The sequence below is a fragment of the Phaethon aethereus genome (assembly GCF_964289735.1).
Source record: "Phaethon aethereus genome assembly, chromosome: 3".
NCBI classification, from domain to species: domain Eukaryota; kingdom Metazoa; phylum Chordata; class Aves; order Phaethontiformes; family Phaethontidae; genus Phaethon; species Phaethon aethereus.
Window position 1 is genome coordinate 82714059 of NC_138576.1, and position 129532 is coordinate 82843590.

The window sequence follows — 129532 nt, forward strand, 5'->3', positions numbered from 1 at the left end:
GTATTCAGTGTTTCTCGGGTATGTTGCATGCTCCTGAGTGTGTACATATGTTCTAATAAGCTGATGTTCCTGAGAAGTGTAGAATTTACGGGAACATATGCTGAACCATCCATATGTTCATGTGTTGGTCCTGCAGGTCAAGCACTGTACAGCTGATCTATTGATGCTCTGAGGAAATATCCGAGTTTTCCAAACAAACAATAGCTTGGTTGGAGCTTGTGAGAAATGATGCCAGCTGCCCAGAAGTCATAGACGAACGTGAAAGAACCTCTCATTCTGCCCAGGCAGAATTTTTAAATGGAAAGAGACCGTATCTGAGACATATGGTAACCCGAACTACACACAAGATGCAGGCTGTGAGTCACTGTCGTTGCCTAATGCTGTACAGTTAGAGCTAGGAAAAAAACAAGGCTATGATTTGCAATCCTCATTCTGTCCTCAGGCCAGCTTTGTCAGATTCTCACATAGGCTACCAGTTAATTTACACATGGCAATAAATGATCAGACATGAGCTCATATTTTCTGTTAATTCCACCATTTTCTGCTTGTCCTCTGCTGTATAAGCTTAATGAATGGTTCTTGTCAGGACACTTGTGCACCCAAGTGCCTTTGTTAAAAAAAGTTCCCCCTGACCTCAGTATAGAAAGATATTGTAATTGCAGATGAATTTTTCAATGAACTAGTTTTATGGTGCTTTTGGTTTAGATAGTTTATAACACTTCAGAAGGACCACATACTCAAAAGCCATGCTTGAGGCTTCTTACGAATCAGATCCCTACAAGATGGATCACATTCAGCATCTGAAAAGCAAGGCAGGCAAAATCATGAGTAATTTGTAAAAAAAGTAGAACATATCTGTGCTTTACCAGTGGTGTAATTATATGCACTAGGTTAAGAAAGCTCTTTTTATTAAAAAGAATTTTTAGCATGCACCCTCCTGAGATATAAGCAAAGAAATTAGCAATAGAAATTACCTGTTTGGTCATTAAGTCCATCCCTTCACAGCAGGATAATTGCTGTGCAATAAAGAACACAAAGAGCTCAAATAAGCTTAAATTTCTTATGGAGAAGACTGAAGGCAAAATATGAATTCTTTATACAGATTAAAAGGACTTGCTTTTGTTATAAAAACAAAAAAAGAATCGTTGTTTCAAGAAGAAAATGCCCAGCCTGACCCAGTTTCTGAAAAGCAAAAAATGTAGCTTCATCTTTTCTGCTGTCTTTGAGTATACGGTTCCCGTGAGATAGCAGAAAGATGTGCTATGGAGACTGGTGAGAAACAGGAGTGCTAAATATCATTTGCTGTGAAGAACTTCTCCCATTCTTCCCCTACTGGTCAGTTATTGGCCATTCCCTGCTTTCTGAGTGTGTGTTGTCCTATTCTCGAAGTCTTGCATGACTGGCACTGGATACACAATGTCCTCTGCTGGGGTTCCCCACACCCACGTTCAATGTAAAGGTGGAGGGCAGGGTGCCGGGGTGCACACACATCACTTGTGTCCCTATCTGCTAAACTAACAGAGCTGGCTACCCCTGAGTCACCCCACTGTGGGGCAACTGCCGGTGTGAGGGAGGCATTTATGTCAGCTGCTCACAGTGCTTCCAGACATGCTGCTTGCTGGTAATTTTTATTATAAGTCTCACACTACATCATTTGTTTCCCTCAGTTCCTATTTCACTTTTCTTCACCATGGCAGAATGGACAACAGCTGTTTTTCAGTAGTTGGGTGAATCCTTGGGGGCATGTATAGGGGACCAGGTATTTGATGGACAATTAGAGAAGTTAGGAGCACTTCTCAGCCTGAGATCAGAGCTTCACACCTTGCATATATGGGGCATAGCCCAGAGCTGAGCTGATAGGTGTTTTTGAGAGTGCTCTCTGGGTTGCTGTCTTTAAAAGGTTGTGGTGCTGAGGAAGCCTTTGAGCATACTGAGCAAAAATTTGCATCTTAGCATATTTGTATCTCAGCGAAGGAGAGCAAGAGAGCAAAAACAGAGGAAGGAAGATAATGAAAGAGCCAGAGTGGTCTGAACTTACGCAGTAAACCTATATACAGGTGTTGCTAAGATGCCCAAGAGTGCTGTGTAAAGCATTTGAAGTAAAGGAACCACAGGATATGAACATGGAAGAGTTACAGGACATCTGGGGATGCTGAAGAAAGTGAATTAAACTCAAGGGAAGGGATAGCTCCTGTCTGAATCATGGGAGAGGCTTGCAGGGCAGACAATGAGGCTGTAATACTCTTAAGACTTTCTGAAGCCCACCTCTAAGTTGTTGCCTTTGAAATTCTTGGCAGTGCTGAGTCATCTGGATCTCTGTGATGACTATTTCCCTTGCTGTTCACAGCTTGATTCCACTTGACCAGGTACCTCTAGATCAACCTCCATTGCCTGGTTGGTTTTGTATCCATCTGAAGTTTCACGAGCTGTATTTCACATGGCTAAAGTAAGTGATTCCCAACTGGGTATGTTGCTGTCCACAACAAAAACATTGTTTGAAAAAGAGAGAAAGGAGCCTGGGAGAGTTTTCAAGTTTGAGGTACATTTCAAGTAGATATAAATAGACTAAAGCTATCATCACACCCACTTCTCTTCTCTAACAGTCCTGCAGATCACAGGTTCTAAGTGTCACACTTGTCAAGGACAGGAGAATACAGAAGAAAGAAAGGAGTACTGCTGGCAGTGTAAAAAATACAAGGTTTAAATTTATTTCTGGCTCACAGGCCCTAAACTATGACTATTTTGTGCGAGTTGTGAGCTTAACCATGAAAGGACTTTGGGTCACCTTCCTACCAATATAACTCACTGCTATTTTCTCTCATTGTCTCATAAAGTATGGCAGGTAAGGTTTCAGTTCTGCTTTACTGTTTCAGCTCTCTCCCATTCTGCAAGTGTTTTCTCTAGTCCCCTTTGTAAATTAAAATGTTTCCAATTCAGCTTTTGCATTCTTTTTTTTTAAGGTTATAGCAGTTGCTGCAGAAAGTCTGATTGACAGCTCAGCTGGCCCCACATTCTGTCTTTGATGGAGTCTAAAAACAACAAGGATATTTACTGAAACCCTGAAAGATACTCTACTGAAATCTCTCCCTAGCTAATACTCAAAAGGACTCAGATGCCTCAAAGCAAATTAACAACCTGAGATGTCAAAAAAAATCTGCTCTTATCCCAAACAGTGACTGCAATGTCCCCATTAATGAAACAAAAGACCAAGACTTAAGCTTACAGTTAGATCCAGCTTCAGGCATAAATACTCCAATGACTGCCATAACCATGTGCTTATAAGGACCTTGTCGTGTGCCACCCTGCCCTGTCCTGCATCCTATCAAGCCACCCCTCTGCAGCAGCTGCTCATGTTGGGGCTTTAATTCAGGATAATTGAAGATCTCTTTCCCTTTGAAAGAAAGACAGCTTCATGTGCACTGTGGCACAAGATAGCAGTGATGCTGGAGCAACAGAGGTGTTCTTATGGGAGGCGGTGGGTTTGCCACTCGCAGAACTCTTCTACAGAACCCTGAGCAAAGACTGAGCCAGTGTTAGGACCAGCACTCCCCTTTAAAAGCACTGGTGAGGCTTGGGAAGCAGGGTACAGTATGGGGTGAAGCACTGGAGGTGGGCAGAGAGAACATGGGAGAGGTGGAAAGGATGAAGACAGCCATGGAATGGCCTCTCACCACGTGGGGGAAAGTACATGTGCTTATTTTAGAACAACTTAGAGCCCTGAATCCAAGTTTGGCGGGTGGCCCAGTTTTATTTCAAGCCAGTCTTTACAGCACACATTCACTCCTCACCAGAGAAGGAGGAGAATTTTCTTCACAACATCTGAGCTGATAGGACCAACTGGAAGCAGATAGAGTGGAAAAGGGAAGGGGGACTTTGAACTGGTCTTCAACTGGCCTGGTTGATGGCAATAATTTCATTTGTTCCTTCAGCTCAGAGGCTCTGCAGAGAGCAGTGCATCATCAGCATACCAATTTGTCTTTATGACCCTAGGGCAGAAATCTGTGCTTGTATTTTTTGCATTGACCTCACAGATTTTTTTTATTTTTTTTTAAGAGTGGCACAGGGAATTCCACATGCTCTAAAACAACGTTTTCTGTTTGTTATCCTCCATCTCTTTCAGATTATGGCTTGCAGCTTATGCACACTGGGGAAGTCTGCATAATAGTTTCAGCTCACTCGTTAACAGTAATTATTTTTTCCAGCCTCTCTTTTGATGTAAGCTAAATAGCTTGGCCTCTAAGAGGTGTAATTAGTGATTCCTGCAGTTTGCTGTGGAATGGGGCAATTGGATCATTAAATTCAAGATAAGTCTTAACTTGGTGTTTCAGGCACTCACATAATGTGTTATGCAACAAGGGAATAAAAGCGACGTGATCCCACCCCTAAGAACTTTGCCCCAGTTATTTCTGCCTCTCCACAGCTTTAATGCAAAGAGAGAAAACACAGATTTATCATTGCAGATGAAGGGATATCAGCTGCCCGGGTAGCATCAGCTGGCATGTCCTTGGCTTGTGTGATGTGGGATGAAGCAGTGCAGCTCCCCCCACTCCCCTCATCATTTCGGCCGTGCAGCTAACAGAGTCTGGATATAACATGTGCAGCAGCAAAGATGAGAAGCGATACCAACTCAAGAGAAACAAAAAAAAAACCCCAGTCCCAACTTATTTGGAAGGAATTGTATCTGGGTAAGTCAGGTCAATCATTCAAGAGTGTCATCATTTACTGCTTTCTCTCAGCTTGTTTATTGTCTTCTGTGGAAACCTAATTACTGTAATAACACTTGAATTTTTTTTAGCATTTCCTACCAGTGGATCTGAAAACTCCTAATGTTATTTAAGCCTCATCTCATTTAAGCCTCATCTCACTCCTCTAATCATGATGTTATTAATAGGAATACCTATTCCTTACCTCATAGGGAAACCAAGGCACAGAAATGATAATATTATCTGTGGCTGTGCATAGAATAAGTGATAGAGTGAAAAGCTTATCCCTAGTATCATGCAGCTTTACCAGTTCCCTACCTTCCTATTTTATCCCAGTAACAAAATAATTCAGAAAAAATCCAATCACAGAGAAAAAACCAGAATTTTATTTAGTAATATAGAAATCTACTGTTTAAAATATTATTTATTATTTTCATTTTATTCAGCTCCCTTCTTTACAGATAACTAGGGTTGATTTTAAGGTAACGATTCCTGAAGTTTACAGATAAACTTCTTAAAAACATCCCCGCTTTGGAACTGTCCTTTCCTCAAAGTCATATGACAACCCTGTGACAAGGCAGTGTTGTACCTGCACGCAGAAATCCTAACACTGCTGCAATGATTGATAGGACACTGCCACATAGGAGACAGGAGCACATTTTTGACAAATTGCAGTCCTGTCTTAGGATCAGAACTGTATGACACTCAAAAGAAGTGGCAAGTACACCGAAATCCATTACTTTTATTTCTGTCTTCCCTGCCCTGAAAGCTAATACAATAGCTGGATGGGTATCTCCAATATTTCTTATCAAACCATCAGTTGTTCAAACCACGCAAAACACATGTAGTCATTCTGTGACTATTCTCTGAAGTGCACCAACACACTTCCATTCTGTAACCATAAGATAGTTTTACTAGGGCTAATGCCTTGTCCCTCTGACATTAGCAGAAAGCAGAGAGAGAGGTGAATAGAAATGTTCTCTTTTGTTGTTATGTTGCCTTTTCCCACTTATTTTTGTGTAGTGTATCTCTTGCCTACATATATATTCTGAGATTTCCCAATTGTATTTTTCCCCCTGCTCTTATCTGTTTTCCAAGTTTTTGCTCCCTTTTCTCTCCACTTTTCCATTCCAATTCTTCACTTTAACATTCCTAGAAGAATATCCCGGATATCCCAATGGGTCCTGTGAATACTGGGACAGATTTAAAATCCATTTTAATCAAGGGAAATCTCTGCATTTCAGCAATAGACAAAAATAGCATTACAAGTGCTAGAGTTCGGAATATCTGGTGTCTTCTTCCAAAGCACAGATCACACATTGGAATTTGGCAGCTCTGTCTCATATGTTGTTTTTTAATGTTGTAGAGATACAGTCCATTAGTAGGCCTTGTGCATGTTTCCCCATTTCTGAATTAGCCAGAGCTCTTTGAATTTTAACACCCAGACTCTTTGTAAACATGTCTTAGTACGGCAGTATCAGTATTTCCTTGAAGATAATACCCATTGCATTTTTGGCTTTCTTGGACAAACTATGTCTTTCCTAAAACCTGGAATCAATTTTTGAAGATGTCCGGTTACACTCAATTAATTTGTCTATTGTAACTCATTGTCAAGGCATTTAATTCCTCGTTCTTGCTGTGGCCAATAGACAAGGGAAACATATTCCTCTAAATCTTGCTACCACAGAGATCAAGCACAACTTCTTATGATGATTTATGGGATACGCATGGCTGTACTTAGGTGGCTGATCCTCTGTTTCTCTTCCCCACCACTGCCTGTCCCATTGATGAATGCATATTCTTGGGATCTGTGATGTGAGAAGAACTGTGCAGTATATCTCTTCCCAACTTTGGTTCACATGATTCTTCTATTCCATCAAGGTTTGACAAAGACAAAAAAAAAAAACCCCAAAAACAGGTGGAAATATCTGATTAAGCTGGGAGCAGAGGCTGTCATAGTGACATTATATGAAGCGCAGCTCCCCTTGCATTCCCAGGAAGCTCAGCTACCAATAAATGTTAATTAGCTCATTAGCATCCCCATTAGTGTCTGACAGCATGCGATTAAACTGCATAGAGCACAATGGGGAAGCCAGTCAACGAGGTAGGAGGGACTCAAGTCACTGAAGAATTCTGCCAGCAACAGAGCATTGGAGGATATCGCTTCTACAGTGTCAACACAAGTCATGATGACTTCTGCAGGAGTGAAAGGGAATGGAGGTCCCACCATATGTGAGGGAACATGAGGCAAGCATTGCTTGCTTTGGAAAGGCTGATTGGGTTGCTCTCTTCTTTCTCAATCTCTTCTTTCACCACATCCCTCAAAAACACAGACCTCTCATTGATTCCCAACATGAGGCAGTTCCATGGAAAGCACTATCCATCTGTGGATGATAAAGGCCATTGCCCACCTCTGACCTTTCCCTCTCTCCTCTCCTTAAACAAAAGCTTAAGGACTTGCAGCTCTGAGCAGAGTAGCGAGGCCTGAATGCAGATAGATGTCCAGCAGAGCTGTCCCACAGCAGGGTTGGCACAAGAAGAGTATCGCAGACAATGGAAGTGTGACTGCCCTACTTTGGTGGTTTTGGTCCTGTGGCTGTTATAAGCTGTCATACTAGCCTAGTAGTATCACCCAACACAGGTTTCCATCTTCTTATAAAGGCTTCTGTAAAGTAACTGGATAAGGAGTTTCTAGAAAGCACAGCTGTGGGGATTATTAATCCATTCATTGCTAACGCAGCACTTCCTTAACACCTGTATCTTTTATAGCATTAGCATCATTTTGTTACTACATGAAGTCACTTCCCAGTAATATGTCTTCTATTTTTTGTTCTCTTCTATGTGCTGAGCTGTGTTGCTGATGGAAAAAACATGCCTCCTTATCTATGATACAGATTCTGTGCATTAGCTATCAGTCCTTACGGGCGATATCCTTGACCACCAGACTAGAAAGTAGTCTGGACTTCTTTCATTTTCACAGAGAGGGAAAGGTGTATGATTGTTTGCCTTATAGCTCCTCTGTTTCCTAGTACCTGCAAGGCTACCCTCGTTGCATGGGAGGTAGGCGGGAGCATCACTTTTACGTGTGGAGGTGGTTCTGCCTTGAACAGATGCTCCATACCCAGGACTCGGCAGTGAAGGTGAGCAGAGGTTGCAGATGACACCGACAACTGGCTGGACAGAGCCTGCTTGCACAGGCACTTACACCAGCCAAGCTCTGCCCTACCTAGTTGATTAATCCCTCACAAAGCCACTAGGAAAAAGAGCTTAAGAAATACCTGAACCCCCATTCTGGTTGTCACCATTTCCCACTCCTTCTGAAAGCCAGAGGGCATCACCTTCCAGGTCAATGTACATGTAGGCCCAAGGGTGGCATGCCAAAATCCACAGCTGCAGCTCCTTGGTGTCCCTTTAGGACAATACAGCTGCTAAAAACACCTCCTCCACAATACGTACAGATTTTTTCGTGTAAGTTATTTTACAGTCACCTAGGGAAATAACTTCTCTATTCATTGACTATTGCAGTAGCTTTGCAGTTTGTGAGAAGCCTGGGCTTTACTAATTTGAATGATTCATTACAGTATCCCCACCTCTTAATTTTTAATAAAGTGGCCTAAGAAAGTTCTAGTAGCTATGTTATAGATGTTTTTTTCCCAGTGTGGCTTAGGCACTATTTTTCCTGCATTTTCCCTACTGTGATGAGGAGCATAAATCATCAGTTATATAGTACTGTACTAGGGATACATCCTTCAGAAATGTGAGAAAGAAGCCAATTACTGTAGAAATTATTTTGGATAGCCAAAGAAAGCTGCCTTCACATACCAAGCTTAGCTTTCTTGACAAGTCACTAGTATTATGTTGTCAAAACCATTCTTTTTAATCTATATTTTTTATATCAGCATCCTCATTGATTTTACAGAAGACTAATACCAGACTAATAGAACCAGTGTAAAATCAGGGCACAAAGTTACACAGAGGAAACAATAAAAAGGAGAAGAAATATGAAAGAGCATATTGTGGCAGGGACTGAGTTTCTATCGCTGCCTGTAAGTAAGGCTGCCTGACACTTCCCAGATAAGACTGCTTTCTGTTGGCTGTAATTACATAACTCTTTAGCTGTTTAGGGTGAAACTTGCCTTGCTGGGTGTCTGCCGCAGATAGATTTCTTTTTTTTTCTTTTTTTTTCTTTTTTTCCTTTTTTTTTCTTTTTTTTCTTTTTTTTTTTTTTTTTAATGCCAACTAAATACTCAGTGACAGAAGAGAAACCCTGGGGAAGCTTTCCCTGATATTCACCATCTGGAACAGTAAATTCCAGAATGGCATCCTATGAATGAGGACAGTCTAGAAAAGCCTCCTTAACGGATTATGATATATGTGGCTATTGGCATAAGCAAATAGAAAAGCTGCCTGCTGCTTTAACCTAAGTAGCCATGCCCTGGCCTTAGAAACCTCAGCCTCATTCAGTGGCCTAACCATTTTAAGAGACCACTGTTTCTGTGATGGGTTGTGACAACTTCTGAGTTTCACAAGGCAGTGCAGTACATAAGATCTATTTTTCTGAAACTGAGAAAAGAAAATGCGAGCAGCTTTGCCACTAGTGAAGAGGAGAGGCCATACCTCTATATGTATTTTCACCCTTGCAAGAGACAGCTGTAGTCAATGTTGGGAGCTGCTCGTGCAGTAGTATATCTTCAGCTGAGGAGGCAGCCAGTCTTTGCATGTTAGCTTTACAAGGTGACTGTTCCTTTGTGCTTCAAGACCAGTGCTCCAAAAGTGGTTTCTGACTTCACCTATGAATGGCTTAGATCCCATTTCTCCTAGGTAGAAGGGTGAATTATGTAAAGACTGTCACTCTGTCCTGAGCCTCCTCATCCCTTTCCTCAGCTGTCACCTCCACGTATACTCACATTCATTAAGGTTCATGTTAATCCTTCGGTTCACCCATATCCACTCTTGGTTCATTGTGAAGGACGAATCCTTCCTTTTGCTGTAAATGCTGCCCACACCCCTTAGCTTCGGCTCCCTCTGCATAAAGCAAACAACAAATATACTTGGCCCAGGGTTCTGTGATCAGTGACCTGCCTTGGCAGGGTAACTTCAGCTCTGCAACATATGACAGACCTGGACCTCATTTCCAGTGAATGGAGAGTGCCCGATGGACCAGTCTGAGGCAGACAATACAGAGATAAGCCACAGTGGCCTTAGGGACTGGTCCTCACTTCTCTGAAGCATTTCTGGGTTATATAAGTGTATAAAGGACACACGGCCTTTGGAAGAGATGCTCACATCTCAATTTTATTAAAAACTGAGGAAATTGGTCATGACACAAATGAACTCACTAAAGCACTACTTTTTCTAAGCATGAAATCTGAAGCTAAAGATATGCTGATCTTTCTTTTTGTAGTCTCAAGGAATTCTTCTGCAACAACTGGAAGGCAAAAATATCAGGTTTGTTCTTGTATGATGTAAAAAACATTTCCTTTTTGAGGTCTGATATCCTGGTCAAAGTCATATTTTTAATATGACCTACAGTGGTGAAACTTTGCTTGTATGCATACTATTGCCAGTTTTACCAAATCAGCTAGGTAAAGCTGAAAAATCAGTTAGTCATAGCTGGATTCAGAATGCTGAGATGAAATTTCTGTTACTGATACGAGTGGTAAGAGTTGCCAGATTTTTAATAACTTTGTAGCTTTTGCCTTCGAATCTTGATTTGATACTGAACTTTGGGACATAAAACCTTTGAAATAGATGGCTTAAAAACATTAATCTGTTACTTTGATTATCTGGATTTACAAGTCACCTACTTTTGCATTTTCTTAGAATTCTCTTATTATTGGGTGCTTAGAAACCTCATCAATTTCCAAGCTTCTGGTAGCATTCCTTCCAGAAAAAGTTGTGGCTTCTTAACTCTTTGGGTGAATGGAAGTGAACTGAATGTTCTTTTCCTAAGAGAGTAGTTGGTGAAATGTCCAGACTTTGCAGTACTTTAGGACAAGTTGCTCATCATGATTCAGTAGCAACAGGGAAGATTAACTTTTCCATCTGACATGACATGCCCCATCATTCAAAGTCTCATTTCATGATCTTTCACTGCACCCTTTCAAAACACACTGTACCAGATAGCTTTGGAAAGTAGAGCCAACGCCTTCACACAGACAGTTCCTCTTGTTGGATGAAAGACATGCGTGCCTGATGCTGTGAGTAACACTTCACACCTTAAGTCCTGAAGTGCAGCATCCTGTTTGCATCATTTCTTGCTTCCTTTTTCTTTCCCCCATAGTTATGTAAACAGCTTTTGACCTGTCTTTTACGGTGGTTTTGGCTTGTTGCGTGCAGAGCATTTCCATGGCAATAAATACATGTAGCTCCTTCTGTTGCTGTCTGCTTTCTACACTTGACACAAAGCCTGGCCTATTAGCCAAATCATCATTGTGTGTGCTCTAGTTTTTCTCCATGAGAAGTTGTTATTGTTCCTCATAATAGCTAATCTCAATCAGTTCCATCATTTATTTAATGTCCTTCAGCATATTTGTAGCTCATTTGAAATCATCATTAGCTCCTCCCTTATGCAGCAGAATATTTGATTGTGGAAGCTGGTTCACAAAATTGCCCTGAGCAGGATGGCTTGCGCAGACGCTTATGTTAACCCTGTATCCAAATATCTGGGCAATGCAAGATCTGAACAAGACTTTTCCATGGCTATAATTTTCCTTGCATGGTTCTGCACTGGGAATGCACTTTTTACACTTCCAAATACCATTGCTGTCTGCATAATCTCTTTGGAGGCTGTATTGATTGCATATTGGAAGTACCTGAGCTAGACATTGTGTTTACTTCTCTTCATTCAATGTATAACAGGTGCTTTTGGTCAACAGTATAGCCTTTTCTCCTTAATTGCAGGAGGGTGCCCTGCAAGATGCCTTAAGAAGAACAGAGTCCTCTAACTCGGCGTCATGTCTCTGATACTGGCCAATAGCAGATACTTAGAAAAACAAAGTAAGAAAAAGGGCAAATATCAAATAATCTTTCTTCTATTTCTCAATGCCTCAGCTGTTGATGCATCAACAGCGGGAGGTTTTTGGACCAGGAGTTTTTCTTCACCTCAAAGACTTTACTGGAGCCTATGTTAAATAACCCTTGGTCAACTTCTGCATTAATGAATATGTCTAGCAGTTTTTTTACCCCATTCATGCTTTAGTCTCCTCAGCACCTGTGGCAAAGAGTTCCACGGCTTAACTACCTGCTGTGCAAAAAAGCATTTCTTTTTATTTGATTTATATATGCTGCCAGCTATTTTGCTTTGGTGCTCTTTCATTCTTTCATTATGAGAAACAGTGAAGACCTGTTGTCCTTTTCCAAACCATTATAATTTCATCAACCTTAATCATATTTTCCCTTAGTCAGTCATGTCTTTTCCAAGTTAACAGGCTCTAAGCTGTTTCCATAGATCTGAACAGACTTACTTCCTTTGTCCATATATTTCCTGAAAAAAATTAAACATTTTTGCTCTGAAAAAATGTGGGCACACAGTGTATTTATCTAATTAATGATGTTTCTATCTGTGAATCCCATTCTTTTTTTTCCCAATGCCAATAGCTAAATTAGAGCCCATTCACTTTTATGTATACTTGAAGTGGATTTCCTGTATTTGATACAATGATCTTAACCTTATGTTTCATCTGCCATTTTATCTTGCAGCTATTCAGCATTGTGAAATCCCTCTGCCACTTTTTGCAGTCAGCTTTAGAACTGATTTTACTAAATAATTTTTTATCATCACAAAAAGTTTGTCACCTATGCATGCACCTCCTTTTCCTTTCATCTGTAACTGTTTCACAAGTCCCAGCACATAACCTTTGGGATTCTTGGTGGTAATTTCCCTTCATTATAAAAAGTGACCATTTGTTCCTACCCTCTTTCCCCAATGTCATAAGCCGATTTTAATGACAAGAGCTCCTTCTTTTCCATGTCATGATAACTACATTCCTTTAAGAGCTTTCTGTGAGAGCTTACTGAAAGCTTAGGAAGGAGCCATGGAGCAGGGATGACCTCTGAGAGCTGGGGGTTCAGATTACAGCAGCAAAGCATCTGGGTCAGCTGGAGGGAGCCAGAGCTGCTGAAGGTCATGACAAAACAGCTGGAGAAAATATTAAGGAGGCCTAAAATTAGGTCTGGCTGAGAGAAAACACATGGGAGAGGCTAAATGATAGGCCCATATCAGGTCTTGCTCAGAAAGCTAATTCAGATTAAGCCATGCTATGTGAATGCAAAGAATTATATCAAAGTCATGTCACAGAAAAAGGATTAGATGATTTGAGGGTGAGGCTGTATGTCTCATTCCTATTTGACTGTCAGTTTAAATCCAGATCAGAGCTGAGTTGTTCCAGACTTATTAGAACCTTGTGGCCCATCCGAGTACAGTGTGAATCTCTATTTGCAAGTGCTAGTCATTCAAATGGGGACAACACAGACCTTCCTCTGGATGTCTGCTCCAAGCCTGGGCCAGTTCTCATGAAGAAGCCTGTTAGTGTGTACAGATGGCACTTTGTCCTAAAATGTCACATTAGAAACTGTTCCTCTTTGGGTGAAAATTAATTCAGAGGGGGAACAGCTCTTCAGAGAGATAGTGGAGGTGGGTATCTTACTTTGTCCTGCAATAAATATTGAGGAGTCAGAGCCCAAAGCTGATTTTCTCATCAGTCTGCTAGTGATGAGGGGTGCCAGCAGAGAAGCCAAAGACTGACTGGGTAGGAGGAAAAACCTCATTCCCAGCCCACCAGCAAATCCATTTCCGATGGGCTTGCACCGGTGACTGAAGACACACAATTTTTGGATGGTGAGACCTTTCACTCAGCCTACTCCGTTTTTTCTTTATGCCACTGCTTACCTCTGATCCAGCTGATTTATACATGTTATGTCTTTTTGAGAAAGAGGTTAAAAATTGGTTTTGGAAAATATTTGGAGTTGCCTCTTCATTCACCAGCCTTGGCTTTTTGGATGTGCTGCATGCCCAATCCGTCTTTGCAAGGGTACATGGAGCCTGCTACCACCAAATTTTCCTTCTCAGTAATAAAATGGTGGTATTTGATCAAATGTATTGTTATTCCCCAGACTTCCATTCACTCAAACTGCTCCTTCTGCAGTGTTAATATGTATATTAAAAAGGCAAAGAAACAAAAATACCACATGATCTACTTGAAGCAAAGTAATGGCTGACAGGGAATTTGAGTTTATAAAAAAGGTATATGCTTAACTGAGACAGGGCTTTAACCGCGTATCAGAAAATTCCTTCTATGTGAGTTGTTGTGTGACCAACAGAATTACAGGGAAAAGAGCTAACTTTTTTTTGTAGATTCTTCTCATGTTTCATCAAAGAAATGCACCGGTTCATCACTGAAGGAATATTTTTGCTGCACAAAAAGACAGAGTTCATTATGATATGTTGCTGTGCTGTGCTAGTGGTGACTTTTGTTATGCCATGCACACAGCCAAAAACTCTTTCAGTTTGGATGACTTTAATTTAAATTTCAGATAACAAAGAGAAAAGAAAATTTCCAGGTCAGAGAGACTACAGTGCGTGTGTATGTCTCTTCTCAGACTATTGTTAACTCCCAGAGTGTCGTTAGCTTGAAAAGTTAGACACATAGAGCCATGAATCTCAGCAGTTGTCTTCACCACCTGTGTCTGAATTAACAAGCAGTGAGTTTTTTAAGAGAATTCTGTGATTGTCTCTGCTTATCAGCTGTTGGTTTGGTTCACCAAGTGGCATCTGTGCACAGGAACTGGATTTGCTTCACAGAAAACTATACAGGAAGCTGTGCTCCAACCGTGCACCAAATGGCCTCCCATCCTTAATGGGAAACAGTAAGGTCTGGATATTGGTCCATATTGGTCCTTGGGACAGCTTTGAACCACAGACACTATAGGACCATTGAGTCCAAGAGTCCATTGAGTAAAGGTAGCTCAAAGTAAACCCTCTGACTCAGGTGTAGTGTAGACAGAGGAGCCTCACCTGATCTGTTCCAATCACCCCAAATTAGTTGCTCATGCAGACAGCTGCTGGGTTCCCCAGTCCACAGTCAGCAGGACTGCAGAATGGGCAAAACCAGACATTCTCCAAAGATAAATTACCTCAGTCTAACTAAAACTTAGTTTCTTCTAATTCGTTCCTTCTATTCGTTTTGATCCAATTTTGGGGTGTGTATGGTAAACATGCCTCTTAGTTTAGCCATTGTTTTGACTCCAGCTGCTAATATAGAATGCATTCTGCTTGTCAATAATGAAGTGCTTTCCCTTGCGTTAGTGGGAACTGCCATGTAGTATCAGATTTGCATAGTATAATCTTGAGTCTATATATTCCCTCTGACTTTGAGCCCCTCAGAGTTCCCTTAATGACTCAAATGTTCAATATGTCTTATAGATTCTGTGTTCCTTCATTTAAATTTAAAACTTAGTGTCATGGACAGGAGGAGGAGCCCATGGATGCCTTACTGTGTGGCCTTGCTTACTGATGAGATCAAATAGACCATCCGCGAAGTTCAGGGAACAAGTTGTCCTCTGGTCCAATATACCTGCTTCCCATGTGGAGTCAGGTTGGTTGAAAACTGAGTTTCCAGTGAATAAATATTTTCAGTAATAAGACATACTTTCATCTGAAGGTGCTGTGTTTCCGAGCAAAACTTTTGTCTAGAACATCTTTGTCCCCAACTTTCCAGTCTAGTAAAAAGACCTTCAAAAAGGCCATCTTCTCTGCTTTTATCCCAACACATTTGCTGATCAGTTTTCATTGGGAACTTGATGGCTGAAGTTGAAGACACCCATTCTGAGAATACTTTCACTCCCAGCCATTGCACATTCACTCCCACTTTCCAGGCAAGAAAGAAAAAGATAGTAGCTTTGTGTTTGGGTGGGTGTGGGTGGGTCTGAGTTAGTGGAGTAGGTGGAAGGTGAGAGAGACAAACTGACGGGGGGGGGGGGGGGGGGGGGAGATGTTTGAAACAACGGGTAACCAAGGGACTATTTCAAGGGAAAAAATAAACATAAGTTTACGTGTTTGAAGAAAAGGGCAGAGAAAAGCAAAAATACTAGAACTAGGAGAGAAAAAGGGGAAAGGAAAATCAATGTTCAGACAGAAGGAAAGAATAGAACTGTAGGGGAAAAATAATAAAAAGGATGAAAGCCTAGAAGAACAACATTAAAAAAACCTTCAGTATTTTCATGATGAGAAAGCAATTTGGTTTTATGCCCATGCGTTAGTGAATGAAGTTGGCTGTGGTGCCGGTTAGTTTCTGAGGGCTTACAACTTGTCCTCATTTTTCACTGCACTTTTCTTCTCGTCTCAGCTGCACTTTCATTTCATGAGCACAGCTGTCTCTTTTCGCTTACTGGAGTTCTGGGAACCATGACCTGCCATGCCACCGGCATCTCACTGGACATGCATGGAAAGCCACAGGGGCCGTCAAAAGCAGGACAGACAGCGGCTGTCTTTAGACAGAGCTTCTTCAGCAGCCGCGCACGTTCCTCAGAGTAAAACCAAACTGGTCAGTTTGGTCAGCTTCATCTTTGCAACTGCTGACAGGTTCTCAGATGGCATTACTGCAATCCAGGGCTTCAGAAATTATTCATTTGGGGGATTGTTTGTTCTTGCTGTCTAGCCCATTAAGGTGGAAATGTACTGTTTTTCAGAGGAGTTGATGTGCTTTCTGTATCATTTTAAAATTCTGGGGAAGGCATCATTTTTCACTGGAAGTTATGGGCATTTTAAGATGAAATTCAATGAACTCTGTTTAGACACTTGGGTACGCTGTTGTACCTAGACGTCACTCAGAGGAGAGGTCTTCCTACAGCCACAGGATATTGTGCAGAAGGACAACAGGAGCAGCAGTTCTGAAATAATTTTTTGGCATAAGGAATAAAAATAAAGTTTTAACCAAAGAAAGGAAAACCTCTCACATTTCCAGCTGCACAGAGCATGACAGCCCATTTCCAGAGCTCCCTGAAATAAGTGGTGAGCTTTATTTTTACTCTGCATGTGCCACAGTGCTGTCTCTCAGCCCTGCTTTTGATCTGAAAGCGAGGTACCCTATGACTAATTTGTTTAGCATCAAAAAACTCCTTAATTCCTCATACACTGTAAAACATAAAAATTTGTGGAGGGACAACAGTGCAAAAAGTTTAATTTAAAAAATTAATAATTGGATACGGGTGTAGTAGTTTCCTTGTGCATGAATACTCCAGCAAGAATCTTTCTGGAGAGCATTTTCACTAACAACAACAACAATAAGAGTAATAGTAATAATAATGATGGCAAAAATGAAGAAATACATTTTGCATTTATACAAAGAAATAATTTCTCTAGAAATTTGCTTCCAAAAGTGATAATCTTCCAGTCCAGGGACATGCACTTCCCATATTACATATACATCTAATTAAATCTAGGCAACAATGCTCCAATTTCAGATGTATTATGTTTTTAATAAACTGTACAAGAATAAAATCCATCTGACAATAGCATGAAGACCTTTCAGGGGCAGGCCTGATTAATTTTTGTTCCTGCTGATGAACACTTAGTGACATGAAGAATCCTACTTAAATGAATGAGAGAATAGTGTGGAACTTCTGCACCTCCGTAGATGATTTTGCGTAACTTTGGGAAGAAATCTTACCAATGCTGTCTTTGTCCCTTCTCTAACTGAAGGGGACGGCTGACCAAGACATTTATAAATCACATATCCAGATCTGTAAACAATATCTGAAACAAAGATTTTAAAGTCACCTTCTATTCGTTTTGATCCAATTTTGGGGTGTGTATGGTAAACATGCCACTTAGTTTAGCCATTGTTTTGACTCCAGCTGCTAATATAGGATGCATTCTGCTTGTCAATAATGAAGTGCTTTCCCTTGCGTTAGTGGGAACTGCCATGTAGTATCAGATTTGCATAGTATAATCTTGAGTCTATATCTTCCCCCTGACTTTGAGCCCCTCAGAGTTCCCTTAATGACTCAAATGTTCAATATGTCTTATAGATTCCATGTTCCTTCATTTAAATTTAAAAAATTATTTACATACTGTGCTTCCTTCTTCAATGTGTTCCTCCATTGGCAAGAAGAATGGATGTGGCAGGTTTAATAGAAAATTTCTAAAGTCCACGCTTATACAATTATTTACATCTCTGTTCCCTACTACCGTTGGGTTTATTGGATTCAGGGAAGGTAAATGATTAATCATTACACTGATTGCTAGAAACAACAATAACATCAAAATCATTTGATTATTTTCAGCATGTAGTAAAATCTTATATTTTTATAGTTTTTCAGTGTAAGTCAAATTCTTCTTAAAATTAACTGCCAATTTTTTTTTTAGATTGTAACCGTGCAGGTATTACACTGGTTTTTTTCTTGATTTTGGAGAAGTTTAGTTACCTATCTTTTCCTTCACTGATTTGCCTCTGGCATTTGAGGTACTTAGCAGAATTATTGACTTAAGCTAAGTCAACCACAACAAACATTCACAAAGCTACACACCCACACAGCAATTTCTGCCTGGCATCATACACAAATGACAAATGCTCCTTTGTCTCTTTATGCCAATCACCTAAATTCTTCTCACCAATTTGAAGGCTGTCATCATTTTTCCTTTCATCGGGTAACTCTAACCACCTCTCCATTGCTGCAACAACAATTCAAACAAGCATGCTCGCCCACCAGTGCTCAGACTCACTTTGAGTGGGCGCTTGTGCTCAGGTGGAGGTGTGAGTGGGTATAAGTCTCAAAGAGGATTTTTCTGGTAGCAGTTCTCCTATGTGAATCAGATTCTATGTGGGCCTTGAGAACATAGATTTAAAGCCCTTTCTCTAACTTGATTCTGTACATTTGCTCTACTTTTCCAGCCTACGGTTGTAGGCAAGCATCAGTAGTGTCTGCAGAGTATGTCATGACTCCAAATGATGCAAAAGAAAGTAGTTAGGAAGGATGTTCGAAAGTCAGTAAACTGTCTCTAAAGAGAGGATTCAAATTTTGTGGCATCCACTCATCAGCACCTACAAAGGACCTGCAAATGAATATTAGATACTCATTTTAAAAACTAGCTCAAAATTTGCTCCAAATATCTGTTCCTTAACCATGCTTGCATGCTTTCTTTTGAAACATCCCTGGTGAGCAAAGGGAAATCTGATGAAAACAATGATTTTGCCTTCTCCTTTGACCAGCCCATTACCTGTGTTCAAGCCTGGGGACTGTTCACCATCTGAATTTTGTTGCTTGAAACCATCTTGACTTTGCCTTTGAAAAACGTTTGCAGGTGGATTGAAGAAGTGCTTTTCCTGCAGTGAACACTATTCTCTCTGTGCTACTTTCTTGTTTTCTTCACAGTTTTTTTTTCCTTTTTTCAGGGACAAACAGCATTTAGTGCTGAGCATTACCATAATGTTTTCTAAAAGCACTTTCTGTGATTGAAGAGACTGCTGCTGGATTCTTCACAGGCCCACTTGGTAGCCTTGCAACAAGCTAAAAAAAAAAAAAAAAAAAAAAGTAGGCTAACGAAAGAAATCTGCAAACTGACATAATTCCCCGTGATAATAAATATTTCAAGTCATCCCACTAATGCTGCGATTTTCTAAAAATACCCAAAACCTTTCATTAATGACCTCTGCTGATGCCTCTTCCTGGCTAGAGTCGTTCCTCTCAGTCACACTAATGGCAACATGACAGACAGGCCAGTAATGGCGTCTTGGGGGCTGCAGCCACCGCAGCCGTGCCGTTCCCCTCGTGATGGCCGGGGGTTGCCGTCAGCCGGGGATGCCTCTGCCGGGGTCGGCTGGCGACGAAGTGGTACCCATGGGAGAACCGGGATTTTCCAAAGAAGGGGAAGGGTAGGGCAGCCCATGAACTGCTCTGAATTACATGGGGAACTGAGTTCACCCACAGTCACTTCAGCAACAGGGGAAGAGTGGAATAAGGTTGTAAAAGCCACTTTGTCCCCATCTTAGTTGCTGCACTCAGGAATATCATCCAACATTTTACCACAGTATTTACCTTTGATATTAATAGTTCTGCAGCAACATCTCCTAAGAGTGCTAGAGGAACTAGAAGCAAATGTTATCTGCGTAAGAAAGGTAAAAAAGCAACTGGATTTTTGTAATTATCACTCATTCATAATTTCAGTCTCTATATACAAATAAGTGAATTCTGAACTCTTCTCATGGAACATTTCTCACGCATTTTTCTGGTATCTGTTGAAAATGTAGATATGCTCCTACCCCCGTGGAGGCCACTGTGGGGTGGAAACTGTCATCATCTGCTCTGGGGAGGAAAATGCTGTTGCTCTGTCAGACGCTCTGGGACACGTTCATGTGGAGCGGAGGGGGAGGAAAAGGCTGACAGCTATGACTGCACCCTGAACAGGTCCATGGCTGTCACCGAGGCTGACAGAGAGCCTTTTGGGAGGGCCTTTTATTCTTTAGGTGCTCACTCTGCCACCACTGGCACAGAACACGCTGCCAGACCCAGCCTTCTCTGTGCACCCGGGAACGCAACCCACCAATGTTTCTTTCAGAAGTAATGCAATACGACAGATGCTTTTGACAGAGACGTCAGGTATGCCTAACATCAAACCGAGGTGAAACAACTTGCCTGTTGCAACTTGCCTCTGTGTTACACCTTGAAGGGAGGAAGAAATTTCTAATCTTAAACTGACTGAAGGATACATTTTTTTGCTTACTCTCTACTGAATGACTTTGGTGCTTTAACGTGTGTTTTGGGTACAGACAGGACAGCGGCCAACTACAGCAAACAATAAGGAACATTAAGCGTGAGCAGTCAGAAATGCAGAGCTCGCTCTTGCACATTAGCACATTATCACGCTATCACAGGCTACATCTGCAGCTGATAAAATTAATTTCATTGTAACACAAGGACAACACTGGTCCATTTGCCTACAGGGTATGGCCAACACTTTTCCCACACATTCTTGAGCAATGGTCTAGAAAGTATCACAGACTACCACTTCCAGTGCGGCTTTGACTTAACACTGTATAGTATGCAACATGCGTACCTCTCAGGGAGATCAACAAAAAAGTTCTGGTTAGTGAGTTTCAAATGTTCCACTTTCAGATATATAATCTGACAAAAATGGTACCTGTAAAACTCACCAAAGTCCTAAATGAAAATAATTTTCGTATTGATTTTGAGATGAAAAAAATTAATGAAGTGTTTCTTTTTAAATACCAACCTTGATGAAGATTGTGTTACCTTGCAGCAGCCTTAATCTGGAGTTTTTATAAAACGTTGAGCTATAGCAGTCCCTCCGCTGGGTGAACTCTAAATGTTTAATAAAAGTTCATAAACTAACCTCAGCACTTACCCAAGAAACATAAAAATTATGCTGCTTTTCCGGTTTTACAAACAAGGATGGGATCCTGGATGTGCCAGAGTCAGTGGAAGGACCAGCTCCGGTTGTGATTCCTGACTGCCTCCCTCCCCTCCAGAGGACGGATTCCTTACCATTCATCTTCCTTCATGCTGCTGTGAACTCAGGGGCTTTCTGCATCAAAAGAGGGAATCCCCTTCATGTCTAGCATTTCACAGAGCAGTGTGCATGACCAGTCCAAATTTGGATCAGCCTAAAACCATAAACAAACAGCTCTCCACGAGTAGGAACGTTTCCACTGAAAACTACTGGTATTTTCAAAAAGCTGATCTAATTTCCCTCCAAGTAGATTTAGTGCTTTAGCTCTTAAAAGAGATATTTGGACACAACCAGGTACAAAAAAGCAAGTTCTTTTCTATCCACTGCTGAGTAATTCATGCATCTAATTTCCGAATTGATTTCTCTTAAATTACATATAGCTGAAGAGCTCAGATGGCCAAAGAAATCCTGTTTAAGCTTAAAAAAAAAAAGTCAAATTGGGCTGAGACTGTGAAATCAGATTTCACCCCACCCCCCCCAAAATTCGTTGACCAAAATTTTGCTTGCTTGAATTAAATAAGAAAAGTATTTCTCTAACATATAACAGAGTTCCTTAGAGTGTTTTTTATCAGTCAAAATGTATGCATTTAGGAAAGGGACTATGTGGAAGTAAACTCTCCTAAAGAGCTCTCAGGCCAAATTTACTCTTGGTCAGAGATGATACAACTCTTTTGCATCAAAGAGTTATACTGGATGACACCTGTGATGCATGTGGCCCTTTGAATGAAGCTTTGGACCGTCAAGGTAATTTTCAGCAAGCTATTTTCCTATGGAATAATGCTGATTCATTCAAGCTAAAACCATTTGCAGGAAAATGTCAGTTCTGGCAACTTTTTTACCATGAAAAATTTTCAAAAGTGAATAAAGAAGTTTCAACATAACTAATTTTCTCATTTCAGCATATTCCTGTTGTGTTTACAGTGTTTCCCTATGTTGAAACACAGTCCATGGTTTGAGAAAGGTAACTGTGAAAATTGGGTGGAAATATTTCAAAGTTTTTGAAACAAAAAAATTGACACAAATTAATTTTCTTTCTTAATTTACTCCAAAAAATCACCCCGCCCCCCCAATCCCAGGATTTCACCTCTTGGTCTTTAGAGAAATTAAACTTTTTATTTGCTTTGTTTTTCCTAAGAAAAGTGTGGGTGAACATATCTACATCTAGTACATAAGATAGCCAGAAACAACAGTTTCAAAACACTGACTAATATATTTGTTTGCACCTTTTTTTTTTTTCAAAAGAGCCTGATTAAGTTGTGAAAGAAACCATTGTCTTAAAGTTCAGCACCATAAGGAAATTACAGATGGTGAATCAAGCCCGAGAGAGACTCTCTAGCAGAAGGGAATGAGCCTGGAGCTTATAAAAACACAGTAAAAGGTCTAAAAATTCCAGTGTGAATTCTACAGGCTGTTCTCAACCCTCCAGCAAAAATTAGCACCATGGAAGTTTCTGCAGTTGAAAACTTCAAGACCGGTCTCAAGTTCTACTATTAAATAGTAGCATCTGTGGTTATACTGTATAGCAGCTCCAAAAGACCTCTCACTGACTAAACATGACCCATTAATAACAAGTTATTTTTTATGTTGACATGCATCCTCATCTTGGCAATCAGAAGATCAGTTTGTGTCATTCAGCCAACTTCTGTTCCAAGGTAGCATCAGATCACTTCCATCCCCTCCCACACATTGGCACATCAGGCCCTCCAAGAGCTAGTTATCATAGTCTGCATCTGTCTTCTAGAAGCAAAAGGTGGCCTGGAGTGTGTTCTTCCATCATTGTTTATCAGTTTAGCATCTCTTGGTCTTGAGAACACTAGTTTTAAGAGTCACATATATGTTCCTGCTGTGGCCCACAAGGCAGTATTCATTTATCTTGGCTTAAAAACTAATTTCCTTCACAGCTGAGCAACTCCACTAGCATCGCAGGGCTAGGAAAGGCATAACCAAGACTGAATTCATCTCCATTTGTAATTGCCCTTCTCACCATGACACCTTAATGCTACAGTATTTTGTGTTAGGAGTATCACAGAATCACAGAATCACAGAATCACTAGGTTGGAAAGGACCTTTAAGATCATCAAGTCCAACCATTAATCCAGAACCACCATGTCCCCTAAACCATGTCCTGAAGCGCCACATCCACACGTTTTTTGAACACTTCCAGGGATGGCGACTCCACCACCTCCCTGGGCAGCCTGTTCCAATGCCTGACCACCCTCTCAGTGAAGAAATTTTTCCTAATATCCAATCTAAACCTCCCCTGGCGCAACTTGAGGCCATTTCCTCTTGTCCTATCACTAGTTACTTGGGAGAAGAGACCAACACCCTCATCGCCACAACCCCCTTTCAGGTAGTTGTAGAGAGCGATAAGGTCTCCCCGAGTATATCTGTATATTTGTATTCTCTGCATCTTTAACAAACAATGCCTGCATTCAACTGCTTGCTTGGTTACAAATAGCAAGATGGCAAACACACAACATGAGACCATCCCTGCAGGTGAAAAGGACCTGCCTCTTCCTGAAGGACCTTGATCCAGCCCCAGTATCCTCTTGAACGTATTGATCAGTGAGCTGCTACCTGGGTTTCGATACGATCAGATGTGGGTCACATCTTGTGTGACCTTGTGCCAAGGCTTGATTTGGTTTCCTGAGAGTACAGTATTTCCTCACCTCCCCGGACGGTCCTCAGCAAGATGGACGATCGATGCTTGCGCACTGACAACGCAGTGACAAAATGGCCTCTCGACTCCCTTACTTTCCTTTCTATAATTTGTTACTGTCCTTGTCTGTTTAGCAATGCATTTTGTAATGGAAGCTGATTCATTTGAACTTAATAACGTAGCCAAGCTGCTTTCTGGCATTATTGCAGCATAATCACTATAAATCCTTCTGTTTCCAATATAGGTCACGTTATGCCTGATTCAATAAAATATCATTTTTAAGTAAGCATCATTCATCTTGGGGTGCATTAGTCTCTTTCATTTGGGTAATTGGTCTCTATCATTTTTGTTTGCTTTTTCAGATTTTCCTTGCTCTTTAATTCTGTAATCACACGACAGATTATTAAAAAGCTGGATCCCTGTTAGATAAGGCGACCGTATACAGAAATTTCTTCACAGTTGAATTTCCATTCTTTCAGGCTTCAGCATTCATTCTGTCTTGCAGTTGAGCAAAGAAGTGAGGAGTTCTGATTTTCAATTATAGGCATAGAAAAGAAGAGGGGATAAAAGGTCTAGTTGTAGTCAAATCTGAAACTGAATAGAAGTCATTTTAAAAATCACTGGACTAACTGAGAAGGTTTAGGGGGTCCAGGGACTGGAAATTTTCTATTTTCTTGTGTGTCGTATGATAACTCTTTGAATGTGGAAAACATCACTGATGTTGAAGAGGGAGAGAGACAGCTGTAGGTGTATGGGATTATACTTCTCTTTATTATTAGATGTGTCTGAGCCCAGACTCCAAAATGACAGGCAGGCAAGTCAAAGTTATCAGTAATCAACAAATTAAAAAGAAATACAAACAGCTTTTGTTATTATAAATGGCTTCAGCCTAAAAGGGGCTTCTCTGCCACAGGCAGAGGCTCCTCAGCAGATGAGGCTCCTAAATATAAAGACTTACATTCAGAGGAAGCAGTTTTTCAGAAAGTTCCAAACATCCATGGGAAGGGTACATGATAGAAGTTGGCCAGAACTTAAATCTCTTTTGACAGGTAGTACAAAGTTGCAAAAAGAGGTTGTATTTTGTATCAAAATGAAATTTAATTAAAATAATAAAAACTTTAAAAAAAACCCCAAGAAAGCAAACACGCTCCTCACGCAGCTCCTGCCTGCCTGCTTTGCTAAGGAGGGAGGGTGTGGGATGGCAATGAGGGGGAAAAGATGGAGTGGGGACAGGGCAAAGAAGTCATGGAAAGAAATGGGGATGGATATTTCTGAGCATTAGTGATCTGACCCAGCTCCTGCAGGAGTCTCCTCATGGTATTCTTTCCTTATTTATGGGTATTTCTGATAGTTAGGAAAGGAAGCAAAGGGTAGATGGTGATATAAGACAAGTGTAGGGCTTTAAACTCTTACAATTCTTCACAAAAAGCAAGGAGAATATGCTTTTTCCTTAGGATGGGATGTGCAAAATCTCTGGGAGCAGTTCTGTTTTGGACTGAAGACAGTGCAGTAAATGCAGGCTGTCTCAGCTCAGCCGCCTGTTTGAGTCTCTCCTACTCCAAGACAGTTCTTGCCATTTTTCAGGTAAGACTTAGCAGGTTAAGAAGGGGCTGTCTGTTTCTAGAATGGGTTGCCTCTTCCTTTTTAGGTAGGACAAGGAGACTCAGGTAGGACAAGTCCCACATTATGCGGCTATCTCTGTGCTTGATCCTGTCCCTCTGAGCATATGCACACTTGGACAGAGAGTCTGTAGCTTTTCCTTTGAGTTGCAAACCTTGCCCTTTTGGTTTTGCTGTTGGGCAGCAGGCTGCCAGCATCAGTGGGCTGGTGCAGATTATGGAGGCTGCCTGGGAACCTTCAGCATCCGTTCTGCAGGACTCATGCCAGATGAGAGACCTTAGGTAGCATTTGTCATCCCAGGGACCTATCAGTTAGCAATTATAATCCCAGGGCAAACTGATTCTCTAACTGTGCCCTTCATTGCCCAGGTTATAATTCTCACCATGCTTTGATGCTCCTTTGATCCTTTTGTTCAGCCAAATAAGCCTGATAAGATTCTGGGTTCAGAGGCCAGAAATGTTTGTGTTCATTTCCAGACCATGACCTGGAATATTTCTAGACCATCACCTGGAATCATTGCTCAAAGTTTCTCCAAACTTCATCCCATCTCCTAAAAAAGGCTGTCCACAGTATATTAATCATTGCAACAAAATGGATGAGAAAACCATTTTAAATTAATGAATCGTTAGACTATCACAGATGATGCACCCTGATTTAAATTATCTGTGGTTCCTACAAAGAGAACCTTGTGGTTGGTTTCTACTACAGGCTGCCCGATCAAGGGAAGCATATTGACAAAGCCTTCTCACTCCAGCTACGAGACGCATCACGCTCACAGGCTCTTGTCCTACTGTGGGATTTCAACCACCCCGTCATCTGCTGGAAAAGTAGCACGGCAAGCTATAGGCAATCCAGGGAACTCCTGGAATGCATTGAGAATAATTTCTTAAGCCAGGTAATAGACAGCCCTACCAGAGGGGGTGCCATAATGACCCTGTTGGTCACCAACGCAAGTGAGCTAATTGGTGACATCAAGACTGGAGACAACCTTGGCTGCAGTGATCATGCACTGGTGGAGCTTGCAGTCCTGAGGGATAGAAGGCAAGCAAAGAGTAAAGTCAGAACCCTGAGTTTTAGGAAAGCAAAATTCCAGCTCCTCAGGGAGTTAGTCAATAGGACACCCTGGGAAACTGCCCTCAGGGACAAGGGAGCAAAACAGAGCTGGCAGATCTTTAAGGATGCCTTCCATAGGGCACAAGAACTCTTGATACCCCAGTGTAAGAAATAAGGAAAGGAAGGCAAGAGGCCAGCATGGCTGAGTTGAGACCTGCTGGTCAAACTAAAGGGCAAGAAGGAAATGCACAGGTAGTGGAAGCAGGGACAGGTACCCTGGGAAGAGTACAGGGACACTGTCTGGTAAGGTTGGGGTTAGGAAAGCCAAGGCACAGCTGGAGCTGAACTTGGCAAGGGATGCAAAGAATAAGAAGAAGAGCTTCTACAGGTATGTCAGCCAGAAAAGGAAGGTCAAAGAAAGCGTAACCCCTCAATGAGCAAGACTGGCAAACTGGTAACAACAGATGAGAAGGCTGAGGCACTCAGCAACTTCTTTGCTCAGTCTTCACTGGCAGTCTCTCTTGCCACACCTCTCAAGTGGATGGACTGCAAGATGGGGACTGGAGGAGTAAAGTCCCTCCCACTGTAAGAGATCAGATTCATGACCACCTGAAAAACCTGAACATACATAAGTCTATGGGACCTGATGAGGTGCATCCCCAAGTCCTGAGGGAGTTGGCTGAGGTAGTTGCCAAGCCACTCACCATGATATTTGGAAAGTCCTCGCAGTCAAGTGAAGTCCCTGGAGACTGGAAAGAGGGAAACATTGCACCTATTTTTTAAAAGGGTAGAAAGGAGGACCCTGGGAACTACCAACCTGTCAGCCTCACCTCTGTACCTAGGAAGGTCATAGAACAGATCTTCCTAGAAGCTCTGCTAAGGCACATGGAGGACAGGGAGGTGATTAGAGACAGCCAGCATGGCTTCATCAAGGGCAAGTCCTGCCTGACCAACCTAGTGGCCTTCTATGATGGAGTGACTACATCAGCGAACAAGGGAAGAGCCACAGATGTCATCTATCTGGACTTCTGCAAGGCCTTTGGCACGGTCCCTCACAACATCTTTGTCTCTTAATTGGAGAGATACGGGTTTGATGAGTGGACTGTTTGGTGGATGAGGAATTGGTTGGATGGTCGCATCCAGAGGGTAGTGGTCAACAGCTCAATGTCCAGATGGAAATCAGTGATGAGTGGTATCCCTCAGGGGTCCATACTGGGACCAGTACTGTTTAGTATCTTCATCAATGATGTAGGCAGTGGGATCAAGTGCACCCTCAGCAAGTTTGCAGATGACACCCAGCTGAGTGGTGCAGTTGACAAGCCTGAGGGATGGGATGCCATCCAGAGGGACCTGGACAAGCTCGAGAAGTGGGCCCAAGTGAATCTCATGAAGTTCAACAAGGCCAAGTGCAGGGTCCTGCACCTGGGTAAGGGCAACCCCCGGTATCAATACAGGCTGGGCGATGAAAGGATTGAGAGCAGCCCTGCCCAGAAGGACTTGGGGGTACTGGTGGACAAAAAGCTGGACATGAGCTGGCAATGTGCAGTTGCAGCCCAGAAGACCAACTGTATCCTCGGCTGCATCAAAAGCAGCGTGGCCAGCAGGTTGAGAGAGGTGATTCTGCCCCTCTACTCTGCTCTGCTGAGACCCCACCTGGAGTCCTGCGTCCAGCTCTGAAGCCCTCAGCACAGGAAAGACATGGACCTGTTGGAGTGGGTCCAGAGGAGGGCCACAAAAATGATCAGAGGGATGGAACACCTCTCCTATGAGGACAGGCTGAGAGAGTTGGGGTTGTTCAGCCTGGAGAAGAGAAGGCTCTGGGGAGACCTTATTACAGCCTCTCAGTACTTAAAGGGGGCTTATAAGAAAAATGGGCACAAACTTTTTAGCAGGGCCTGTTGCGATAGGACAAGGGGATGAGAGGAGATGGTGTCAAGTTGCGCCAGGAGAGGTTTAGACTAGATATTAGGAAAAATTTCTTTACTGAGAGAGTGGTCAAGCATTGGAACAGGCTGCTTAGGGAGGTGGTGGAGTCACCATCACTGGAAATGTTCAAAAAACTTGTGGACGTGGCACTTTGGGACATGGTTTAGTGGGCATGGTGGTGTTGGGTTGATAGTTGGACTTGATGATCTTAAAGGTCTTTTGCAACCTTAATGATTCTGTGAGTCTGTGATTCTGTAAAAGAGGGTAGATTTTGAGTAGATACAGGGAAGAAATTTTTCACAATGCAGGTGGTGAAACCATGGCACAGGTTGCCCAGAGAGGTGGTAGATGCCCCATCCCTGGAAATAGGTTAGACGGGGCTCTGAGCAACATGGTCTAGTTGAAGCTGTCCCTGCTCATTGCAGGGGGGTTGGACTAGATGACCTTTAAAGGTTCCAACCCAAACTGTTCTATGATTCTATGATTCTATGATTCTATGATTCTATGATTCTATGATTCTATGATTCTATGATTCTATGATTCTATGATTCTATGATTCTATGATTCTAATTCCATTTACTTCAGTGGACTAACATCAGTGATCATTTGGCCCATACCTTTTGGATCTCTGAAGTAAACAGCTATTAAATTCCATACATGAAGTCAGAGCTGTCAGTGTGACAAATAAAATCAATAGAACTCTTGCCTGATTTGACATTTTTTCCTGGGTTGGTCTAGAAGAGACTTTTGCCACGCTGAAGAGCAATTCAAGATGATGTGATTTCTTACACTGATTAAGTCTTTGACATGACTTCTTGAGAGATCTACTCTTTTGGAGATAATAACTCTTTTATGTAAGTGTTCTGTGATTTCCAAGTGCATCCCTGTGGAAAAAACCCACAAATTCCTCTCTGTCAGGGACAGCAGTTAGGGTTACGAGTTCCTGAACCAGCAGCTACTAGCTTTTAGTTACCTAAAGGATTACAGAAATCAGAATATGAGAGGAGTTTGCTGTGCAAGAGATGATTTTAAAAGTAGTCAAGGCATGATTCAAGTAACAAGCGAAGTGGAAGCAGAGTCATCTGAAGGAAAAGAAAGCCTTGGACTTCAGATTTCCCCTAGCATTTTATTTTATGGACTCCCATTCATGGAGGCCCAAGAGACTTAATTTCTCCAGGGTCTCTGCTCATGTAGTGCCGCTTCAGTAAGTGGTAACAGCTTCTTGTTCTGGACAAAGACAGAGTCTGACCCCAGGCATTGGAGGAGATGGACACAGATTTTCTCTGCTGTTTCACTGCCATTCATAATAGTGTGCATGTGACTGGTGCTCCAAGTTATCAAAAAGTTTGTCTACGACATCAGTTAAACATGGAGGCTAGCCTGGTTTCCAGACCAGACTCATCCAGCATAGACATATATATGTTGGCCTGAAGATGCCCCCCTCTGGCAAGGTGACAGGGCATTCCGAACGGGAAGCAGAAATAGCCAGGCTTGCTGGATGCTTTATCCTGTACCCATCATCTCTTTTAGGTGGGCTGGGTGGCCTCAGCACTGTCAGAGCTGAGCATATACCAGCCCAGCCCACCCATCCTGAGTGGAGCTCTGCTGAAGCCTGAGGAGAAGCTCCCAGCCATGGCCAGCCACAGCCAGCCACGGCCAGCCATGTGGACTGCTACACTGCTGCTGCTGTGTTTCTCAGGGCTTAGGGACAAGAAGACCCACTGAGCTGTCTTTGGTGTTCTCACTGGAGGGAAAGAGGGAAAATTGCCAGCAAGGCACAATAGGTTTTCCTCTTCCAAGATTTTCTGTCTCTGGCGCCCCGGCGACACCACCAGAGGACCATAAGGGCCATTCATTATCCCTGTGCGAGACGCTACTGCAGTAATGGGACAAGTCAGATACTCTCCAAAGCCTGGGAAAACCTGCTGTAAGTCTGCATCATTTCTGGATAACAGCATGGTGTTTGCTTTTGTTCGGAACAAGCTGCCTCTTTCCACTCTGATCTATTTATATAAAGGGACAGAATAAACCAGCTTCCAAAGATGCTATAACTACCTGGATTTCTTCAGTGCTGGCCTCTTTCTCCCATTTAAGTCTGCTTTTAATATGCTTTTTAAGTCTGATAATGAGTACATTCATAACAATTCCCAAATTTTTTTTTGTAATTCACTGACTTGACCATTCTGGAAATCGCCATGTTATGCTAAACAATTCTTTTAAAGCAAAGATAGCTGGGAAAAAGACATTTACTTCCATAAAACTGTCCATTTTTCTTCAGGCTTTCCAGGTATTTTTTTTTCCCTTAGAATTCAAAGTAACCAAGAGTAACTAACTGAAGACAAATTAACTGGTCATTTAAAAATAAATAAAAATCAGATTTATATCAGATTCTTTTCAGGGAGAAACTATCCGGTCTCCATCCTGATCCTAGTCTAATAATATTTTTTACTAGAGTAATCAGGAGAAAAACAGGTTCATTTAGCCATTTAGACATTAATGGGGTCAACAGAGAAGTATAAAAATCACTTCAACTGATGGTCATCTCCTTGCAAGGGACTTCAAACGATTAAACCATTCAGATAGTATAAAGCCAACATATGTGCACCATAATCCCCTAGGTGCAATAAAGAGTAATAGTGCTTGGGGCACATGAATTTTCACATGAAATATTCTAAGACAGAACTGCTAGAAACCTCTTAACACAATAATGGCTGTAAATTCATATGTAATTCATTAACAGAGCCAATATATTACATGTAAAGAACCTTGCTGTCACTAAACATGCGGAAAATTTTAATAAAAATAATTCTTTTCATTCAATCGTTTCATCTTTTCACAATTTACAAAATAACAGAAAAGGAACTTGGGACTAGTCTTCTAGTTTTGCATTTATTGTTAGTGGTACTGGGCGCTTAGTAGAGGCAGCAGTGCAATAATCGAGGCTGTTTCTCCTACCAGCTCCTGACATTCGCCCCTTGCTTCCCCCATCTTCCTAGACTGCACCAGGGCCCCTCTAACAAGTGGTCCCTGGTGCAGTTGTGTGCTGAATAGCTACATCATTTCTTCCCTCATCGTTCCAGCTCCTCCTGTCTCCACTGAAATGCCATAATTTTCACAGTTGTGGCAGGTTTGATTATTTACATTAAATGCTGTTATTCCTCACTGATAATGTCGACTTCATCGAAATGTGAAAAGAGAGGTTGTATGGTCCACATCTTGGTCATCTCTTACCTCTTACTCTGCAACTTGCTTCTCTGTAGCTTCCTCTCATCCAGCTACCTGTTCTTTCTGAAGATGGGCTGAGGAAAAAAAAGTCTGTATCATTTATCTTCATATGAATTTATGCATCCTTCTTTCCTTTTCTACACTTTTGTCTCTATTTTTACATTAGATTAAAGCCCCTCAGTTCTGCAGTTCTACATCTCATTATGTTCTAATCAGCAACTATTATTCATGAAAGAGAAACTGGATTTTTTCTGGATAATTCCTGGAATTATCTGGAATTCTGGAATATTCAGCATCCATGCAAAAGGAAAATAGAAGTAGTAGAAAATAGAAACTATTAAGAAAGAGTAGAAAATAGAATAGAAAACATCAATAAGCCATTGCCAAAGTCTGCAATGCGCTCACACCTTGAAAACTTCATGCAGTTTTGATTAATGAATCTTTAAAAGGACATGGTAAAACTAGAAAGGGTACAAAAGAATATAAAATCATATAAAAATAAAATACAAATTACATATATATATATATAAAATCGTGAACACCACAGAGAAAATGAATGAGGAATAATTATTGACTGCTTCTCACAATGCAAGAACTGAGGGACATCAAATTAAATAATCAGGTAACAGGTTAAAAACAAAAGAAATACTTCACAAGCTGTTCTTAGATTGTGGAATTCATTGCCACAGCATGCTGCAAAGGGTGTTGAGAAAGCTGAAAGTACAAGTCTGCTCAAAAAGCAGTTAGAAAATTGATTGAAAATGAAGCCTACCAAGGCCGTTAGACAGTGAGACGTAGTGACATCCATCTCTGAATGTTCCTAAGCAGATGAGAGCTCAAGGCTGGAGGTTAACCATGGCAGCATGACAGCACTGTCCCATTAAGTTTTGCCTCTAAGCTTCTGCTACTAGCCCTTGACAGAGAGAGTATGTAGGCAAAAGAAATTATCATTCTTATTTTCTTTCCTTCCTTCCTTCTCGCTGGGACGCTTGTCTTTTGGTCTTCCCCTCCAGCAGGTCACCTTTCCTACTGTAAACCTCCCATATCTTCCACCTCTTTCACAGGAATTCCTGGGTATTGAGTCACCCTGAAAACACATCATTATTAGCCTTATACCTTTAATGCATCTGTCATAACCTGAACTGAAACATCACCTGGTTTTGGAAGCTGTCATCCCTTTTTAACATTTGCAGATTGCTGAGAATGCCCTTAGGAATGAAGAAATGTCACTGTATCTTCCAGCTTCATAATATCATGCCCACATCTCACAGATGTTCTTGTGGTAGCAGAGATCAATAGGAAAATAGAAATAGGAGAAAGAAAGAAGAGATTGCATTTCTCTGCATTTCTCTGTTGCTCCCCATGCCGTGCACAAGGCAGAGGAGGGGAAAAACTGCAAACACAAACACTGACAAATAGGAGCTTCCCCATCATGATCAGCATACATCTTATGGCCAGATAAGGCTGATAGGGCCGGATATTATTGAATCAGACAGTTACAGCCCCAGATTATCTGGCCTAACCTATTGATTGATCTCACTTAGTACCTGCTACAAATACATATCTTCGTGAACAAGCAACCGTTCATTGACACGGCAAATGATAAATACAGGACGTCTACGTGTTATGAAGGAGTAGACAAACTTTCCTTAAAACATGAGTACATTTTCCACAATTATATAAATTCAGGTATATGCCCTTATTCCTGAATTCGTGCAGATATACCGTCAGCTATTTTGTCAGTAGCCTTTACTAGTGGAATCAATGCCTCTTTACTTAAACCACCAGACAAAAGGTGCTCACTACTGAACAGATTTGTTTAACAAGCTTAGCAAGATAAATCTTGCAGAATATATATTTGGAAATGCATTTCCAAGGCAGCTAAATGCTCAGATTTTACTTTTAGCTTTCAGTGTGCTTTTGTGTGTTTCAAGATAAAAGAGATTTATGGGATTTGAGCTCACTGAACTAGGAGAAAGGGGACAGTGTTACAGCCAACAGCTGATGATTTGACCTCTGCTCATCTTTGTAGAGTCTTTGCTTGGAAAAAGGAGTTGAAATTAAACAAAGCCAACTTAAAAGTATAAATCGAGCTACATTCGTCATACAGTACATTTAAGGATGTGAAATAACTGAACATTCAAAAATAACCCTAATAAGAGTCCTTGGAAAATGATTGTATCAAATTATTAATCTACACCAAATAAATTGGTTTGACTTGTACTGCAGCTGCCTGCAGCAAATGTCTATTTTACTAAGAAGTTCAAGACTCCAGAGAAATGTAATTTACATACCAATTTTTAAGTACTGCTAAAACTAATTGTCTTTGGGAGGGGTGTATAATTCTGGCAGTGTGTTCCTGAGGTACCACCTTGCTAGTAGGTGTTGAAGCTGTTGAAGATGTCCAGGATGCAAAAGTGGTTGAGAAGTTTTCCTGGAGAAGATGAGGGTCAGAGAAGAAGAAACTGAGGAATGGGAAGAAATCATGATGAGATGGGTGGGCCAAATGAGATCAGGGAGATGGATTCAGAGCTGTGGGTAAGGGAAATGCAGGGAACCAGTGTGTCCTCAGCCTACGGACTGTGAAGGAGGCTCTCATCTGTGGCGGCAGGCTTCCCTGAGGAACAGGCAACAGTTGTATGAAGTGGGGAAAATGAAAAAAGATGCAGATGTTGTGTAAATCGGGGGAGTATCGCCATATTTCCGTATGCTATTTGTGTAATCTCCTCTAGGGACTAATCTAACACATAAAGAGCTTTGAAAAGGCAGGTGATCCAAGTGAGAAAAAGTAAGTGGGCACTGCAGTGAACAAATGAATGGTTTGACAGCAAACAGCTAGAATATTTTGCATAATATCTATTTTAAGCTTCAGCAACTAAACTGGCATTCAGAAAGGTTTCTTTCTTTCTTTTTTACTAGATGCTCTGTGTTACAGAACAACTTTGAAGGGCTAATAGTTAAGTATCTCACAAATATAAATGTCACTCCAGAATTTCGTAAAGACACAATGCCTTTACCCACTGTGGTTTCTCACTTCATGAAATTAAGGAGACTAGGACATGACACATGAAGTACTGTCAGATTTACAGTGGTAGCTGAATTTCCATGAACATTCTGCTGCTTTCAGCATACATAGCATTGCCAAAAAAAAAAAAAAATCTCAGCAAAGCAATGATCACCTAGCAGGAATTAAAAAAAAAAACAAACAAACTTGAAAAAAGATGTGTTTTCTTTGTCCCTTTTTTGGGAAAGCAGACAACAGAGAAGGCTGATACCCTGATGTCAGAGTAGGTGACTGTTCAAATCATCCAGGCCAATGCGCCTGTGCCTGATCTTTGTAGAGTTCCAGTAGCAGGTTCGATGCTCTGCCTGAAACACAGTGGTGATACTGCGGACAAACTACAACTCGAGTGTCTGACCAGTGACAGAATGATTACAAAGACTGAAGTGATCCCTACAAAGCCAAATTAAGAAGACAATTAAGAAATCCCCAAGCAAAGCCACTAGGAAATGTTCCAAGGTCTGAGAACCACACTACTCTGCCATGAAATTCCCAGTGAGCAGCAAGTAGCTCCATACCATGGGACAACGTGCTGCAATAAACTGAGGTACCACAAGAAACGGTGTCTTTATAAGTCATATGTTGGATTTAATCTGTAGGTTGGTTCTGTCAGGAAGAAGACAATGCAATAGCTGGGGCGTTGCTGGCAGCTCTCCACAACGGTGATTCGTTCAGTGATCCACTGTGTAGCAGTGGTACGGCATACATGGAAGAGCGATGTTCTGGATTGTGAGTTAGTTGCAGCTGGTCACCAGCATTGCTTTAATGCCTCTCAGACCACATCATCTTCCTGCAAAAAAGGATCGTAGTAGGATTCCATCACATAAGAATGTTTTCATGTGTTTTCTTAAAATAGTGGGAACAGACTTTTTAAAGAAATTCTAAGCTTCCCTTGAAATGTAATCAACCCAACACATAACAAGGTCACCAAAGTGTGAAAAAACAAGGGAGTTTGTTAGGGCATGCCCATCTGAATGAAAGTAACAGGCATTAACCAAATTATCTAAGCTACACAAAGGAAAAAAACAGACAGACCATAACTCTGACATAAAAGCTGGTTTGTATTGTTTTTTCATTTTTGTAAAATTATTTCCAGCATCACATAAGCAGAACTTCTTTCAGTTTTCTCCATCTCACAGTACCAAGAAGTCTGATCATTATCCTGACAACGCTCTTTGGAAATGTTCTTCTTTCAAATCCTGACCGCCTATTTGGAGAAAAACTGGCACATAAACAAACCATTTCTGACAGAGGATCCAAACATTTTTCCAGATGTCTTTTAAATATCCTATTTCTAACAACATTACAAGCTATTTAGAGACTACAGCTTCTGGAATTGGTAGCTTCCAGTGGTACATCTCAGAATAGAAATTCAGAGTGTTCTGAGCCAGCAGTCATTGACGTGCCCTGAAAGGACCATTTGATGGGACAAATCCTGAGAGCTGGGAAGTGTTTGTACATTTCACTCACTGCTGCAGATGTTCAATTACCCTCAAGAGCAAAGCCCACTTATTTTGTGATGGTTGAACTTTCAGCCTTAGCTTGGAAAAAGAAATTATCTCCTATGGGGTAACAGATGTCAAACAGAAGGTATTTTTGAGATCAGCCATTATTTTTGTTAATGAAAATAGTCTCTCTCTCTTTCTTCTTCCCTGTTCCCTCACACATTTTCAATATTGCTTCCTTTTATGATCAGGTTTTGACTTCTAAAAGACTTCTGCGGGAGCTAATTGGGAACTGGTCTCTCTTGTGGCTGTATTGCTTGAACACAGTGCGTAAACTCTCTGAATTTAATGGTGACTAACAGCCATCTGCCATAATCTATGACTAACAGGATTCCATTTTTGTGGGAAGATGTGATTCCATTTCAGATCCTTAAGCAATTCAAATCACCCTATAGAGAAGATATTTTGCTTTTTCAGCCTCTTTTTTTTAATCTGGAGAGAAGTTGAATGCTCTAAAAAACACGATCAAGGGGGCTGCTTTTGACCAAAACATGAATTAATGTTTGGTGTCCCATGAAATGCAACAGCGTGTCAGTCTAAATTTACTTTGTTAACCTGTACTGCTTTGCAAGGACTACCCATTTCAATAGGATTATAAATGTCCAGTAAGTTACTAGCACAAAAAAGAGGTAATGTCTTATGAGTAGATTTAGCATAGGTTGTTGACAGATTGAAGCCTGTGTAGATAACACTAATCAATGCATCCTGGCAACTATCAGATGGGATGATGTATTTCCTGGTGGCTTCAAAGGGCATTTTAGAAAAAGATGCTCAAAAACCAGAAAGCAGTTCAGCAGAGAAAAGGAAAGTGGTGGTAGATGGCAAGGAAAAACAGCTTGAGGAATTGGTCTTGGGCACTGTGGCTCCTCTACCCACTTATGGGCTATGTATTCTGCCTGCAAGAAGAGGTATTAATAATGTTAGTGTATCTTTGGGAATGCTTTTCAATAGCATCTTATAATTTTATGTTATTATTATTTGAAAGTTTAGTGGTTTATTAATAATATGGATAAGGTAATTATTAACTAATCATTAATTATAAAATATTTATCAATGCTTAATGTTTGCAAAATTTAATTATATTATCACTCTGCTTCTGTGTTGGAAAGGTAAATTTACAAGCTGATAGACAAAAAGAATGAGCAAATTCTGCCAGGCAGGCAGGCACCTGACTTGGCAGCTGAAGCATCCTTCTAGGAAGTTCTCAAGAAAGCGAACTTGTAAATCTGCAGACCAGTGATGATAAAGTGAGGATGGCCATGGCAAAGCAAATGCTATGCAAGATGGTAAACTAGGAGACAACCTGGATGGGATCTTGTTCTCTAGTCACCTCCTTCATGTGTTGCCACAGGATGGCTTTCTCTGAAAAAGATTTTATGCTTTTGCTGGTTAATAAACAAATAGGGTAAGACCTGAAATTATCATTTGCGACAAACAGGGTTGCAGATGGTAGAAATACAGATATGTTTGAACGTGGTATTTGCATAGTAAGGAGTCAACATGTTATCACAGACCTGCCTGTGAGTTGTAGGTCCCGAGGAGCAAAGTTCCTATCAATAGCTTTGGGCATCATGCCCTGCAATCTTAAAACTACTCCCAATCCCAGGGACTTTCTAGGTTCCACTGCCATGTTGATGCAAAGCTGGACATGATTTACACTGTGGGGGACACAGGCTGTTGTAGAGCATTGGTTTAATGACTGCAGCCTTTTACAGCGCTCCCATGAGGCTTTGCCTTACTGGGTCAGGTCTTACTGTGAAGTATGTGCACGGGGTCAGCCCTTCAAAAAGTGCATTTCAATGGAAAAATGAGTGCAGCATTAGAGCGCTCCGCTCTGATTTTTAAGAGACAGCACACTTCTGTGCTTCTGGCCTGCTGGATACAGCTTCTGCTCCATGCACACACCAGAGAGCACGACAAGGCTTTTGCAGACCATTGCAGGATACTCCATAAATTGTTGATGAAATAGCTAATCTTCCATGCATGCATGAGCAACACACCTTATCTTTCCCTTTGGAGCTTAGGTGAGAGTTGTTCATAATACAGCTTTTGCTAAAAATGTACTGTGCAAAACATGGTTTTCAAAGGCTCTTAAGCCAAACAAATAAAAGTGTTCATCAATAAAACACTCAAATTTCTCTGCTAAATTTTAAATTTCAGCCTGCCCCTGTTTCAGTGCTACAAATGTCAAAAATCACATCCCCCTTTTATATTATGAGAAAAATGTATTTGTTCCCGTTCTCACACTTGAAAACAGCAACTTGCTTTTTTCCTTGAGCTTTGAGTTAACATCATATTTGGGCCATGGAAAATATCAATCTGAGAAACAGAGGTTTCAAACACTACTAAGGAGTTGAAAGCCAGAAAGCGAAAAGGAAATACCTAGACAAGCGTTGTTATTGTTGTTAACATCCCATATGTTGTAAATACCTGATGAGTTTAAAAGAAAAAAACCCCACCTACTATCAATGTTACTTCCAAGAATAGAATTGTAGGGAGGAGGAGAAAGAGCTTTACAACTCCCTACGTGGAGTCAGTATATTACACAGGGCACTGCAGAGGCAAATCACGCCCTGCAGAGCTGCTTTTCCCCGCGCTATGTGGAGAGACACGTAACAGAAGCCTTTATTGCAGAGTGTGGAGAGCCATGTAACGTGACTGGTTGTGGTTGTATAGGTTTCTTCCTTGCAAAGTAAGGACATCACTTGGTGATGTGCTGAGAAACAGCCTGATCTGCAACCTCTCCCAGGGATGGGACAGCTCCTCCTTTACCGCTTCTCAGGGGCTTGGGAGGAAACCACTGCCTCCAAGTCATTGCTGTTGTCAGTCTGGATGAAGCCTTTTTCCCAGGTTCTCCCGTTCAACTAAGGCAGTGCAATAACAGAAGAGGGAACTGGAGCCTATTGTCCTCACACTGGATGAACAAATTGATTGTGACTCTACAGACTCCTTTTAAGAGGGCATTGAGATGGAAGACAGTTTGAAATTCAGATTCTGGGCTGCACTCGCATAACAGGTGATTAGAAAAGGATAATCTTGTAACTTGATTAAATATTATTCCATCTTGATGTATTTGTGCTGTGAAAGGACCAGGCACACACCAGGGCTTAGGTGTACAAACTATGTGAAATCAATAGGAAGTGGTGAAACTTAGATAGGAGGTAGAAATGTCAATATTCTGTTGGATCTGGACCAAAGTTTGACAGTGTAAAGTATTGTGCAAAGACAGCACATAACCATTCCTCAAAGAGCTTCGTGTCTAAATATGAAGAGTAAGTTACTGAGAAATGAGAAATTCGGGGCTTCACACTACAGGCACAAGGCCTCACCTTTCTTATCCTATTAAGTTTTAAACCCCACCATATTACATGTAGGTTTAATGGACCTGCTCAAACTAGGTCACAATTCTTTTCTTGTAACATGAGTGTCTTCAGCGAGAGATTACCACCTCTTGAAACACAGGGGAGAGCAGTACAAGAAAACCCCCGATATATTTCTAATTATCTTTAAACACTATAAAAGGGAGTGGTTAGAGGAGAAGAGTTATAAACCTATGATTTTCCACCTTTCAGTGGTTCAGTTTCTCAGCCAGAGCCCTTCAGACAGCCCACAGTCAATTTATGGGAGCTACAGAACCACCAAAGCAGCCAAACGTGAAACTGAAGTGGTGTCCCTCAGCAACCCAACTGAGAAACTAAGTAAGGGCCCAGTCTCACTCCCAGCAGAGACCACACCAATCAAGGCAGTGGGATTATGGTACCTTTGGCTGCAGTGGAAGCAGGATGAGGTTTGAAACTGTGCAAAGTGAATACAAAGGACCATCTGTCCACTAGTGCTGACACTGCTCAGTGGGCTCTATTATGCATGATGTGATCCACCATACGTCTTCCTCAAAATATTTAATCACTTGGTTGAAAGATAATTTAAAGAATCAGTCATTGACAGTTGGCTACTGGGGCTGCAAGGGAAGTGTTAAAGACTTCAGTGACCTCTTGCACAAGATGAGAGCCTCAGGCCTATCATAGTCTTAACCTTGAAGGTTGGCAGGGTCAGAAGGAGTGTACAGAAGGCACCATTGCTACTGCAATAAAACCAGAAAACTTCAAGGGAAAAAACCCCCAAACATTTTCTCTGTAGGCAAATTAAAAGTGGATCCACAGGTTGCCATGGATACAAAAGTCCATTTACTCCAGTAGTGTTTTCTAGCAGCTAAACGCAAGTATGAGTGATTAAGGAGAAAACCCAGCTATGTTTCTAATGTTCCATTAGGTTTATATAATGACTTCTTTGAGCTGCAAACCACCATCAGTGACCTTTTTCTTAACTGTTCCTAAAAACCCAGTGGGCTGATGAGACCATTTTTAGAACCATCTGTCCTATCTCTGCCTCTCCACAATCACTTGGGATCAAATGACTACTAGCATGTCACACATGGCAATTTTCACAATCCAGAACCCTCATTTCAGGTTACGGTAATCCGATTAGCAGTTTGTATGGCTGGTCTGAGAGGAACACATGCACAGCTATGTCTTAGACCATAAGGCAAGCCAAAACCCTAGGCACACAGCCCTGTGTGGGAGTCTCTATAGTCCTGTCTCAGAAAAGTGACCTTATTCTCCCATGCATGCAAGCAGTCTCTCTGTGGGACAGGCAGAAGAGCTATTTGTCTTTGTTACAGACTAGGCTGAAAGAGGGGAAAAGTACCACCAACAAAAGGCTCATGTGCATGGCAGGAGACTCCATCTTTAAAACGTGGTGTTGGATTGGTAACTGCAAGGGTCAGTCCTGCCTCTCTCCATTGATATTGTAGAGGTCTCCTCCCAGAGCTCTTCTGTCCAGCATTCCTTTGAAAAAAAGGAAAGTTGAAGTGCTGACATGCCATTAGGTAGGAAGGTCTTGGCAGTGTGCCTCAGCCAGCTGTGATGGGAGCCAGCTTTTGGAGTGAAGTGTTCAAGAGCTGGGAGAAATTATCTTTGCTGTAACCAGCAGCTAGAGAAGCTTGGGTGGGTTTCTTCAGTCTCTGGACTTTTTTCATTAGTATTTTTGCTGGGACTTTATTCTGATAAACCTTCTTTTTCTGTCCCAGACTTCAGAGCAGTCCTTCCCACTGTTGTATTTTACTGAAAAATTGCAAGTTTAAAGACATCTCAGTGTCCATGGACACTCTCATAGAACCTGGATGCTGAGCTGAATTCTACATCATCTGGATGGAGAGATCCATCCACAAATCAAAAGTTTATTTCAAGGGCTCTAATACAAAGAAGCTGTCAAGATCTTTAAAGGATTTTTTTCAGTCTTATGTGAGAAGGTCGACACAAGGCACCAGCATTTTTTGTTTCATGGAGACTGCATATAAAACAGACAACATTTGTGAAAAGTAATCTGTGGTTTTCTATATGCCTGCCTAGCAAACTGGATTCATGAGGTTCAAGCTGGTTGCTCAGCATTATCAGTGAGAAAAATCCTGCAAGTCCAGTTATGCCTTCCCATCAGGGTATTCTGAAGACACATAGTGGCATGGATGTGATTAAAAGGATAGTTTGGCCTACAGAGCTATGATTTCTGGTGAGCAGGGAGACAAAATGAACCCAGTGTGATGCCCAAGTTAGAGGCTAATTTGGCAGAGCTTGCAGCAAAAAAAAATTTAAAATCCATTTGTATATAAGCTTAGTAATTTTTTAAATATAATTAGTAAGACACTTATGAGATTTTTCAAAGTAAAATTTGGCTTAAATCTCACCCCTCAAATTACATTGGGCTTTTCGGTTTGCTTAAGGATGCACAGGAGATGGATTTTTCTCTAGATTTGGCTGTATGCACTACATAGAACTTTAAGGTTTAAATGAAGTCACTGCAATTTAAAAATATCTAAATAGAACATAAGATTGTTCTTTTAAATACCTGGTCTTTTAAGTCCAGCTGTTATCATATTCCGGGTTGTGCTAGAGTCCTTGAGAATCATCAGAAGGACATTGATCTTCATTTTTTTAAAGACAGAAACATCCAGTGTTATAAAATTTGTAAAATCTGTAGCACTAACAGATCTTCAGATCAACCTACACTGAAAGTTTGCACCAAAAAATGCAAATAATATGCCCCACCCAGTTGCATACAATCAATCCACAGAATCCAATTACTGTTTATTTTGAAAGCAGTGCTGTGAAAGGCTCCATAGCTGCTATCGCTGTCGGCGAGAAGGGAGGCAGGGACTGTCCTCTTAATGAGTGTTTATACAGTAACCAGCACAGTGGGATGCCAATAGTAATAATAATAAACCTTGATCAGAGTTTTCAAACATTCCTGTAACATCAGACAGACCCTTCTGGCTGCGGCACAACCAGGGGCTTCAGCTGCTGTATGAAATCCTTATTCTCCAGGGATACTTCTGAATCGTGTTTAACTAACCCAGTCAGGGCATGGGTATTTTCACTTCTACCGTTTTCTTTGTGCCACCATACTGCTTTGAAATCAGTGGCAATTTTGGAAGAATGGACACTTCACACTGTACTTGCCCAAGAAACCAAACCATACACTGCAGGCGCTGAGCCCCACAACAACCTGCAGCGTGCTCAGTGCTGGCTCCAGCAAAGGGCAGGAGCACACATGTCACCCTGGGCCCATCCAAAGCCTCCCTGGAGTCCAAGCCGGACAACAGGCTTGGCAGCTGGTGAGCACCTGTCTGGCGGTGCCCAGGTGCCAGGTGCCTCGCAGTCCTGTGCTCCAGCACCTCCCCGCTTTGCTTCAAGGTCCGCCCCGGCGCTGGAGCTCTGTGCTCTATTTTGGGGCAGCGACAACAGGGCCCCTACTGCCATGTCCCTGCTGACGCGCCCCCACCTGCTGCGAAGCCACGACGAGCTGGTCACACCATCGAGGCCCCGACCCACCCAGACCCTACCTCAGCGCCTTCCTCCTCCCTGGGGGGGCCTCGGCTGCGGGGGGGGGGGTGGAAGGGGAGGCCACAAGCCGGCCCCGCCGGCGGCCCCTTGCCCGCGGGAGCCCTCCACCCCCCTCTCCGCCCACCGGGCGCTACTGACGGGCGTGCAGGCAGCGAGGCCCGCGCTCCTGCCCCTACCCTACCCGGCTCCAGGACCGCGGGCGGGCGGACAGCTCCGGCCGGGGCCGGGGCCGGGGCCCAGGCGCAGAGACCCCCCTTCCGGCGGCGGGGCGCAGCGGCGGTCCCGCGGTCGCCGGCGCTGTGGTTTTAAATGGGCGGAGCGGCGGCGGGCGGTGGGGCGGGCGGTGGGCGGCCCGCGCTGGCCGGCGGCTCCCATATAACCCCACCTCCCGGGCGCGGACTGCCGCGATAATTGGCTGGATGTGGTACTTGGAGATGTTGAGCTGGCTCCTTCCCCCCATGTCCCTGCACACACACAGGGGCGGGTGGTGCGGGCGGGAGCGGGAGGCAGGGCTCAGTCCCGGCGGCGGTGGCGGGGCTCCCCCCACTCCCTGTCTACCCGCCGCCGTGCCCGAGCCGCTCCTGCTGCTGGGCTGCTGCCTGCGGCCGCAGGACCCGTCCGAGCCGGGCCGAGGGGAGCGCGGGCGGCTGCTGGCGGCGGCCGAGATGATGGCGGAGGGCGGCGGCGGGCCGGCGCGGAGGAAGGCGTTGTCGCTGCTGGAGGCGGCCCGCAGCCGCTACGAGAGCCTGCAGATCTCGGACGACGTCTTCGGGGAGTCGGGCCAGGACAGCAGCGGGAACCCTTTCTACAGCACCTCGGCCGACTCCCGTTCTGCCGCCTCTTCCCAGGACGAGGAGGACGACGAGGAGGACGAGGGGCGCCCGGAGGGGCCGGGGCCGTGGGGCAGGGCCGCTCGGCGCCGCGTCCCCAGGGCGGCAGCCACCCCAGCGGAGCGGCGGCGGCAGCGGCAGGTCGGCGGCGGCAGCGGCGTCCCGGGCGGCCCCGGCCCTATGGAGGAGGAGGAGGAGGAGGAAGCGGAGAAGGGGGGCTGGACCCGCTCGCTGCGAGACGTCCCACCCCCTCACTTCAAGGATGGCAGCGGTACGGCGGAGGGCGGGCTGCCGGGGCTGGGGACGGTGGAGCCGGGGGGTGCCAGCGGGCGGCACCGGGGAAGCGAAGCCCCTGTGGGCCCGGCTGTCGGCCTGGTTTAGTGCCCGGCCCCTGGCCTCGGCGGGGACGGCAGGTGCCTCCTGCCCGCTGACCTCCCGGGAACGGCCCTGCTGCCGGGCCGCTGGTGCCCGGGGCCGGTCACGCCGGTGCGGGGAGACCCTGGCCCAGGCAGCGAGCAGGAGGGCGAGGGAGGGCCGGTGTGCTTAGTCACAGGCGTCCCCTCCCCGGCGCTGTAGCGGTGCTCCGAGCGCCAGCAGCTCCCGGGGTCCCCGCGGGAAGCGGGCAGGCTCCCCCCGAGCAGGGTGTGCTGCGGCAGGCCCCGTGTCTGGCTGTGCTCTGGGGCGGCCGGTGCCTCCTCGTCCCTGCAGGTGGGGAAAGCCTCAGACCTGGGCTGCGTGCGGCGAGGAAGGGCTCTGAGAACGGGATTCCCTCTGATTGCAAGGCTTTCTGTGCAGCCATCCCTAACCTTAACCCTTCCTGCACGGCTTTTGGCCAGAGTGAATACCAAGAGAGTGGTGAACTGACATGACGTGACCTACAGCAGCAGTGCACAGCATGGAGATCTCAGTGGACTGGGTTGTGCAGCAAGTTGCACCATTGGTTTTCCTATGGAGCCATTATAACGTATCTGTCTGCAGGCCCCAGCAACCAAGTTGACTGTGTAGGCAAGGCTTTGCTCAAAAACATTAATGGTTACAAAGAGCTGTGATGTGAAATAAAACGCTTGCATCTCAGAATGGGATGTGATGATTGCTGTCATCTCCAACTGAGCTGATGGCTTGCCCAGCTTAAGGTTTCTTGTCTTCACTGTTGGTTTTTTGGTGTAGTGTTTAATTCCTTCATTTTGCTATGAAAAGGTACATGCAGAAGAGTGCTGCTAGACTTGGTGTAGTGTGCTGAAATTTGTGCAGTGGGACAGGTAGAAACCGATCTGAGGAAGCAGCTTGGGGTGGGGGAGTAAGGTGGAGCTAGCACTGGAGCCCAGAGAAAGTTCTGTCATGCTTCTTGACAGATGTGCAAATAGAAGTTGTGTCTACCTCTGCAAATAGCTAGACACTGTAAAATATTTAAGTATCAAGCTTACGTGCCTCTTTAAAGAACTCTGATGATTCTTATTCATAAGTGTATCTAAGATCAGGTTCTGGACTATAGGCTTTATGGTGTGATGCTCTTTCAGCATCAGTTATCACTTAATTTCTCTGCCTTTGCTAGCTTATTTCTGCATTACTTTATAGTAATATCCATTTTAACATAGATGGAACTGGGATTAGTGTTTTAATGCTGGTTTGGAAAATAATTAAGTTGATGACCTATTAATTTAGGAATTCATATTTCCTTTGAAATAAAGGAGTCTGATCTATGATTGTCAGAAATAGATGTAGATGTCTGGGGAAGGTGTATGGGTATTGCTGTGAGTATTTCCTCCTAGTAATAGATGGAGAAGATCTCTGTCATGTAGATTTTTTTTTGACTATTCAAATTCCAGGCATTGTATATACCTAAGCTCCTATAATTCTAGTTTGTAGATTGACAGGTTTTAGGCCATGCATATATCATAATTGGAGTCACACCAGGCATACTCATATTTGCACTGTTGTCACTTCATTGGACACTGTTCTGACCCAAGAGTTTGAATTCATACCTGCTGAGGAAAAGGTCTCCACTGGGGTGAAGACAGCAGTCCTTTGCAGTGACAATACATCTTTCAGTCGCTAATGGAATACAAGCAAGAAATGCAGGGTCAGACAGAGAGCACTAGCAGAACTGTGTTCTCAGTTCAGATGCGTTGGATGTAAGAATGCTTTCTTTCTTAGGTTCTGAGCTTCAAAGGAAGAGGTTTTCACGAGTGAGATAAAATGTATCCTTGGTCAGCACCAAAACTTCTGAGTGTGGCCTTTTGGTCAAAATCTCAACAGAAGAATCCTAGTGGCAAGTACTTGACATCATCTCAGCCAGAAGATGAATGTCCCTGTGGACTAAAGTCTCATGTGACTTCAGCTACATCAGTGCTGCAAATAAATCCTTGAATCAGACTATGATCAAAGCTAGTGTCACGCTGTTTGGTTTGGGAGACTGTCCCTTCATGAAAGGGAAGGTGAGGAGGAGAAAAAGGTTTAAATTAATGAGAATGAGCTAAAGCTCCCAAGAACAAAAATGAAGAGCCACTTATAAAACTCTAGTGGTCTTTTTAACTAGAAGTAGAAAATACTATCACTTCCTTTTTTTTTTTTTTTTAAATTACTTAATACTGCCTTTCCCTCCCCATCCTCAATATTAAACTGATGTCTTAAAAAAGTATTGTATCCATCCCTAGAACTAGTCCTGAGCACAGACAGGTTAACTGATACTTCATCTCAAAAATATACCAGAGGCCCAGATGTGCTGGGGGCTGCTGGCAGTTTGATGGTTCAGTATGTCCTCATCTGCAGTCAGTCACTGCTTGTGTTTGTGGTGATGCCTGCTTTTGCCATGTGGCAGGTTCTGACAAACTGGGAAAGGTCTGAATTGACTTCTGTGTGAGGAGAGAAGTGACTGGACAGCATCGCTATGCAATGCTGTGCTGCTTGTGTCCCTGACTTTTGTTTTCTGTCCCTTTTTCAGGGATCTCCAGTTACTGTTGTGTCTGTTCCAACCATATTGTAATGCCCTGATTTTTAAACTGTTAACTAGTGGCACTGTAGGGTTCTCATTAAAATAAGTTGAGGAAACAAGGGAGCTTGAGTGCCTATCACAAATGTCAAAGCAGTAATAAGAGTTCTGAGGTACTGGGATATGAGTAGTGGATAGGTGGTATCCTATTGGAGGCAGTAGCTGAAGAGCCTTCCCTTCACAAAGAGTGCCTGGCTACAGCAGGTCCATGGGTAGGTCAACATGTGTGTTTAAAAGGATGACGATCAAACCTTGGATCCAGGCATGTTTTAGCATCTCCCTTCTCATTCTCTCCAAACCTCTCTGTGAAGGGGAAGCAGAATTGATTTGCTGGGAAGTGAACCTACAAATAGATATGCTTCTAGGAAAGGAGGTCAGACCTCTGCCCAAATAGTACTTTAGTTCTGAAAGGAGGGATAGTTGGGGCTCTTCTGGCTTCTTTTACTCTGAGGGCAGGACAGCTAGTTGTGGAAGTGCAGAAAGAGTAAAAGAACAAATTCCTGCTAGGACAGGGAAAGCATAACTGAAATGGAGAGGGCGAGCAACTATTATTACTTTAGTGACAAGCTAGTAAGTACTAGTAACTCAATGCAAACCCTTCATTTCTGGTCACTCCTGCCTCAGACTTAATTGGTGTGGTCTTCCTTCCTTCAAGAGCAGTGTGGTTCTGGGTGGTACCTTTCCTTGTTAGCTCAGAAATCTGGCCAGGAAATGTTCCGTAATAGATAAAGGCAGTATTAGTTCTGGTCTGTCTTCGTGGAAGGTCTTAGAAGGGGCAAATATCCTGGTATTGCTGCAGCTTGATGTTCCTGAATTGGGGTAGCTGGCATTCTCTTCCTAGGGTCCAGTGCTTCCTATATCTATATAGTTTAGTGACCAGAAAATTTGACCTCAGGTGAAAAAGCAGTTCCTATAGTTAGGGACAATGTTTTAGGGGGGCAGCAATAGCAGGGAAAGTTAATGCTGAAGTCCTCAAAGTTACAGCCAATGGGTGCTACTGTTTTCTTCATTTTATGTACCCCCCCAAACCCTGTTCTTAAGCCTAGACCCGAGGACAAAATCTTAAGAATGTTCCTTGCTGAAAGAGCACAGTAGCTCCTCTTCAAGTTGCATTTAGAGAGTGTAACTAGTGCTTTATGGATTTCCAGAATATTTCTCTGAAAGTCTAAACGTGTTGTAAGTTGCCATCTTTGAAGAGCACACTCCAGTAGAACAGTATGCGCTCAGGGAGACGTTGCATAGACCATGTCTAGCAATCAGGCTCTCTTTGTCACCTTGAAGAGGTTAAAATGAATATTTAAAGTAGTTTTCAATATTTATTTATTTTTAAACAAGAATGTTCTTTTCTAGAAAGACCAGGTTATGGGAAACGGTCATTTATTCCATCACAGCTGCCACATGAGAGATGACCTTTTCCACAAAGGGAGAGAGTGTTATCTGAGAGATGAAATGAGCCTTCATGTTCCAGCTAAAGTCAAGGAAGCAAGACACAGCTTTAAATTCCAGGTTGTGACCACCCTCACATATAAAAAAAGTTTTTCTTTTGTTTAATCACAAGCGTCTGGTTGCACATCAGCTGATGAGACTTCACTCTTGATTGTATTTTTTTCAGTAGTGTTGTTATTTTATGAATGTTAAATAAGGAAAACGAATTTAGTTCTTTCATGTTAGTCTCTAGTGAATCGTACAATACAATATATATTGATATAGCATGGAGTTCATTTGACCTGTGTTCTAAATAGTTTAGCAGAGCTAAACAATTCAGTTGAAGTTAAATAATCAAAGGAGAAGAAAGTGATACAGGTAAGGCTTTTAGCTGTTATTTGAATGGCTATAATCGTAACTGGGCAGAGAGCTGTGGAAAGTCGTTGCAGGATGTAGGGGAAGATCCAACGCGCATACTCTTCCCAAGCATGTGGAAAGGCAGATGGGAAGGCAGCGTTCCAGCAGCAGGGAGCCTGGAGGAAGAGCTCTTGGGTCAGGCTGGGCCATGAAAGAGGGTCCACATACATGCCACCATCTAACAGTGGTGGTGATCTTGGTTCAAGTCCTGAAAAGAATCTGAAGGCTTTAGTCTTATTAGATTGAGGTCAACACTTAAAGATTCCAGAGGTGGAAGAAAAGCTATGAAAGCTACTTAGTCGCTTATGGCAGATTCTGCTTCAGAAATATCTGGGCCAAATTCTCTGACTGTAAGTGAATAAAGTGCCACTGATGTGACTTGTTCTTGCTTATTTATGTCATCAGAGAATTTAGATGCTTTTGACTTGCATAACCATGCAAAATACAGAGGAAGAAATGCGTTTCTGTAATCTGTTCTTGCATTCTAAGTAGAAATTACTTATAATGACAGCATCACAACACTTCTAAGAAGATAAGATAAATACATCATAAAGATGTATACTGCTACTTTGCAGAGCCTTTATAGGATGACTTAAAGGTTCTTAATTTTGCTAAATAAGTGAATTATGCAAAGGCTTAATATCTCGTATATCTTATAAAATCTAAATGTGCTTTTCAGGTGGTTTTACTGGATTTAGAGCACATTTTCCTGCTTCCATCATCACTGAAGTGAATCAAGTGCATGACATGACAACCTTACTGATTCTAAAATTTAGTGCAACTTAGCTGTCTGTGTTCCCTTTCTTCTTTTGCCTATACCTCTGCTATTAAACATGCATTTGGGGAATAACCTAGTGTTCATAAACTTCAGAGAAAAAACAGCTTCTCTGCTTTTATATGAAGAACTGGTTTTCTTTGGTACTTGAGACATCAAAGTCTATAAGCACTGCAGATCAAGGTCTTCTCTGCAGACACCGTCTAGCCTTTTACAGAGAAAAAGCATATTTACTCCTAGATCTGTTACTGCACGAAATGAGTCTTTTCCCCTTGCAGCTATTGATGGGGTCATTTAAAAGAAGCAGATTGGTTCCTACAGCTGCTCATGTCCTTTAGTCAACATCACAGAAACAGTACAGCAAACAATTTCCTTGTCTGCATACCTTTAAGTCAACCTGGAGAGGAAATTAGCCTCTCTGCTGAGTCTAATGAGGACACTAATAGTGGAGCTGACTTGCTAATTCTGTATAGACTGCTAGGTCACAGGAAGCTGTCCTGGATGCCATAGACTTAAAAGAAGCTGGAAATTTCTCTTAGGTGTGCTTGTTCATGTAGGTGTTTTGTTTCCCTCCCATGCTCAAGCTTCTGGAGTAGATAGATTTAGCAGTTTGGAAATACAAGGTACTTCCCAAAGGGAAAGTAATTATGGATACAGCTACACATCTTATCTAGAGGTCAGTGGAATATAATCCCTAAAATACTTCATCCTTCAGAATACTGACAAAAATTGGGCATGTTGTTAGAAAACAGAGCAGATGGACTCAAAAGGAATGCATGAGAATACTAGCATTTGACATCTCACTTTCTTGTGGCAAGGCCTTTCTAGGAGCTTATCCAAGCTCCTACTTCATATTCCTTAAAGAACAGGATGTTAATCAGTCACTAGCTCTGTCTGAAAAAGAATGCACACGTAACCAAGTGGGCCTTTTAAAAACGAAGCCAGAGCTCCTTGATTGAGAGACTGCAGGGAAATCGTAGAATAGTTGGTGTTGGAAGGGACCTTCCAACCTTCCTTGGTCATCTAGTCCAACCCCCCTGCAATGAGCAGGGACATCTTTAACTAGATCAGGTTGCTCAAAGCCCCATCCAACCTGACCTTGAATGTTTCCAGGGATGATGATAATAAGCTTAGAAATAAGCTTAAAAGGCTCCTTAGCTTATTTTGGCTCTGTATGAATTACTCCTGGATTATCTCCTGATTTTCTGTGAAGACAACTGGTATTAATGGCACATGATAGAAAACATGCCTTCGATTCTGCTTTCTTGGACAGCGTGAGGGATTCACATGACTTGTACTGACCAACTACATTTGCTGTTGAGAAGGACAAAGAAAAAAACCAAGCAACTTCTATTCACCAAGCCATACAAAGCTGTAGCTGTGCAGTTGAAAACTGGGCAAACTGAAGTGTAGTCATTGAGGCACACTGTAAGGATGCAAAAATCACGTCAGAGAGGGATATACTGGAGACACAGAAGCAAAGAATATTGTGTATGTCTGAATGGATGGGATGAACTAGCTGTGTGTTGGACCGGAAGATTACTGGACTGAGATAAGATAGAGCAAGCCCATCTGTGGGCACAAATGGAAGTGTTATTTCTAGTGAAGAAAAAACAGAAAAAAGGCTTAAAGCAGCTGCTGTTATAACTGTGATTCATTTCTGATAAAATATGGCAGAGAGGTGGGTGTGTCTGAAAGATTAAATTGGAGCAACAAATGAGAACATCTTTCTTTTATAAAGTTACTTATGAAATTCACTGTTGTGGAAAGTCTGACTATCCAGTGCGTATAGTAATCTCTGCTTTTTTTGAAAGGCAAATGCTGACTAACTTCCCAGTGGGTAGCACTTGTAGGTGTGCAGTCTGGGGTCAGTGTGTAGCTGTAGGCTTGTGGTTAGTCCCATTGATGTCACGGTGCTGCTGGATGGACCCTGCTGATACAGGGCTTGGGCAACAGTAATCATGTCAGGTCATGCCTAGAAAAACTACTTTGAAGAGGGTATGTGTATTGAAACTCATACATGTATGCACTTATGCATAGGGCTTATGGCATTTGGGATGGGGATCTAATATTACTTACTCTGCCCCAGTACAGGGGAAACAGTTCAACTGGACTGCAAGGCAAGAGGTGGCCAGCCTTCCCCAGAGGGCAGGGTGGTGGTTCATAAACCTTCACTTGCTGCAGCAGCCTCGTGAAAACGAACCACCTTTGGTTTGGGGCGAGGGATTCCCAAGATGATCTTGAAAAATGTAAGACACTCTTACATCTATCATGCTGGATATGTCGCATTATGGTTTATAAATATGTATGTGGTCATAAATTCTTATGTAGCCTTTCAAAAGGCTTCTAGCTTGTTGGACTGCATTCCTGAATGGGATCACTAAATGAGAAGACCTCCTTAAACTGAAGACTTCATTTCTAGCCATCATAGTTATTCCTTACTTACAAACTTGTCCTGTTACATAGTTATTGGTTGGTTTGAGGTGAAGTAAAATACAATGTCTGAAGGTTTATGCTTGTGAGATCTGCATTAATTCCCTTTTGTCATTGGCTTTGAGATTAAAAGAAATGAAGCACTAAGGCTTGGAGTGCCTTTGAGTGATCTGTAGCTACTTTCATGGTGTTAACATTGCTGCAAGTAGTCTCAGTCCTTTCATTTAAGGGTCAGAAAAGGAGGAGGCTTTAAGCGTATCACGAATCTCCCCCATTGGGAAAAGAGTGATGGGTTTTGGAGTAAACAACATCCTGCTCTTTCCACTTGAGGGGGTTGTACTTGATAAATAAGGAATGACCCTCTGAAAAAAGGCCTTTCTTCATCTGCTTCTGTTCTACTGGGTAATGACTCACACTTAAACTGACATCAGAGATAGTCTCAAACAGCTTGTCAGACCCCTCCAGCAGCCCTCTGTCATTGTGGCCCATGGGGCCTGGAGGCTCCCTGGTGGCTGGATGCTATGGGGCTCTGTCAGGGCAGGGCCTTGTCAGCCCTGTCAGGGTCTGTCCCACTGCCCCAGCCATGAGCAGGGCAGCCGAGGGCACTGGGGCAGCTCCAGGCCTGGGGACTGGGCACCTCCCGGGGGACAGGCCAAGGCCAGACTGGGATGTGGGCCCATGGGTGGGCCTGTCTTGGCAGAGCCTGTGGCTGGGCAGGGCTGTGGGGAGCTGGAGACCAGTGCTGCTGGGGCATATCTGGGGCAGGGACTGATGGCCCCAGGGGCTGCAATGGGCCGGGGGGCTGGGCAGGTGGTCCCCCTGGGGCACTGACAACAGCTCCTTGAAACAAACTCTTTGGCAAAAGCCATGACTTTCTGTAATGACTTTTCCACAAAAGAGGTGTTGAGAAGGAATTTGGCACTGCTCGTTTGGGCTGCTCTTCCAGACCACTTCATGCCTGCTCTGGGCTCTCCTTTCCGTGTCCCTACAGCTGGGGCTGCTGGTAGCCAGCCCTCCCTTCAGCCATGGAGAGCCTGGCTGCTGCCATAGATAGGCCTTTCTATTTCATAGGTACCCTGCAACTGGACCCTTGTGGTCCAGATTACTTTTGTTTATTTCTTGTGTACGAAACAAGGTAACAGCTTGTGGTTTTGCTGCCTGGAGTGGTTGTGTGTAGTTAGGAGCTACCTGAGCATTGTGGAGGCCCACCACCGTCACTGCGCTCGCCATTAGACTTATCTCCTCATTTTCTATAATGAATCAGAGGCAACTTCTTGAGGCAGGAGCCATCTCTGCATTATTAGCTCCGAGTTTTGCACTCTGCTTTGCCTTATGCTATATCTATTGCAACAAACATTTTCTTGCAGAGATTAAAATATGTAAGGGAGAGAAGCAGGCAAGATATGGAAATATCTGACCAAATAAATAGAATCTAGTCGCTACCAGGTATTCTCACTGAAATTGTCATTACTGCAAATGTCTGTTTCTGTCTCCATTTGAATTCTGTAAGGTCTGGCCTAGTATCTCAAAAAATGTGTTGCATAAAGATCTGGCAAAAGCTTAAATGTTCTGATGGAAGAATTTTAAATTTTTTTAATGAGAATTTGAAATTGCCTTCTTGAATGGAGGTGGACTTACTGAATTTGTTTATTAAACTTTTAGATACCATGAAGTTGGGAGGGATTTTATGTGCACTGGAGGACAGGCTGAGAATTTGCAAGGCTTTTGACAACCTGAAATAGCCCAGGGGGGAAAAAAGGGCACAGTGCAAGAGGAATGCTTAGTGTGAAGGCAGCAGTGACTAACAGCACAAGTGGAAAATGGAGGGGAAGGGGAAGAACTGTTTAGGTGGAAAAGGAATTGGATGTTGAAGCTGAACACCAGACAAATGTGACTCAGTGTCATGTTGTTGTGAAAAGGCAAATATCCTCCCCAGATCTTTAAATGGAAGAGTGTATGAGACTTGCAACGAGACTGGCTTGCCATTTAGGAGAGGTAGTCTGGGTCACCAACCCAGGTGAGGAACAAATAGTCGAATGTGAAGAGAAAGGACTGAGAAGCAGAAAATGTACTGACTTTCAGCATTCTGTTTTCAAGCTAAGTGACCGTATGGATAAGTAAAGGCTACTGTAGGAAAGGTAATTATCTGCCTTCTTGCTCTGGAAACAGAATATAAGAAATAACAGGTATAAATTGAATTGATTGAGAATTAAATCAGACATGATAGAAACTCTCAGACAGTGCAGTGCTGCAGAAGTCATGAAGTGCATCACTGGAAACCTAAGAAGTGTCACTAACCTGTTGTAATAGACTGACACCCAGCATGTGTGTGCGGAATGGGGATAGAGGCCTGGACTAAAGGACTTCTTGAGGTTCCCTCCAGCACTCTTTTTGTTTGTTTTAGATTGGTTAAGATAAATGCAAACACTAGGGAAGATGTTTTGTGGCAAGCTGTATGTTGGAGTGCTATGCAGAAGACTTGCCACTTGCATCTCCTGCCTCAGCTTTGGGAGGAGGGAGAAAGCTTGTGGGAAGGAGCTGTATGCTCACAGAAGGCCTCCTGATCCTTTAAGGTGGAACTACTTCCCTTCACCCCAGGAGAGTGGCCCAGGCACACTTGACTCTTACTAAAAGTATTGTTCTCACCCTCACTTCTATGGTAATGAGTTGTGTGTCCATGAATCTTGTATCCCTAAACAAGTGACTCATTGTGAACTTCCTTCTGTGCGTTAAACACTAATTTTGTTACGCCAGGGATGCCTGATAAAACACTACCCAAATACTTGTGAGCTTAGCAATATTGCAATTTGGAGGCATTTAGTTGCTGTGTCATCCAATGGTGCTTAGGTTTGTACTTGCCTTCATCTATGACTCTTGTGAGGTATGAAGAGCCTCTTTGCAACTGAATGCCAGCACAAACTGCTGTACACCATGAGGATGGATATGTGGAGGAAGACAGGCACAGGTCTGGAGTAAGCCTAGCTAAGATATAGTCCAGACGTCTGCAATAACTGATGACTATGTAACAGATGTCGTGGAAAGAAAGGACAACTGAATGTCTACTCCATGTTTGTCCAGTTCATGGGCTGGGTATCAGAAGGTTGTTTCTTCACTACTTTGTGAACATTGCAAAATTGTTTCATTTTGCAAAGAGCACTATTAGCACTTAGGTCTTCTCTTTTCCCAATATTTGTCTCAAGTATATTGAGGAGATTTGCTTCTTTCTTTTTTTTTTTTCCCTAGGCTAAAAATGAGAAAGTAACTGGTTTCTTCACAATCTTCCCTTGAAAGAATACACCCCTACTTCTTCTAGTAGTAGTTCTCTATCTTTCCCATCTTAGGATCAACTTTTTGGTGGCAAATTGCACAGAGTTCTGAGTAAGGTCTTACAATTCTTGTTCAAAGGTACTAATACGTCACTATCTCCACTAAAGATACCTAAAAACCTACCTAATGCTACCTAGAAAGCCACTGTTTTAGAAGTCAGTTGTGCGTCACTTTTCTGCAATACAAGAGATTTGTCTCTGATTTGAGCAGATAATTAGAGAAAAAAACGCTCATTATTGGTCGGTAAGTGCATGACTTTGCCCTTTTTTCTATATATACTCCTCTTTCTGTGTATACTCCTCTTCAGATCTATTCTGGCCAACAAATCCTATCTAGTACGCTCATCAGCCCAGCATTGCCTGTTAGTGTCTTGATCATACATTCTGTTCTAGTTCAATGTTCTAGTAGTAAATGAGACAATCTCTTTCCAGAAGTCACCTATCTTCATCCAGACAAGTCGTCTGTCAGTCAAGGATCTGGGTAAAGAAGGACATTAACGCTCTTACTCATCCCTGTTGCTGCTGATTAACAAGTTCCTAGCTAGAAACAGAGCAGATAAATTCAACTATCCTGTAAGTAATATCTTAGAAGCTCACCCACTAAAAACAGTTCTAAGGTGACCTGTCAGGGATACAAATGCTCTGCATTTGTCTTGATGTCCTTGATTAGTCTTTCCTCCAAAATCTATTCATTCTTTAAGGAGTACTGAGATTACAGTAACAAGTTTAAAGTCACAAAGTCTATTATTTCTATTTGAAAGTCTTTTTTTTCCTGAGTTTAATGTGTTACCTTGAGCTTAGATTCACTTAGGTCCTTGTTATGGGGTTCCTAGTATTTCAGGATTAGAAACAAAAATATGTACTAAACAGTAAGATTTCAATTTTTTATGTCTTTTTCTCTGCCGTGGGTATTGCAGCTTTTGGTGTCCTGTCCTCAAATTCATGAAACTTATTCTCATTAGCTGCCTTGAAAATAAAGCCAAATGCTTGCCTTGACAGCAGAATCACACCTAGGTTGTCATGAATCTGTGTGTCCTGAAAATTGCACTGGCCTCACTTCCTTCTTCCCTTTTGTCCTCATTCTATTTCATTAAAGAGCCTTGTGGCTCTCTCTGTTACAAGGCACAGCTATTTCTGGTTAAGAGAGGAGGGAGTATAGCCAGAAGTACCTAATCCTACAATCTCACTAGGCTGGGGTAAACACAAACCATGTTGAGCTCTGTAAGTGCAAATGACAGTGCAAGCACCTACTTTCTCTCTGGGACAGATGGTGTAAAATATTCAGCTATGGTTATTTTTTAATTGGTATTGTTGAAGTGGGTACTGAATATGAAATTGTTCTAGGAATATGAAATGGACTTGACACTGTTAATGCTGTTGTTGAGATTCTACCAGTTTTTAACTCTTCTGTTCTTTTTGGCTGTTGGCTAAACTCCCTGAAGCAATGAAAAGAAACTAAGTGGGCATTAGTTTCTTTCTAAAAGCAGCCATTTGCATTGTATGCTGAAGCAGAAACATTTGATAGCATTTTACTGGCAGATACTGCAGTTGAGTGAGTGAAATGTTAAAATACAAACCATGCCTTTTCTTCAGGTCTTTTGCTGAACAGTTGACTCAAAAGGGGTTTGAGTATTGACCTGGAGCGGCTTGACATTGAGTAGTGAGCTACCAATTGTTCTAATGTCAGCTTTCTTCCTAAGATAAAACGGAGACGGGATTCTTTCTTTTTAAGCTGAAATGGGCAGCTAAAGGGAGAATGCTTCAGCACAATACTTTAATCAGAAAAGGAGCAAGAAACAAGTATAACGAAAGCTGTTCAAAACTTTACTTTGAAGATTTCTGTTTCTACTGAATCCTTTTAATCTGTGCTATAACCTTTTCCTAACCTGCTCTTCTCTGCTGCAGCATTTAGTTTCTCTAATTGTATTTCGCTTCCTAGAATCCTTTGCTGTCATAAAAACGAACGTTTCTCTTACATCTTAATATAGATCCTACCGATACTTCACATTTTAACATCATGTTCTTAGTCATTATGAAACTTCCTTTTTTTTATTCTTCTGGGCTCTGCTGGACACTGTCTCCACTGTTCCTGTTAAAATTGCAGGTAGTCTCGGGCAGGGGTTCATTGTTCAAATTTTGCTGCATAGCAAGCCAGGCTTCTTGCAGTTTTGCTCTGCCCCATGTACCCAGGTCCATTCCTTTGGAAGGAGAAGGTAAAGGTCTTCCAGGTGTTGAGTTCTCACCTACCTTATGCAAAAATAGGTGATGGAGGTGACAGCTTTTTGAATTACGCTTGCTGAAAGATGGCTTGCTTGAGTTCAGTCCTTATTAGACAGCATATTTGTAGTGAGAAGAGCCTGCAGGCTCTAACAGTATCTCCTGTGATGAAGAAGCTGGTTGATGTTGAGAGACAAGGCCGTGTGAAACCAGACTGAGCCTGTTCTTGCATTCATAGCGTCACATAAAGATGACAGCTGGTACTTCTAACATACCAAAGTGATGGCCAGATGCCCCTGACCACGCTGCTCACCCACACCTGCTACAGCTGATGTTCCAGATCTGCATGCGTAGGAGATGCAATATGTGAACAACTGTCACACCCACCACAACATCAAACTTAGCATTAAAAAGCTGGAAGAAATGCACTGTGCAGCTCAAAAGAATTTGAGTTTCAGATCTAATAGGAGTGGTGCTTATATATGAGTTTAGTTATCCTATGATTAATCAACCTTCTGCTTGGATGAAGGTTGCACTTTGGGGCTATCAGCTGCCCCTACATATTGTTTTGAGTGAGCATTTTATTGGGACTGAGATGTGAATGCAACCTGTGCTCCTGCTGCCTAGCAGAAGAGACTAGTGGAAGTTTAGAGGCTAATGCACTGATTAATGGGCCCAATTCTTCATGTCAAGCATTTAAGGAATATTCTCGCTTCTCCTCCCTCACCTCTATTGGTGGGAGTGGGGACAGGGTCTCCTGTATCTGGTTCTTCCCTCATTTGCACAGTGTACCCTGGGAGACCCTTATCCCCGAGACATTGGTTCTAGGGGCAGGATCATGTGGCCAAAACCAAGTGATAATTTCTATAATGAAAACAAAATGTTATGTTTGTTTAAGCAGTTTTGGTGTGGCTATTGCTTTTCTTTTTGTCTTTGAGACTAGCTAAATTCACTGTTCTGCATACTGGTGGAGCTTGCATGCTTCCTAAAGAAAGGAGACACACAGATAAATTTTACGTTTTGCTTTCTGTGACTGCTGGTGTATGCAGCCATTGTAAGTTGCCTTGCCTGTAATTTAGAAGGGGGAGGAGAAAGTAAGCAAGCTTTTAAACGCAAGTAAAAAAGTTAGGTCTTCTAACCAGAGTCTTTAAGTGCCTCTTTTGTTGTGTCTTTAAGGACTCTGTACTATACTTGTCACTACTCATTCTTTTATAGTTATTCCTGGTTTTGTACAGAGTGCATCACTTGACGCTATAGTACTTCTACCACTAACTCGTTTGGAGCAACCCTGGGCTATAAGAAACATGCATTATCTCACTTCAAAAACGGGCACTTCAGTGTAGTGTTGCAGTGGTGCCTAAGAATAATTTGATCACTGCAACTTAAGGTTGAGTATGCACCTCGAATGCTCTCTGCTGGACTGGAGCCTAAGAGACCCTAAAAGAGATTAGGGTTGGCAGTTAACTCCCAAACTGTAGCCTCGAAAATTTCTTAAGAGATCCATTTTGATGTTTGTTGAAAAGTACAGCCTGTTTGCTTTGACTATACAAGGAGCTAAAGTGCCTGACATTCTTACATGCCTAAAACTCAATGGCAAGTTGTGCAACTGGATTGCTCCCTAAACATAGCGTTTAATTAGCTTTTAACAAACATTTTATATGCTTACAACAGTAATAAGTTTGGTATCGAATCTGAATATAAGTGGTAGAAACTAACATTATGACCCATGATCAAAAGGAAAAAGCCATGTTCCCTGAAGAACACATCAGTTGCAATTTGCTTGCTGAGGTTTGAGAAGACCCACCAGAATCTGTTGAGTGATAGTTGTAAGGCCTTGAAGGGAGGACAACAGGGCTGGAGGAGAGACTATAGAGGATTTTTATGATAAAAAAAAAATATTCCCTCCTTTCCTACCACTGCGCGTATTACAGCCCCAGTCTTGCTTACAGGATTAATGATTTGCATGGCTGACTGCGCAATGAGTGTGTGCTCTGAAAACTTATTTCCACTGCAGAAAAACACAAGACTATTAAACATCCTTTTGATTTGTGAGTGACACAAATTAAAAAACTCGAAGGTGAGCATCAAGGAATGTTAATATAGTACATTAACCTTTGAATCCAGAGAAGCATATAAGCACATGCTTAAATAAATCCATATGTGGTACTACTTTACTGATGTAGTACAGTAATGTGCTAAAAGCAGAGTGACATGAAAACAGTTATAACAACGTAGAAGTACCTCTGACTGATACCACCACTCCCCTATTCTTACAAGAAGAACAGTTTTCTAGGGGGGCAAAGGGAAATGACTCCTTTTCAAAGCAAACTGATTATACTGGTATAAAACCTACAGGTAGATCAGCTGAAGCTTATAGGATACGAGCATGCACTCAGCTCTGTGCTGAAGTGAGGGTCAACTGTGTCTGCTAGGCTGCTTTAGTCCTGAGTGCTGTTACTGAAGAACTCCAGGGCAGTGTTCTCCAAACATTTCTCATCGTGCAGCCTTACTGGTAGAAGTTTTTTTGAGCAGGTACCCCCAATCTATGTATATTTTCTTATTTATAAATTATATACATGCACTACTGTACTAGTATACTACATATAACATACAGAAAAATAGAAATTAAAAAGGATGAGATAAAGATGAAATAAACACTTTAATAATTTTATTTTATTAACAGAACAAAAAAATACTTTCTTCCAGCACCCCAACAGATTGTCTTATGCACTCTCTGGGGTGGGCGCACCCCACATTGGAGACCACTGTACTAGGGGCTATGAAAAGATCTTGATATGAAGCTCATATGTGGTCAAGCAGACAGTGCTTGGCAAGCAGGACTGTGGTCATTTGTGTCCAGCTCTGTCAGACTGCTTCAGTTCAGGCCCAGAGAGAGAATTTCTGTAAAGTGGCTTGCCTCTCTCTGCCAGGTGTACTACCAGATCTAGTATTTAGCTGTGATGAAAAGCAGTATGTCCACCTTCTTCCTCTGTCTTCTCTCTCCCTTCTTCCTCTTCCCCAAATAAATAACATTCTAGCTTGCCTAGTGGGATTGAGGTTTTGATGACACTAGGTTATAAAAACTCCAGGCCCAGCCTTACTAATAATCTGAAGGCTTTTTTTTCCCCCACTAAAACATTGATGGGGGTTATGACACTTAGGACCTAGCTGAATCTGGCCCTAAGGGAGGAATGTAATCAGTTCTTGATGTGGAAGTGAAAATGCTACCTATTCACGGCCATTCAAAGTTAGTGAGGAGGAAAGGAGCCACATCAGAGAGATGATGTAAGAAGCTGATGGGGTTGAATGAGATGCAGCAGGTCTCCTACTTTTCTTAATTTTAATTTGAGGTGGTCAACATAAATAAAGAATGGAGAGAAATGTTTCTTAAATGAGACCTTTCTGAATGTAGCAAAAAGCAGCTGAGGAAGTGGAAGGGCAATGCAAAGGAGCAAATATGCCTATAATACAAAACCAGCTTTAGCAGTTAAGTCTGGAAGGCTTAGGAAGCAGGAGACTCCCTATGGATATACATATTCTTCTTCTGTATTTGCCGTGCTATTCCTGCACACAGAGCCAAGAGAGTGGGGAGAGACTTAGCAATCAAAACTTGACGTTCTTCGATACCCCTTTTCCTGGGGGATTCCATATTCAAAGAGCACTTAAAAACAAAATCAGGAAATGAAAGAAGGTTTAGAAACAGATGAACGTTCTTGACGCCAGAGCTGCAGTGCTGTTACCCTGGCTGGAGCAGCAGCATAGTCTGATCTGTCCCGGAGAGCAAGTTGACACTGGGGTTTTTGATAAATGAATACTGACTGAGGCAGTGTCTCGGTGAGGGCATGAAGGGGGAGGTCTCAGCTTTCTAGAAAACACAACGCCAAAGAGGTAGAGATGCTTGGATGTCAGTAGGAATGAAGGGAAGAAGAGTTTTTCCAGGTGAGAGCAGTGACTTCCTTAAATAACCCTCAATTGTTTGTTATTTTAGAGGAGGCTGTGAGGCATCTGGAAGACTGAGTTTTCCTTGTAGAAAGTGTTGTGGTGCTAGATAAACACTGATGAGCTCCACACAGATGTCAGGCACTTCCTTTGCCAGCAGGGACTGGCCAAGGCAAGAAAGGGTCTTGCAACAGCAGCTCTATGTGAGTGGTTTCAGATCTGCTATGAAATCAAATTGATTTTGGTGGGCTGGCTGGTTGGGCTATACAGAAAAGTACGTTTCTGCCTTTGCTCACTTGCAGAAACATGTACATCATCTTTTTGGTGTTTTGTTTTTAAGCCCACAATTTGAATCCACGCTTCAAGATTTTTGAATGCTTCTTCCATTATGTTGAGAATGATTGAAGAGGGTATGGGTATGGCATGCTCATACCTGTGGAGTGTAGGAAAAGAGACAGGGAATGCAACTTTCACCACTTTCATGTAACATTACACTGTCTTAAAAATGAAAGAGAAAAGTCTCCAGCAGCTGACCTCCTTCACCGGTAGTTATGGCATTTGATCTGTGCTTACCTGCTAATGAGGTATTCCTTGCCCAAAATGATGTATGAAAAGTATGACTGTAGACGTCAGTACTGTGTTAATTCACATGGGCCAGGAGTTGGGAGCAAGGGAGAGAAGTGAAACAGAAACCAGAGGGGGTTGGGATGTCTAATTTTTCTTGCTGAGCAGCCACAGGCGGTCCAGGCATAGGTGTAGATCTTTATTCTGTGACTTAAAAATAACATACATTTGGACACACACTTAACCAACGCTGACCCGTCTGATAGATAATCCTTGTCTCAAAACATGTATCCTTAGAAACAGCAGTCGTAGACTTGAAGAATTCATACCAACATAAGCCTCATCTCATCACTTAAGTGAAACGCCAAGAAATGGGAAGCTTTGAGGTATGGCAGTGTCCCAAAAATGCAGGCGGAAGGGTGGGGAAAGCAGCAGAGAAGCAGAGCCTGGGGAAGGTCAGAGTCAGGTTACAGCAAGCAGCCAGGGAAGGCTACGAATGTGCAGAATGGAACAAAGGAAAACAGGTCCCAGTGCCAGCCTGAGATGTGGATAAGCCAGAAGCACAGATGGTATATTAGCCTAAGATAGCAGAGTGTATCAGTGACAGAGTAAAATGTTCAGGGAGGGTGACTCCCAGTTCCTGAACTAAGGAGATACTTGCTCTGGCTTGGAGGGCAGGCAGTTTGGAAGGGAAGCACCACTTTTGTCTTTGAGCAGCAGTCAAAATTCACAGCCCTTATTTAAATGAGAACTTTTCCAGTTACTTGTCACCGAGTAAATACACTTCTTCACCATATTATGAAATCATAATCCAGCCTGATATGAAAACAGCAGCTTACATCTTCCCCTTTAAGAAAATCAATCTACAAGTAAATAACAGCATGCAGGACAGGACATGGGGCCAGGGTTTACCGGGGAAAAAACATACTCACAAACTTCCTTATTACTACGTTAGTAAAACATGACCTTAAGCATACCACTGACACTGCCTATGGCCTCTGATCAGTCACAGGCTTTTGTTCCAGACGGATTTTTCCAAATCATGGAGGGTTTATCTCTGGTACAGTAATCCAAAGATCTGTTCTGAACCCTAGTGCGAAGACTGCATGCTTCTTCTAGAAGAGGAAGAATACAGCTAGGAGACGTAAAGCCTCAGTCACCGAAGTCTCGAGCTATAAATGTCCTAATCTGTGGTTACAGAATGGGAAGCTATTATTTCTGTTGCGATAATGCCCAGAAGCCTCTGCAAGAATCCTTAGTGTGAAGTGCTTGGCACTTTGCAAACAGAAGGACATGCATTGCAGTGGTTGTTCCCATGTTCCTAATTTAGATTTATCTTGCAGGTGCATATATAGGTGTATAATTATACCTGTAGATTCAAGGAACTGATGTTTGGGACTGTTTTTTTATATAGCAGAAAGATTTATTGGATTTGTCTTCCACTATACTACTTAATATGACCCAGATTTCATTACCAACAACCGTTGTTTTTTTAATATGTGAGCATACTGTGAAATTCTTTGAAAACCTCTGCTGTATGAAATCTATTGCTGCTAGGTGCAAAATGAGAAATACAAGCTACTTCCTCCTTTGATAAGCTGAGGTATGTTCTTACAGTGATTAAATCCTATGGGGTCTTTCAGCTTTTATTGGTTCATATGATGGCAGCCCCCAAAGAAGAGTGGAGAAGATGATCTCCAAGTGTACCTGTGATCTGGTCTGATGGATGGCTACCAGTAAGCAGTGCCTGTCTGGTGACCTCAAATCTTTTCCCTGCCTGATCTCAGAGTAGAGCATACTAAGACTGTGTTTGCGGAGATGGACTTTGGCTCCAAAGTAACAAAGCATCTCTCCTGAAAGGTTGTGGAGAAAGACATGTGATGCTCTTCTTTGCAAACCTAGTTCCATGGCCGAGTTGCTGCCTGCTTGTGCCCTGGCAGCTGTATGGCACGCTGCGGGCCATGGGGGGAGCTGGCTGCCGGGTGCTGAGCAGTTAACGCTGGCTGCAGGCAGTAGCTGGGCAGAGGTTGCAGGAGCGGTGCTGTGTTGCTGAGGGACTGCTATTTCTAGATCCCCCTCTGACTTCACTGTTTAGCTGCAAGTAGTGCTTCTGGTGCTCTCTCTGGAGATACAGCTCGCTGAAAGCCTTCCCCAGGGCTACAGTGGTTTGTAAACACGCCTGCATCACCCTAGAGTTAACACAGGCAATACAAGTAGTAAATCCACCTTTTTGCACAGATAATTGCCTTTTTTTTTTTTTTTTGACAGTTCGTGGTTGAAGAAATGCTCTGGTTTCTTAAAAACGAAGGAGTTGTGGGTTTTTAAGAGTTATTAGGAAGTCTAAGCAGTTGGAGTGCTGTGGAGTGTGTCATGTACCCTACATATGGTAAGAGGATTAGGGATGTTGATGTGCGTGGTATATAGAAGTCATTTATTGAACTTTCCATCCGCTTGGCTATTTTGAGTTCAGATGTTCAGGCAGCCTATGTCAGTGGTCACTTCTAAGGGCAGCCAGAACAAGGATGGAAAAAGGCAGTCTAACAAGAGGGGCAGGAGTGAAAGAGCAAAAAGAAAAAAGAAAGTGCACAAAGTGGTACTGTGCATGTGTAAAGGAGCCCTGGCCCTAGCAAGGATTGCAAATACATGACCTCCACTTGCATCTTCTTAGCTGTCCGAAGAAAATTAAATATTTACACTATCTTCTGCCTTTATGCCTAATGCACCAGAGAGGAATGTGGTTTCTAACTGCTTGTCCCAAGGTTTTTGAGGGTGTAGAGGAGGAATATGGAGAATATAAAGTGGGATAATTACACGTTTAAAGCAGCTGTGTAAATGCAGGTGCATTATTATCTTCTCTGATAGAGATAGTACAGCCTTCCAATAAGGGTGTCTGTGACAGAAGTGTTGATTTATTTCATTATAATGTTCTTTAAAGTGACGAGAGTTCCTTGTTTCCCAGTCTGGGGTGAGCACAGCAGAGAACTTTGTCTTACTGTGCAGTTTGTGAAGCTCACCTAGAAATGCATGTGCGCACTTCCCTACAGAGAGCAGTAAAATCCAAGGGAGGCTGGCACAGCCCAAAGGAAGCAGGTTGAGAAAAATAGCCTGAATATCATTCCCAAAGAGCTCCTGGCACCAACCTCCATGGGCAGATTCAGGGTTTTGAGCTCTTCTAGCTGGGCTGCAGCAGGAGTGCCTCACTCATCACCGTGTCCCAAGTGGGTGCAGCAGTAGGTGCTTAGTTCTGTGCACGGAAAGTAGCATCGAACACTTTGGGGATGATGTGCTTACCCTAACAACTATTTTCTGTCTTCTCCAGGAAGAGCCTGTAGCTGCCAGGAGGCAATCGCAGACACCGGTAGTGTAGCTACCTTAGTTCATGTGGGATGGAGATGAATCATTAGGAGGTTCCGTATTGAAATGAATGTTCTTGCATGAAAACATCTCTAATGCTTTACTGAACTGTCTGGATTTCCAGTTGATAAATTCTTTCTTTTTTTTTTTTTTAAATAATCGATTTTTGAACAAAGCAGAAAACCATTTCCTCATGAGACTTGCTCAAAAACAAGAGGTTAATTTTTCAGTGGCATGTGTGTGTTTTGCATGTGAGTATGGGAGTTGGCGTGAAGCCTTTCAGCATCTCATTCATTGGGTCACTTGCTTATTGACTTTTATTTACAAAAGGTAAATTAAATGTCCTGATGATTTGCCTGGAAAACATACTGGGCTATTTTCCCTTCTTCAGACACAAAGTCCATCCCTTTGGAGGCAGGGGCCTGACATCAAGTACTGCTTATACAGGTGGATTTTTATTTTACATTGCTAGAAAGGATCAAGTTGCATCCAGGTAATGGTGTTTGTGAACAGTGTGCATTAGAGCAGACCAGGAGCCCAGGAGAGAAAGCTGTGAAGGTGGATTGCATCTCTAAGAGTTGCTGGTGCAGGGGGGCTCCCTCCTTGGGACCATCCCACAGCAGCCTTCTGGGATTTAGTTACGAGGGTCACCCTGCTGGTAATGGAAGTTGTGCTGACATAAAATTATCCATGCTGCTTTGCAGAATTATTTCATAAATGTGCACAGCTGTGCCTACAGACAGATGTGTAACTGCTCTGAGATCTACCAAAAGCTGTATTACAGATGATGTATGAAGTCAGCATGTTGATGGTTGTTTCTAACCTGCTAGATATGCTCAGTGTCAGGACTGTCACGAACAGCCAATCTGCTCTGATGGTTGAGTGCAGTAAAATGTTAATAGAAAAGTGCAATGGCAAAAGAAAATGCAGTGGACTATTGCCATGGAAGCTGCTGCAGCAGGAATTCCCCTGATGAGGGACAAACGTGTTCTGTCCCACAGCCAAATGAATAATATCCAAAGGATTATGTAAGCTGACAGTATGTGGTTCTGTTTCAGCATTGACTCTACTGCTTTAAGGTGTTTGGCTTTTTAAAATTATTTTAGCCATAAGACCTTGTACCAGTGTTTGAGAGGTTCTGTTGAATGTTAATAATGGTGATTGGTAGGTTGTAAGATCTTACCACAAAACGAAGTATATAATTAAAAGTGTCAACATTGACTGTGGTGAGCTTTTTATTCTTTCAACTTCATTTGTCGCAGCTTGAAGGCTTTGTAGCTTTAAAACTTGATGGTAAACACAAAGAAATACTCTTAATTAAATGTTTTTTGACTGTGGCTTAAATCTGCAACAAGCTGCACATCCGTGTAAGACTGCCACAACATCTCTTATAGTCTCATTCTCAGACCAGTGCTGTTGATGGCACAGCATACATTTGGTCAATGGGAAGGGTGTTAAGACCTGCCTGCTTAGTCCTCTGAAGATGCCCAGAAATTTAGCTATTTTCATACGGTGTCTTACCACGCGTGGTTACCTGTTGAGTGACAGCCCAAATCCTTTACCCTTGGCATCCCAGTCTTGTCCTTGGTGCCTCACTGAAGTTCTTCACCTTTTCCAGGCTGAACTGCCAGCTAGCACGCAGCAGCATGGGGCAGGGGGAAAGGGCAGGGCGCCTTGGTTATCACCCGGGGCCTTGGGAGGCCACTGTCACATTGAGTGGGAAGGCCGTCTTGTATTGGGTGGGAACCAATATATAACTTGTCCCTGATCTATGTTAAGTTGACATGCTAGACTTGACTCTCAAGGGTTTTGCTATAACGCTGAAGAAAGTGAGATGAGAATGCAGATCCAGTACATAGCAGGGAAACAAGATAAATTGCAGGAAGTTCCTTAGTTTACTAAATACTTCGCTACATTTTAGTTTAATTTATTTTAAATTTTACTGTTTGGTTTATTAAATAAATACTTTATTTAACTTGTCATAACTCAGTGCTGTCTGGTGTGGAGGCCAAGGGACTCTTTCAGCCAGTCAATACAGAGAGGCTGTGCACTGGTTTTCAGTTCTTTTTAGTTTGTCCTTGGACCATTTTTAGACCCAGCTCTTAATTCTCTCTATGGACAGAAGTCACAGTGCGATGTGTGGATTGCTTTGTTACTGTTGCTGTGAGGAAAACAATCCGTTTTAATGCTGGGGAGGGAAGAGAAAGTGCCTTTTCACGGAACCTGTTTGTAACAATTTTTGTGACTAACAGTTATCATGTGCAGGCGTGGAGGCATTGTCAAACACTTACTTACAGAGCTTGGAAAAGTCAAATCACACTTTGCTAGATAGCTTGGAATAAACTTAACTGAAAACAAATGTAGAGCATAAATGTATGCTACTGAGTGCCCAGGCAAGGGTGCAAAGTAAGTTTCTGGGGGAAGGTGACCTAGTAAAACCTCACCTAGAAGCATGGGCTGCTGAGAGAGCCCTTATGGTCTAAGACAAGAAGCATCTTTGGAAGGACTATGTGCAGTTTCTTCTTTCTCATCTAAGAAAGCTAAATATAGTGCCTTTTTGAGGGTTGGTGTTGTTTTTATTTTATTGCATCCTTGCAGGTTGGCTTTGAGCTCCAAGCGACTCCACAGTATGAATGATGTTTTGATCATTTATATAGAATTCTTGTGCTAGGCAGTCCTAAAGGAAAGGAAGATTCATCTACCAAAATAACAAATGCATACATCTACTTGCCCTAAAATATTGGTCAGAACCACAGCTGATATAAATTAGGATGACTCCTCTGACTTGACAAAGTAGACATGTCACTGAAGCTTTCGTTGTTTTCTTTTAATGAAGATGAACAAAATACATGCAGCATAATATCCTACATTAAAGACCTGGATACTTGCTTCCCAGTTTGTACAGGAGAACAGTATCTGAAATAAACCGGAATAAAACACAGAAGAGAATTGTTACATGCACTTAGTTCAAGCTGTCTTGGCAGGCTTGTCATAAGGCTGTCAAACAGACTTATGGTTTGAGGTACATTTCTTCCAGACCATTAAGAATAGAGCTGATATGAAAACTGATTTTCTGGCAAGACAAATAAGGTCCAGTGCTTCCAAAGCTTGCATGAGGGGAAATTAGTGTGAAACAGAAATTCTGAAAAGTCTCACTTCAGAAATATTAAAACATTGGTTTTGTTCCTATTTTTTGGGGGCTTTTTGTATTGGTCTCTACTGATTGAGAAGGATGAAAAATTGTTCAAGCTGTCTGTCATATTTCATCAATTGACACTTTCAATGAAAACATAATGATTTTTTTTTTTACGAATGTGTATTCTCTGACAGAAATCTTTCATCAGCATTTTTTTATATTCTCTAAATAAGACCCAAAAATCATGTTGTGTACTTTCGGAAAGGTAACTTCTCAGGAATATAAAACGGTCTCTAATTGCTTGGACTTAAGAAGAAGAAGAAATTAATTGGCTTTTCAAACCCTGGTCATTGAAAGCTGTGCCATATGTCAGAGGAGAAAATACTTACCAATTCCCAGAAAATCACAGGTTCTGGATAGATTTTTCTTTGGTATGTATCTGTATATAATATACCTAAATGTGCTTTCCTCACGTGTGACTATAAATTGTTAGATTTTTGCTCAAAGAGGACAGTAAAATGACTTCTAAATTCCTGTGTCTGATTGAGGAGTATTGAAGTCTGCCCAGGTGCTAATGAAGTTAAAATTAATTTCAAAGTCAACCCTGGATTAGCTCTGTGCAAGGTTTGTTTCCAAACCGTGCAATTTGGCTTGGCATACATATGTTAATACCTAGGCCTATGAAGATAATGGGATATTTTATCATTAACTTCAGTTATGCCTTGAATGGGAGCACTAAGTGTTTTGTACAGCAGACCAAAAGGAGAATTTTCTTCCACCTCCTTTTCTTCTTACACATCTGATTTATCCTGCCCAAAATGACAATGCTTTTGACCTCCTTAAGATTTATATGTTATGTTGTAAGTACTGATAGATTACAGAAGGTTTCAAAACTTTCCATCTTATTATTCTGAGTCTGTGAACTCTGAGCTACTAAATAACAGATTGGTAATCAGAACAGGAAAAATGTAAAAGGGTAAAATAACCTATTAACAATGTGCGCTCAAATTAGTCCTGCAAACCAGTTAACTAAAGAAAATGCAGGTAATTCACCTGGAGTTCTTATTTTTCTTGAAGTCCTGCTCAGTAAGGAAGGCTAGAAACACTGGTGGGATTGGAGCAGGGAGAAGAATGTGACTGGTGGGGACCCATCCAAGAGAGAAGACAAGAGATTGTAGGAGGATGCGCAGGGGCTGCCTGAAGGATGGTCACACAGAAGTTTCACATAAATCTTTCTGTTTTTTCTGCAATGTGTATGTTTGCTGAGAAGTTGAGCATGCAGCCTGCTCTCTTGCTAAACATTGGACCCAGTGAGGCTGCTCAGTTTGCCCTGAGCTGAGTTGAGCCAAAATGGGCTCTGCAACATGTGCAGTCTGAGGGCGAGGTGCCAGCCTCTGCTCCACAATCTTATTTCCACTGCACAAACACAAATGACTTTCCCTGCTTAGCTTCTTCATTTATTGAGTCTATTCTTATGATATAAATAGCTATGGCTCGGGGGGCAGGGGCATTGTTCTTGAGCACAGAACAGAAAATGGGACCAACCTGGTCAAAATAGGATGTAGTAACAGTAATGACTTGCATGTGCACTCAGCAGCAATCAACTTGCAAGTTTTTGCTGGTAGACAGGGTGAGAAGGAAGGAGGAGAGTCTGTTGTATCATAACAGAGGGGGTTTATGTTCTTTTCCATATTCTGCAAAGTCACTTAAAGCAAGCCCAAAGTGCTAGTGTTGGGGTGTGTGCTGCCCAGCCGGAGGTTACTCAGTATCTGTCCCCACTCCGGGTGTGCACAGACCACTGGGTCTAGCTGGACATTTGGAAACTCCAAGAGTGCTTTTGTGCTCTGACTCTGTAAGTTATATTGGAAATCCTGATTGGTTTTTAAAGCAAAAAGCCCTCCATAAATAAATATATTCTCCATGCACAATACTTTAGGGCAGAGGAGAGAGAAAAATTTGAATTTTACATACAGTCATATATTGACTCTGAGGATGGAAGACTAGGCAAAGCCACTATTTTATTTGACTGAGTAAAGCTTTGAAAGGTAAACGGCGCATGTATGGAACACTGAACTCTTTTCATACCAGTGTTTTCTGGGTAAGTGCCATTTAAGTTAATGTAAAAATCCTTTAAAAGTGCAAATTCACTATTCTGTTTTCTTACACAGTTAGCTCTATATATGAGGTGTATTTGTGTACTTAGATAGAAAGTCATATTTAAATAATTTATTTTAGACTAGTCATTAACTATGCAAAACCCAATTCATGTTAAAAATTCAGCTCTCTTCCTACAGACATTCAATGTCACTCTTGTTTTACTGCATATCAGTAAATTATGAATCAATTGTACTCACTTTGCCAATAAAGGCTGTTTTTTAAGACAATGAGATTATACAAGGGCTTTCAGAATTATATTTAGTCAACAATTAGGTTGATGTTTGAGTCAGAAAGTGATTCAGCTCACTTTTTTAGATCTGTGTGGGTTCTGCATGGCCAATGGGATACAAATCTTGCATATTTATTTCAAGAAGGAAAGCGGATAGGAGATTCTGTGCAGCTGGAGCAGGACTGCTGGGTAGGAAAGGATTGTCCTTGTCCAGTATACCTGGCAGTTTTCCATAATTACTTTTCAAGGTAAACTCTGCAGGTACTGAAAATTTAATTACATCAAAAGTACCTTTTTGTGCTTCTGACTGCTCTTGACTTCCTAAAGCTGGAGTCCAGCACATACGTATTGTCCATATCCACCTGTCTGAAGACCAACGTATTTCACTTCTTAAGACTTAACGCTTTATGAATGCATCTTGTTTGCTGTAGGCAAGATTTAAAATATTACCCCCCCACGCCCAGCTTCTGCTTCTCAAGGCAAGAATTTAAAAAAATTACCTCTGTGCCCTACCTGGAAGGTTGCCTTGGTGCTGGAGTTCAATTCAGTAGCTACTCATGACTTCATGTATAACTAGGAATACACTCTGTGCAGTGTGTTGATATCAGAAAGCCATATGTACTGTAGAATGTCAAAACTTTATTAAGTTGTGGGGAAGAAAGAAGTGATGTACTATAAGTCATTCATACAGAATCATTTGTAGAGCATTTTATGTCAGCTATAGCAATCTAGCGGGTACTAGCGGAATATACATCTCCTGATCAAAAGAAGAGAGCTCTTTGTTAAGAGGCTTTATTATTGCAATAGCAGTTAAGGTTAAGTAAGTATACCTATTCTAGCACCATATTTTTCACTTGGTAACAAAAACCTTTTATCATTTAAGCTGAAATTTTCTGCTCTGTCCTTACCAGAACATGCTTTGTGTGGGGTTCTTTACTCTGATCTTGCTATACAGAGGAATGTACTTTCAACTGAACTGTTTCACTTCCAGTTTCTGAGTCTCACAAATTAAAATTGGAAAGTCATTTTTAAATATCTTTCTTTCCCCACTGTGCTTGGAGGAAAAAAAAAAATCCACTTTTATTTGCTTTTTTGGCCACCTTTGCAATTTGAGGGTTCACTGTTTCAATGTCTTGGTGCTATTTTTGCTGTCCTCCTAATAGCTTGAGTTGACCAGAGTGCACCAAACATTAAGGCTTAAGAGCAAGTCCAACCGCAGTATTTGTGTAGTTCCTCAGAGTACTGTTTCATGCAAAATTTCTGCAAGCTATAGTTGTTGCTGTAACTAAGGGTGTGAGCTGAGATACAGGGGTACCGGAGTGTGTAACCTGACCAACGTGGTAGCGGGTCTTTGCAGAGCCAGATGGTAGAATTGCAAATCTCGTGCTCTGATTCAGCTGGGAGAGCTGATGCTGAGATCCAAGCAGACATGTAGTGCAAGACTCGCTCTTGTTAGGCAGAACTTCAAATGAGAACCTGTGTGCCTCCTGCTTTTGATCAGGAAGAGTGTTTTTCAGGCAGTCCCAAGGCTGAAGGCTGTTAAACTGAGGTGCAGTATTTATTGGATCCAACTCTTAGTTTGGGGTTACAATCATGACACTATCTTTTACACAGGGCTGTCGAACTGCTCTTAAGCACTGCCCTGTCCATTGGGTTTGTCCATGCTGCCTCTTTCAGGTGCATTTCTTTTCACTGCTTCTATAGGAGAATAGAGAATGTCCCTGTCTCCATAGCCCTTTCCTGGTGACTAAAGCACTGCCACGGGGTGGGAGCATGAAAAACACTACTTTTAAAATGAAGCTTAATTAGCTTATGGAAGGGATTAGAGAGAGAGGGCTGTAAGGACTGGTGTCTGTGTCCCTGGTATTGCAGGCTCGATGTTCCTAATTCGGTTTAATGTAATCTGGTGTCTGAGTGGATAACCTTGTTACACTGATACAGTGCTGCCAACCCTTAGAGCCGCCCTTCGCCCCCCAGACCTCTTCTTACGGAATAGTTAAAACTGGCAGAGAAGGTGCAAGGTCAGTGAAAAGCTAGAGTAATGACAGCATGGGACTGCAAGGTTTATTACATTATGGGAGGAAGAGGACCAGCATACGCATTGTAATGCTAAAAATACTCCCTGTGGTGTCGGGCAGCGATGCTAGCCACGTGGTGTCTTTGACTTGTTCTGGTAACGTGCTCTCTTGGGGCTGTCAGAGTGCAGGATACGGCTCCAGTGGGGTGGCAGAGACACAGAACTCAAAGCGCATAGAGGTGATCTGCATGGCCCTGTGTATGGAGCAGTAGCAGAGTTGAAAGTCACAGGATTAATGACAATGAACCGGCCAGGAATTGGAGGTGCAAAAGGAAAGTTGGGATCAGGTTCTAGTGCCCATGAATCATGTCAGCTGGGACGGGGCAGCGCTCTTTCTCCAGAGGGCTTGGTCACCTTCCTTCTGGGCTGTTTTGAGGAAGGCACTGCTTTGACATGCATATGGACAAATAAAAGACTACCCAGAAAAAGGCCAAAACAGCTGCTGAGGGTAAAAGGTACAGATAGTGTAGAAGTGGAAAAATTAAATGCATGCTGCCTTGCAGACCTGCATGCTACAAACTAATGAGTGTGCAGAGCAGAGGAAGAAACTATTCAGAGTGTGTTGTACTTGTATCATATAAGAGGAAGACAGAGAATATAGGGAGGAAGTTTCCTGACAAGATCTGTCAGACAGTGGGTACAGTTTCAAAGGAATTAGCTGACATGCCATCACTTTGGCCTTGTTTCCCTGCTTTAGGGAAGTTAATCCTGCTTTAAAATGCTGGTGTCGGGCATGCCTTGTGATGGTCAGGCTTAATCTTTCCTTTTTGCTTTTGTCCTAGGTCCAACACGAAAAATGCCCCTGACTGCCAGTGCCATGGACTTTTTTCAACTCTTTGTCCCTGACAACGTACTAAAGAATATGGTGGTCCAAACCAACATGTATGCCAAGAAGTACCAGGAGAGGTTTGGTAGTGACGATGCCTGGATTGACGTCACCTTGACAGAAATGAAGGCCTTCTTAGGCTACATGATATCAACCAGCATCCACCACTGTGAGTCTGTTCTCAGCATCTGGAGCAGCGGCTTCTACAGCAACAAGAGCATTGCACTTATCATGACACAATCACGGTTTGAGAAGATCCTGAAGTACTTCCACATTGTGGCCTTCCGCTCAAGCCAGACAACACATGGCCTCTACAAAATCCAGCCTTTTCTGGACTCTCTGCAGAATGGCTTTGACTCTGCTTTTAGACCTTCGCAAGCCCAGGTAAGAGTTAATCTGTCGGCAGGGAACATCTGTAGGTTGTCTTGCTATGACTGAAAGCGCAGAGCACAGCTGCCTGAAGAAAGAGCTGGGGCTTCACAGTGTGAAGCCCTGCTGCGCTGCCTGTGTGAAGCATGAGAGAAAGCAGCACTGTCCTAGGCGAGTGCTCAGCAATGTCTGACTTACAGCTCTGCAGTGCGGGTACCTGGCATGTTTCAATAGGAATGATGTTCTCCAAGCTGGGGCTGTTTGCTTTAATGGTCTAAACAAGCCTGGAGACTTCACAGTGAGGTTGGTACCACTAGGTTTTGCTATCTTGAGGATGGGAGGTTGCAGGCTGCTCCTGTGAGGGAGAGTGGAAAGGGCAGAGCTGGTGCACCTGGGCTGGAGGGAAAACCTGTAGGTGCTCCTGCTATCGCTGAGGGTTGGATGCAGGAGCTGAGTTTCCTAGGAGTGACCGTCCCTGACCTTAGCAGCAGGTGCTTGCTATACGGTCCAGCAGCACAGCTACCTCTTCCCAACTGGGCAAAGGCAAAATAAGCAGGGGGGCAGGTGCCTTTGCTTGCTGAGGTTGTCAGCTGCCCTCAGCAGCACTGCCTGTGCCTTGTGTTAGTCCTGGTTTTTAATGATGAGTGATGCTCCTGTGGAAAAACTTAGTGATGTGTGGATTTGCAGCCGACGTTCCAGTGAACTAGAAAGAATTCTAGACTACCAGGAATAAAAGTAAACAGGACTCCAATGAATTTTCATTTCCAGATACAATTAGGGGTACAGCAGAATGCCATTCTGTAGGGACACCCCTCTGTAGGGACAGACAGTGAAAAGAACTAAATAGAGAAACTTATGTAGTTGGTGGTTGTCTGACTACAGCTGTACAGTTGAACAGTTTTTTTTAAAGTGCAAAGAAATCTTTTCTTTGTAATCATCATATGCTATTTAAACTTTGTTCCAGTATAAATTATCTCCTTTTGGGGCTGTTGCCACTGGTCATGTTCAGAAGTCTGGAAAGAAGAAGGAATAAGCATGAAATGTGTTACTGCTTGAAATAACTTTTCAAACTCTCTGTTTTCAGAATATAGAGATTTCACCTAAACATTTGGAAAGGGTGCTGTGTTCTCTTTTTTTCCTCTTTTTTTCTTCCTGTTTCCCCTCTGAAGCATGACATTTTTGCCCACTGCACAAAATTAATGAAGACATAGATGTATCACATCCATTGCAGTGTGCTTAAAATAAATTTGGAGTGATTACAGGTTTTTTCTATTTTATAGACAATAAAAATCATGCCTGTATAATTCAGGACAACACAGCTGTCTAAAAAGCTGTTACGGTAGAGAAAGGAGGAGGGAGGAGTGTTCTCACTAAACCATGCCAGCAAGGTGCATTTCCACCAAGATGAAACAGGCAGTGAGAGACACAGTATTGCTGGGGCCGTGCTCTCATTAAGATATGAAATCTAATCCTTATGGGCACTGATTTCAATGGCCGAAAGATAAAGGCTTCAGAAATGTGATCACTGTGTCTAATGTGAATGCTTATAATGGTGTGCTGTGGGACATGCTGTGAGTACAAATCCATTAAAGGATAAAATTTGATTTGCATGTATATCCCTTCTCCCTTCCCCCCTCCCGAGTGAGGTTTGAGAACTGAATTGACAAACTCAGAGTCCTATTTGCAGTGGCAAAATATCTGAAACTCCACAAGCAAAATGTGTGCTTGTGCTGAGCTTGGTAAGGAGATGCTACAAAAGAAAAAAAAAAAAAAAGAGTGTGGAGAGAAGGAGTAACAGCCCAATTCTCTTCCTTCCCCCTCCACTTCTCTGCTCCCTTGTCAGTGTTTACGTCTGTGATTTCTATACAGCATGTTTCAGTGGTATTAAGCGGAACAAAAAGCACTAAAATACAGCTTTAAAAATAACTCTGTGAGAAAGAAAAAGGTTTTGAATCTGTTGTTACGAATACTCTCGTGTAATGCCGATAGCCTACTGAGGGATGTTCCAGGCCTCCTCCTGAAAGGAGCCTTGTGCCCAATATCCTCCTGGTGGGTGCCATCAAGCAGGGCTGCACACTACCTGTCTCAAGAGACGTGGACCCCATCTGCTCAAAACTGCAGGAAAGACCTCTCCCCGGAAATTGTCTTGAGTGCAGATTAGCGGACTGGAGTAAACATCAAACCCAGAAAGTCAAGTCCGGTGAGAAATAATAGAAATAATGAAAAATAATAACCCAGTTGCACAGAAACAAAGGGTAAAGACAAGGGGAAAGACCCATTCAGATGGCCCTTTGGATGTGCTGCCCTCCTAAAGTGTTTTGGGAAGAGGGGCCCAGGTTTCTGTAATCGATGGTATCTGGAATCCCAATTTCAAAAATGGATTTGTTGCTTAAAGTTACATCTGTATCTTAAACATGAGACTTGGGGTATCCGGGTGGCTTGTGCCTGAGCCACGATGTGTGCTCAAGCTTTAGGCTAACATCTTGTAAGTGGCATCAAGCAGAGGAATGACTTGGGCTCCTTGCTGTTGAATGCAGCAAGGCTGTTCGGGCTTGTAGGTAGCTTTGTTACTGACTTTCTTCCTCTGGCAGTGTGGATTCACAGAACATGGGTTAGGAAGATGCCATGTTGTAACTCACCTCCATGGACAGAGCAGACAGTCTGCAGCCAGCAGGCAGTGCAACATCTGCCTTCACAGTTATTTCTTCTATAGATTTGATCTTTTCTTTTTGGAGAGCCAGAAAAGATTCTTCAAGCAGAAAATATTTAGTTGTTGGGTTTTTTTCTCATGTGTTACCCCCCCCCCAAAAATGTGCATGCAGAGGTGACACCACAGTTTCTATGAAAGGAAACAGAGGAAGAGAGAGAGAGAGAACTATGCCAATATACCAAAACAAAGAAGGCAATCTAGTGAATTATAATTATTTTGCTAAATATACTGAGCAAACAAGGGGAAATGATTACTCTCCAGATTATGAAGGTATTGAAAGCCCAGAACATAATAATTGTGTATCAACAGTGCTAGCTTCAATTTCCTAAGTAAAAAAAAAAAAGGTGTTCTGACCTAGATTGGATAGGAATGACAGGAATATTCTCCGCATCCTATCCCTCCCCAACATCTTCTGTATAAATAACCGCTGCCTCTATCTGAGCAACAAGACATGGAGTTTTGAGTCTGTTCCTGGAATCAGTGTCGTCTCTTTTCTGCTTAACTTTGTAGCTGTGCTACTGTCTACAAGTGGAAGCCTGAACACAGGGAGGATGCCCTGCCTGAGCTCAGGAGGTATACGGCAACAAATTCAAGGGTACTCACCTGCCAAGGATATACACTGAATTCCAGAAACCGAGGAGCTCAGGAAAATAACATCACTGCTCAAATATCCTTCTGTGCCTGCTGAGTATTTATGTGCTTGTCAGCGGGATGTGACTAGACAGGATTGCTGTCTGTCTGCCCCTGACTGGCATGGGAGAGGTCAGGAGCACAACTCTGCGCACTCTACTCTTCCCTCTCCCTCCAAAGTACCTTCTCTTTGGCATCTTGGAACCAAACAGTTCTGCATCTGCCCAGTGAAACTGGGAACAGACGGCTTAAGTCCTTACCTCAGGCAGGAGTGAACTCCCTGGCAGAAAGAGAGACATAACTCCAACCTCTTGCTCCAAGGGCATGGTGCTAAAGTTTGGCCAGTTACTAGGGGGCTTGTTTGTGTTTCGCTCTTGCTGGTATCGTAGGGTAGAGCTAAGCAGTTTCGACATAGTTCTTCCAAACCAGCTTACAGCATCAGATGACAGCGTTTCTGAAAACATAGAGGGGCAAAACCAGTCTGATCAACTCATAGTTCTTTTCTGTCCTCATGATTAAATGTTGTTTTCAAAATGATACTTTGTGAGTAAGGGTGCTGGTCCCAAACCAGGACTGTTCTGTCTTAGGGCTTCTGTGAGCGTACCACAAAAATGTAAATATTCAGAGGACATCAAGCAAGTATAAGACATGGAGCAAGAGAAAGGCAGACAGAGGAGCAATAAGAATATTGAATAGCAAGGTAAATTTCTGATGTCCTGAAGCTCTTGGCCAGTTGATCCTCTGGTGAAGCCAGATTTTAGGCAGAGTTTGACAGGAGAAAATGATGAACCTTTATGGCTATTATTAAATTACCTAATGGTAATGTAGTGCTGTAAGAACTGATTGGGCTTTTTTCTTTAGAGGGAGTCATTTGAAGACTGAAGAAATGGTCAGAGGAGCATGAAATCATGGCTCCATCAGAGATGGGAGTTAACCTTTGAATGATAGCAAAGCGGATCAGTAAAATGTGGGTAGGGCAAACAGGACTTTGAAAGTGAAGAGAAAGAATCTGTCATATGTTGGAGAAGAACTGTCAGAGAGCAGTAAAAGATAAGTGATATGGCCACTGTGATGGACTAGGAGAACAGCTTTCCATCAGCAATCTGTAGGGCTGGATTGCCTTAAATTGAGGCCAAAAGGAAACTGTTGCAGGATAGCTGTGGGCTTGGATGAAAACTTGGCTGGGCTAAAATGAGTAACATTTTAGAACCGTTATTCAGAAAGCATGGAAAATGCAGACACTGCCTGACTCAGAAGACCTTGCAAGGAGTTGGAGGTAAAGACTGACATTCAGATTCACTGGCCAGGGAGATCTGCAGCAGGAGGAGAGGGATGTCTGCAGTGACCAAAAGAGGAGATAATAAGGGGTTACCTTAAGGGGAGGGAGATGCTCTCAAATACAGCGTAATAAAATCAGAACTGACAGCTCGATATACACGCAGAGATGTCAGATACTAGCAGAGAATTTAGTTTAGACAGGAGGAGCTTTGGAGCAAAGAAGCAGAAGCACAAGCTACTATTGCAGAAGCAGTGGCTGAATCTGTGCATACAGGTGCAGTTATCCAGGGGACTCTGCAATTGGATGGTACCCACCAAAAGCCAGAGACCAGGCAAGCTGAGACATTTTCTCCAGGAGACAGGCTGAAGAGACAGCCTGTGTTGGGGATGGCCACGGGGCTAAGAGAAGATGAGCTATCTCAAGGACATATTGGTTCATTATCTAAGGCAATGGAGTCCAGGAGGTCCAAGTACAAAAGAGTTAGTGGCTCTGGGGTTTGCCTACAAGCCTGCCTGGGTTGTGGTCAGAGCAGGATGGGTGGAACTGTGGAGTGGAAAGAGCTTTGGAGATGATCGAAAGTGGAGAAACAAGAACGGCACTCCTGACAGTGGCTAACTGTTTTGTTCAGTGAATGAAAGATGTTGTGAGATGGAGCAATGTCTGGAGAGGCAAGACTCCGAGATGGGACTCCAGCACTTGGAGTGCATGTACATATGGAGGGGAAAACAAAGAGTGAAAACTTGGCAAGAGGATCTAGCAGGGATGAGGATGGCTATAAAGAAGAGGGAAAAAAACCCAACAATGGGATAGCTGTGGGGGAGTGAGGCAAGTAGATGAGAAGCTTCTTAGACCTGAACAAAACTTGATTTGAGAGAAGAAAATGAGAATGATTTCTGTGGAGAAATCCACAAGGTATCATGCATCAAAGGAAGTCACAATAGGAAGAGGGGAGGGCTTGGGGAGTGAGTCAAAGATGGTGAAGAGGCGGCCAGGAATATGTGTAGGAGTCAATTATTAAAGTAGGTATTTATCTGGGAAGATGAGAAGCAGGAAACAATATGGCATGGGGACAGTAAGCTCACTCCTGGAAAAGTGCGTACTGCAGCGACAGCAGGAATGGGGAAGGAGCAAATACCACTTTGCATGGGGATTTGGCAAAGAGGTGGATTTGAGATTACAGGACGAGCAAGGAGACTGACAATGGAGGAGGGTGAATGAACTAACAGGAATGACCAGTGGCAAACAGGGCTGTTGTCAGAAGAAAACTATGTCAGTGCCAGAAACAACAAATTGTCCCCTTTGAAAAAGACATGGGGATCAACTGTTCCAGCAGCAGGTACAGCCCATACAGTGCACTGCTTGCAAAGTCCTTTACTGTTGCATATGAAGTTGAAGCGTTGCATATGGAGGGGTGACAATACCTGTCTCCCCACCCTCTCTGGAGGAAGCAAGAAGAGCAAGCTCCAGGGTTTTCATTTCAGTTTCCCTGCCTGTCCACATTCCCTCTTCACAGCAACAGCAAATCTTGCCCTACTCTGTTTCCATTTTTGTTCTCTCTTCCTAGCAGTTCAGCAGGGACTTTGGTGGAGCATTAGTTTTCTTATGGAGAAATGGGAATGACTTAAACATTCAGGAGATGGGAAAGGAGGGGAAGCTCTGGATTGTAGGGGAAGGCAAGGCTGAGCATGGCCAAGGAAAAGAGGAAGATGGGGAGAGGTTTTCAAAACTCAAATTGGCTTTCTGAATTTAAGGCTGACAGGCCTTACTGTGTCTTAGAAGGCAAAAAGAGTGTGAAGGGTGAGCTGGATGCAGTAGAGCTGCTGTGAGGAGAGCTGATGCTGTGGCGCAGAGGAGGAAGCTGAGCTAATGACAGAAGGTAAAAAATGTCCTCAAGTGGTGCTTACACAGCCTGTTCTCTCTGCTGCTCTCCATCCTACAGCAGGGGAGATGGTAACAGTTGAACCACACCAGTCAGCGGGATCTGGCAGGTAAGAGGGCCTTTCCAGAAGCTGTGGAATTCTTAATGGTGTATCCAACCCCATCCCAAGGGATGTACTCTCCCCCTCTGCATGGAAGAGGCAGAAAGGCAAAAGCAAATGAGGGCATGTTTAATATTTGCAAAAAGTGTCAGAATTCCTCGAGGTGGAAGTGTGAAATGCCCAGGGTGGCCTTAGGAAGGGAAGAGCGGTGTTTCATGTGGACCTTGAGAGAGGAAGAGAATTTGGCTCCAGTGGGAAAACAGGGCAGCTGCAGCTTTAAGAACAAATAGCTTGTGTGCAGCTCTCCTTGCTCGCATCTGCATTTCGGTGTATAATTTGAACATTTCACAAGAGTGCTTTCAGATGGTCCTGTGAATGTTTTATGAGCTGTTAAGAAGTGGAGTGCGTATTAATGAAAGTCTGCAGCCGCCACTGTGTGGGGAGGGCACGGGTGCCTATTTTGGGCTGACAGAGTGATGTGCAATAAATGTCTTGTGTTCAGGAGGCCAGCAGCTGCTCGTCACTGGTGCTTAACTGCTTACCCACCACATCTCTCCTACGAGTATCGCTCACAGGTTTAATGCTGCTTTGTTCTCATTTCCACCACTGGCTGCGTGCAGATGTGCACGAAAGTAGCACACGTGCAGATGCGGAAAGGGTCGGTCTGAGGGCGAGAGCCTCCGCATTGTGGATACCTGTATCTGAGCCGGTCTCCTGGGGTGATGGTCACTGGAAAAGAATGGGCTCCCTTAGGTCATAACTCATCTGACTTATTTTATGCATGTCTTTAAAAGGGTATGAATTATGGCCTGCTGGGACTGCTTTCCTCTCGTGTACTGGGAGGGGAGCCTGCAGTCACTTGCTCTGATTTAGATGTAGATGTCCGAATTTGGTCAGCATGCCTCACCTGAGACCTTTCAAGAGTTTCCAAGCATTTGTACTCTCACCAGTGACTTGCTAGACAGCTCACACACCGTGCAGTAAGGGATGTGTGTGTTATGCACAGCTACCTGCAAACTGCAAGGAGGTAGTAGTGCTTTTCTATAAGTGGGTTCTATAGTGTGAAACCTAATGCCTTTGCTACTGAATTAATGGAGAGAAGTGTAACAAAACAGCTATAAGGAACAGGGAACAACTTACATCATCTGGATGCAGAATGCAGGAATTGTTTCACTTTCACAGATTTTCATTACTTGCTCCAGTCTGCCTTCTCTTTTTCTATTCCTGGATCTGATCCCTTATCTTTCTGTCTCCTTTTGTCACATTTTTCAGCTCCTGAGGCAAGAGAGGCTTCCCTGAAGCTGCTGCCACAAGGAAAAAATGTTTTCTGTCTCTCACTACCCCCCTAAGTGGCAGCAGAAAATAACTTTTTCTCCCTTAACTTCTCTCCCTCTTTGCTGTGTGTTTTCCTTTGCTGTAAACAAGGAGCGTACCTTACAACATATTGCAGGAGATGTTTGGGTGGAAGACATTCTGCCAAACAAGATGAAGCTGATGATGAAGCTTGGAGAAGGATGCTGCTAACAATCCCCACCCACCACCTCATTTTGGAGGGATGTTGAACTGTAGGTAATAGTGAGAGGTAGAGGCCACATTTTGGAGGGATGTTAAACTGTAGCTGATAGTGAGAATTGAGCGCCATGCCTTGCAATGTTTGCAAACCATGTGTAGAGCAGCCATCCACAATGGAGTGTGCTTGGCAGGCCTTGGGTTTTTTTGGGTGATAGCATTGAATAAAAGTGGGTTTGCTCCTTTGTATGAGGTGATGCACACAAACATAGTGCAAGGATTGTATTTCCTTGGAAGAATTTAAAGCCGCATTTTTTTTTCAGCAATCATGCAATCTTCTGTTTCTCCCCTGCCCTTCTTGCCAATTGCAGGTACTACATGAGCCCTTGATTGATGAGGATCCCATTTTCATTGCCACGTGCACAGAGAGGGAGCTGCGTAAGAGGAAAAAGAGGAAATTCAGTCTCTGGGTTCGGCAGTGCTCATCCACTGGTTTCATCTGCCAGGTGGGTTTTACCTCTTCAGATGTCTTGATTCAGTTCCAGCAGGCCCTTAAGTGTATTGCAGGACCAAAGGTAACAGTCACTTCTCTTCGTTGCCTTGCCAGAGTCTAGAATTTGAATGCAGCAGGCCTCTGACTCGTACAGATTCTAGATCTGACGGACAGTGATGACAAGTTCCTGGTGCTCTGTTTGCTGTATGATTTAACTGAGGGTGCCTGTCTCTAATACTGTCCATCTGGCTGCCAGCCCTAAGCTAATTAAATTGAAATGGAGTTAAAAGGTCTGTCTGTTTGTACATCCTAAGTTTATCTAAATGTCTAGGTACTGTGACTTCTGCCATTTTTAATGAGTCAGCTTCTCTAAGTCTAACGCTGCATCTGTGATAGCCAGTGATGTCCAATAGGCTAAATCAATATGGTATCAAGATGTCCATTTTTCTGTGAGAAGCATATTAGCAGGGATTCCTATTGCATCTCTTTTCACACTTCTGCTTCTCTACTGAAGAAATAAAATCTGATGTGACCTCAAGGTGAGATAATGAACTTGAGTGGGAGATGTTAAAGGGTTTGTTTTTAGTGTTGTAAGGCATGGGGGACAACTTTTTATATTCTCAAATTCGCCAGTTGCTGATGTATTTTGAGTGCTCTTGAAGAATCTGGCTGTTTATTTTGATACCTAGAGGTGAAGGGGCAGGTATTTTCTCAGATTTCTTTTTTCCAAGAGCTTCTGTGAAAACGTGGTATCTTGCATGTTCCAGAGCAGTGGAGATGCAGGTAGGACATGCACACTGCCTGCTCAGGCTGAATGCATGTCAAAACTGCAGGGCCTGTGGATTTGCTGCAGTTAAACATTTGTTTACAGTAAAATTTGATCCATGAATCACTAAGACTGTTTAGGTAGCTGTGCGAGAAAAGAGGCTTGCTGGGAACAGAGGTTTGCATTTTCAGCAATGCTGTTCACTCTGAGAAGAAAATTAGGGTCATACATCTTCCGCCCAGGTTTTAAAGCAGTTGTTTTGTCCAATACAAAATAGACTCACCTTGTGAAGCATCCTTGGAAGTTTCCGCTCTCAAGGCTTTTGGGAAGTCATTTGCTACACAGAGGCAGTGTCCTTAATCTCCAAGGTGAACTCCACCAGTCCCACATACAGTTTATTACTGAGTAATGGGTACAGCGAGCACAAAGTTTGCTGATCTGTCTTGCCATGCTCCCCCCAGCCAACTGCCACCAAACTAATAAGTTTTCAGACATGCCAGAGGTTTCAGATTCTGAGCTATAATTACGTTGCACCTCCCCTCCTGTCCATTGAGAGAGTAAATTAATGGAATGTCAAATGAAACAGAATAGATGCTCAGCACCACCCTAATCCTCCTGCTCCCTTAATGAATTAGATGATACTCATGCTTCACTTGCATCCGGATGACATCCAGGGTCGTCTTACCAACTGCCTTCTATTTTCACTCCATGGCTTGGCTGTAATTATCATCATGCTAAAATGAGAGGGACCTTAAAGAAGAGTGAAAAAGAATATACAGGAACATGAACATTCATGCTAAAATGGAAAAACCTAGTCTGGGGAGGATAGGGATCTTCACCTATGGTATGCTTGCAATGATACATTCAGTTATGTGTCACACTTGCAATGGATCTTGCAGAATCCAAAGCACTTATGTGGTGCTTGTTTGGTTTATTTAGTGTATTAAAACAGGGAGGTGTTTCTTCTGTGTTTGACGTATGGAGAGCATTGATCTAAACAAGTAAATCCAATGTTTTCCCCCTTCATGGGCCCACTTTCCTCTCCATCTCTTGTGAAACTGCCATCGTGAAGGAAAGACTTGTTGCCTGATAGTTAAGGACTGACTACTCTTAAAGAAAAAAACATCACCTGTCTGCTGTCAGAAAAACCTTAAAGGACCCACTTGGTAATATGTAGAAACTCTGTAACACTGTCTGGATTGTTTCCACATGATAATATTGAGGTCGTTTTATTCAGGATAAAATATGACTATAAACACTTCATAAATCAGGCTAATTCAGTTTCAAAAGTCTGAATAATATATGTCTATAAAAAGGTGAGGCAGCCCAGGCAAAAGAGAGGTGAGCTACATATGACCGACTCTCAGGAATGGAAGGAACCTCAAGAAGTCTGTGATGCTTCTCATCAAAAGAAAGGTCCTCTAAAACCAAATGATGAGCCTGATGTTAAAAATATGTCCGTTTGAGAACATCCCAGTTTTCCCAGTGATCTTCTTTTCCTACAGTGAAAGGAGTTGGTTGGTTTGTTTTCCTAATGTGAAATGGACATCAGTGTTTTGAAGTCACATGCTGAGCTACTCTGTGAACAACTCCTGGTCGACACCTCACAGGGCAGTTGTGTTAATGTTAGGAGTTTTAGCTGCTTGACTCCCCAAATTCCTCTGTCTGCTTGTTCTCATGAACAAAACTCTGAATCACTTTTTTGCGAGTGAGTAAATACTTCTGTTTGATTGTTTATCGTTTGCTTTTTTAAGCAAATGGTGTTTGGTCAGAAGTCCAGCCCAGCAAGCCATTCACGGAACAGAAGTGGCATAAAACCAAAATATTACTTGTGGATGTAAGAAGGTGCATAGGCTTATATATGCATAACATAAATAATGTGTATATATTAGACTACTTTTCTGTCTTCTGTAATACAGATAACCTGACTCCACCCTGACAGTTACGTCTCTGTTTTAAGCTGGGTGCACAATTTCAGATCGTGTCTCTGCTTCAGAATTTCTCAACCATCTTGTTGCAGTGAATAGCTTTCTTGCTGAGTATCTTTTCATAGTCAGCTGGCCAAGTGGGAACAGGCAGGAAGGACACATCATTTAAACAAAGTAAATATACGTTTACAGCAGCTGGGAACATGAACAAAACCTTTCAGAGGGTTAGAAGGGCTCCAGGAGAGCTGACTTTGTCAAAGTAGGCAGCAAAACTGCCCTAATACTGTTGCCTTTTTCAGCCATCCTTGATGCTGGATATCACGGTGGCAGCAGCTGCTGCTGCAGGAAGGGGCTTGGGCCTTCTTGTTTCTTTCTAATTCAATGAGAACAGCAAACTGAGCTTGCAGGACCTCAGGTGTCCCTCTCTGCTCCGTCTTCTCTTTTCTCACTTCCCTCCGATATATTTCCCTACATATCGGTTACCACTAAGACACTTCTCAAACAAATATTTTAATATCTTGATTGCTGTTTAAATGATCACAGCAGCTTAGAAGTGTTTCTTTCTTTCTTGGAGTATTTGCTAAGTCATCCTATTGCTCTAACCATGTCAGTTTTTATTTCTCTCTTTTTCTCTCAAAAAGGCTGAAACACTTCCTTGTAAAAGATGTTCATAAATACGATTGGTAGGACATTTTCATTTTAGATATAGCGATAGAGCTCAACAAAAACTGCTGAGAGTTCCCAAATATCTGATCAGGGCTCACTATTTTGTCCTGATAGGACACAGCATGCGCTCTCCTTCCTTTTCTTGTGTGGCTCATAAGGAGTGAACACGGTCGTGAGTAACTATTACTAAGTGATGCCTAGTCCTTGGATAGCTCCTCCTGCACAAGAAGGTTTTCTGGGCATTTTGCAGAAGGAGAAGGAAGCACAGGAGGCTGGTGCCATGCACTGTGAACCCCACAGGGAGTCCGGCAGGACAAGCTACTCCCATAGTGCCTCGTCCTGAACCACAGGCCCTTGGCACAAACATAACCCTGGAGACAGTCCCTGACCCAGAGCCATCCATCAACAAAATGGAAGGCACTATGTAGATGGTAAAGAGAACTGCAAAGGGACAGTCAGGCAATATTAATCACTGTGATAGGTGGTAATGGAATTAGCTCATCAACCTAATTATTTGCTTTAAAAAACTATGATATCACGGTGGAGAAGAGATAACTTTATGGATGTGTGCATTCTTTCCTATTCCTTGGTATGAAATTTGTTCTCTGAGGCTATTCTGGACATTCTTCCCTTCCCACACCCCCTCCTCACTCCCAGCTATATGGGCTCTGCACTTGCTTTTATTCACTGGCAGAAAGTTCTTGCAAGAATGCATTTCATTTTCACTAATATCCCTGTGAAATGTGTTGCTCAGATTTATGAAGTCCTTTAGATCCTTGTGCTGGGACCGAACTTGAGTTTCCACCTTCCACTGCTTACCCTGAAGAAGTGCTAAGTCATAACACATTAAGGAAAAGGAATGTGTCTCTGCAGATTGTCTTCCCACGTTACTGAACAATCAGCCACTTGCACTATAGTATTTAAAGAGTGCAACCTGGATCAGGGTGGCCCCTGCATGAGAGGGTAAGAAATGGCGCTCTCCTTGAAGCACAGCGGTCTCTGTGAAGTTGAATGTCTGAGATGGCTCCACAGACCAGTGGCAGAGCTCTCAGTTGCAGAAAAAAAACCTAAACAATGTAAACATCATGCTTTCATAGTAAGTGCTGTAGTTCATTCTTGATTTCAAATAGGGTAAATGCAGTCAGCTCAAATACTTCATAACCCTGTTGATTTTACAGAGCAAGAACTTGCTTCCAGAATTTAGAGAAACCAAGATAGTGCCCCAAAGAATTTATAACAACACACCACATAAGTACATTTAGTCACTGGGAAAGGGAGGGGTAAATAAGCCTGGAGTGAGTTTTGTTTTCAAGGTCAGAGTTGCAGGGAAGTTAGCCATCTGTGCATTTGTTTAATAAAGCTGCTCAGAAATGTTGGTGTATAAGCCTGTTCAAGTTCTGTTTAGAGATTAGTCTGAGCCCTTGGGTTTCTTTAAACAGTGCCCTGATAATTTCTATGTTGCTGGAACAGTTGCATCTGGAACGCACGGATGTAGCGGCTGCTTTGAGGAAATTCTCAAGGTCAGGCTTTGGCTGGGAGGGGATCCCAGGAAATCTGATCACCTTCATTTGTCAGTCACTGGTGGCTGGAAAATCCTATCTGTTTTCTTCCTCTGGCTTCTACAAGGCTCTGGCTTTTTAATGCATGTGGTTTTGCATCGTCAGCATCTGAGAACCTCCGATCTCAATTAAAAGTCAATTATCCTCTTGCTTATAGGTATAAGTGGGAAGGTAGTTTTGCAGATGTGTGATGGACCAGCTCCATTAATTTCTGTGGAGTTTACAATCTTACCATGTTTATAGATGAATGGGAAAAACAACCATCTAAATGAGACCTAAAGATGTCTCCCAGAGTTTACATGCAGTCCCAGTGTCTTATTTTCAGGTGAGAATTAAGGTTATTTTTTTTAGTTCCCATCTGAGGTGCTTGGCGTTTCTAATGATCAAGCTACCTGCATAGTTGTTTCTTTTCTGCAGGTGTTCTCAGTGCAGCACTGCCTGAGGAAGGAGGCTAAAAGCACCAGAGCCTCCTCTCTTCCTTACTTAATAGTTTTGCCATAGGAATGCCTCTCACAGATCCCATCCCTTTGTGCTGGGTCCTGTAGGAAGGTCAAAAAGACAATCCCTGCCCTAGCAAGTTTAGCATCTAAATGCAAGAAGGAGGCATAAGCCTCCCATAGCGAGTCACTTTAGTCCGGGCACTGTTTGGCTGCCCAGAGACTCTGCAAGCAGGATGCATACAGCAGTATTTGTTTGCTAACGCACGCAGCAGAGAGCGGGGACCAAGCTGCTGCTGGGCACCAGTACGCTCCCTGCTCCCGGTGAGCCCGCGCAGGCCAGGCAGTCATCAGCCTTGTTGCTCCTTGGAAATGAGCTGAGTCCTTGATGTCGCTGAATTGTCATCTTTTGTTTTTTTTCTTGAGATTTTATAGCTTTTATGTAAGTATTTTCCTCCTTGAGCTACTACATGTTATCCTCTCAACCTTTATAGCACTTTTGATAGTTTTTACTTTTCTTGTCTTGCATCATTTGTATACCTTCTCACTTACATATATCCTCACTTATACACCTTCTCACAACTCAACAGTAATTTTCTTAGAAAAACTGAGACAAGGCTGTGCAATTGTGTGTCACCAGAGTGAGGCCTCAGTCGTGGACCTGAGCTGGGCTGCCAGTTACATAGATGGAGCCCGATGAAGCAACGCTAAGAGGGTAGCAGCACCAGTATATAGGTTAGCAGTTGCTTTGTGGGGATTGCATCCTTTCTAAGAAAGGTATTGAAGAGCAAAAGGAAGGAGCTTTTGCAGAGGTTAGCACTGATTTCTAACCAGGCAGAAGGGCAGCATGGAAAGAAGCAAACGTGGCCTTGTTTAGCATCAGTGGTTGGATGCCTGGCTTCACAGGGCAAACGCAGGCCAGGAATCAGTATACTGAAAAGGTATAGGGAGGACTAAATGACAAAGGCCTTGTCTCCATTTTCCAGCCCCACTTCCATTTGATGCTGCAAAGAAGAGGGAACTGGCAGAAGGCTTAGGGGTTAGGGTTAGGCAAGTGCTCTCTGGGGCAGAGTGCTGTCTGGATGTCAAGATACATGTAAGCAAGGACAAAGGGAAGAAAGATGATTGCATTGAGAGGAGAGCCAGACAGTTCTTAGGTGTTTGAAAGAATAGGAAAGGCTTTATCACAGAGTTGTTATAATGAAGGCGCCTGACTTAAATGCGGCTAGCCTAGAAGAAGCTATAGAGAGAAGTCAGCATTTGGTGATCCACAGATTGTAGGTTCACCATACAGGTAAGATGTCGTAGTGTCCCCAGTGATGATGCAATCCCATGGAGGAGAGATTTCAGGGGCAGGAAAACAAGGAGCTTTATTTTAAACCATATTGGGCTTGCACGGTCAACTCTACCAGCATCTCCCCACTAGTCTCACTACGATCTTGTTAGAAACTTTGATGGACATGTACAGACAAAACAGAGATTTGCCAATACTCAGCACACAGCTGTTGGCTGGATCTGTGTCTTAATGCAGATTGAAATATTTCAAAATAGGAGGCAGAGGGAGAAGAGATGGGGACCAAGGAAAGAGCTTTGTAGGGAAGAGTTCCCCCAAGAGCTAGATGGGAACAGAATGGGAAAACTGTGTGTCCCTTGAACGCTGTTTTCAAAGTAGCCTTTAGAGGAGTAAGAAGAAAATGAAGAGAGGCTCAAACCAATATAAAGATCTGGTCTCAGTAAGAGCACCATCGGTGGTGCCAACAGCTGCTGAGGAACAGCTAGACCTAAGAGCTGGCTGAGAGGAGGGCATTAAAGAAGGGGGGAATATGGGCTGCAGAAGGTTTGGGGTAGGACTGGAGGGGAGGATCTTGTAATGGCAACAGTTAGAGAAGAGGTTTATGACGAGAGAGGAAAACAGAGTGAGGCAGGATCTAGAGTGTGGTGCTAGGAATGAGCAGTTGAGTATTTGGCTGTGAAGTCTATAGAAAAACAAAGTTATTTTTTTGATAGCTATTCAGGATCCAAAAAGTATGACAGTACCATTCTTTGTTCTCTTGCTTTTATAACTGTGTCATCTAAAAACTTGGCTTCTATTCTGTGGTTGTTTAGGTTCTGCCCTTTGTGAGATATTTTGCACAATGTAGCCTTCAGAATATTCCTCCTGTTTATTACTACCCCCGCCCTTCTTTTTCTTCCAAATGTCATGTATTTCATTTGAGAATTGTACCCTGGGGTGCTTCAATTATGTATGAATGTGGAGTATTCGGGATGTGCTATTCAAAAGTGCTTTCAATTTACCATCTGAGCTTTGAATATGTGTGTAATCTCCAATATTTTAGTTTCTAGGGCACTCTTAAATGTACAGTCAAGATGCAGCTTTTGTTCCTAAGTGTTCAAGTTTTTTACCCAGTTTCTAACGAGACCTTACAAACCTTCCACATGGTTTTTCCATAGAGTAAATTGCCAGCATAGAGCAAGGAAATTCCTGTTGGCTTGTAGCACACATGTCTACCCTGAGACCTTCCATCCTCTGGTGGCACTCTGTCCAGCAGTCTGCCTCTGTAGCCAAACGTACTTGGTTTGAGTTTCTGAATGACAGGTGATTGGCTTACCTCTCATCTGTCAACATGTGAAATCTCCTGCTCAGAAATGTGATGTCTTTTTCAATTGCCTCAATGTGTAGGAAAATGATCTTTCCAGAACAGTTTGCACTCTTTTTCTTGTTTTGGAAGAGCTCAGCACAGTCTTCACCCATACCCTGTCGCTTGGGCATTCAGGTATTTTGACTTATGCCTACTTTGGCATTTGTGATGGGAGGAGGCAGAAGCAGTTGTTGGTGGAAGGAAAGATGAGCCAGAGACTGTGAAGGTCTTTCCTTACTGTCAGGCTTTTAAAGGGAGGAGACCAGTAAGATGCTGCATGGAGACTGAAGGCAGAAGAGCGGAGGGTTTGAGGGATGAGTTAAATGGTGTGAGGAGAGAGCTGGTATTGTGCACAGGGGATTAAAATGTGTTGGATTGAAAGTGTCTGGTGCAGTAGGGCTGCAGTAAATAGAGAGATGGCAAAATTCAACATGTAGCTGTTCTGTTAAGAAACAAATAATTGAGGGTTGACTAGAGAAAGCTCCGTTTCTGTCCCAGCACTGCAGGATAAAGAGCTTCAGCCTGTAGTTGCCTTCTAAGACAGATTATGTCCCATCTGTAGAAGTTAATCCATTTGGTGCTGTAGAGAGAATGGATCAGTAGCCACTAGAAAAAGATACACAGTAAAACTGATCTCTGCAGATATTCGAGAAGCATTGCTTTGACTGTCACCTGCAGAAGCAGAGATGTTGCTGCCAACATCTCCATCTGTTGTCCAGCGGCAGTCGTCGGGCCTGTACTTCTGATGACATGTTGCTGTTGGAGCACATGGAAAGGGCACAAAGCTCTAACACTATCACAGGGCAAACCAGAAGCTCTGGTGAATAGTTTAACAAACATTTTTGGGGACCAGCTTCTGCCTGTGGCTGTGAAGGTCTTCCAGCCAATTTCTGGCAATTCTGCTTTTTCTGCAGACTGCTAACTGTTAAATACCACTTCTAATTCATTACAGAATGTGGGGGTGGGAATGCTGTGAGCTTCAGTAGGCAGGATCTTAATGATTTGAGGTAGAATGAAATAACCTGGATGAGAGGATGGGGAGAGGGAAAATAAAGGCGATATGGGATCCTAGGCACTTGCAAGGATATTTGAAGCTATGCCTTTGCCAGTTGTCTGTACCCAGCCGCTGTCTCACAGCAGCCTTGATACCTTCCAACATTATGCTGCTGTCACCCATCTTCACAATAGAGCTGAGCATGATAAAGTTTGAGTGATACTTCTCTAAAACAAGACAAATTGTGCCAAGAAGAAAGGCCCTGGTTGGATAGGCAGGAAAATGCCCAAGGAGATAAAAGGGGGGTATATTTAACATTGGAGGAGGGGGGAAGGTTCAGTAGTAGGTATGGATGTTTTGGTAAAAGGCACTGGGGAGGTGAACAGAGCAAGGGAGGATACGAATCACAAGATGGCCATTACAAGGAGCCTCGAGGTAGAGGGGAGTGCAGAGGGAGGCTGCCAGGTGCACAGGGAACTCTGCTAAGAAAACCTATGGAGTATGTAGTATCCTAGTAGGAAAATAGTGATACCTCAGTAAGCAGTTGCATGGTGGGCATGTGCTTTAAAGTAGCCACTTGCAGATCCAAACCAGCCCACAATGAGGGACCAATTGGCTCACCAGCAGACTGTCTTATCCCTTGGGGGATACTCTATAAGGAACATGAAGTGAGCATGGAGCAGGAGAGACTCTTGGTTGGCTAAGACTTACTGCAATAGGGGAGGGAAGGTGCAGGACATTTCCTAGATTTAGAGATTCCTGCTTTGTTTTCAGCTCAATTGCTAATCCAAGGTCAAAACTAATCTGTCTGCATCTTTTATCTCCACTGCCTTGTCTGTAGATTTTAAGGGCTTGATGTATGGTCTCTGTGCTGACATACTAGTAAGCTAATCTTAATTTCGATGCCCATAATCATGAAATACCTTTGATGTAAGTTTGGAACAATCTGTCCTTTCTATGCATTTCACTGTTAAGGTGCTCTTTTGAGCCCTGATTAATAACCTCAATGACTTACCGTAATTAGCTAGTTCTCAGCCTTAGCATTGGGGAAGGCAGAAATTTGACAGCTTTCAAAAGTGAGTGGAGCATGGTCAGGGAGGCTACAAACATTCCTCCCTTTGTCCTCATCTGGTAACTGTTTCTATCAAAAAAGGGATTTTTAAAAAAATTTTTTTTTAAGATAAATACTGTATATTTAAGACTTCCTTTTACTATGTGCTGTACTTCTTTTTAGAATTAGCGTGTATTTGTCCTTGCACCAACTTTGTTCTTTAGCACATCAATTACTTCAAAATACAAATTATGTCTCATTTCTCAGAGATTTTATATATAACACTCTTCTCTGGGTTCTGTTCCATGATGCATGAATTGCTAGGGAATATTACATTAATATGTCTAGAATACCAGTGCTGGGAGATACACCATCTAAAATAGGGAGAAGCTGTTTAATTGAATTTTGTTCCCCTCTAAGATCATTGAGGTATAAATTACTGGGAGTACTACCACCAGCATGCAAGCATTTTTGTTCTCTGAGCATTGTAATAAACTTTCCTTTATGAAGGAGCATGTTGGTAAGAGAAACAGATGCATATACAGGAAAGCAATGCTGCATGCTCTGGATGGTTGAGGTCTCAAGCAAGTTTAACAAAAGCTCACTGTGGATACATCACTCCAACAAACAAGGCAAAATTCCTTTTCCCTGCCCCTGAATACTGAGCAAGTTCCAATTTTTTCTCTGATGGGTAAAATTTTCTGGAATTCCTAAAATAGTTGAGTATTTCAGAGCCAAAGTCATGAAGGCAGGCCTGGGCAAATTTTTCAGAGAATTTGCATTTTTGTGTGTTCCTAAATCTTTTCAAGCTCCACAGTGTTACAGTATTGTTTGAGTGACTGAGCACAGTGTCTGCTGCTTCTCATTTCTCTTTCTAGCAGGATATTTCTGCTGACTCTTAGAAGAAAAGGGTCAAATGCCTAGTTGATTTTAATAGATCTTCAACTTTGGTGAAAGTTATGCTTGTAAAATACTGTTAGTGAAATAAAATTGAAGGTTTGTGTACAAAGGAAGGGTTATGAGCTTTTTCCTTCTGCATGACAATGCAGAAGACTCCTCTTCTAGAGGGATCACTTGTAGGAATAAAGGAACAGCTTTACTTCAGTGCTCTTTCAGTTGGTAGGTGTACTAGCTGGACTGTGTTCAGTTAATTATCGTCACATTACTTAAGGGATAAATGTTCCTGCACTCTAACACAAACATGTACGTCCCGCTACAGATGCTGGTGGCAGCTCTCGAAATGCATAGCATTGTGGAGTGCACAGTAGGAGGTTGCAGGCTACAGCTACTGCAGCCTGCTACAAATGAGCCAGGCATTTCCCTGTTAACAGCAGGATATTGCACTGTACCCTGGTTCCTGGTACAATCTGTTTTGGTGGGTTGTCTCCAAATCATGATCTAAGTAAAGGATCTAAGAATTAGAGCTGTGCCTGGAGAGTTTGATGAGGGTGTTCTGGCTGGTTGGGTATTGCTGGCTCCTCTCATTTGTGGGGGTGCACATGCACTTGTGTCACAGCCTAGTGGTTGCTGCCAACAGAAATAAATCTGAACGTTACTGCAGTGAAGCTAATGGGCCATTTCCTTCTGGCCATCTTATAGGGGCCTTTTTTGAAACTGAAGTTCCCATGCTCTCCTTTTGCTGGCAGCATTGAAGCCTGTGCAGATTCAGTACAACACGTAATCTCAGTTATGAGTGGAGTCTTTTCCAGCCAAGCAGACAATCTTCAAACTGCACAACAGTGACAAGAACCTCAGGAAGTCCTTAAGCAGAGGTGAAGGACACTGTATTTATCAGTAGCTGTCACAGCTAACTTGGGGTGCTTTTAAAGCAACAGCCCCATGAAAGGTACTTTATCAGTTAGCAGTTTATAGAAAGTATCTGCTGCCTTGATTCTCAGCTTGTCTCCAGCTGAGCTGAGCAGGTATGGTAGCAATTGCATCTGCTCCCTCTGGGATTCCTTATAACCTTCTGACTTTTCTTACCATTTCTCATTTAAGATTTATGTCCATCTCAAAGAAGGAAGTGGTGCTGACGGGCTGGATGCTTTGAAGAACAAGCCACAGCTTCACAGTATGGTGGCCAAAAGCCTTTGTCAAAATGCCTCTGGGAAGAACTACATCATCTTCACTGGCCCAAGTATTACCAGCCTGAATCTCTTTGAAGAATTTGAGAAGCAAGGTGTGTATCATTGGGTGACTCACTGGGTTTTAATGATGACAGACCTAGGGGCCTTCTGCCACTGAATTAAAAAAAAACTCACAAAAGGCTTTACTGGTATTTCAATTCCTTGTATAGATAAGTTGGTCATCTCTAAGAAATGTTCTCATTCATGAGAAGGTACTGCACAGAGGACTTTCTAAGTTGCTCTTTAAATCTTCTTGAACTTCAAAATGAGGATGTAAAAACATTTTAAATACGATTATTTAAAGCCCTTGCTTTTGTTCTTTGCCTTGGAAATGTGAGGTTTAATCTCCTATATGGCCTGGGGGACATTTCAAGTGATTTCCTAGCTGCCTGTGATTTTTCTGTTCCCGTTGTGAAAGACTAGAGATGGGATGAATCCTCAAAGGTATGACTTAGAAGTCCTTGCTGGTTTAATATCTGTTAAAGATGTGACTTCTCTAGGTGACATTTTATGCTATTGCAAAAGCCCTAGCAAAGTTTGCTTTTTTTCTGGTATCAACATGCCTTGGTAGGACAGTTGTTAGTTTTAAAAGCATAAAATCACAGAATCACTAGGTTGGAAAGGACCTTCAAGATCATCAAGTCCAACCATTAATCCAGCGCCACCATGTCCCCTAAACCATGTCCTGAAGCGCCACATCCACACGTTTTTTGAACACTTCCAGAGATGGCGACTCCACCACCTCCCTGGGCAGCCTGTTCCAATGCCTGACCACTCTCTCAGTGAAGAAATTTTTCCTAATATCCAATCTAAACCTCCCCTGGTGCAACTTGAGGCCATTTCCTCTTGTCTTATCGCTAGTTACTTGGGAGAAGAGACCAACACCCTCGTCACCACAACCCCCTTTCAGGTAGTTGTAGAGAGCGATAAGGTCTCCCCTCAGCCTCCTCTTCTCCAGACTAAACAACCCCAGTTCCCTCAGCTGCTCCTCATAAGACTTGTGCTCCAGACCCCTCACCAGCTTCGTTGCCCTTCTCTGGACACGCTCCAGCACCTCAACATCCTTCTTGTAGTGAGGGGCCCAAAACTGAACACAGTATTCAAGCTGCGGCCTCACCAGTGCCAAGTACAGGGGCACAATCACTTCCCTACTCCTGCTGGCCACACTATTCCTGATACAGGCCAGGATGCTGTTGGCCTTCTTGGCCACCTGGGCACACTGCCAGCTCATGTTCAGCCGGCTGTCAACCAGCACCCCCAGGTCCCTTTCCGCCGGGCTGCTCTCTAGCCACTCCTCCCCAAGCCTGTAGCGTTGCATGGGGTTGTTGTGACCCAAGTGCAGGACCCTGCACTTGGCCTTATTAAACTTCATACAGTTGGCCTCTGCCCATCGATCCAGCCTGTCCAGATCCCTCTGCAGAGCTCTCCTACCCTCCAGCAGATCAACACTCCCACCCAACTTGGTGTCATCTGCAAACTTACTGAGGGAGCACTCGATTCCCTCATCTAGATCATCTATAAAGACACTGAACAAGACTGGCCCCAGAACCGAGCCCTGGGGAACACCGCTTGTGACCGGCCACCAGCCGGATTTAACGCCGTTCACCACAACCCTCTGGGCTCGGCCATCCAGCCAGTTCCTCACCCAGCGAAGAGTAAACCCGTCTAAGCCATGAGCCGCCAGTTTCTCCAGGAGAATGCTGTGGGAGGCTTTACTAAATGCTGTCAAAGGCTTTACTAAAGTCCAGGTAGACAACGTCCACAGTCTTTCCCTCATCCACTAGGCGGGTCACCTGGTCATAGAAGGAAATCAGGTTGGTCAAGCAGGACCTGCCTTTCATGAACCCATGCTGGCTGGGCCTGATCCCTTGGTTGTCCTGCAGATGCCCTGTGAGCACTCTCAAGACCAACTGCTCCATAATCTTCCCTGGTACAGAGGTCAGGCTGACAGGCCTGTAGTTCCCAGGATCCTCCTTCCGGCCTTTCTTGTAGACAGGGGTCACATTGGCAAGCCTCCAGTCTTCTGAGACCTCCCCTGTTAACCAGGACTGCTGATAAATGATGGAGAGTGGCTTGGCAAGCTCCTCCGCCAGCTCTCTCAGTACTCTTGGGTGGATCCCATCAGGCCCCATAGACTTGTGGGTGTCCAGGTGGTTTAGCATGTCCTTGACTGCTTCCTCCTGGATTGTGAGGAGTACATTGTGCTCTCCATCCCCATCTTCCCCAGCTCAGGGGGCTGAATCCCTGTGGATACCTGGACTGGCTATTAAAGACTGAGGCAAAGAAGCCATTAAGTACCTCAGCCTTGTCCTCGTCCTTGGAGACAATGTTCCCCGCCATATCCAGTAAGGGATGGAGATTCTCCTTGCCTCTCTTTTTGTTGTTAATATATTTGTAAAAACATTTTTTATTATCCTTTACGACTGCGGCCAGACTGAGCTCTAGCTGGGCTTTTGCCTTTCTAATTTTGTCCCTGCTTGACCTAACGAGATCCTTGTACTCTTCGTGAGTTGCCTGCCCCTTCTTCCAGAGGTGGTAAACTCTTCTCTTTTCCCTGAGTCCCAGCAAAATCTCCCTGTTCAGCCAGGACGGTTGCCTTCCCCGCCAGCTCTTCTTAGGGCACATGGGGACCGCCTGCTCCTGCGCCTTTAAGATTTCCTTCTTGAAGACTGTCCAACCTTCCTGGACCCCTTTGTCCTTCAGGACTGTCTCCCAAGGGACTCTCTCAATCAGTGACCTGAACAGGCCAAAGTCTGCCCTCCGGAAGTCCATGATAGCAGTTTTGCTGACCCCCCTCCTTACTTCACTCACAACTGAGAATTCTATCATGTCGTGGTCGCTAAGCCCAAGACGGCCTCCGACCACCACATCTCTCACCAGTCCTTCTCTGTTTGTAAACAGCAGGTCCAGTAAGGCACCTCCCCTGGTGGGCTCACTCACCAGCTGTGTCAGGAAGTTATCCTCCACACACTCCAGGAACCTCCCAGATTGTTTCCTCTCTACATTAGCAAAAGCACACTTGCCAGCAGAATGTCCATCAATATGGCTCTCCCAGCTAGTTTCTTGCTAGTGCAGAGAGTAATCCCAGGTCATTCTCTCAGTCAAATGCCCCCTCAACTTGGGTGTGGAAAAGCCATCTGTTACTTTGCTTTCAGAAATGATGAGGACTTACGACTCCCCTTAAATTACTGCACTCTTGACAGTCAATTACATGTCATCTCAGTGTAACTCCTGGCTCGTTCTTCAGTCAGCATGGCCTTTCAGAGTCAGTGTGATGCATAGAATAGATCCTTCATAGCAGTAAGACTGGAGGCTGCCATTATGCATCACGCAGGAGGATGCAGGGCCATTTCCCTTTTTGACACACCACTGACTACTGAGTTTTGCTTTTGGCATGTTTTTTTGTCATTGCGGAAAATTAAACCCACTTAGAGCATTATATTAATGAAATGTGGCCCAAAGTAGAGGGAAAGACTGGGAATTGAGACAATATCTTGATGCTTATTTAAAATGAGAAAGCCAGTGCGTTGCACCAGTGCTGTAACTGAGCACTTCAGACTGCACTGGCAGCCAGGGCTGTCATTGTTGAGCTCTGCACAGGACTTAGCTCCTGCATTATTTTAGGTAAGCTAGAAGCTCACAGAGTACAGTGGAATACCGCTATATTCTCATAAAAGAGTCATAGTTTCCCAAACGCTGCAAACAGCCAAATGGGAAAGAAGTCAAGCTTATTTATAGTGCACTGGAGTTTTTCCTCTGAGCAGAGACTGTTCTTTAGTAAATGTCTCTTTTCACAACTGATTATAAGCATTACATTTTTAAGACTGCCAAAGCAATGATGCAAAATGTGGGTTCAAAAAATGTAGAGGATAACCCACATAATCCTAGTACCTGATATATGTTAGGTTTAAATATAAAGGCTGACGGACTTGACTGCTGAGTCACACGCTTTATACTCAGCTGGGGAAAGATAAAGACAATATGGCATGACCCAGTTGGTCCATAACCACGGTGAAAAAGATGCATAGCTACTAAACCAGCTGAGTGTTTATTACTTACAGATAATTCAAATTGTTCACAGGGGTGAATTACTCATGGGCTTTACATGGAACAGATAATTAACAGTTTCTAGCAGGTAGCAAATTCAGTAATGTCTTTTTAAAACATGCAGTTTTGACTTGCTATCTGATCAAATATGCTAATGCTATCCTGAGATTTCAGTTTGTTTCATGTTTTATCATATGGCTTCATGAAACTTTTTATGATATTTGACAGCTGCTTCCAAAATTAAATATCTGATCTGCTACACGCTATCACCTTCCTAGGGGTGAGGCTGGGGTGGAGGGTGGACACTAAGATAGCAGGTTTATTGGCTTTGTAAAATAGCATGGCACTCCCGTATAAAGATGATAATGGGGAGAACATGAAAGTGTTTCTGTTTAATAAGGACATGTGATTGTCTGCATTTGCTGTGCGACACTGGGGTCTAGCTCACAGGTTTTCCAGGGGGTTGTTGAACTGGAAGGACTATGAGACACGGGAAGAGGTGAGATGCTAGAGATGTCAAGCAGTGGTGAAGTCAGTAAGAGCTGTGGAGGAGATGGTGTTTATTCACTCTACTGCAAAGCAGCTAATGTATTGCCAGCACCTGCTGGGATCCTACTGCATTGGCAGGACATTTGGGGATAGACAGGCAAAGAAGCCTGGATTCAGCAGAGAGATCTCTCCTCATGTATCACAGAGTCATCCTCAGCAATGACCTTAACGCTTTTGTGGTATATGGCAAACTAAATTTGAACAGGGCCACACCATGACCAAGAAGTGTCACAAAAGCCTGTTGAAGAGCATCTATGCTCAGGTGCTCATGACAGTTCAAGACCCATTCTTAACTTGATTCATCTACTTTTCTTATTCAAGAAAATTTAGTCTCTGAGCTAGAGCAGGATCAGTGGTAGAAAGAGAAAGATCCCGCTGAGAACTGAAAACAGAAAGAAATTGGTATTGACCTTAACTGTTTTATGTTGTTTTGGGTTTTTTTAACTATCAACAGAGAAATAGGAGGAGATGTAAACAAGCTAATGCTTAGAAATTATAAACTTTTGGGAACCTAAACTGAACTTTAAGGGAATTTCCTAAAGGAAATTCTGGAGAATCTAGAAAGAAACACCCACCAAAAATGTATTCGTACCTCTCAAAATTCTTGATGAAAAGGACTGAGGGCCTTGGTATCCAGCAAGCTGAACATGAGTAAGCAGTGTGCCTTGGTAGTAAACATGGTCAACACTATCCTGGACTGTGTTAACAGGAGTGTAGCCTGTAGATTGAGGGAGGTGATTATTGCCTTCTACTCACTATGTGTATTGCCTCCTACTCAGCACAATTTTGGACAACACCCCCCCAGTACAGGAAAGGTATTGATAAACTGCAGTAAGTTCAGCAGAGGGCCACCAATCTCACCAGGGGCTGGAATACATGCCGTACTATGGGGAGGGAACTGCACTTCTTCAGCCTGAGAAGAGAAGGCTTCGGGGTGACCCAGCTGCAGCCATATGCTATCCTGAGGGGGTTATCGAGAGGATGGAGCTGACTCTTCACAGTGGTGCATCGTGGAAGGACAAAAAATAACACACATAAGCTGAAACAAAAGAATTTGTTCAGACTAGATGTAAGGTTTTTCCTGAGACAGTGGAGCAGGATGCCCAGACAGGTTGTACAGTCTCTGTCCTTGGAGGTTTTCAAACTCAGACAAGATAAAGCCCTGAGCAGTGCTGCCTGACCTCAGAGCTGACCCTACTCTAAGCAGGGAATGGGACTAGAGACCTCCTGAGTTTTCTTCCAACCTGAATTATACTTTAATCCATAGGATCCTGTGAAGATTTTTGTGGAACCTTAACTATCGTTTGCTTTTCCTAACCCTAACCCACATATGCATTACTGCAAAAACTGCCGTCGTCTTTATTGAAAGCCTGCTGTGTAGCACCTTCAGTGTATCACAGTAGAGAATATGTGCCTAGTAATATAAAGGGATATCGGTGAACATAACTCTAAGATCTTTGAAGATACCAACAGCTGAGAAAAACTTCAGAAACTAAGACAGACTTTGATCTTTTTCAGAATAAAAAACCTGAATAGACCTCTTTTTTTGTTTTTCATAGACAAAGCATTTCTTTCTCTGGTCTCTGAATAGAACTGGAAACCTGCACTGAAATGTCCCAAATTCTCTGTTCTGCAAGCAGATAGCTGTCATCATTATTTGCGGTGATATTCATTCATAGTGCACGTCCCTTTTTCCCCCTCTAAGCATTAGCGTTGTCCCTTACAGAGGACAGCACCTCCTGAAGCCCTGTGTCCCATGCTTTCCGTAAAAATATGATCCCCGAAACTCCCTTTTGCACTTTCTGAACCAGCAGAAGCAGCTGGCTCAGTCCCACAGAGTGGCTGGGTTGGCAAAGCTGCAGGAGTTCACAACTTTGGTGACTATGGCACTCCCACAAGCTTTGCAGGATCCTGCAACTCTAGCACGTGGACCTAAGCAAGCTCTCATGTCCTCTACAACAGCCCCTCTGGTTGCCCTAGCTCTGACTTGACCCAGCGTTGCGTGCAGGAGAAATTATTTCAGAATGTGTATTTTTGAACTAGCTCGAGCCTGGCTGCCTTTGCAAATGGTACTAATGAAGATGTGGCTAAACAGGCTTCAGCACAAGCTCTCTGGGGCCTGGAGACCCTGGGAATGGCTCTTGGGTGACTACACTGCATTTCCTTATCTTTGCTAAGCTAGCTTAGGTGTATGCATTTATACTGCAGTTTACAGTTTAAGAAGGCCAGACAACCTGTCTCCATTGACTCCTGCGTGTGTGGCAAACACCTGCTGTGATTCTGATTTAATTACACACAAAAACTTCATTGAGCTGGATGGGCGTAATTTTTATTTCTTCTATTGCTATAGTAACTGGGTGGCTTTAAAAAATTCTACAGATTAAGGGTGTTATCCATGATGAGAGATGCTAGTAAATCTGCAGAAGTGCTGCATTTCTCTAGGCTATACGGCAGGAAGGTTACACAGTGTGTTCACGAGAGAGGAAATGGTTCCCGTTATTCTGTATGAGTGAAACATCTGCTGGAAGCTTTCTGCAGGCTTATTACCTGAGCTAAAGGAGAGGCTACAATTAATTATTATGGGATCTCAGAGATGGCTGTTGCTATTTTGAAGCTCTAGCACAATAATGTAGTTATTAGCTTGGTTTTATACCATTGCAGTCTCCTGGAGAGACTGTCACCCTTCAGTGAGTCATAAACTTTCGGCAGCTAAGGAAATTCTCAGGCTTACTTGTTATCCAAGCACAAAGATCTTGATATTGTCTAGATAAAAAGCTTTTTAAAAGTCTTTTTAAAAGTTTGCTATGTTAGTGCCAAAGTTTGCAGGTACAGGACCTATACTGTTTGTGTACCTCATAGCAAGAGGTGAAATAAATAAGTAAAAGCCTTCTACTGGCGGTGCAGTTCTTCCTACGTTGATTGTAAGCCTTTGCCATCAGGCTTTTCTCATTGTCTTTTGTGGAAGGAACTTATATATTTCAGGGACTGATTCATTCATTAGAAATAATGTATGGAGTGCGCATTTCCTCCTTCAGAATGAAGTTGCCCCATCGCTCTGTTGGTTGACCTTCTTCTGACATGAGTGTCTTAAATTTCTGATGGAAGACACTTAGCGCCTTATAGACCTGCCCACAGCAACTGGACCAATTAACGAGTATTAGCACTTATTGTATTAGTATTCCTGTAGTATCTGTGAGCTGTTGAGGGGATGCTCAGCATGCCAGGCACTATATGAACCAAGGACAAAGGCTGCACCTTTGAGAGCTTAGCTCATTCCAGAAAGACACAAAAATGGAAGCCCAAGAACAGAGGTAACCCTCTCAGGGGAAGCCAGACACTGTCTGACTTAGCATTTCCCCTATAAGGATATCCAGTTATTCAGCATGCAAAATTCAGCACGATGAAAGATTTGATCAAGCAGACTTAGCTGACATATAAGTGTTAAACTACCACAAGCTTCAGCTGCCATATGAAGGATGTGCACAGATGTCACCTGCTTCCATGCCCATCTTTTTTTTTCCACTCAGGTGGGTTAACGCAAAACCAAGGGAGACTTAACGAAATTTCCATACAAGATTTCCTTGAGTTCAATTAATTTGATCAAGAAGATCTGCTTCTCTCACAAACAGGCTGTTTCAAGCATTGTCATTATTAATGTTGTTTCCAAATCTTGCTTGTGCCCACGTGGCTGCATTGAGACATGCTTTATGGTGTTAGATTTTATTCATTGTCTTTTTCACATATGAAAAGACCAGGAAGCTGTGAGCAGCAGAATGTGTCACCTGTGGAGCCTCTGATGTCTGTGCAGGACAAGATCAGTGGTCACTCAACTAGGGTGCTATTTGGTTTAGCTCCTTTCCCTAAAATTCATTTTCATTGAACTTGTATTTCCATGTTCTCCATCCTCCTGGCACATGCATTTTTTTAAATCAACTGCTGGTTTCAGTGGTTCTTACTTCCTTAAGCAGCATTTCCGTAACAAACCAGATCATGCAAGTTCAAGGAGTAGTGAGCAGAAAATCAAGAAATGGGCAGCATAATGAAACAATAGATTAAACCAGAGTTTGTTAGCTATGTATATTGTGATTAAAAGCATCATGGGAGTCATGTAGGAGAATTTATTTAAGTTAACGCCTAAGATGCTATAGCTTTCCCTAGCTCTCTGCTCTCTCCACAATTTATTCTTAGTTAAATGTTAAAGACTCTCTTGGATGATAAAATCTGATTTGTTCCATAATGCATATCACTTCTTTTTTTTTCAGTCCAATTTTAAACATGTTGTGGAGACTATTACACAGATTATAGATGTTATTGTTGGGAAGATAGCCTGAATTCCTCTCCTTGTCATTTCATCATGACTGTGCAGGAGGTGTCAATACATTTCATCAAGAGAGCAGGCTTTCTGTTCTTGTCTTGCTTTCCAGGGACATTCATGTAGGACACAAATCTTTGGTATTACAGCAGAAGGCCAACTGGCTAACATATCTGTTGGACTAGAAAGTTGTAGGACAAACTCTTTCTCTAGTCAGGTTATTCAGACTTGCTCCACTGCTCTTGCTTTCTGGGTCCATGCAATGGCTTGCTGATAGGGAATGTTTTTGTTCACATACAGAGATTTACTGCTGTGGGCTGCTGAGCACCAGGAAGAGTGACTGTACAGGCCTACCTCCATCCATGCTGAACAACCCTGAAACTCCCCAGTCCAGAGGACAGTACAGAATAAGAATGAAGGGAAACATGTCCTTGATCTGCTGGTACAATAAAGGGCACTTTCGTTTTCTGACCAATGCCTATTCACCAGTTCAACAAGGTAAGCAATATTGCTACTGCTCATCTGGAAAGTCCACATGCTTTATGTGACAAGGCAAGAGGAGTCACAGAGTTTGATAATAAGCCTGAACAAAGAGCTTGATCATAATAGCCTAGATAATCAGTAGCAGTAGTGATGACTTTCTTTCTGTGTTTTCCTACAGCTATTCTTTTTCCCATAGAAAGGTTAAAAGTCTACTGCTAATGCATCCTCCTTTGCCTGAGCTGGTGGAGGCAATATCCTTTTAGGTATAAAGATTATATCTTTGCTGATGGTCAGAGAAGGGAAGAAGATCTAGCCCCATTTGCAAAGCATCTTATAGGATTTCTGCTACAGAAAAATTAATTAGACCTCTGAGCAGATCCTACAATTAATTTATCTTATCCAGTAAAAACTTAGTCACAAAGAAATGTCTCTTTTCCAGAAGTAAATATTATTAAGGCTTCCTGTTGTATGTTAAATTGATTTTAGCAGTTGATGAAAAGAAACAAAAACAGATAACTTGGATAGTTCAAATAATTACAAAGAGCTTCTTGATACTGAAATCTTTTCTGTTTCAAAAGGTTTGGAAACTTCTGCAAGATGCAATAAGATGCATCTTTGAAACTCATCTTTCAGTGTAAATGCTGCTTCAGTTTCTCTTCATTTTTATTATTCAGAATTGTGTATAACTACCTAAGATAAACAAGATTAACTTAAACCTTTAAATGTAAAGATACCAATTCAAAGGTCCCAAGTGACTCTTACATGTGCGTAGAGGCTACAGAAGCAAAGCTAAGGCCTTGATTTACTGTGTGATAAGCTGAGAAGTTGACTTAGTGTTTCGGTCAATGCCTTGCCAGAAGCAAAGAGTGGCCGATCCCGAGGAATTCTGCGGGGCACCATACCTGAGTGAGGACTTGGTGACTTGGACAGACCGGTGTCTGAGCACCAGTGCTGAAAATATGTGCGTGAAGGAAATATTACTAGAAAAATACTTTGTAAATGTCAGTGTTAACTGCCCCTTTAAAAGGGGCCAAAAGCAGACTCTGCATTGGCAGTGTCCTTTATAAGAAGCACATGGGGGTGTGAGCTGTTGTGCTTGTGATTGACCTTGGGTCTGTTTTGGTATAGACAGCATTGTAGGTTGCATGTGTGAGGTAGTTTGAGGTCCACTGATTAGGACCTCTGTGTGAGGTGGTGGGCAAGACATGCCCAATACATTGCTCACCAAAAGCTTTCTGGGACGGTTGACATAGTTCGTGGTGAATCAGAGCAGAAAACAGAGACTTGCCTTTTAAAGAGTGGCGCTGGGGGGAAGAGAGGCACTAGTTGGAGAGCTGGGAACAGATGGTGACTCGGTGGGAAGACAGAAGACCAGATTGCCTGCCTCTAATTTGGCATCTCTGAAGTCAGTGCAGCAATGCTAGTTTAAACCAATTTGAAGCTTGACCACCAAAGTCTCCTTTAAGGCATGTAAATACAGAGGAGGAAGAGGAAGAGGAGGAGAAGGAATCTATGGTCCTTGAGGCAAGCCTGTACCACAGACCTCCTGAGCATGTGTGTTAGACAGGAGAGGAGGTAGAGATGAAGGGGAATAAAACCCATGCAAGGGTAGAGGGACAGAGACTGGTGCCAGGGGGATCGCCTGACAATGCATGGTATGTGTTTGCACTTGGTTGAGCTAATAATGAGTTCTTTATTGCAATTTAAAGGAAAGTCAAGAAGGTAAATCTTGCCTGTACTTGGAGTGCAAATCCCAACCAAGCCAGAGGCACCAGGAGGGCAGTACACTTGTCAGAGCTGATCTATGAATACTATTCTTAGTTGCGGCAGTTTATTTATTATGGATGTTTTGAACCAATGTGTCATAATACATCATCTCAGATGCTAAAGGGTGAGTCTTATTCCCTTAGTCTTGCAAAAATGTCCTGCTTACTCTGCTATCAAGTATGAAGTATCTGCCTGGAACAAAATTCAGTGAGGTTTTTAATTTCCCTTAAGCTTTAACTTGAGTTTAATTTTCCCTTGTGCCTCTATTACAGAAGTACTGAGAAGACAAAGGAGACTGGGACCCCCAGAGAGTAAAAAGTTACCCTTATTCTAAAGCAAGTGAATGCTGGCCCAAACTTCCCCACCTGTGGCACGTGGCTCCATTTTTGTTTTTCCACTCTAGATCTGGTGCTCAATTTCACAGCATCTCCATTACTATGTTCTAGAACTAACTACAATCTTTTTTATTTTTCATATGGAGCAGGCAGCAACCTCACTTGCTGCACATCAGGATGACCAGAATGATATCTTTAGCAAAAACTTGTTGAACCCATGATCTTTTTAAGTAGCTTCTTTGTGAAGAGCTTTCACAGCTGCTCTTCACCAACCAGCTCTATTCAAGCGCTAAACGGACAATAGCTAAGGACAGAAAACAAAGCTTGGGCCACATACACAAGGACTAAAGAGCTGCACACGGCGTGTTGGCATCTCATAAGTGACTTGTGATAAGATGCGAGATGTCGTGGAGATGTCGCAATTGTATGAAGCAGTTGTATCAGTCCCTGTGTGGTCCTTAGCCCAGGAGGAGCAGGGAGCTGGAGTGAGGAGTGTCTAGTGACAATCTAGTTTCCTGAAAAAATCAGCTTGTGAGATTGGCCCAGAACTAGAAAATCTATGGAAAGAAGCATAATGTTAAAAAATGTGTTTCAGGACAGGGAAGCTTAGGGTTTTGACTTTAAATTTCCACGTGTCCTTTGTGTGACTACATTCAGGGGGTTGTGTCCAAGTATGGTGAGAGTGGGGATGGGGCCGGAGGACTCTGATGAGAACATTAGACCCTGTACAATGCTGGCTATCTGCAATTCCGATAAAGAACTGTAACAAGTCTAAGTCCTGATAAAAAGCCATATAGCCCTTGGAATGTGCAGTGCCCCCTGTGTTATATTACGGTATGAAATCTCAGTGCTTGCCAAGGTGGATGCAAGTGCTAGCGTTACTGAGCCTCCGCTTTTCAAACACATGATTCTAGCTCCTAAAATCACAGTTTGGCTTAGAGTAAGTGTTTGAGGAAACAATCATATGTACACCTTTGTCTTTCTGCTTCTTTCATTTGGGGTGGTATTTACCAAGCTTTGCTTGACAAGCATATAGCTTAAAAACTTAAGAAAGGTTGAAAAAAACCAACAAACCCACACCAAAAAACCCCAAAAGCTCACGCCTCTCTGTAGCCGGCAGCCCTTCCAGCATGCAGGCAAAGGCAGGCTGCGGCTGCAGCACAGGTGGTGTGTTCCCTGGAGTGCTGCCAGGGACGGGAACACAGCGATGCTGGGGGAGGACCAGGAGGGGAAATGGCTCATCGGATGTGCCGGTGAGTCAGCTGGCTTGGGACCGCTTGCCACAGAGACCTGCAGTTAGGAAAGACCCAGCTCCGGCAGCTGCATTCCCTGGAGAGGTGGCCTATGGCTACAAAACAAGCCTAGGACAGGCTATAAAAACAATGGGCGTATAAAGCTACTTATATCCTCAAAATAGAGGAATGTTACGTGGAATATAATAGAAAGTGAGAGACAGTATATGGTACCCACGTAGCTGCCACCGCAATGCATTTTTTTTAAGGATTGTGAATACAAAACCAATTGCAAAGGGAATATAAATCCTCCAAGGGAGGAGAGGTGAAGAAAGAGAAAAGAGGAGAGCAAGAGAAGAAAGAAGGGGACTTATTTGTAAAACACTGGCATCAGGAACATACTGACCCTTTCCTGACTCGCCCAGCTGGGATGGCAAGTGATGTTGCAGCGCTGATGCAGCAGGCTTGGTGGTATATCAGCCCTTTTTACCTCATGCTGGCCAGATTTTTGTAGGACTCATGAAAAGGATCAAAAAAGCACTGTAATAAGTATGTGAAGGTAATGAATGATTTATTTATTTGATTGGGGTTTTTTCCCCTCCCCTTAGGCTACATTTATGCCCAGCTTGGGGAGACAGAGGTGAAAGGAGAGTGTATTGAGCAATTTAGAGGTGATATCAGACTTTAAAAACCCCAAATAAATTGCTGCATGTCTCAGCTGTAACACAACATTTAGTACATGTCCTAAGTCTTGCTTCAAAATAGTGCCTGCCAGCTAGGACAGCACAGGGGGCTTGACAGAGATAATGGATGGAATGAGACTTCCAGCTGAAGGAATGAAATGGTGAAGTCTGTAATCAAAACGTGAGGAGCATTTTAGAGATGATTATAAAACGGTTGGCAGAAGGAAGGCAATGAGAGTTTGAAGGCTTGAGAAATGAGAAAGCCTAGAATTGTATCTGTACTGAAGCAATGCTGAGAAGAGCGGGCAGCCAAGCCTGTGCTTCTCTAGACCTGGAGGAAAATAGTGTTGTGCCTGGGGGAGAGCAGCGATCCTCACTCGGAGGTGTGCAGTAGATACAGAGCAAGAGATAGTCCATACCCTGGAGAGCCGACCATCAAACCCTGTGGGGACATAAAGTCAAAAGTAAGGAAAGAGACTCCTTTATAAAGTACTACAAGTTTGTTTTACTTATCCTTCCCTCCTACAAGCAGCTATGGGGAAAACATACAGGAGAGGAGGAATAAGTTGGAGAACAGCTAGGGGAGTTTCTTGGGAGAGTGCTGTAGTGTTGGAGAAGGCCAGGTCAAAGATGCACCATGTGAGGCAATGGGGCCTGTGCTTGGAGCAACCTCCTCTAGGCACCACATCTTTGTCTTGGTCTATGCAGAGAGTGCTTAATAGGTAGCTGCAGAGGACCTGTTGCCTTACCACAGATTTCTGCAGTAGGCGGGATAATCATCTTCCATGATGAGCTGAATTATCTAGCCAGCTGACCGGGCAGGACAGGGAACATCACTCACAGGCACAGAAATGTGTCCTAGCTCCACTGAGCAACCTAAGCATACATCTGAGCTCTGGCTCCCCACAGCAATGAATCAGACTGCTTCTCATTTCAGAGATACTGTGGTTCTGGCACCTTCAGCTCACCCATCAGCATCACCTCTGTCTTGACTGGGTTTAGCTGGCTGGCTCCTTCTTACTGTATTTTCTTTCTTTGTCAATTAGCACCCAGTAGAGTAGAGATACTGCTGCTCTTGGCACCCATGACTGGAGATAAGGAAAGTATTTAATTTCAGGAGACTCACTTGGGACCTTCAGAACTCAAAGCATAAGGTATCAAGTCACAGCTTTAGAGGTTCACATTGTGAACCAACAGAGGAGAGACTGTAGGGGGCTACGGTGGGACTACGGCAATGTGTGGTTTTTTTCTGAACACATGGTAAAAGTGTTTGTGTCTAACACCTTTCCATTTCCACTGGAAAATGATCCCTCTTGTTCCCCTTCCACTCGCTCAATGTACTACCAATGAAAAAGAAAATCAAATTAGCATCTCTGTTACAGGTAACTTCCCAGTTTTAGGGCAGAAACTGTCATTAAGATTTATTTTATAATAAACTGCATATAGAAACCATATCTTTTAATTGCTAGACCTATCATGTGGATTTAAAACTGTTATGTTTCTATTTGATGCAGGAGTTATAATTAAGAGAAAAAGTGGAGAAATTCCCTGCCCGTTGGCAGTTGAAGCATTTGCTGCTCACCTTAGCTATATCTGCAAATATGATGACAAATACAGCAAGTAAGTGAGAATATGTGTATGCATGTGTGTACTTCACTCCTCCTCTGTTGCTGTGATGTTTGAGTTCTCCATTTGAGCTGTAGCTGAGGGCCTGATCCTACTTTCATGGAATTAATCACTGACAAAATGCCTATTTCAGTCAAAGATCAGATGCTGGCTCTGCAGAAGGGCAAGTGCCGCATTGCTAGTGTTGTTTTGGCTCTATCTACCCATCCACCAAAAAAAAACCAAACCAAAACTAGAGACTTATGTTCTTAGCATCTTGTAAATGACTTTTAAGAAGTGTTGGGAAGACGAGCCAGCAGGCTGATGTTCTTGGCCACATCAAATTGAAGGCTAATTAGAGAATTCAACAAGGGTCTACCAGCCCCATGAGTCTGAGGCTAGCTCAGCTTTCCACCCCTCTCAGCAGATGGTGTTTAGGTGATTATCTGTCCCAGTGATATTGGTGTCACCTGAAGCCAGAAGAAAAGGATGTTCGGTTGTGGATGTAAAGCTAATCTAGATAATCTGGGAGACCAGAATGTAGATCTTTTGGCTCCTGAATTCCAGTTGGGGTCCTCAGTGTTAGCTCTTAAAGTAGCAGGGACAAACAGAAATGAGTAAGAATAGCACTGGTGAAGATTGGCTGTGGGAATAGCAATAAAATGCAGAAGATTTCAAGAACTAGAAGTTGAGGAGAGAGAAAAAGCAGCAGGGATTTTCCAAGCCAGTTCTGGGCAAGGGAGCAAGAATTCAGGAGAAGAGATGAAAGAGGAGGAGGTGGTTGCTGGAGAACTATATTGCAATCCGATCTGAGGAAATCAAAATGAAAAAGAGGTGAGGTAGTAGATTTAAATGGTTAGTAAAATTATGACATTAGGAAAGTGGGAAATCTTATGACCAAAGAGCAAATATTCTGGCAGTCCTAGAATTAGTCAGAACCTAAATATAAGGATATCAGTACTTTCTAGTTCTGCCTTATGGAGAGGTGCTCCACATACCAGCACTGCATGCTCTGGCTTTACCCCCACATCCTCCCACCTACTGCTGACAGCAGCAGAAATCATTCTTTGCACGCAATACAGATAAACAAGAGAAGCATCAGCAATCTTCCCTAACTGTAATGTAATGTGCCTAAGGCTTTTTTTAGTTGCAAATTGAAGGGATTCAGACCCACAGCTCCTGTCACATGGATGTTTGTCATGGGTAAGCTTGAGGAGCCTGTATTGGTACTCTTATTTACATGGAGTGTTACAGAGGTGAGAGTGTTGCTGAGGTTTCGCTTCTCAGAGCAAGGAAGTCTGTTCTTCTAGACTCTACTAGAAATTGCCAAAAATGTGCAACTTAACTGTAAATGACTGTCAAATACATTGTACAAAATTTCTTAAGATGATACTTGCACTAGGTATTAGGTCCTGGGCCTGCTTCCCCTTTGGGACTGCTGAATCTTTGTCTAGGGTTATTTCTTGCATCCCAGCTGCAAGTGTTTGGCTGAACAGTGCTTTTCCCTCCCCTTCTCTCTTGGCTTTTTAGGTATTTCATTTCTCACAAACCAAACAAGACCTGGCAACAAGTATTCTGGTTTGCCATCAGCATCGCTATAAACAATGCCTACATCCTCTACAAAATGTCAGAGGCCTACCATGTGACAAGGTATAGCCGCGCACAGTTTGGTGAAAGACTTGTAAAGGAGCTCCTGGGCTTGGAAGACACTTCACCCTCCCATTGATGCATTGCTCTTGGTGGCATAGGCAGGGAGTGGAGGGTAAGCAGAAAAAGATACCACACCTGGAACGGCAAACCAAGGGACTTGTGAAACTACCAGTGCTGTCCTTATCCAAAAATGCCAAGTGATGCCACTTAAGAGGTGGAAACTTTGTTCCTAGTAGCAGCCGGATGTAAACATGCCCTGCAGAAAGTGCCAAGGGAAAAGCTGACACAAAATGGCGTATGTGAATGCCCTGTGGGAATCTGTACACCAGAAACAGACTTAAATTAGTCGTTGTCTCACTACTATTTGTTGAACAGGGTCATCTTGTAAAGTTCCTCGTGGGCTTAGAGCTTGTCGTAAGTTTCACAGCTCAGCAGTACTAGGCAGGCATTACGGAAAACTCTATACCTTACTTGGAGTTATTCAATTGTGGGACAAGCAATGTAAGTCTGCACCATCAGCTGTGGTTGAGAGTGCCTGCCATCCTGTAAGGCATCGCTGCTGTCCTCCCAGTGTGCTAAATGAAGCAGTTCAGATACATGAAGACTGAAGCAAGCGTATTGACAAACAAAACCTTCACTGGCAGGCAGCCAGGAACTGAGGACCCATTAAGACTTTTTTCTTTTTTTTTTTTCTTTGTTTTTGTTAATATAATATAAGGCAATTTGATCCTGATTAAAACACAGCAAAATTAGGAGAAACAAAATACATTAGTGAATTTAAAATGGAAATAATACGTTACATTGATTTTCTTTTTTAACCAGGATGAAACATTTTATACACAAACAAACAGTGAGTAATACTGTAAGTATTAACAGTGAGTAAACCAGTAACACTGCCTCACATCTGAACTGCCACGGTCAGTGTACGGGTGAGAAATCAGAGTATAACAATTATATTTTTTCTTGATTTCAACTGTATCTTAAATGTTGCTTAAAAATCTAATGTAATTCTTAGGAACAGCAGTTTCTTTCTTTTCCTTTTGTAACCGTCGAGACTTTTTTTTGGTCCATTTTAGAACTTCATTTGGCACACAGTTGGCAGGAAAAAAATAAGTCAGTAATAGCAGTGTGTTTCTCATTATCACTGTGGGGTGTTCTGTAGGAATCCTTCTTGTTAGAATTCAGGGCTTGTCACACTAGTTGTAATTAAGCAGGTTACATGTTTAACAAAATAACATAGCATTGTGTTTTACAAAAAGGAAGAAGTCCAGTTGCAACCAGACCTTAAACCTCATTAAAACAGAGCAAGCCCAAAGAGTTCTCCTGTTCTGAATAACACTGTTGAGGACAAGCATCACCATGAGCTGGTGCCCATGGCTGAAATGCCATGTTTTGGTGCTGGTGGAATCTGAAGGCTGCTGAAGTTTTGGAAAACAACGCCAAGAGAGAGAAGGTATGATTGAAACAGGGGAGAATTGATACTGAGGTGAAATGCTACCCTGTCCTCTACACATTATTGATTCCCGTCCAATCAGCAAAAAACTCTGTATTCTGAAGGTTAGCAGTGATGGACACAAACAGAATTGCATTAACTTTCAGGGCAGAAACCATGTTGCTTAGAGGACCAGCTGGTTTTAGGTCTCCAAGCCTAGCTGTTCCTGAAAAGTTTTACCACAGAATGACTTGGGTTGATTCAAGAGGAATGGAGTGATTGATTGATTGATTAATTGATTTCTTTCTCAGTGTAAACCTCACCAGGTTATATGTATCTTACGTGGCAAGAGACAATAGAGGGTAACCAACATGAATATGAGAACTCCCCAGATAGCGTGTAAATCATTACAGAGGGAGAATCCAGCAGGGGTTAGTAAATTACTGACTAGCCCAAAGAGCATTGGGCTGACATCTTTCTATTTCCACCAGAGTCTTGGTGTTTTTGGAGCAGACTTTGGCAGACCTCACCTGGCTGCAGGGAAAGTAAGGCCATCGCCACGGTGGTTCTGCTTGCAATACAACCTGGAGACTGTCCCACACGTCCTGCTCTGCCCAGCAGCTGCACGATGTACAGCAGTGGGTTTCCTAAGTACCCCTTCTCACTTCACAAGGTCTCCATCCAGGAAATGTGTGAGAAAGGACAAAACCTTGTGCCCTGAGGCCTAGCCTCAAAAGGAAGGAGCGGGTTTGTACCACTCTAGTCCTTGGCAATGCCAAGCTGCATAGGAGCCCATGGATGAGTTCAAAACTTCTTGTCCCTGCAGAGAACCGAGACTGCCTCTTTTCAGACTGAGTGTGTGCAGCAGCTGGTACTTGTCAGTTTTCTAAGTATTCAAAGCAGGAGAGGAGCTAGCACGAAAAACAAATGTTCAGCAATGTAAGCCCACGGTTTCCTTTTTTCAGGAAATTCCACAGAGGTACCTGAAGGCAAATGTTGTTCTTAGCATCAGCTCCCCACTTCAGACAATGCCAGTGCAGTAAGTTTATGTTGTAGTCAAAATTGGGGCAGTAAGGAAAGGTGTGGCTGGAACTTTGCTGATGGGGCAGCTTGAATGAACAGTAGCTGCTGGGAGCCCAGCTTCCTTGCATTCCCCTGCAATGCCGGAGCATTTGCCAGATGCACGTGCCCCGGCAGAGATGGAGAGCTTTGCAGGAGCGCCTAGGAGCCACTTGGCACTTCTGGGGAGGAAGCACAGCACTCTCCAGCTATGTCAGAGCCCCCTGAGATAGATCCGGAGCCCTTGGCCAATTGTTACATTACTGTGTATGCTTAAAGGCTTGGATCTAGGCCATCTTGTATAGAAAAAAAAATGCCTTTTCTTTTTCAGGTGACAGTAGGTCCAAGGCCTTGGAATGTTTAATTTTCCACTAATGTGTGCTGTTAATTATGTGGATTACTTGAGCTAAAATAATGAGGTCCTAGCTTTTTGCCTCAGGGACTGGGTCCTGAGTAGTTTTCCCTAGAATTCGTGTTAACGGGGGATTACACAGTGGCTGACTATTACAGGGAAGATGCTTTAGTCTCCTTTGTAAAGGAGAAAAAGAAAACAAAATTATAGCTTTGCAATGAATTTCATTTTCTTAGCCTTAACCATCCCTCATCATTTTGAACTGGTACCCTAAACATGCACAAACATTCCATAAATAAGCAAAAATATTTATATATATTTATATGTACAAAATGCCTGAATTTTGGCTCTCAAAGCCAACATGCAAAAACCACCAAAGCATAGTCTATATCCACAAATGACTATTCCACCTCATCTTCTCCATTTATTGACTGGGAGTGGATAGGGTTGGGGAAAGTTAAGATTTCTTCTCATTGAAAAAGCATCTTGCACTTTCTCTATGTTACTACAAAGGAGGCAAAGTGATTAAGGAGGAAACTGAATCCTTTTTTAAAGGCAAAAGTTTGTTAACTGCAGCTCACCTTCTGTAGCATTTCCTTTACTGCAAACTGACTTAGACATTCCCCACCTGCTTGTAACAATAAAGCTTCTCCCTGGATAAAGGAAAAAAAGGGATTAGTCTCAAAATAGTGCAAGGATGCTAGTTATAGCGTGTGTGTTAATTGTGCAGTGGCTTGTGAAATGATGGCAAGTTTGGGTTGTTTCGGGGGATGTGGTTTGTAGCCTTGAGACAATCTGGGTAAGAGATCGTAAAGCTCAGCAGTAGTTAAAATGCAGTGGAAATGCCAACCAGGTCTCTAAATTTTTTCCAGGAAAAAACCCAAAACACTGTGAGGCTAAAGTAGACAAGGGAGCAGGAAGGCTCATTTCTCTCCTGCTGGATTGAATTTTCATTCACACGTGCTTCTGAAAACTGAAAATGACTTACTTATGGTATGCAAACTTTTGTTTCAAAGAACCAAGACCATCAGCAAGACATACTGATCACCTTCTATGCACAGTACTTCTTTCAAGAAATGTCTGTTCTGCCATGATCCATTCTTGGAATATATTTCTTTTCCCAGTGTGTAATGTAACACTCACTAGAGCTTAGAAAACCCACTGTGAAATGGTTTCCACTGCTGTTGTCTCGGTTGAAAAAATGGTTCAAGGGCTTGCAGAAACTCTGCCACTTTTTACTTTAGCCTATTTGTGCACTTGACACAAGAGCACAACTTAAAGAAATCTCATCTCTGTTTTCCATTTCTATTCTCTATCCCCATCCCTTCTGCATTTACAAGGTAGTCCTAAATCCCAATTTATAGATGTTTCAGTGTCCCTAGTGGAACAACTTATTTTTCTTCAGACACTTCCTAGAGAAAAATGAATTTAGCTGTTTCCAGACTGACATTGAGGACAACTCAAAACAGCATTCCCATTCTTTACCTCCAGCTATACTTACATGGCTTTTTTTTTTCCCCTGAAGATTTTTTTTTTCCTTCTAACATTTATTTAGTAGTTTACCTTGAGCTGTGAGTAGTGAAGGAAGCTTCCACTATCTTAGTCTTACATGTCTTAGAGTCCCCTAGTCTTGGAGCTGATTTTAGTGATGAGTGAGAGATTACGCTGCACTGATAATTCTATGCATCTGTGCTACTTTCCGTGCAAGGATTGCAAAGTGCTTTAACAACCTCAGCTCTCATGAGACATCATTAGCTCCTCAAATAGGAGCTTCCCCTTCCCTAATCAGATACTGAGACACAGCACAGGTAAGGGGGTGATGAAACTGTAGAGTGGAGTTTGCACTCTTGCTGATTAAGTCCATGTTTTGCATTTTCAGTGACGTGGTTCTTGTTCAAATGCACTTTTCCAAACTAGAAATGAAAGCATGCCAGGCATCATCCCACCCTGAAGTAAGGGCTGTGGGACCTTGTCAGCACAGGTTCCTTTCTCCATATAGGCCGGTATGAGTCAAAACCAAACTGCACTGAAGTTAAAAACTGGATGAAATATAGCAGCCTAACCTGCCTACAGGAGCTTAGAAGAGATAAATGGAGAATCTGAAACTCTGTTATAGTCCAGTAATCAATGTGAAATTCAGACAAATGATTACTAAGAATGACTTGAGAAAAGTCACTGAGGCTTAGATGGAATATGAAGTCTTCCATCCATCTCTGTTTGTGGAGTTTGCAATGGCACTTTCTTGTTGCGAGGACTGATGTAAGATTAGTTGTTTGTTTGTGAAACAAGAGCTCATCTCAGTATGGTTGAGAAAAAACACTCAAGTGTCCAAGGACTGTTAGCAATGTTCCACAAAGGCAAGGAACTGTAAGCTCAAAACATGGGTATATTTGGCCTGTTGTTAACTAGGATGGTTTGCACAGACAGGCCGCGTCATCATCTGCTCAAATACAAGCCTATCATCACCAGTGCTACTTGATATATTCCTTCTTGTAACAGATCTTCCCAAACCTACCTTTGTTTCCAGAAGCGTTATGAACTGGAAGAGCCCCCATATTATCATCTCACTGCTGGGGATCAGTTGAGAGTATCTGTGCTTTGTACAAAAAGGATCTCTTCCTCTTCTTTTGAGATGGCTCTGTGTCTTCAGAAATCTAGCTCTGGAGAAGTTTTCTGCCCTGCGCTTATCTTTGCTTCCCTCATTCCATGGATTTAGAGCACATCCAAATCATCCTGCAGGTTCTTGGTCAGTCTGGAAGAGGTGACAACACAGAGCTGGCCCTTCAGTTTACTTGTATAGTATTACTTTGCTGATCCTTTCTGCTATTTTGCAAATCTCAGACGAAACAGGGTAGTGTTTCTGAAGCCGCTGCTAATTGCAATCACTGTGAAAGTGTTGCCTGCTTTGCCCCAGTAGTGCTGCCCTGGACCCAAAATAGGTATCATCAGCATCACCACCCCCACTGCTCCCATTGGAATGGCTGTAACATTCCTCAGCTCTGGATTGCTGTCAGAGGGGCCTTTGACATGGCGGGGGAGGGGGGGTTGGGGGTTTGAGTTTTTTTAAACCCTTTAACTCTGATGGGTCTGGTGAACAGCTGTTAGGTATCATGAAAAGGCCTTAAGTAAGTGGTAAATCCCTTTTGTATCACTCTTCTGAAGTAATAATTGCTTGTATTAGATGTCAAGGTGGTCCACACAATGTGTAGTGTAAAAATCTTACCTGTGAAAACACCACTCTTGCAAAAGTGCTCATCTGATGTAACTGCAACAACCCTTGAATGGGTGGGGGACCTGGAGGAAGAACCTAGTGGGAAAGGACGGTGGTGCCGTCCTGTAGGGCCACAATGTGCAGGACCTGACTGGATAAACAAAGAGGGAAGACATAAGTGCAATTTGGAATCCAAGCTCCTTGGACTTCATAGTCAAGACTTCATAGTCAAGCCAGTCTCATATCTGGTCATGACAGGGACACTGGAGGGACCCAAATTAGGTTTTACTAGGAAGAGGCCAGGCCCATACAGTTTGCTCCCAGCCCTGGCAACTCTGTTTCTAAAATGAAGCAGCTGGCAAATGCTTTCACTCTTAAAGTACCTACAGCATGCTCTGGATTTCAAACAGAGTGTTTTATTCTGTTTTCACTAGTTATCAAAAGCCTAGAAACCGAAAAGCAAAGCCCAGTACACTAGGTTCATCTGTCCAGAACCCCAACCCACTTGGTGTCAAACTTTGTGGTCTTGTTCTCCAATTAATCCATGTCAAGGTGTACGCAAAACGTGACTGCTGAACAATTCACACCTCTCTATGAAACAGAGTTACTCATTTGATGGAAAACATATCGCAGGTCTCTTGTACTTACTTTTACAACCTGGGTTTTTCTTCTACTTAAAGAAGTATAGAAAGCCAAATGTTTGGCTGGCATTTCAGTACTGAAATTAAAAATAACTTGACCCCATAGTCTGGGGTGAGATTAGAGATAGCAAAACTCAGATTTATGCCAGAGATTAATCTGATCCCATATAGGTGAGGCTAATCAGCACAGTCTGATACAGGGGAACTGCAGAGGAAAGTTCAGAGGTTGGTCATCAGAAGGAGAGGAACCAACTGATCCCTTCTAACTCTCATCTTCCCAGCATGTGTACCCCCCTCCCCTGCTGCCTTTGAATTAAAAATAAAAGGCTGATGTTTTAGCACAACCAGTCTGCACAGCTGCTTTAGCAACAGAAACCCTGCTTTAGCTTCATCGCTGGCCTCACTCCATGCCTTTCCTTATACTATACGTGTTCAGTAGTCATCGACCTCGGCGTCAAAGCACTGCTGCATGTCAGCACAGCACGGAAGCGACAGTCGGAGGAAGTGCCACTGTAGAAGGAGGAACAATGGGGATTCCAGAAAAGGAATCTCCCCCTCTACATTTCATTTTCATTTATTTTCAGTTTGTGCAACTTACTTACATTCCATCAAATGCAGTGACGGTACCAAACGTAGAGATGGGCCTTTGCTGGCCAAGCGCTTTCAAGGCGACTCCATGGGGCTGTGCTCGCAACATCAGCGACTGCTGTTCTGTTGCAAAGTTCCATATTCTTCATAATTATAAAGATTTCTGTTGAAAATGTAAATTCCAGAGGTAAAGCATACACTGCAATTGCTTTTTTCTTTTTTTTTTCTTTTTTTTTTTTTTTTAAACTTCTAAGAGCAATTTTGTAACAGCCAAGTCTTTCAGGAAATGCAGGTGTGTGACTTCTTCGCAGTAAGATACACAACTGTGTTTCTCCATGGGACAGGGAACTACTTTTGTGGCACCGGTTTTGTTCTACACAAAGGCACGCTTGCAATAAATTTTTACAAGTTTTGTACACCATGAGCGAAATTCTGAGTTCCAAAAATGTGAAGTGTGGCAATGATAACAAAATGGATTTATAGTATCACTCTGATATCTTGTCATGTGATTTTATTTCTTCAACAAAGTTTGTTTACAATCAACAACTTACTTAACTTTGAAATACAGTCAGATATATTACTGGGTGCTTTTCTGTCTCGTTCTTTTCTGGAATAGGTGGGGAAGATGTCTGGTAATCCTCTGGGTGTGTAGGTGACGGGACATGGAGAAAATACTGCTAGGTAAATTACAGGTTCTTGCTCTAAGACAAGGCCTCTGTTAGAGGCAAAAGCCAGACATCTTTATCCAGGCTGCCAGAGCATTCTCCAGGTGTGTGCTAGTGTGGCTCAACACCGACCTCTTGCTGTGATGTGTCAGGTGTCTGCTGTCTCCACTTGCTTGGGATGCTGCGTAGGGTATTTCTTTTATGTTTTCCACAGGAAGAAATATAATTTGCACGTAAGTTGCCCAAAGAAAAATCCGGATTTTCAGGGAATGTTTTATTAAACGTTAAACATAGCAGAAGCGACCAGCAGCAAGTCACTTGACCTTCGCTATTTAATATTTCTATGGACCCAGTCTCTAGTAGGTGACTATTTTTCCTAAGTTGCTCAGCTAGCATCAAAGAAGGGGAGGGGAAGAGATTGAGGCTTGTTTAACACTTACGAGCTCTCAGAAATCTTTTCAACGTAAAGGTAGCTGAATTGACAAGCCTTAATGTGCTGGTCTGAAAGACATTTTAGTCCGATCTAAAAGCTAGTCTGGACCCTTCACACAATCAGCTCCTCCAAGAAACAGGTTCCTTTTCACCTATGCCTTGTATTTTTTGTGCCACAATGGTCACTGCTGAGCAGCTGGGGAGGAACCCACAGGTTTCTGCTTTGAGACATCACATCCAAGGTCAAGAAGTGATCAAACCACAGCCTGCAGCGCACAGTGGAGGCTGGCTCATCCCAAATGAGTGCCAAGGCTTGAAAACATGTAGATGCATCATCAGGGTGATGGACTGTCATGAACACACCTTGGCTGGTGGCAGGGCTCCCCAAGATGCAACCAGCCATGCACAGCACCTGCACCCACAGGTGACTCCCTACATCATTCCATAGGCACGCAGAGGCAGGAGGCACCTAAGCAGTTGATTACAAGGACTGGCCACACACCAGTCAAGATGTTCAGCTGTGTCATAAACCAAAGGAGAATTTCTCCGAGTTCACTGTCACGGTTAGAGAGCCATTCCCAGCAGCACGTAGTTTTGCTCCCTAGTCCCTGAATGCACCGTGACCAGAGCTAATGCTGCGTGTAATCAGGCTACACGATCAGAGTTGAGAGAAGCAATGTGAATCATCTTTAACACACTAATTGAATAAAACGAGGAATTTAATTTGTGAAATTATGAAACCCAGGATTTGATTAACACCAAGACACGCACGCATGCATAACCTCAGCGCTGCCATTTAAAACAACACCATCCATTCGGATCAGGGCAGGGCCTGCAGTAACTCAATCTCCTGTGAAATTATTCTCAAGAGAATTTGCAATTAATAATTCCAGCAATGTAGTCTTTCTTAATTAAGCCAAACTTAACGTTCCATTTTGCAGCGTCTTCTAATATCCTGTTCCACTTGCCCCTTCATTCCCAGAGAGGAGCAGAGAGGAAAAAGTGCCAAGCCACAGATGCTGCAGAGAAGGATACCCCCAGCCATCACTAGGAAAGCACAGGCATTCCTAAAGCACCTTCATCCGCATTTTACACGCAGTAATGAACGGCATCTCACCAGACCCCTGCAAAGCAAAACCGTCTCAACTCTCTTCAGTGACCGTCTCCACACTCCTGTTTCCTTAGGGTACGGAACAGGTCAGATGCACAGCCAGCCACACTTTCATCTTTGGGAATGAGAGTTTAAGAAAAGAATAGGCAAAGGGTGATGAGAATTGAGGAGCCAGAGACCTCTTTTCCTCTTCTGCTGTTCCCACTTCCCAGGGTGAGGGCTTGGACGAGATTCCCAGGAACACCTGCACTGACATCACCAGAGATACTGGCATGGGATTCAGGTATTTTACCAGCTTTAGTCTCTCTTTGCAGAATTTGTTTCCTGTTAAAGGTTCTGCCTGGGAAACAGAAATCCTTCCTTCATCCGAGAAGCCAGACCACTAGCAAAGCAAGTTCTCAGGCTCGTGGGGAATTGGTGGTCCAGCAACCTGGATGAGAATAACCTCCCCTGAGCAGACAGGCTCTCCTACCGCAGCGCAGCCCTCGCCCGCACCGACCCCGAGGTGGCTGGTACCAATTGCAATGTGAACATGACAAGGTGCAACAAGCCAAAATATGTTCATTTTCATACTGCCATGACTCAGGGCTGGATTTTAACCTTCAAAGAAGGGTTAGATGTTCCTTCTGCCAGATTTGGACTCTCCAAGAACAACAAGGCAGGATTTAAAATGGCAGCATTGTCTCATACCCTTTGGGGAAACAGCAAAGCAAACCATTTTCTTCTGTTCTGTACAGACACAAAATTAAAAAAAAAAAAGAGAATCTTGTCAAGCTTCCAGCAGCCAGGTACAATGATGCCAAATAATAATCTATAAAAATGGAAAGTTGTGAGTGAAAGGGAGAAGGGGAGAGACATTTCTTTAATTTGCTGTGGATAGGATTAGCATCTGCAGCCAGCCACACCGGAATAAATTGCAAATCACTCTCAGGAACTGGAAAGGTCCCTTGCCTACAGTCTGTCTGTATCCCAAAGCCTTTTAAACACCAAAACTGTTGGAGATAAAGACAAATACATGAATGAAGATACAAATATATCTCTTGAACATTTAGACTCAAAAAGCTGGTCTCCAAACATTAGCAAGTGTATCTCTACCCAGCCACAGAAGAAAGTCTCCATTCAACACGCACAAGGATAAATGTAATTCTGTACCTGTCAGCTTCCCTCCAGCTTGTTACACACTGTTCCTCTTCTCGTTGTCTCTGTGATTAACCTTTTTTCAGTCCTCTCCATTACTGTGCCCAACAACCCACTACCACCGGGTACAGAGCTACTTCTGAGATTGGATGGAAGAGGCATCCCAACAACTAGTTTAACATAATATTTTTGTCTTCAAATAATCACCTTCTTTTATTCCTATCCCATGATTAATATAGAGCAAATAGAGCACTACTCTGTTCAGAAAAGCAATTTCAAAAGTGCCACTGCAGAGTTCTACAGCTTCTGTCTTTTCAGACACCAGATAATGTCAAGTATTTACTAAACTGAACACAAATAATGACCAACAGTCTGCAGCCAGACGGAGCAATGAATGCTATTAAATACTGCAAGTCAGGTTTAGCAAAGTTATTAAAATATGAGGGATACTAGCACTTTTAATCAAGAAAATCCGTTACTGCAGCCGGGAGCTTGGTGCGTGTGACCCAGGACTAGGGAATCTCTGACATATGTGAAAGGTACTTTCAGATATCATAATACCATCTCTGAAAGGAACTTCAGTTGGACCCAGACCAGCTGCTAAACATCTGTATTCCTTACAGGTGTCTTGGCCAATGCAATAAACAGACATTAGATTAAACAAATCATCCATATTCAGCAGCATCCTCTCTCTTACCTGGGGGGATGGCAGCCAATTTCAAGGCATTGTGCACTACAGTGATTTTAGAAGCTGCTTTTACATTGCCTAAAATGTACCTGCCTTCCCCCTGGCCTGGGGCAAGTACGCACACACCAAGTGTAGGCACTCCGGTGGACTCGGTGCCAAGAACAGCTTGCTTTTGCTCATGCAATAAGCAAAAGAGGTTCCTGAACTTTCGCTCCCATAGGCTACCATGAATGACCTGTTTCTCGTGACTTCTCCAATACCATCACCACCAAATTTCGATGGAAACATCTATAGAGGCAGGGTGGTCCAGCAGGCCGGTTGTACACCACGTATCACGAACAGCGTGCAAGGCACGGGGATGAACATTTCTCCAATTGCTTCCCAGCAGAGCAGCCTGCAGGAGTGATGGCCAGGCACGCTCTGAGCAAGGGAGACCAGGTGCCTGGCAAAACTGGGCTGCGAGGGAGCTTCCCTGCTACAGCCCCAACTCCAGCGGTGCCGGAAATCTCTCCTGCAGCGACCCAACCTCATGCCTGTGCGTAAGGTTTAACCACCAGATACGCCAGACCCTCCTCATCCCTCCATGTGCTCGCCCTACCTGCTGCCGCCTCGGTTTTACGACTGGTGGTCCCCACCAGCTCTGCTTTCGTGCTGCACGTAACCTAACCGCTTTGACGCTACCCAAAAGGGAGAAAACTAGAACAGAGAGAATTTCCTCTTACTGTTCCTTTTTGAACAACGAGGAGCTATTTATAATGTCGTTCGGTTCGTCGTTGCGAGCCAGCAGTGCCCCTTCCCAGCTGACAGAGCCTCTCCAGCTGCGACAGCCTCGCAGTAGCCTGCAGGATTTTATCGCCTGAGGTAGCTTAACCCAGTTTCTGACGTGGTTAATGAAAATCAGCAGTGGATGAGATTTGCTGTTACGGCCCTTCTTCTGGAACCTACGCAAAGGCTGAAGCAGCCAGGAATGCATGAGCAGCTCTAACTCCTTAAGACAGATTTACTTAAAAATGGGTGGTTGCAAAGTCATCTTCCCTCACTGAAAACAAATAACATTTTATCTGGAGTCTAGAGGATTTACAATCTGGTCCAAAAGTTGCCCTTCCCTCCTGCCAGCCCCTGGGGCTGCGTGACTGAGGCGCTCGGCGGAGGGCTCACCGCTCCCGAGGCAGGTGACCTAAATCCTGCTTTGCCCATCGATGCTGCAGGGCGCTGGAGGAGTTCGTGTGCTGCCTTTCCTCCCCTCCCCACCAGTTAGATGCTCTGGGATGCTTTCAGCCCCGGCAGGCACCATGGGACGACCCAGGGCCACCCACTCAATTTGGAGCGACGCAACTGCTGCAGAGTCCCCAGGGCTGAGGAGGAGTCACCCCCCCAAGAGGGGCGGCCTTCAGAGGCACCAGCAACGGGGCCGGCGTCACACACGCCAGGCCTTTATCCACAGGATCGTTAAGGTTGGAAAAGACCTTTACGATCATCAAGTCCAACTGTCAAAACAAACACGGGTGCACGTCGGCACAGCTGACGGGCCCAACTCTGCCCTCCCCCAGCAGCGCTCTGCAAGTGCTTGCTTCGGCGTGTGTCTGGTGAGAGCATCTCTGGCCAAACAGCACCCGAGTGTCCCAAACACGTAGCAAGAAGAGCAGCAGATTTGTAGGTGTCTCAGAGCTGCTCAAAGCAGCGGGGAGAAGATGGAGCAGGAGTGTTTTAGGAAAACAGGGTCACTATCGTGGGACGTTTTGGACCTCTGGCACCTTCACACAGGCCCTTAGTTTCATGGGACGCTCCCTGGACGGAGCCGAGCCTCCGGAGTCGAGCTCTGGCCAAAGAGCTTTGCTGTAACTTTGCAGCAGCAGTTGGAAAGAGACACAGGACTTGCATTTGGTGCAGCTGCCAAAAGTTAATTAAAACAACAAAAACAAACTAAAGAGAAGGCTGCGCATGTGACAGGGTTCATCAGTCGAAAGAGGTAGAGCTTGTGCTTATTACACGCGTCAGACCAAACTCCCCGCAGCGAGCCTTCTCTACCTTTCCACCTCCTCGCGGCTAATTTAAGAGCTGTTCTGTGGAGCCCATAATAATTGCGAAGGAAAAAAAAAAAAAAAAAAATCAAATTCTGTTCTGCCAAAAGGAAGAAACTGGAACAAGGGAACCATCAGGAAACTTGTCTTGCTGCCATCTCTGGCTTTCCTAAGGAAACTCGTGCTCCCGGGCACCCAGTCAAAGAAAACGGAGCTGCCAGCAGGACGCATGGCGGGAGCCGTCCCCACCGGGGAAATCGGGCAAGCAGGGGCTGGTCTGCTGGGCAAGGGAAGGCCACCTCAGACAGAGAAGAAAAGCAGCGGGCTGGTATGTATAGCTGAACACCGAAATAACCGTACCGTACAGAGAACCAGATAAAGAAGCATTTCCTCTGTGGATACATTACGCTCAGACAGCCTCTTGTGTACGTACAATCCCCCTAAATCCTCCCTGCGAGGGGCAAGAGCGGTGATGTCCCCTGCCCTGAAAGGCAGCCCCCGACAAAACAGAAGGCAGTGGCTGGCGAACAGAGCTCTTCACACGTTACAACTCCAGCTCCGCAAAACGCTTAACACACGTCTGCGGCCGCTCTTGCTCCAGCCTTTGCAGGGAGCGAGGCCGACGTGAATGCCACCTCCGAGGCAAATACTCGGGCAAAGCCAGATGGGAGTGAGCAGGCTGAAAGGCCGTGTTCAACTCACAGGGACTTGGGCCCACCCTTTGTTTCACCCATGAAATGACCTTTTATTTGGCCAGGTCTAAATAAGAGATTCCTTTTCCTCTCAACGTTGAAACAAACTCTTTGTCTTTTTTTTTTTTTTTTTTAAATCTATCTGGAAAGTCACTCGGTGGTCCTTGCTTCAAGGGCATGGCTCACTCCTACCAGGCTCAGTGCTGCTCCACACAGGCTGGGCACGCCCTCGGCTTCGTTGACAGAAATCGTTTTTGTCCATATGAAACATATTGCAAAAGTATAGTACTGGCACTAACAAAAACGGAGGGGCTGGTTCCCACCAATCCCGCAGTGCAGGAGTTCCCAGGTGGCAAAAGCCACTTTTCCCTTTTTGTCGTCATTTCTCTAGCACTGGAGCCCAGGGTGCCCCATCTTGAACCAGGACCCCTGTTGTGCCAGGTGAGGATATTCAGAAGCTCCTACAAGCCTTTCTCCAAGCACCCCTTATAAAGATCTACATTCAGAAGTAGCACAAAGATGATCGTTTTCAGAAGTTTTTGTTTAGCCTGGAGAAAAGGAGGCTGAGGGGAGACCTTCTCGCTCTCTACAACTACGTGAAAGGGGGTTGTGGCGAGGTGGAGGTCTGTCTTTTCTCCCAAGTAACTAGCAATAGGATGAGAGGAAACAGCCTCAAGTTGTGCCAAGGGAGGTTTAGATTGGATATTAGGAAAAATTTCTTCACCAAAAGGGTTGTCAAGCATTGGAACAGGCTGCCCAGGGAAGTGGTTGAGTCACCATCTCTGGAGGGATTTAGAAGACGTGTAGATGTGTCACTTACTTAGGGACATGGTTTAGGGGTGGACTTGGCAGTCCTAGGTTAACAGCTGGACTCAATGATCTTAAAGGTTTTTTCCAACCTAAATGATTCTATGATTCTAAGTCCATAAAAACTTGTTTTCTTCAGAAGCCTATGTGAGCTCTCAAAAACTGTCCTTAGGGACTGTGCAAGGAAGAGACACCAGAATGTCAATTCTACCTCAGAAGCTATTGAGAATGCTGATTCTTATGTGTTTACAGCAGTTTTAGATAGGAAGGAAATTCTTAAAACGGCATGTGGAATTTGATCCCTGAAGGCACTAGATTTTGCCTATTCACAATAAAGTACAAAATTAATTTCCTGACCATTTTTTCATGTTTCATCTTCTGGATAAAAGTCTGAAATTTAAAAACTTTCTGCGGCCATTTGCCAATATAATATCATAATCAACCGGACACCTTTTCACATTTTACGCAAGAGGTTAAGGAGACCACTTTGTAAGTAAGCTGTAGCAAAGAAAGGTAATTTGAAACGAGAGCTGGAAATGGGATTCTCCACAAAGCATATGAAATATCAGCTGCTTGGTAATTACTCCTGGGTGTGCTGCGTCGGCGCGGCTGCCTCGCACGTTCCTGGCAGCGCACTGTTGCTTACCCTGCCTGTGGTTCTCCCAGATGCTCTGTGCAGCCGCGTCTTTGTCCAGCCTCGGGTATGAGCTGCCACTTTCAGCTGGAAACTGTTAGCCAGCGTGGACCAAAGGACGTGTTAACCCAGTAGGCAGACTTTGACAACAGCAAATGCCTAAGGAAAGATCAAAGGAATAAGATTAATACTGAGTAATACTTCCTCCACTCGCCCTCCAAGCTCCCATCAATCTCCGATTTAGAGATTTCCTGGAGCATGTTTTACATGTTTACATGTTTTACGGCCCTTTTTTTCACTGAAAGGCCTTTCACATCCACGGAGTAATTTTCAACAGTGTGAAGTACTTTTGTCTTAAACTTGGTACCTCAAAACATCCATTTTTGTCTTCTCATTCACTGTTTGTAACTAACAGCCAAGAGTTAACTGCCTATCTGTATTCACCTTACTGTTCATGATCTAACCTCTTCTTGTACAGGCACCACACCTTTCCAGCTCTAATCAGATGGAGCAGGACTTGTCCTGCTCCTTGCTGATAAAGGACTTCAAATTAACAGGGAACGAAAGTGCATCCTGGCACCTGCTCAGCACCACTCAGCTTGTAGCTGAGCTATGTCTGCCTCCCTTATTCCATTTTCCCCATGCCTCTTCAGACTGACCACTGTGTGAATACTTTGATCTATTCCAACACATAATCCTGTTCTGAAAAGCAGGAACAACAATAGGTCAGAGGTCCCAGGTGGACAACCAATTTTGGGGATATTCCCTGAGCAAACTGACAGACCCTCAAGAGCACCAGTTGAGATCAGCAGCCTGCAAGCGTTGCTCGTGGACATCTGGCAGTGTTTTGTTTATTGTTTTGATCCCAAAAAAAAAACCCCAACCCAACCCCCCTATCTTATCACCTACAGGCCCAACATTGATTTACCTTGCTATGCCGCTTTTTCTGGAAGCCAAGGAAGATGTACCACCCCTCCGGATCATTGACTTGGAGTCTCTCAGAGCACTGTCTAAAAGCTGGGCTTCATTACAAAGCCCAAAGTACAACGTGAGTGGTAAGCATCAGTGGAAATCTTACATAAGTAACAGCTGTAAGTGCCTCATCCTGGTTTTACTGGAGTAAAGGAGGACCTTCACTCCTCACCATCCCTCCATCTGCCTTGAGGACAGCTCAGGGAACAGCTGTAGCAACGGATGGGCTGAAAAACCTCCTCCTCAGCTAGTTAAGAGGCTCAATCTGTAAGGCGAAAAGTTAAGACATGTCAGAATCAGACTCCAGAAGCTCTGATACAAAGAAGAATGTTTTGAGGAATGAAACTTAATTAGCAGACAGACTGGCTCAGAGCTGAAGCTAGACATTCAGCGTGGAACCAATTACTCATTAAAACAAACTTGTATCAGAATAGCTGATAAGAAAAGAATTAGACCAGCTGAAGAATAAGATTTCCTAATTCTCAAATTCATCAGTTTCCCATGAAGTTTAACTGCCTAAATTTTATTTTGTAAACCGACTGTCCTGAACACTTCTGGAAATTGTATCCAGACTTTTGCATCCGAGCAGAATGCTCTTGTTGCAGGTTGCGTCCAAACAGAAGCTGAGGACTTGGCACAGATAGAACGGTTGAAGATGTTACAGGACAGCTAGATCTCATTTTACCTTAAACTCTGAATTTACTGACTTTGAAATACATTCTAAGCTGCAGCTCTGCACCTGCTTCTCCACACCCTCTCCCTTTACACCTTCCTCTTCTGCTTCACTTTTTTTTTTTCAACTTTTATACCTAGACATTAAGACACCAGTAACTGTGCTGTCTTCTTTTGCAGCTCCTACTATGACAGAAGCCCTGATCCTCATCAGTGACCTAAAGATGCCACATCCTTTCAAACAACTCATTCAATAGGAAAAGTAAAAGCAATGTCTTAGTACAGTTCTGAAACCAGCTGGCAGAGAGCCTAACACCAGTATGGTTTGAACCATACCACACAAACTGCACGCAAGATGGAGCATTTTCTTTCTCAAGATTGTCTAAACCAAAGTGTTACGTCGCTTCCAAGTAGTAAAGTCCCTATCAAACATTAGCTTGATGTTGAAACCGAGACCTTGATGCAACTTAAAAACATTTTTTCTCTTTCTCTCTCTCGCTTTTCCTTCCTCTCTTGCCACTACCGGTGCTACTGGCTTAAGACTCAGATATCCGCAATAAGACTTTCGGTATAAATAATAATAATAATTATTAAAGGCATCTCAACTGGAAAGCAAAACAGAACACCCCCAGGTCAGGCTCTCTCATGAAAACAAGAGGCTTGATTTTATGGTCTAGTTAAGCCAAGCTCAAATGGCTTTCCACTACTGGGTTGGTGGTTTGTTTTTTTTTTGCCAATGTTCACAGAATCACAGAATCATTAAGGTTGGAAAAGACTTTTAAGGTCATCAAGTCCAACCATCAACCCAAC

General features: G+C 43.1%; 1 protein-coding gene across 1 annotated transcript; it reads left to right on the top strand.

Moving 5' to 3' along the window:
- The first annotated feature begins 43087 nt into the window (after positions 1-43087).
- Positions 43088-111863, top strand: PGBD5 (piggyBac transposable element derived 5). The gene is made up of 7 exons (XM_081998291.1): positions 43088-44217; positions 73767-74194; positions 82658-82792; positions 94818-94998; positions 104154-104351; positions 109868-109973; positions 111489-111863. The coding sequence occupies exons 1-7, from the start codon at positions 43536-43538 to the stop codon at positions 111682-111684; spliced, it is 1926 nt and encodes a 641-aa protein (XP_081854417.1). The 5' UTR covers positions 43088-43535; the 3' UTR covers positions 111685-111863.
- The last annotated feature ends 17669 nt before the right edge of the window (positions 111864-129532 follow it).

Excerpts from the sequence above, each read along its gene's own strand:
- PGBD5 (XM_081998291.1), top strand. The coding sequence starts at position 43,536 with ATGTGGTACTTGGAGATGTTGAGCTGGCTCCTTCCCCCCATGTCCCTG. Across the intron at positions 74,195-82,657 it reads TTAGACCTTCGCAAGCCCAG|GTACTACATGAGCCCTTGAT; the intron begins GTAAGAGTTAAT and ends TGCCAATTGCAG. Across the intron at positions 82,793-94,817 it reads CCACTGGTTTCATCTGCCAG|ATTTATGTCCATCTCAAAGA; the intron begins GTGGGTTTTACC and ends TTCTCATTTAAG.